Source organism: Furipterus horrens, unplaced genomic scaffold (genome assembly GCF_987537825.1).
Source record: "Furipterus horrens unplaced genomic scaffold, mFurHor1.1.pri manual_scaffold_8, whole genome shotgun sequence".
Classification (NCBI taxonomy): domain Eukaryota; kingdom Metazoa; phylum Chordata; class Mammalia; order Chiroptera; family Furipteridae; genus Furipterus; species Furipterus horrens.
In genome coordinates, this window is record NW_028327178.1 from 105803327 (window position 1) to 105946843 (window position 143517).

General features: G+C 48.3%; 2 protein-coding genes across 2 annotated transcripts in view; both read right to left on the bottom strand.

Moving 5' to 3' along the window:
* Nucleotides 1–16018: 16018 nt before the first annotated feature.
* BCAS1 (brain enriched myelin associated protein 1) lies at nucleotides 16019–79204 on the bottom strand. Its single transcript, XM_090286588.1, has 13 exons — nucleotides 79144–79204; nucleotides 71664–71740; nucleotides 69359–69437; nucleotides 59212–59774; nucleotides 47636–47791; nucleotides 46494–46538; nucleotides 43968–44102; nucleotides 39878–40054; nucleotides 34874–34919; nucleotides 29384–29553; nucleotides 23329–23394; nucleotides 20438–20716; nucleotides 16019–17006 (listed from the first exon to the last, which is right to left on the bottom strand). The coding sequence occupies exons 2-13, from the start codon at nucleotides 71733–71735 to the stop codon at nucleotides 16932–16934; spliced, it is 1863 nt and encodes a 620-aa protein (XP_090142714.1). The 5' UTR covers nucleotides 71736–71740; nucleotides 79144–79204; the 3' UTR covers nucleotides 16019–16931.
* Nucleotides 79205–130558: 51354 nt separating this feature from the next.
* The window catches only part of CYP24A1 (cytochrome P450 family 24 subfamily A member 1), a 13124-nt gene continuing 165 nt past the window's right edge, over nucleotides 130559–143517 (bottom strand). The window contains exons 1-11 of the mRNA XM_090285324.1: nucleotides 143031–143517; nucleotides 142634–142824; nucleotides 141162–141255; nucleotides 138967–139063; nucleotides 136527–136618; nucleotides 135799–135910; nucleotides 135107–135252; nucleotides 132826–132992; nucleotides 131448–131526; nucleotides 130772–130966; nucleotides 130559–130673 (exon numbers count right to left, since the gene is read on the bottom strand). The exon at nucleotides 143031–143517 is cut by the window's right edge and continues 165 nt beyond it. Of these exons, the coding sequence (XP_090141450.1) occupies nucleotides 130563–130673; nucleotides 130772–130966; nucleotides 131448–131526; nucleotides 132826–132992; nucleotides 135107–135252; nucleotides 135799–135910; nucleotides 136527–136618; nucleotides 138967–139063; nucleotides 141162–141255; nucleotides 142634–142824; nucleotides 143031–143288 (1542 nt within the window). The 5' untranslated portion in view covers nucleotides 143289–143517 and the 3' untranslated portion in view covers nucleotides 130559–130562. The remainder of the gene's footprint in view (nucleotides 130674–130771; nucleotides 130967–131447; nucleotides 131527–132825; nucleotides 132993–135106; nucleotides 135253–135798; nucleotides 135911–136526; nucleotides 136619–138966; nucleotides 139064–141161; nucleotides 141256–142633; nucleotides 142825–143030) is intronic.

A 143517-nucleotide genomic window follows, 5' to 3' on the forward strand; every position in this document is an offset into this window, starting at 1 on the left:
CTTCTAACGAGCTTTTCGGGAAGTTCACCCAAAGACTTCTGACAGCTCATTGGCCAGAGCCATGGTAAATGGGCAGGTCCAGTTGCAGAGGATTCTGGGAAATGTAGTTTTCAAAGCTGACTGTTTTAAAGCTACACCCCCCGCATTGAAGTTGGTGTTCTGTTAGTAAGCGTTGAGTAGACTTTACCACTTTAAAGAATCTTAAAACCAAATAAATTTAAAAAAATTTAAATCTAGTTTTGCAAAAATAATCCTAACTCAATGGTCTTATGAACAACTTTAAAAAATAACTAATTATCACATAATAAAAGAATGATTATACATATTATCAAATATGTAGAGGAAGAAAATCAATTAGTAAAGGGGCAGGTGTCTGTGTGTGTTCTCCATGACGATGAGCTGCATTCTTCCCGGGGGACCTTCAGTATATTTCTCCTGGGGGTTGAAATGAATTAGGTGTGACTTTGTCAGTCAGCAGTGCCAGCTCCCCCTGTCAGAATCTGAGCCAAGCAGGAGACTCCTGAGAACTAAATAAAGAGCGTCAAAAGGACTTTCTTCAACCTGAAATGCCCTGTCTAGAGCAAGTTCAACTTCATTAGTGATTTGAAGAGAGATTTATTGAGCCAAAGGGACGAGCTCTGTGAATGGAGTGTGTCTACCTTGATTTAAGTAACTCAAACCGTCACGGCATTTGAGTGGGGTTAGGTTCGAGCCTGAGACAATTTCTTTGTGAATCAGCCATTATTAGAGATGGAGAAAAGGGAGGTGGTCAGCGGAAGGGCTGGGAGTTAAGGCTGGAGGTTGGCATGCTGGGGCCATATCACGCAGGGTCTTATGGGCACAGGAACAGGCTGGATGTTAGCCTGTGACCCAGAGCCTGCATGTTCCTCCAGGGCCAGGCAGCAACGTGGGTGCGTGAGGCTGGCTGGGCTAAGTACATAGGGAAGGGAACAAAGTGCCTGGCTCCCCAAAGCCACAGTCACTGCTGAGCTCGGGCCAACTGATTCCATGTAACAACTTTTGTTTATAACTAGCCACCACATAATTAAACAATGATCATGCATATTATTAAATATGCAGACCCAGGGCTGCCAGCCAGTCAGATCTTTCAGGCAATATCTGAATCCAATACCTGAATGTTTGTATGAAATCTGATTTGGTTAAGTTTGGGTCACATTTTATAGTGCTGGGCCAAGTGCTGATCAAATGTGGTCCCCATGGGCAGCTTTGCTTAATGGGCAATATGGTGCCTGGAGACTTGCCCCTCCTTCTCCTCCCCTTTCTCTCCATCAGCTATGGTATGTTCTAGAATGGAGAGGAGAGTAGCGAATAGCAAGAGCAGGGCAGTATCAACTGACGGCAGGAAAGACAGTTAGGACGCTCCAGTCACAGCCAGGATGTGACTTGGCGAAGGTTGGAATGAAGGCCACGGCAGTGAGGACGGAAGGGTGGACTGAATGCTGGAACCATTTCTGAGGTGGTACCGGAGGATTAAGGGCTGAATGGAGAAGGGGCCGGGCCTGCTTAGGAAAGAGAATTTGAAGAAAGAAGTTCCCATCTGCCATCTTGGCAGCTAAATTGGCCTTATGGGTATCTTTCATCAACCGTATGGGATTAATATTCCTTTTATATTTATTTTCAACTCTTAAAAACTGTGAGCATTGATATACAAATCTAGGTTGCTGGCTCCTTTTGTAAAACATCTGAGCGTACCAGGCACAGATTCCAAACTACCAACAATATCTGGACATGGGGTTGGGTTGCACTTGGGCGTAGGAGAGAGAGGTGCACAGGTGCACAGAATTCTTTTACCCACTGGGCTCCCATGGGTGTTCGAGTCTGTGACCTCCAAGGGAGCTGTCGTACCAACCATAGGAGTCTGAGAGATCGCCCCGTTAGAGCAAGACGTGCGGAATTCCAGGCTACAGCCACATTTCAGGACGGAGTCGGGGCACACTGCAAAGAGGATTTAGAAAAGATAGGCGGGGAGAATGAAAAATGAAAGGAAGACGTGGCGGAAGAGGCAGAAGTGTCTGCCTGCTGCCTGGTGCCACTGGGGAGCGTCAGTAGTGGAAGGGTTCATGTGGGCTTGTTCGGCCGTCTCGGAGGGACGGCGCACCAGTGCCATTAATGATAAAAGGAAAGAGCGCATCCTTGCTGGCCTGGAGGTCCCCCGCTCTGGAGCCGCCCTGGAGAAGGGAACTTCCCACGGACATGCACGGAGAGACAGGTGGAGTGCTCCTTGTCTGTTATGGTGACAAATTAGGAGCACCCTAGATGTCCATCAGTAGGGTTCCAGGTACATAAACCATGGCCCACGGTATATCTGTGCTGTGGGAACCCGAAGATAAGCTACATTGAAAAACTTCCAAACAAAGCAAACATGTCATAGCAGTATTCTTATGTTTCTGTCAATAGGTCCCTTTAACTGTATGGAAGCCTGACATTTGACCTTTGGGTAAGAGGCAAAAAAAAAAAAATCTCCAAAAGGCAGCTTGGGGCCCGAGGACCGACCCCCCACCCCCACCCCGCCACGCGCCCACCGCCACCACTTACAGCACTAGGTGACCTTGTTGAAGGAGAAAGTTTCAAAAATCAGGAATAAGGGGTTAAAGGGAATCTACCTTTCTCTTTACGTTGTTAATGATTTTAGCTGGGAAAACGCATTTCTGTATCCCCGCCGTGCGGTTAAAAATTAGTGGAAAGCGTAGGACGTTGTATTTGGCCCTTTGCAAGGTCTGTCTCAGCAGAGCAGCGGGAGTGAAGACAGGGTTGCGACATCTTGAGAAAGGGAGGTAACCAGTAGGAAATCCAGGCCAAGGGAAAGAGAAACACAAGGCTGCAGGCCTCGTGGGGGTGGGAGTGGGGGTGGGGGTGGGCCTGGGGCAGAGTCTGGGAAAGTTCGCTGTCAGTTTGCTTTCCTCTGGGCGACCCAAAAGCTCAATGTAAGGGCATTTTGGCTTCTACGGGCCATTGCTTTTACAGCAGAGCGTGGGGTTTGCTTCAGAGCTGAGATCCCACCTATAATCTGTATCTCAGTTCTTCTGATGTAGAAACATCTAGAAGGATTTTGATGGGACAGCAGAAGTGTTCGATGGGATAGGACCCCAATACTTGTGAAAAAGGCGGAACAGTCATGTGAAGAAAATGTTGCTGGAAATAGGCTTACAAAGGAATGCCCAGCAATGGACAAGTGATTAACTATGGTTTAATGACCGCTGGGGCCGACAGGTAGGTAGGTATCAAAATATCCTGTTTTCCAAGTTGTGAAGTGTACAACGTAGGGGAATGCTGGTCCTGACCAGGTAGCTCAGTTGGTTAGAGCACTGTCCCGATATGCCAAGGTTGTGGGTTCGATCCCTAGTCAAGGCACATACAAGCAACGACCAATGAATGGCTAAATAAGTGGAAAAACAAATGATGTTTTTCTCTTTCTCTCTCTCAACTCAATAAATGAAATTTAAAAAATAGGGAAAAGCTGATAACCCAAGGTTTGATTAAAATATTACATGCTACAAGACTTTATATGGGGTCAAGTCCAATTGCACTTACAAAAATAAGTATCTCTGCCTAAGGAACAAAGAAGGAAAAACATTCTATTATTAACATACTTCTCTCTGGGTGATGGGGAAATTGGGAATTTTATTTTTCATGCATTTCTGTTGACACAACACTTTTCTGCTGAAAACCCTTATTGCTTTTATAATTCCCCGAAGGAACTGTTTTTAAAACTGTAGTTTCAAAATCGTTCATTAGGGAAGACAGCCAAGGAAGGATTCCTGTTGGCAGGGGATCAGGCAGGCAGGCCCCACACTGCCTTTTGGAGACTTTTTTTGCCTTTTACCCAAATGTCAAATGTCTGACTTCCGTACAGTTAAAAGGACCTAGAACTAAAATCAACTTCCCAAATGCTGGGTGACAAATGTTAATTCCTCTCTGTTCCCAACTCCAGGGCTGTTGTGTGTTCTTACATTTATTTCATACGAGAGAAAACACAGAACTCAAGTGGGCTGGAGCCTCAAGCTGGTAACAGAGGCGTGTCCCCCGTCTCCTAGGCTGACCCCAAAAGTGTTCTGTGAGCTGCAGAGAAGAGATGGCAGTTCCTCTTCCTCATCCCGGACGCCCTGCCAACCCCGGCCTTCCCGCCAATATGGCAGGAAGCTGTGCTGCCCCATGATTCTGCCTATAAACTTCGAATTCATACAAACCCGATGGAATTCTTACCTTTCGACTTCCCAGCTCTGCGGCTTCTGGCAAATTCTGTAATTTCTTTGTGCTTGAGTTTTCTCCTTTGAAGATCCCCGCTTCGCTGGGTCCCTTCAAAGATGAAATGAAATAAAATACATCAGGTGGACATGGAGGAGTCCTTGAATTGGTGGCCTTGTTCTCAGTTTACCTTATTGTCACTTTCTTCTCACCCCACCTTACGGCCGCCATTCACGGGATGAAATAAGAAAGGACAGTTCTGGGGAGAAAGATACTCTTGTTAACCTGCAGACTTTTCTGTGAGAAGGAAAGCCCCCCAATGCCACGTTGGTATCCACTGGGACGCCGACCACTGTGACCTGCCAGGCAGTGCCTTCACAGAGATGACATTATTCTGTCATGTCTTATTCAAGTCCATCCCGAAAACAGGTACCTCCCGCCACCTCTTAAGCACCCACACTGATCGAAGCTGCCGTCTCCTCTCAAGAGGCGACCGTAGTGGCCCTCTCCTTGGCTCTCCTTCCTAGGGAACTTTGGAACCAACTAAAATAAGAGAAGACCCCCTCTGGACAGAGTAGCGTTCTGTGTGGGAGCCCAGGAGGTTTGCGGGCAGGGAGACTTGGTCAGCTATAAACTTATCTGCAGTCACCGGGTAGGAAGTGGCAAAGCCGCTTTTCACGCCTCTGTCCCATGACCCCCGAGACCCCACTCTGCACCACCGGGCTTGTCGTCCCCCGTGGTTGCTCCTAGAAGTGAGCACTGAGGTGCAGCGGGCCGTCTTGCTGCTATTCGTTGCTGTGACTCCATCTCTGCTCTGCTTTCCCAGCCCTGGGAGGGAGGAATTTATCCACCCAACACGTCCTAAGATTTTGGGGGTGCTGCTTCAGGAAACATAATGTGTAGCTGAAAATCCTTCTCTGGAGCCTTTTAAAGCCAACTTTTGAATTAATCAGAGGCCCGATGAGCTCTTTCCTTATGTATATCTATTCAGGGTGAATTTGTTGGTTTTGTTCATGAATATGTTGAAATACTCATTATCTTTTATCGATCTGTGTTGGGAGATTCGCGAGTTTTAATACATTTTTTTTTTTTTGAAAGAGTGCAAAGCAAACCTTCAAATGAAAATAGGATCATCCCATAATCTCAACCCCGTGTGGAGTTCGTTTGATTACAACCCAGTCTTATGCAAGAAACCCCATTTTGATTTCATCTTTTTGGGCTCCCTTCCAGCTAACTTAAAGGGAAGGAGAAGTAAGCGGCTTAGCCAAGCTCGCCCATGGTCACAACGAGACATCCTGGAGCCATAAAAATGATAACCATGTAGCTTATTAAAAAAAAAAGGGAACGTCCATGATATAATTATCATATAATACAGTATTATATCATATATAATACAGTTATAACTAAAGTAGACAAAACATAAGACAAAATTGTCTGTATCGAATCGGGCAGTCAGGCAGTCAGTGCGCATGTCATTGAGCACCTGCTGTACACGCCCGCTTCCGTGACTATGAGATGATCAATATAAAATATACTTGAAGAAACTACTTAAAAATAAGATTGAATCAGAGAGATGGGATTAGGAGAGACTGTTTTTACTTTTATTGTCTCCTGAGATTAAAAAATATTATGGTTTCGTAATAAAAAAGGAAAGAAATGTTTGAAATGGTGGGATACAGCATTCCCTCATTTATCGCGGGTATTATGTTCTAGACCCCCCGCGACAGGTGAGAATCCGCGACGTAGGAACCTTACAGATATAGCGGAAAAATCTGCGATAAATAATTAAATATAGTATATATTTTTAAATCCCGCGATACAGTGAGGCCACGATACGTGAGCTGCGATATAGAGAGGGACCGCTGTAATAAAAGTTGCAAATGCTAATTTTGTGCTGACTTCATCCCAGGCACTGCTCTGAGCTGTCTGTGTATATTATCGGATTGACTTCTGTAACAATAGTATCGATAATGTCAGTCCCATTGTACAGTGAAGGCCGATGGCTTAGAGCTAGCTCACAGCATGGAGTGCCAGAGCGTTCTTAATCACCGCCCCAACCATATCACACAAGGGTAAGTGACCCAGTTACGGATGTGGGACTTCCTGCAGTATTTCCTTGATATCTGGCCTTTGGAACGGATGCTTCCTTAGCTGTTCCGGAATGTTCTCTGCTTTCCTTTGTCCTCACTCGCCCAGACCCAGACTCCCAGCTGATATACTCAGTCGCTGAATAAACCAAAATGTCACTTGCTCAAAGAGTGGCATTGAGGGGACACTTCATTTTCTCAGAAGTGTCTGTCAACTTGGTGGGACATCCATAGAGGTTTTTCTTTCTTCTCTGTGGCCAGCATTCCACATTGAAACGGATGATGCAGCCCAGCTCACAAGACAAGCAAACACTTCAACTAGGAAGACGGTGATTAACCCAGGAAATTATTTCACTCTGGGAGTATTCTGGAAACCAACGTTGAATAACTGCTTCATGTCCAGTGGGATGCAGGTTCCCTCCCAGGTTGACTCATACATGTAAATACTCCTGGCTCCCTTATGACTGCCACACATACACACATGCACATGCACACACACCTATGTTTCCAAAATGCTAGCTGTGCAGGAGGACTTGGTCACTCTTGACTTCAAGGCATTGAGTCCTTGTCATTAACCGGATTCTTCTTTCTCTCTGACTCACATCCACCTTGATCACAAATCCTGCCTGCACCCGCTTCTAAATTTAAGACCTATTCTATAGGTCAGTTTTGGTAAATGTCTCTTGTGCCCCTGAAAAAAAAATATTCTGCAGTTTTTGGTTGCTGTGTTCTATAAATGTCAAGTGTGTTGGTCAAAAGGTTTCTATCCCTATTTATGTATTTTTGTTGGTTTGTTTACTAGTTACTGAGAGGGGAATGTTGAAGCCTACCACGATGATTGTGGGATTTCTTTAATCTCTCCTTTTAAATCTGGTGGTTTCTGCTTTATATTTATTGAGACTATATTAGCAGGTGTTTGTAGCTTTTGAATTTTTCTGTCTTTCTGGTGGGAATGACCCTTTTTGTTATTATAAAATATATCCCTGTATTACATCGCTTCTTACCTCAAAATCTGCTTCATCTGGTAGTAGAATAATTAATCAGCTTTCTTTGGTTAGCGTGTGCAGGAGATACCTTTTCCCATCCTTCTATTTTCACCCTTCCTGTATGCTTATACTTAAGGTTTGCCTCTTATAAGCAGAATATAGTTGGGTTTTTGGTTTTGTTTCTTTTTTTTTCATTTAGTATGACAATGTCTTTTTTTTTTTAATTTGTTTATTTATTTGTTTTTAGAGAGAGGGGAAAGGAGAAAGAGAGGGAGAGAAACATCACTGTATGGTTGCCTCTCACTTGCGCCCCCAACTGGGGACCTGACGTGCAACGGAGTCATGTGCCCTGACTGGGATTCGAACCAGCGACACTTGGCTCTCAGGCCGATGCTCAATCCACTGAGCCACAGCAGCCAGGGCTATGACAATGTCTTTAATTGTATTAAAAGTGGCAAAAGAAGCCACTTATGATGGTCTTTCAGGGATTTTAACGCCAAAATAGCTTTGGACCACGCACTTCAGATTCTGGTAGTAGGCAGCCTCCAGGAGGTACTTGAACTTTCACCTGGCATTGAGCAAGGAGAAGTTACTCTGCCTGTTTGGGATCCCATCCTGGCCCCTCTACACAGTACAGGGACAGAGGGAGCACTCAGCAAACGTGTGCTGCCTGCGTCAGGTAAAGGGCTGGGTGAAGTCTCTGCTGCTTTAATGCTGTCCCTTAAGCCCCTGAATGAAGAAGGCTACACACTTCCCTCTGGGTCAGCATCAACAGCAAAAGAATATGCTAGAAGAGTCATTTTGTCCAGAGTTGCTGTCTTAGGCTGTCCTGGCACTCACTGAGGGATTCAAGAAACCCCCCCCCACCCCTCGGCCCCATTCCAGAATTTCCTGTTCTGTCTTGTGGTTGACTTTTAAAACATTCTTCTACCCCCGCCTCCCTCTTTCCCACCATCTCTTTCTCAGGGTTACAGAGGTGGTCCACGGGCAAAGGAAATGATTAAGCAAACCTAGAGAACTTGGCGAGGAGACCTGATTTTTCAAGCTGAAGAAATGTGCCTGATGAAGGGTTTGCACAGGAGGTTTTAGCCTTAGTCAGGACTGGGGCATTATTTCCTGTTTTTGCGTCCTCCAAACGGCTAAGCTACTTGTGAACAACTGGCGGGGCGGGGGAGGTGCAGGGATGTGGGAGGGGTGAGGGAGGGGTGGGGGAGGGTGGGGGAGGGGTGGAGCTGCGGAGACCCGGGGCTTCCAGCCAAGAAGGAAGGAGAAGGCTGTTTCTCCTTCACTTCTGGCAGAACTTCTGTGAACGTGGGAAGATTTTTCATTTTTAAGGCAATGAGGCAGAGACTAGAGGCAGATTGCAGCCATCGACCCTGGGCGTTTGAGTGACAGAGAGAAGAAACACGTTTGAGCAGGAATTTTAATGGGCTGCCAGAATCCCTCCACGTGTTCTGATAAGCATGAACGTTTATTAGGCACTTACTGTGTGCGGGGCGGTGCTAACTGCTTTGCCTGGAATGTATCACTGAATCCCCATGGCGACCCCACACCCTGGATCCCACGCTCGCCTCCATTTTATGGGTGTGAAAGTGAAGCTGGAAGAAGTGATTTGGGATTCCAACCAAGGCCTTTTGGACTGAGAGCCTGTGTGGTTAACCACCACTCTGTTCTGAAGATAAAGGAAGTGACAGGGTTGTCACTGGGACCATAATCGACACGCCCACTCACTTAGATCCAGGGTAGGGAATGAGGCCTTAACCAAAGCGGCGCTCAGAGTTTTGTTTTCTCCCAAAGCAGGGCCTCAGAATGTGCTGTGCATTTGCCTGTTTGCTCTTAGCTTCTCTCTCTTTAATCCTGACCCGAGGATGCGCTTATTGATTTTAAAGAGAGAGGAAGGGAGAGAGGGAGAGAAGGTGCGGGGGGTGGGGAGGGAGACATCAATTGGTTGCCTCCTGTATGCGCCCCAACCAGGGATTGAACCCGCAGCCTAGGTATGCGCCCTGACTGGGACTTGAACCTGCAACCTTCTGGTGTATGCAATGATGCTCCAACCAACTGAGCCACTCGGCCAGGACTCCAGGCTCCTGTTGCCAGGTTGCCCTTCAGACTGGTTTGCCCAGGTTCCACTGCCAGCCAGGGGAGGGCCCCGCGCCCTCTCATGATCAGAAAGGCAGGGCTTCTGAAGAGCCCCCTCTGGTCCCAGGTACCCTCCCCCAACCCCGCCTGGTGCTCCCTTTCTCCTCCAGCGTCCAGGTTCCCCGGCACCCCGTAACATCACTCCTTTGTGTCTGCCTGGCCCCAGTGGTAATTACCGCTTCCTGCTGCGTCTAAGGTCGGGGTGGCCTCCTTGTCCCACGTTGGCCTGTTCTGCTCATCCAGCACCTTGAAAACTGATGCCCATATTCTTTCCCTCCGTGACGTTACTTGGCACAAGCTAGGTTTTCCCCAACCAGACCCTACACGAGACACAGGCCGTGACACAAGAACATGGGTGCAGGTTGTTTATTCGGGAAGGGACCCCAGGAAGTACATACGGGGGTGGGGTGTTCATGAGTATGTTACTGTGGGGGCAGCTAGGGTTCTGTCTTGCTGGAGAAGACACCTCAGAACTGTCCCACTGAGGGATGGGAAAGCTGAGCTATTTATCTGCCACCTTCCATCCTTCCCTGGTTGAGGGATGCCCCGGGGCATCCCATTTCAGGCACTCCCACCATGCCCTGCATATGGGCTCGACAAATTCCCACACCTCCTGGAGAAAGCCACCAAGACAGAAAGGAAATTACATGGGGTGTTTAGGTGGGAAGCTGCCGTTGGTGCAGGTGAACTCAGGGGGGCTGAAGAGATGTGAGGCGGGGCACGTGCAGCATCTGCTGCCATGGCAACCTGGCTAATGTAACATCACAGGTCCATACAGCCAGGAAAGCCAAAAGCAGAGTCTCCTTCCCAGAAACGGGACTTGACTTTAGAACGGGATGGATACCAGGGGGAAAAAAACAAATCAATGCTATTTCCCCCTTCTCTCCTCCCTCCTCTCTCTTGCTTTGGATAAGCCAGCCAACCATCTGGTTACCTGGATGGGGAGAGACTGGGACACAGTTTCAGGGGTCCCAGAGACGGGGTGGTCTTTCTGCCCAAGACAGAGAACACACACATTCTACCTTGACCATACTGACATCAGCATCTCACCAGTGATGTTTCGTAGTCCTTACTACTTGCCTGTCCCTACATGTACGTGCTATGAAATGCGGTGTCTCCTTACTCAGCAGCTCTCCGAGCGAGGCTCCATTGGTATGCCCATTCTACAGAGGAACACGCTGAGGCGCTGCTAAGTGAAGCATCCTAACTTGCTGAAGGTCGCGCAGCCCTAGGTCACCCGTGTAGGCCATCTGAGCAGAGGGCGCCGAATTCCAAATTCACATTCATGACCGTTGGAAATTAGCACTGAAGTATCCACGTAAGGGCCCGTGGCATTTAGAAGTTTTACGTAAGTGGCCACCTCTTCTACTCTTTAAAGAGGCTTAGAAAGAAAAAGATTACACGCTATTTCTGGCAGAGAGTTCAGGTCACTCAATAAACTATTAGTTGAATTGAGTTTGCATCAGAGCCTCCCTGCAACCAAAATACACACGGGAGTATGTCACTCTCCAGCTCAGTTCTCCCCCATGGCTCCTTACTGCCCCTGGGAGACACTTTAAGCCTACTATGCGCGCTTTTCCACGTGTGCTTGTTGCCCGCCATCCCGCCCCGTCGTACCATCCTCCCGCAGCCTCACGAAACTACTTGCTTTTCCGTTCCTCTCCCACCGGGAACCCCTGTAGCTCTTCTCTGTACCTTCCCAAGTCCCACAGGGCCCCGCACCTGCCTCTCTTACACTGTATCATGACTGTCTTTTCGCTTGCCTGTCTCTCCCACAAACACGAAAACATGCCTTTAAGAGCTTAGGTTGAATTTCAACCTTGGCTCTGCCATGTGTGTCCTTGGGCAAAGTTGCTTTTCCTGCCTAAGCCTCAGTTTCCTCATCTGCACAACGGGCCGAAAACAAGGTCATTCATGGGACGCACAATACCTGGCGTAGAGTCGGGTCCAACGTGAGCTGCTATCTTTGCGTCTTCATCTTCAGGGCTGGTGTTTTGAAGCTGATGTTCAGGGAAGTTGTAGCTCTACCCTCATTGGTGGTTTTCAAATTTTCTTCTACATCAGAACCACCTGGGTCCTAACTCCAGAGCTTTTGATCTAGTAGCTCTGGAGTGGGACCCAATAATTTGCATTTTTACCCAGTCCTCAGGTGATGCTGATTGTTATTGGGGCCACACTGGGCGGGCCCACCTGGGGAGGGTGGATGTCTGATTAGAGGGACCAAACACTTGAAGTTAAGATAACTTTATGCCAGAGGCAACTCAATTCTCAGGGTGTGGCCATAGACTATTGATATTCACTGAGAATCTACTATGTCCAGGTCTTCTGTGATTCCCTGCTCACCCCAAAGGAAGATAAAGTTGGTTGGCTTGCTTTTCCATTCCTATCAGCCCAGCCTTGGAAGAAGCTTAAGGCGGGGTAGTGTGATGGCAAAAATTTAAGTTGGTGTTGTCGCAAAGCATTTAAGTTACCCTCACCAGCCTCCCCTCCCATGTCTCCACACTCAGCTAACTAGAGGGTGAGTGGCTTGACCTCTCAGCTCCCTCCTGAGCGGTGGGATAACAATACAGTGGTCCCTCTCCATATCGCGGCTCACTGACCGCGGCCTCACTGTATCACGGGGTTTAAAAAATATTATACTTAATTATTTATCGTGAATTTTTCGCTCTATTGTGGGATTTTGCGGTACTGTATACGTATGTTGTTAAAGTGACGTAGGTTTGAGTGTGTAGAATATGTTTAAGAACATAAGTAGTGTTTATAAAAGTGTGGAAAAGGTTAGTAAGGGAGTGGGAAAGGTTAATAAGGGACTGGGAACGGTTTATAAGTGTGTGGGAAGGGTTTATAAAGCCTTAAAATATATATAAATACTAAAGCAAATGTAAGGTTCCTACTTTGTGGATTTTCACCTATCACGGGGGGTGGGGTGGGTCTAGAACGCAATACCCGCGATAAGTGAGGGATCGCTGTAGTGCCTATTTGGTGGAGTTGCTGTGAGCCCGGTGGGAGATGAAGCATGTCCAGTCTGGCCCCCTTGTTTTAGTTTTCTTCATTAAACTGATGGCTTTCTAGAAGTCAGTCAACAAACACATTCTTAAGAGATGCTTCAGCCCACCCTTCCATTTGGGCAGTCAGGGAAAAGAGCCTGGCTAGAGATTATGGGACCCTCGGTCCTGGAACTCCCCCATGTGGCCAGATTTAAACAAAAACGTTCTTGAGATTTAATTACGTAAGTAATGCGTCCCTTCAGGGGCCTTCATTGTCCAAAAGGCAACTGGGGGCCATTTTGTCAAGAGGTGATTATTTGCGGAGGGGGGCGGGGGGGCATACAGGTGCACGCCATTCCCCTCATAATCAAATGTAATAAAGGAAGCACTTGAGTTCACTTAGGGGCATACAGCTTTAAATTAGCTAATGCATTCAGAAAACATTCTATAAGCTGTGACGTGTGATAACCTAAGGTATTATTATTATTACCCTTATTTAGGTGAAAATTGCATGGCTTGCCACGCCGGCTCTGGCTCATTAAAGGGCCAGGGGATGGAGAGGCTCCAGTGGGTAGCTTTCTGGGGAAGGGAAACAGAGGCGAAAGGGTTAAACCCCCCAGAAAAGCAATTATGCAAAGGGCTGGGTCCTAACCAGCCTTCAGGCCAGCACTGAAGATCTGAATTACAAATGTCCTGAATTTGTTGCTCAGTAAGTGATTTCTTTTCTTCCTAATGGAGCTCAGCCTTTCCCGAGGGCCAGGCCACTTGATTTTCACTGAGTGAGAGTGAACGAGATCTAGACCCCAGAAGAGCCTCATCCTACTCACCATGGGAACTGCCTTTTAAAAAGGCTTGACCGGGGCTGGGGAGGAAGGCTCAGCCAAGCCTCATTACCTGACGTGTCTGCAGAGCACATTTCTCTGCGTTTGCTACTTGGGTGAGTTAATCATTGAAATCGCTTTCCTGCTCTTGAAGGAAGGGAGGCTAGCGGATTTCATTTTCTAAAGCTGAAGATCAGTTGGGGACTAGGTGACATAAGAAATGACATTTGTCAGGTTCAGTGTGTAGAAATCTGCTCTTTGAGAAGGAGCCAGCAGGACACGTTTAAAGAGCCCATGGATTCTAGTCTCTTGGAAGCTAATTGAAATCTGGGCTGTTTGCAAACAACCAAGGACAATCCAGCTGTGTGTGTGTGTGTGTGTGTGTGTGTGTGTGTGTGTTTGTGTGAGAGCTGGGGTGTGTGTGAGAGCGGGTGTGTATGTATGTGTGTGTGTGTGTTTAAATCCCTGAACCACAAAAACTTCACTTTCTTTCTCTTTTTTCCTCCCTTTTGGGCATTTTTAGGGGTATGTGTGTCGTTCCCCAAAATGATGACGTCGTGAGGGACCTACGGGCTGCTGGGAACAACTGTGCTTTTGAATGAATTCTTCTACGGATATTAGTCCAAAAGTCACTGTCAGCTGGAACTGGAAAGCGGCGTGTTTTTTTTTTTTGGTTTTTGTGTTCCCAATGGTGGCCATTTCAGCTCAATAGCTCAATTCTGGGAAAAGGCCACTTCTTCTGGACTTTGGAGAAGACACACTTCCGTGTGCACCTAGAAATAAATAAGTAAACAAGTAAATGAGGCAAGCTTGTAAAAGGCGCCTTTGCCCCTTCCCCCAGGTCTTAATTTCTCTTCCAGTTTCAGGGTGATTTTACGGCTTTGCTGTCTGAGTGGCCTGTCTTGGGGAACTGCAGCCCCTCTGAATCCATTGCCAGGAGCTATCCTGCACTCACTCGGGGAGTTTCTGCTTGTTTTCACTCGAGTTCAGCACGAGGCATTTCTGTTTATTGTAAATGCTCAGGAATAGGCTCTCACCTCAAAAACACAAAACCAAACCAAAACACCCCATGAAACAAAAACCACACAAAACTCAAAAGTGGAATTCTAACTTGCGTCTTCAGCTACAACTGGATATAGAGCCTCCCACATGCGTCAGCTTGGGCTTAAATGTTCGTGCCTTAAAAAAAACCAAACAAGCAAGTTCATTCAAAGATCGCTCTCCTTTCTGGCCCGGAGGATGGGAAGCCGGTTACAGAAACTCTTGGCACGCTTTGCAGGGAAATTCTCAGTAAAGTACCTCTTTAAAAATTTAAAAAATTTCTTTCTGGGTGGCAAGGGCGGGGGGGGGGGGGGTGCGGGGAGGGCTCCTCTGCATTGATGTCTCAGTTCCCCCGGGGGTATTTCTCATCAGGGCCAAAAGCCCCAATGCCCAGTGAGCTGAAACTTGCAAACCACACTGTCACCTTTCTCAATGGACCCGTGTGGCCCAGGCCAGCCTCCTGGTGTTTTGAGACAAAGGAGTAACCAGCCGCCGGGTTCCCGAGAATCTCCCCAGGCTCTGTGGTGGCGCTGGCCCAGGGAAAGTCACCCCTAACCAGGGCTTCCCCAAAGGGTTTTTCCCCTGATTTGTGCCAAGTTAAGCACCTGGACACGAAGCTGGTCATTCTCCAGGGGGTGGGTCAGCCACACGGAGCAAACTCCAAGTGCAGGCAGGGGGCCTGAGGAGCCAGCTCAGCTGCAGGGAAATACTCTGGTCTTATTCGAAACCCAGCATGCAGCAGGCCCCAGCGGCCAAGGGCCCCCTCATCTGATTTTCAGAGGTATCATTTTATATCTTCTCCCAAACACATTTTCTAAACGGCTTGTGACCAAAGCCATGGTTTTACCTGCCTAAAGTGCAGGCTTAGGAGAATATATTCAATTTATTTCCAATCAAGCATCTATTTATATGTGTGCACGTATTAATCTATTCCTGTCTGCATTTATGTTTCAATGTATAAATGTGTGCACGTATGCTTATATGTATGAATGTGAATCTCTGTGTGTGCATCTGCACATCCATGCAGACGTTCTCTGGCTGCTCAGGGATCCCAGCCTCTCAGCGCCACGGAAGCAGCTCACCCTTCCCACCACCTCTCAGGGTGGCCCATGACTCACCAACAAGGGTACAAAGGCCCGCCCCCTTGGCTCAAGGAAGCACCGGCCGGGGGGTGGGGGTGGGATGGGGTGCAAGCCACGCTGCAGCGCCCCCTCCTGGGGACCACGCAACTGCGCTCCCCCTGAGCCCAGTCTCTGCTCCGCCCCTTCCCAGCCCTGAACGCCTCCTCCCGTTCTGGGGCCGTCTTCCTCAGCATTTCACAGGCGTTGGAAGGAACCCGTCCCAGGCTCGGCTCCGGGCGGCCTGGCCCCAGACGGTACTTTTCACCTACGTGCGTGTGCATATGTAAATTACACGCGCGCGCTTTTGTCTTTGTGTGCGCGCACCTACAGGGAAATCTAGGAGGATCTGGGAGGGCAGACAAGCTGGAGGAAGAGCACTGATTTTTTTATTATTTTATTTTTAAACTGGGGAAGATAAAGGCATCTCAGACATAGGATATGAGAGACCTGCTTTAAAAGTGGAAAATTAAAAGATGCTTTGGATGGAAAAGTATTTTTTATTAAATCGGAGACAGACACAATGTACATGATACCTGTCAGTCATACGCTACGTTTGAATTACATTTTAATAGACTCATGGTCCTATTTACTCCTCTGTACAAGTATTAAAAAAAAAAAAAAACTCAGGTATTTGAATAATCTGTAAATTTTTATTAACTGAGGTTATGGGGTGGGTTTTATCAGAGCACACCCTGCGAACATTAGGCAATTACAGGCAGACTTGAGATACGTGTCAGAACAGATGAAGCAAGCCCCTCAGCCATCTGGGAAACATTAATAATGTAAGATCGCGGAGACCACATCTTTGTTAGGGACACTGGATTCGGGATTAAAATGGAGCCTTGGGCGCCCCCTTGTGTTGCAAAATCAACTCGCAACTTCATTTATTGTATTTGTTTTGTTTTGTTTTGGAAGCTGTAATCCTCCTCCTCGTCACTGAGCCTCAAAAAAGCAATTGTTTTCCCAAACCCGTTCAAGGCCTCTCCAGTCAGTCTTGCCCCTCTCGTCAACAACTTTCAAGGACCCTGTTTGAAAAACAACTCTTATTCACTCCTCGTTTCATTCCCCCTACATTCCATTTCAGGACATTGGCATCCTCCCAATACAGGGCCCATTCCTCCCTCCTTGAAACGTGAACTTGGACGGAGTTCAGTCTCTCCTCTTCAAGCTTAGCGGATGAGCCTATTGACTACAAAGCTCAATTTCTTCCAGCAGCCGTTTCTTCCTGCAACTTACTTGTTCCTGGCCTTTTTCATAACTTAACCAGAATGCATTCCTCCACCCCGCACCCCACCATCGGCTCTTCTGACCTGATTAGTTAACCTCCTGCACCATCCTTGCCATTATTTACCAGGAAAGATGGGACCAGAGACGTAAATAATACAACCCAATATACAACAGCTCAGGCTTAGGTTGGAGGCGGAATTTCATTTGGTGGCCATGAGGAGAAAAAGTATATACATGGAGTGGGTGTGGAAAGGTCATGGGCAGGGAGGAGGCCTCTTGGTGACAGGAGGACTTGGTGGGAACTGTGGCGATTTGTTTACTTGGGTTTGCCAACTGGTCCAATGGATACGGGGTCTGTTTGCACTTGAGCGTCCAACATCCGCTTGGGTCCCTGGAGAAAAATAGAAAGCAGTATTTCCTAATGAAGAGCTGGAATAGCCATTAGCAACAACTGCCATTTATTGAGCACTTACTCTGTGCCAAGTGCTGTGCTCAATAAATACACCTAACTCGCCAGCGGGGGGTAAGAGAGTCATCTCCCACCAGCTGCCCAGGCTCAACGCCCAGTGATGTGACTTTCTAGGTCTGTGAGATCTTGGACAAGTCATTTGTGCCTCCGTCAGTTTCTACATCGTTAAGATGGGAGTGCTACAGCTCATCTCGGAGAACTGTTTGAAGATAAAGTGAGGGCGCAGGTGTGATACACTTAGAACAGCACGCGGGGTGCAGAAGCCCCTCCACAATTACAGCTCCCATCAGTCACCCCCTCTCCTCACTCTCTAACCGCGCGGCCCTGTCTAATTGTCTTAGAAAACCAACCACGTGTGGAGCGGTGTTATTTGTCTCATGGCTCCCTCCGGCCGCACGGAAGCTCTGGGCTGTCTGCGGTGGCCCCAGTGCCTAGCGGGGGCCGGGCACAGAGTAGCTATGAATGGAATGTGGTCACATAAGCTCCAGGAGTCAAGTGCTATCATTACTGTTGTTGTTATTATTTAACCTTTTTCTGTCAAGGGTAATTTACATACAGAAAAATGACCCCCTTTTTGCACACAGTTCTATGATTTTTGACCAACACAGATGATCATGGAACCACCACCAAAATCAAAATACAGAGCAGTTCAATCATTTCCAAAATCCCCCTCGACCCCTTTGGGATCAGCCCCGCCCTCCCAGCCCCAGAGCCTGGCAACCACAGTCTGTCCTCCATCCCTAGACTTCTTCCTCTTTCAGGATGCCATAGCAACGGAATCACAGGATAGAGCTTTTGAGTCTAGCTTCTTTCACGTCGTGTAATGGATTTGAGATTTATCCACCTTGTTGCATGTATGGGGGGTACAATTATGGGTGCCCCTGTTTCACAGCATAGAAAATATAATATAGGGTAGGACACTATAATATGGGATAGTGTGTGTGTGTGTGTGTGTGTGTGTGTACGTAGTGCAGATAGTACATACAGATACTAGTAAAGTACTAATAGTATAGAGTAGTATAATATATAGTATATACAGATGGCAGTATAGGATACTGTAAATCAAATATTGTGTGTGTTTGTATATCTCTCTCTCCAGAATGGTAAATATAGCACAGCATACAGGATATACAGTACAGTATAGTACACCTATATAGTATATATTATGTAGCATATATAATATGTGTAAGATAGCACAGTCTAGCATAGTATGTACAGGGGTGGGCAAAACTAGGTTACAGTTGCTTGCATGGAAAATAATATAATAATTAATCACTAATACAAGAATACCGTGTTGCATATACTCACCACTATAAGCCTACTTTGCCCGCCCCTGTGTAGTATACACAGCACACAGTATGGATAGAATAGATTATACTGTGGCGAAGGACGTATAATCTAGTCTATACACAGACTGCCATGCACTATACGTAGCAGAGCAGAGTGTACATAGTACAGTCCAGGCTAGGCTAATAATATGTGTATCGAGTATCTCCTATATGTAATATGCCGTGTTAGTCTTCGGGACTCTAAAGATGACCAGTATAGTATGGCACATGGAAGGAGAGGCCCTGGGCTATCAGCTCCAAACCTTTCTGGAATGTAGCCCCTCCCTCCCTGCCCCGATGTCATACACCGCCCGGTGCACTGAATTCTGGTAGGTAAGGGTTCCATCAGAACTCTGGGCAAAGCAAAAACAAATCAAACAAAAGAATAAACCCACAGTTGGTTTGGAAATGGCCGAGAAAAGTATGCTGAGGTTCCCATGCTGCCAGGAGCTAGAGCTGAGCACAGAGACAAATATTCTAACCAAACCACCCGAGCGGTGAGCCATGTTCCTCCGGCCTCCCCTTCTTGGTGGTCACTCCCCTTCCTTTGTCATCTCTTTGAAAATGGAGGGGTGCCTTTCACCTGAGGCCCTGGGGCCTCAACTGTATGCTAGGGCTTTCCCTTTCCAAATAGCCTCCAACCGTGACTGTGAACACTACCTCAAGCTGACCTTCTACACACACACTCAAGGGCACAGGGTACACAACAGGATAACATCAATCACACAGCTTTGCTCCTGGGGTCTGAGATTCCTCACTTCGAATAGGATTTCCAGAGATGCCGGTCTGAAGACCAAACCTGGGCCAAAGGAACCACTGCCCTCACCCTCCTCTACCTATTGGATATTCATGGAGCAGAATAATTATGAATGACCAGGTGTGTTTAGGGCGGTGTGCTTCACATAATTGCCCTGACTTTATGGCAGCACGAAGGTGACCCCAGGTTATTCGCCCCACGGCGGGTGTCTGTGTCTTGCTCTCCTGGCTCAACCCACATTCCCCTGCATCCTAGGTCTGATTTCACTTGTTTCTCCTCCTAGTTTATGCTTGACCCCTATCATCTGAGTAATGACCCTTCAGATATGTCTTGTTTGCCAGGATTGACATTCTCCCAAATATGAAACATTTCCTAGTGTTCTATTTCACGTGATCAATCCATGTGTGTATCCATCCATCTATCCATCCATCCATCCACCCACCCATCCATCCATCCAGCAAACACTTATGGAGTGTCTACTATGTTCTAGCCACAACACTGGGAGGACAGTACATCTGCCCATGACAGGTATGGCCCCGACCTTCCCCAAACCCAATCAATTGTCTAGAGGGGGAGGGGTGGAGATGAAGAACCAAATAGGCAGAAATAAAGAACACAAAAGGTTGATAAATTATTTAATGTCTGACTTCCACTCACCCCTGACTGGACTTCCCTGGAGGGAAGGAACTAAGTTTTAGTCACCTGTATACCCAGCCCCCAGGGTCAGCCTTAGAGCACTTTCCCTGGTTTAACTTCTTCAAGACTCCCTTTGGCCAGAGACAAATGTCAGCGCCTCTTGTCCTTCCCTGTCCCTGCCAGCATGTCCTCATCGTCCTTGCTGTCGTCCTTCTAGCCAGACTGACCTCCAGTCCTCTGCTCCTGTCCAGCAGACCTCGGCACCTATCGTCCCTCTGCCCAGGACACATTCTGCCTTCAGACTGCCTACCTTTCCTCTGACGCTCCTCTCAAATCCAAGGCCAGGCTGTGTCCCCATCCTCAGGCTCCCTACACACCTGCCTTCCACCTCCTCGCCCTTCCCAGACTCAGCACCCCCACCCCACCAACCCCGTCCTGACTGCCACCTGCAGACAGCAAGGCCCATGTCCGCCACACTATGTGCACCCAGCCCAGCGCCTGGCACTCCGCAGGTTCTCCATCAACACCGACACATGTCCGGCCAGCCCCTAGCCAATCGGCCTCCTCTCTGGAGGCTGGACTCGCACCCCTGGCCCGAGCGCCCGGGAAGAAATGCTGAAAGATGCACCTACCAGGCCCTTGAAGAAGCCCCCAAGGGACTGCTGCCGCCTCTCGGGTCTCTTCGGGGGCTTGTTGCCGTTCTGCAGCGCGCTGGCCTCTGCCAAGGCAGCCTTGGCGCACGGGCACGCACACGGGGCCGGCTCCTGGGCTTCCTGCTTGTTGCTCCGCTGCTTGGGGGTCTCGGCCGTCGTGGTCTTCTTGTCCTTGCAGGTGCCCTCTTTGCCCTTCTGGTTCGCTCCGGCCGGCTCCGGCGCCGGTGGCGTTCTGGCCCTCTCGGAGGGGTCTGGGCTCTACAGCAAGTGCAAACAAAATGCATTTCAGTGGCTGCAAGACAAGGCTCAGCAGCAGGGGGACAAACACGTTAAAACAGATGTTCAAGTGTTGGACGGTGTGTCTAGGTTTTCATGACTCCTGGGTGAAATGAAGAAAAAAGAAGGAAAAGAAAAATGCTCAAATATGTATTATGGTGCGAGGTCACAGTAGGGAATGTTCATTAATTCATCTAATAATTCGTTAATAACTTCATGCTTTGCCAGCAAGCTTTCTTCCTCCTCCTTCTGGTACTAGAACCCGGGTTTTCCTTGGGGAACTACTCTTCTTTCTCGTCTGTTCCTTGGGATTTAGGCAAAGTAATTACCTCCCTGGATGAGAGCACGTGACTCAGGCCTGACCAGTCACAACAGTGCATGTGATCGGGCTGCTGTGATTGGTTCAGGATCGCCAAACACAGATGAAAAATAGGGATAATCTCAGAGTTTTTCTAAAACAACCAGGAGACAGTCCTGCTCCTTTTCTGTTGGGTTTAAAGATAAAAGTCTGGAGCTTTCAGAGGCACCGCCATTTCCTGGAAGAATCTGCTCTAAACGTTAGCCAACACAGAGGAAAACAGAGGTGAACACAGAGAGAGACGGAGACCACCTACTGATGGCATTGCGTGTGTCCCTGGATCTAGCTGTTCCTGAAGACCACCTTGCTTGCACCAGTTTTGAGAGGGTCTCTGCATTTGCAACCGCATGTGACTTTATTTTTTTGGGGGGGGTGGGGAGTATAACTTTTCTTTATGTCTGTTTTGCTTTCTGGTGTAAAATCATCCTTTTGCTTCATAAAACAGTGATAAAGAGGATAACTGTTTTATTTTTAGTTTCAAACTAACATCCTTTCATGCTAAAGTGAAATGTTTACAATCCTACTTGTTTCCTACCATTTGGAGGGATGAGGATTTAAAATTCAAAATTCTAGAAAATGCTGGGCAAATTATAGATAATGAAAAAATCTATTAGGAAGTAAAAGCCCCTTTCCCACAATTCTCTTGAACTGAAATGCCTGCGGGGGCCAGACAGATAAACTAAAATCATGACCAAGGCTAGGGATAAGAATAATCCCAGGGAGACTTTATTCCTCGAGTTGTGAAACCGACATAGGGCCAAGGAAATACTTCTCTAGTGTAAGGAAAACACTCGATCAAGCAACGCTGTCTTTGATGTTGGGGAGACAATTTGGAGTAGTGGGGACTGTGGTGAACTGGATGTCACATGCCCTGTCTTAATAGTTGCTCATACCCAGCTGAGAGATGCTATGCAGAATTACAGCCCAGTGTTGTCAGACCTGCCTTTTTTCGAATGGAAACTTAAAACTGAATTTTTAAATGCGAAATATGTCCATTCTTAAATACTGACTTGTGGAGTGTTAAAGTTCTATTCATGGTAATCAACCACATTTGACCTACTGGATACAGGCTGACAGGCTCTGATTCATGAAGTCGGGTACTGTCCCCAGGTCCAGAAACTCTCTGACAAAGTGCCTGTTTGACTGAGAAGGTGGCAACCAGAGAACTGTCACTCACACCCGAGGATTAAGCACACCCCTTAGACAGAAGTGAAGGACAGAGAAGGTTCCCCAGTCCTGAGGTCCCTGCAGGTGCCCCCCCCCCCCCCCGCGAGAGGGCAGAACTCCTCTCCGGAAGCATCAGTCCGCCAGCCAGTGCACCGGAGAAGCTCTCCTGCAACCTCGGCTGTTCATATTTCTGTCAGGTCCCAGCTGCGTAAGTTGCAGCAAATGCCAAGATACAGATGTTCAAGCACAAGGGACAGCCCCAAGCAGATACTCGCCTCCGAAGGGGCCAGAGACTCCCACCACGATGCTCTTCAGCTGGACCAGAAGCCAAGGACCCTGTTCCAACAGCTCATTAACTGCTTTGGTTGCATGGAAGATTTTAAGAGGCGGTGAGCAGCTAAGAGCTCAGTGTTTGGACTCCAAGGGACCTCAGTCTAGGGTTGTTGCATCCTTGCCACGTGGCCTGGAATATATTCCCATCTCTCAGCTTCCTCATCGGTATGGGGGTATTTAAAGAACTCAGATCTCAGGGCACTGGGAGGACTGATGGAAAAACCTGTACGACATTGTCTGGCCCACGTGAAATGCCAAACACCAGGGGACCAATCGTCCTGGTTGGTCTGGGAGCGCGAGGGCTCCGGGACGTGGAACCGATAGGTTTAAACCCAGGCATGTTCTGAGCACACGGGTCATCCTGGTTTAATATCGCCAGAGGTGCCTCTTCTGGGGAGCCCATGTGGATCCGTGTGCCGAGTCCCGGTGGGGCACCCAGGAAATCCTTGTCGCATCGAGCCCCCTGGGATGTGGAGGCCGGGGGTTAAAGGGAAGGAAGGTGTTCTCTACGCGGAGAAGAGGGAAGAGCATGTGTGGGGGCTCTGGAATAAGAACGAGCGAGGACCCCGGGCTGGCCCACGCCCCTGTCTGCAGAGCCCCAGGCAGGGCGGATGCGCATGGACGGCAGGCGCGCAGCGGGCTGGCGCGGCTGAGCCCCGCACTGGAGACAAGGCTGCAAAGACCCGCGAACGTGACGGTGGAACCCACCACCGAAGTGCGTGTACAGGTCACTTACTTGGTAGCTGGAGTCTTTCCCATTTATTTCTTCGGAGTGTGTGGTCCCTCCATCCCCTTTCACGGACTAAAATAACAAACAGACAACGGCCTTTCAGCTACCATAACGCAAAACGGAGGACGCAAAGAAAGCTCTGATGGGGGCGGCCATATCCTCCGGGGCTGCGATTCCGATCAGGACAGACAGAAGCCCAGGCGCAAGCGGATCGTTTATGAGCCACACAATTTCCACGCAGTCTGCACCCAGCGTCTAATTCAGTTCAAGGGGTGGGCTCCCCAGGTAACAACAACAACAAAAGTCTTACGCTCTGGGGTTACGTAATTCTGGGATAAATAAATGATGGTGCAAATACCAATGTTGGAACCAGGAGGGGTTTGGACGTTTGAATGAATGCATCAGTGGACAGACAGGTGATCAGAAGGTCCAAACATCTAATTTTAAAGGAAAGAAGTACCCGGCGTTCAGTTATAAGATACGTGAGTACCAGGCATGGGAGGCACAGCGTGACGCCTGCAGTTACCACTGCTGTCTGACATGCGGGAAAGGTGTTAAGAAAGTAAGTCCTAAGAATTCTCATTGCAAGCAGAGACATGGTTCTTTTCTCCTGCCATTTCTTTTTCTTGTACCCGTAGGAGACGGTGGCTGTTAGCTAAACGTCACGTGGTGATCATTTCACAATACATGTAATCAAACCTTTATGCCGTATACCTGAGACTCATGCAGTGATCTAGGTCAACGACATCCCACTAAAAGCGGAAAATATAAAAAGAAAATAGACGAATAAACAATTAAACCATTGGTGGCCTTCCCATGGTGACATGTCATGGTCCTTCCTCCCTCCCCTTCCTTTTCTCTCTCTTTCCCTTCTTCCCTCTGGGCAGAACTCTCTTTCAGAGACAAATTGGATAATTCCTGCTGGGATCTGTATTAAAAGGACGATAACCCCAGAAACTTATTTTTTCCAGCTGTCAAAAATAGCAGAGTTCCTGTTAAAGAGACTACAATTCTTTTAGAGACGAATCCTTTAAAAAACAGCCTGAAGACGGTTAGGTAATCTCAGCGATTTTCCAATGCAGCACCAAGCAACTTTCTCCACGGAGTTAGGTTTTGTCCCTGAGCGTCCAAGGGGAAGCATGTCAGGACGCCCGGCCTGCGGCGTGGGGATGGGTCCAGGCCGCGACACCCAAGCCTTGCATATGAATAGTGCCATTTTCTATTTCTTTTGCTGTGTCACGCATCCCTTCAGCTCGATACCCTGAGGAATCTTAGAACCATCTCCAGTATATATGCCTCTTAGACATTCAGAATTCTAGGGGAGATATTTGGTGGTCAGTTGACATTTTCTTGAAGGGAATGAAAATGTATTTTGTTGGAGACCAAATCCAGTCGAAGTGGAGATTTACAAGGACTGGGGTGCCCTTTTAATTTAGTGTGAGTGTGTCGGCAACAATATTTACCAGATCAGTCTCATCACAACACCTCCAAGGGACAGGACCTGCTAGAAATTTCCAGGATAAACAGAGGCTGTGTGTCCAGACTTGGTGTTTTGCCAACATGCGCACCGGAAATGAAATTGGGCAAGTCAGACAAAATCACATGGTGGACGTAAGTCTCATTTTAGTGACAGGTGCCTTCAGAACACTGGGTCCAAGCTTTATGCCACTCAGGCATTAGGTCCTCTCTTTTGCTTTGTCATTTCAAGTAAGTGTAATGTCAGGGAGCCTCAGGTGAGCCCAAGACATAAAAATGATGTTTGCACGGAAAACATTACTAAGAAAGAACCACCAAAACGGAGCTATGGTTGTTCTAGCTGCCTGTACTCTCAAAGAAAACCAGCCCCCAGGGGCACAGGGAGCAGAAATAACATGAGAACAGGGGGAGCTTTAGAAGCAACAAAAACTGGAGTCTGGCTTTGCCAGGTAGCAGCTCTGTGACCTTGGGCAGAGGGCTTAAGCCCCAACTCTTCGTGCCCCCATCTGTGCAAGCAGGGCAGGGAGGAGTGTTTGCTTCACAGCGTTTTTATATTAATAACTGAGTTGATGCGTGCAATGTGCTCATCAGCACAGTGCCGGCCACGCCATTTGCACGCAATAACTAAGTAGTAGCTATTATTATTATCACTATTAATAACGGAGCAGTGCAAACTCCCCTGTAAAGGCAGAGAGGAAGGCACGTCACTGGTGAAGACAGAAATTGCCCAAACAAATGCTGCTTTCAGAAACCTTTCCTTGAAGAGCAGCTCAGTATTCAGATTTAATACTCACGAAAGAGCTTGAGATCAAGAACTTGGGCTAGAAAACTCCTGTTTTTTGTTTGTTTTATAAGTACGATTACAAACTGCGTTCTTTGTTTACTTCTTGATAGTACATTTCAAGAGGTTTTCTTCAACCTATCAGATTGAATGTAATCAACAAAACACTTTGATTTCCTGGCTGTCTCCTCATTGGGGCCCTTAATTTGCTCAGTATTGAAGCTCACCATCTTTCTTACCTAACAGAGTTTCTTACAAAACGAACGGTCTAAGGAGACTGGAGGGGACGGAACGGAATGATGTACGTGACATGAGTTTGGAGGAGGAAAGTACTTTTCAAGGACAAGGTGTTATTACTATTGAAAAATGGTAAAGCTGTGTCTCCGTGTCTCCCTCTAATGCCTTTATGATTTCACCTGCCTGCATGGTTTGTGGGGACAAGAATACAGTTCTCTACCCACTCGCTTTATAAAAATATACTAACGCTTCAACTATCCAATTTCTTGACATACAGTTGAATTAATGTATAGAAGAATTTTTTTTTTTTTAAATTTAGGGCATGACAGGTGTCTTAGCTGTTCCTTGCCATTAGTTTGAAAATCTGCAGGAGCCCATAGGGTTTTTGTGGAGTGCTATGCTACCCATGCCGAATGCAATGAAAGGACTTATGTGACTCTGTTTTCTTTTTCTTGAAATAAAATTCTTTGAAAAACTGATGTTCTTCCTATTTTTACTTTTATGAGGTTAATTTCTGGGAAGAAAAAGCTCTCTTTCAAAATGAACTGGGCAATGCGTTTATTAAAAATAAAAACCCAACCAAGAGTCCCTTTGTCATGGGAGAGTAACTACAATACCTGAAGGAGACCAGAGAGAGGCAAAGACAGGAAGATAGAAAATCAATGACCTGATGAATAGAGACACAGACCACAAAACAAGGGGGATGCATTTGAAATTGAGTTTTCTCTTAAATCAATGATATTTTTTTAAAAAAATCCTATATTTTGTAACACTATCTAAAATCAGTTGAAACATTCCCTTATTTTGCTCAAAAAAGTAAAAAGCCCATAGTGAGGGACCAGATACTCTATTTTCAAGCCCTTAGAAGAGTATTTCTTTCCCTTCCTGCATAAATGCAAAGACTTTAGATTGGTTTGGAAGCCATGAACTGTAACCTGAAAGCCTTTCCCCACCTTAACTGCTGAAGCTGACTTCCAGGGGTCTCCACTAAGGGGGTACTAACCCAGATGCATACAGGTAGGCACACAAAGGTGTTCATGCCGGTTGGTGGAGCAGCTGAGATCTTGTGTGTAAGGCACGTGGTGTGTGTTCACTGAATATGGCAGAGAGTTAAAAATAAATGTCTGTTGTCCTCACTAGGCTCTATTCTCCAGGAGGACAAGAACCATGTCTGTCGAGGCTCACTGTTGTATTGCTATTGCCTGGAATAAAGTGGGCGCTCAATAATTATTTGTTCAGTAAGAGAATGAATGAAACGCAACACATTGGATACAAGCCAATTTGCCCATCAGAAGAGTGATGGTTAATCAGAGTGTGATAAATCTGGACAATGTGACTCAATGCTGTTGTTATAAAGAATGAGGTGGGTCTATAGCAGGGGTTGCGAACTCAAACACCCTCAGATATAGAGCCAGGATCGTAAATGAGTGAACTGGGCTGGGTGTGACAATGGGGAGTAGTGGGGATTGTGGTAAACTGGAAAACCCAAGTTGTCTGTGGATTTGAATTCATCACACGAGTAATATAATGTTATAATGAACACAAAACAGCATGCACGACAAGGGTCATTAGGATATCTGGAATTTTAGGGGAAATTCCAACAAACATGAAAGCTTTGGTGTTTAAACGTTAAAAGGAACAATAGTCAAGACCCCAGGCGCCACCTCTAATCAGGTAATAAGAACAATGGACATTGGGAGACCTGACACCAGGAATCCCCTGAAGACTGCTTCAGAAAAAAACGTGCCCTCTTCTGCCTTTACCTGGCCTATGGAAAATCAGCTCCAAAGGACTTTGGTTTCCAATTTTGTTTCCCTAAAAGTTCAGATGTACCCAGTTTCCACCGTGAGAAAACATAACCAACGGTTAGCTCTGGAGGATGAATCTAAGCAATGTGGGGCCTCATGAGAATTGAAGGATTTGTTTTGAATGGCTGAAATGTCTTCCCTGATTGATTTGGAGTGTCTTGTATTTTCCTCTCTTTTACGTGAAAAGTATCCTGTGGGTTATTTGGAAGAGAAAGCCACTCTGTTATTGCATCTCTCAACTCTTTTCAAAAACAGGGTAGCTGGATCCCATTCAGCGCCAGGAGGAGCTACTTGGGACCCCATTTGTAATGCAGATGGCTTGCCAGAAACAGGCTCAGTATTCTCTTCTTCCCTAACAGCGTTGGTTTAAAAATCTCAAATCTTGATCCCCATTTTCAATGCCCAATCGCAGAGTTGGTGGCCAGGGCAATAGATGGGGTTCCAGCCACACAGGTCACCCACCCTTTTCCCTGCGCCTCGTCCTCCATGGGAACCCAGCAACGGAGGAAAAGGCTGCCTGCCAACAACATCTCACGCGTTCCTTCTCACGCATCTCTGCGCCCCCTGGCCAGGGTAGGGTGTTGTGCTGTTTTGTTTTGCAGACAAGGAAGAATTCAACAGTTAGAGTCGTTTTCTTAAAGGATTAAGTTTTCCAGTACTCCTGAAAACGAAGGCACATGCTAATGGAATTCTTGTTTTTCATTCAAAGAGAATTAAACCAATGCCCTTTCATATGCATTTTTGGTAAGGTCCCCTTACCCTGAACGTGAGGATCTCCTCATACACATTTTTGTGCTTTGTCTTCCGACTGCTTTGGAGTTTAGTTCATTATATTATTTAAGTTCTTGGATCTTTGGATAATGAACGTGCAAGACTCTTCATCGACACCGTAAGATGCCTTCCCATATTCCTTCCGTTCCAGATAAACTAAAACCGTGGCAAATTCACCACCTCAGCTCTAATATTCATGATTAGAAGGTTATGTTGCCAGGTTCTTATTTCACTCATCTACAGGTTGGCTTTGTCCAAGTTTGTGGCACTTACATGTCCCTTTCAGAATTTTTCCAACATCGATATGTAACTTCGACGATTTATTACTTAATCCTTTAAAAACGCCTATGTCCTTTTTGTCGGTAAATGTATTTGCAAAGGTCGTCATCGGCAGCCGTCCGTCTCGAGAGACGATGGTGTAGCTTCTTAAGAGTCTATCTGCACCGCCGAGAATGGCTGTGCAGTCCGACTCGGGAGTGACACGGTATCTGTCTCCTCCCGTGTTGAATCGACATCTTGCAATGACGCTGGAGTGTCCTCTCCAGTGAAGCTGAAGCTACAGAGCCTGGGCAGGGTGATATGGAGGGTCTGCTGTTGCCCATGCAGCAGACCATTTGCAAAGGAAACTGCATATAATTGCCAGGAGGACAGAAGCAGTATCATGTGCCAGAAACAGGAGGAAGACTCTTTGAAAAGAAAGAAAATGAGAAATAAGCAACCATATTAATTTCTCGGTGGCCACTGTTGCCTGCCCACACTCAGGACTCAACAGTGGAGGTTAATGAAAGGTTACAAAATATTGGCACTGACCTGACACTTTCTCTACGATTGACTCCAAAGCATAAAAGGGAATTTTCGCACCGCCCAATTCACACGCATGTATCCTGCCTACCAGTGTATCTCATACGCGCGCGCGTGACGTGGGTCTTCCCTCTCGGGAGCTGAGCCAGGCTTTTCCGCTTTTCCGTACCGGAAGCAAGTGGCTTACCATGTGTCTGAGAAACGCCATCAGGGAGGGCCTCGGTGGCCTGCGTTCTTCTCTTTTGAGTTTTACTTCCGTGGGTTCAGGGCTGGCCTCTCCCTCTTCGTTGAGATCCACTGGGGGTAAGGCAGAATCTACTTCCTTGGACTTTGTAACCTCTACTGGTGATTCACACGCTGCCTGGATTATTTTGCCAGGTAATAAGACAGTGAAAAAAAAAAAAGGGAACGTTTCCCCCAAACATGTTTTATAAAGCGGGGTCCTGGTTGCCCCTCTGTGCACCCAATGGCAACGGGCTGGAATCTAGGACCAGCTGTATGGAGGCACATGTACATCTTCAAGAAGGAGTACTTGTTCTGCACTCACGGCCGATTTCTGGACCACTGCCGAATAGACTGACTTGCGGGCAAAATCCCTGCCCCATGAAGGTACAGGGTTTAGACTGGAAGTCCCTTTTGGGGACTGCCTCTCAAAGCATGCTCAAAACCCCTTCCATCCAGAAGGCACACCTCTGTGGTCTGCCATGAAGGTAAATTATACCTGCCCTGTGTACAGACGGGGATCATCGTTCCCTTAAGAGTCCAGCTTTAGAAATGGTAACCATGGTAACTTCTATTCCACATCCTAGGTCCCCACAACTGTGGAGAGACTGTCCTCCCTGCAGAAAGGATAAGGGGAAAGCCAATCCATGAATAGGCTCCTCGCTAACTCATTTTCCACTGCACCCCGACCAGTCATTTGCCCTGGTTGCTTGGCTGAAGTTCACGCTTCCAGGAGAGAAAGGAACTTGGCGTGAAAACTCTGGCTAAGTTGTTTACGGCCCCCAGCAAGGTGTCCAGTGAGCTCAATGTCCCTTGAACATCTGTGGTGGGAAAGGGGGCGCAGCCATGGGACACAGCCCAAGGTCTGATTCACCTGCACTCTGACCCCAATGTGTATTCTTTTGCGGAGCCTCACATCTGGGGGCAGTTTCTGCAATGGCTTCTGTCCCTGCAGTAGGACAGAGTTAATGGGCCCGGAGAGGGTTTTATAATTTCTGTTTGTTTGTTTGTTTCCTCTGGCAGGGATCCGTGGACTACTACCAAATCCATCCCTGAATCTGTTTGGGTATGGCCTCCAAGCTGAGAATGGGTTCTACATTTTCAAAGGGTTGTAAGCCTTTTTTTTTTTTTTTTTTTTTTTAAAGATGAAAACCAGACAACAGAGATTGTATGTGGCCTGTGAAGTCTAAAATATTGGCTCTCTGGCCCTTGCCATGACCAGTTTGCTGTCCCCTGCCTCAGAGGGAAGGCCCTTTGCATTTGTTTTTCCTGGGGCCGGACCCCAGCATCCTCAGACTCTTTCTTGTGCTTGCTCTTAAGGAGCAGGAGATGGGAACTGACTTATCTCCAAAAGCACAATGTGCTTCCTCGTTCTTCAGTCCAGAACACACCATTGGTTTGTCAATGACCCAAATGGTCCAACTGAGAAGGACCCTCCCTCTCTGGGCTGTTACTCACATAATGAAATGAGCCGATTGGATGACAATACCTTCATAAGTCAGCTTTATCTGATTGCCAATGGTTCTGCTGCGGGGTCTTCCTTAAGGTTGACAGGTGTCAGCTCATACACCCCAGGCCAGAGTCCATTCTTTAAAAAAAGGACTCCCAAGAAATTGGCTTGCAGCAGCCAAGGAAAATCCAGTGTGGAAACCCAGAAGGATCTGAGCTAAATTAGGAGCTTATTTGCATATTGAGACATAAGAATTTCATTTTTATTTGGATATTTTTTTTTATTTTCTTCCAGGCCATGGCCTTGGAAAAGGTTGTTCCTTATTTAGAATATATGATTGCATCTGCATGTTTTAATGGACATAATTAAAACCAGATTTGTGCTCTAATTTAGAATTAAATCTCCCTTGCTTGGGGTCAGTAGGGAATATTAGATGTTGCATAATGACACACTTTTTGGAAAAATATATTTTCACTTTTTGCCTCAACTATTGTACCATACTTACACTTAAAATTTGGTTTGTATGGTTTTTACTAGAACAGTGAATTTTGGAAACTGATTTATAGCCAGTTCAATTTCCTCTGCATAAACTTCATGTACAACATAGTAATATTGGTATTAAAAATTTTTTTTATTTTAGAATCTGTTTTAGATTCTTTCTGATTTGATTCATAACACAATTATTTGACTACAAAGATCTTGTAGAGATTTTATTTTTCTACCCACTAACTATTCTCCCTCATTCTTTTCACAACACTTAGTGTTGCTTTGGGGGGAACACCCCCCCCCCAACTTTAAGAATATGTATTTTGAATGAAGCCAGTTGAACAGGTCTAAGCCAATCAGCATAGTCTAGCTCCTTGACCACATGAGTTGGGGTGGTAGCATGTGACAAAATGCATTATTTTCCTGATTATTCACTCCCTCTTTCTGTAAAAAAATTAAACATCTGTGCTCATTGTTGTGTGACTTGCTTTTTGGCAAATGGAACATGAGTAGAAAGATGGAAACCATGACTAAGTGCAAGTTTTTGGAGCCACTTCAAGGTTCACTCATGCCACTATTTTCCCTCTGCCATTTCAACCGTATGTCCTTATCGAGGGGGCTGCTCCTTCCATCTAGATCTCAGTAGGAAGAGGCCATGAGGATCACCCACAGCCAATTTCTAGCAGACATGCAGCATGAGTGAAGAAAAAAAGCCTCTTTGCTGCTGAAAGCCAGGGAAACATGGGGCTTGCTTGTTACTGCAGCATAACCCAGTGGAGGCTGACTAATAGAGCGTGGGAGCCCCTTGGAGCCAATGAAAGGGAAAAAATTCGGCACCCAGAGGGCTTGTACTTGATCAGTCTCTCCTTTACTGTGCCCTGGGTGATATGATGAACCATAGCCAGTCCAGGAAGGCTGGGCCAAGGGAGAACCCTGAGTCAAGATTTATTTGAAATGAATTCTACTTCCTAGTGATGACGGCCAATAAATACCATTTTCTTTCTTTAAATCCAGGATGGGTTTTCTTTTCTTCCCCCACTTGGAACTGAGAGGCTATTTACTAAGAGAGATAAACAACAGAAACAAGAAACACCTGTTTTCTTGTTCTTGTAGGTCATTGGGAAGAAAAGGTGTTTTTCACATTCATTAAAACATTAGCTCAATTAACTAACAGCCTACAACTGAAATATTCCATAACTGCCGTGGTCAGATAGGTAGATTTTACTTCTGATAGGACCAGAAATTCCTTCTAGGAAAGCACTCAACTTCCATGGGCATCAAAAGTCTCATTTTTCCTTTCATGAAAAACTTTAGGGAATGTTGAAATCACTCTCTGGCCTTTGCTTTTGTTGAGAGACTGGAAGTTGGTGTTCACCCCAGGTGAGTGCTGGGTCAGCTGTGAGATACACACTTTCCTGGGGAAACGCAATTACTGATTATGGGGACCCCTCAGGCATCCTGTTATAACTGAAGATGACTGCAGGGGGCAGCATTGTTCCCCTGCCAAAAGCTGAACTCCGCAGGGTCAGCAAGTCCCCAGCCAGAGACTATGCAAAGCAATGAGTGTGGCTGTGTTCTAATAAAACTTTACTCGTAAACACAGAAATTTGAATTTTGTATCATTTTCAAGCGTCACGAGATATTATTTTTCATTCGATTGTTGCAATCATTCAAAAATGTAAACACCATTCTTAGCTCATGAGCCATACAAACACAGGTGCTGGGTCACACCTGGTCTAGGAGGTCTAGTTTGCTGACCCCTGAATTACTGAGTTCCTTCTTCCTGCGCTTTGGTACTGAAGTACAGACATCACATGTGTTATTCATTTAATTCTCACAAGAACCTAAGGCCTCGGTAAAATTATCGTGGCCATTGAAGAGATGGGTAAACTGAGGACCCAAGAGGCGGCACAGCCTGTTTTAGCCCCGTTCCCTCCAACTAATGGGCTGTTAGAAGATAAAATCTTGAAGCTCAAAAACAGAAACATTATTGCTGGGGCTAAGCCATTTAAGGCAATTTTTAAAACGCTTCTTTATTTTCTTGAGAAAATCCTGTGCTTTCTTCCATTTCTCTGTCAGCATTGGGGTTTATCTGGGGTATCGATGATTTAATTCATGTATACATGTTTGTCTTAAATGTCACACTGGAAAGCTGCCCGTTAGAGATTAACACTGTGTCACGGTGTGTGTGTGAGGTCCGAGAGACTGGGCAGCAGGCAACTACCAACTACAAATGTCCGAAGGAAGTTTCTCTGCAAAAATCTCGGGGCCGCAAAGCGAACGGCTGCTCCAGGTTTCACCCACAGCTTTGAGTGTAAAGTTCGTGGGGAGAAGACTCATGGAGCTCCTTCTTGCAGGGTCCCAGAATGGGGACTCCAAGTATAGCCAGGACACTGATGAGAATTTTGTGGAATTATAAGAGATGTGAATTTTGCTGAGCTATGAAGCTTGGGGGGTGGGGGGGGGAGGGAGGGAGAGAGAGAAGCCAAAAAAAGCTAAAGAAGGAAGACAGGGAGGGTGGGATTGAGGGAGGTGGGAAGGGATGGAAAAACAGCAAGAACAATGAAGCAGATTTCAGAGATCTTAGTCCGAACAAGAATTATAACGTAGCTGTTCTAATTTTCATTCCACATCATGGACAGTGTTTCTGGAACATACTTGGATTTTCAACATCTGTTCTATTCTAGCAACTGAATGAAAACGAAAACACAAGCCCTCTCCATGGCAAGTAAACAAGAACCACCCAGAAAGAACGGGCTAGATTCTGCTTTGGTAAAATGACAGTGATCTGTTTCTGTCTTGAGGGGCTGTGATTCACGTAACCCCATTTATAAACTATGCCAAAGACTGCCTCTTCGTTCCGAGCGGACAGCTGCCGTTCGGGACTGAGACACGCGAGGCCAATGTAGTCACTCTCTGGAAGCCGTTTTGGAAAGACACATTTTTGTGGCGTCTCATTTGGAGCCAAATCCTTCAGACATGAGTGCACTGTCTTGAAAACTTTGACCGTCGCTTTAGAAGATAAAGACCCAAAAGACAGTGGGGCTTAAGCTCTGTCCCCCAGGTGCAGACTCATGGGCCCACACTCTCAGCATCTGGGGCAGCCAGACGCTCTCATGCCGGGGGCAAATACCTGTCCTGGGTGCCACCCTCCGCGAGAGAGTCTGGTTGTCATGCACATACAGGTGAGAGAGGCGGTCAGAGCAGAATGAAGCAGAGGGTACAGCCTCCTTGTCCCCGAAGGAAGTATAAGGATGTTCTTATGTTTAGTAGACTCTTTCAGCCCATAAAGGACAGCGGATTATAAAGGTGCGGGCGCTGATTTTGCATTTAGTTTGCATTGATTCAATAGGCGTTACAAATATTCAGCGCCAGTCATTCTCCGGTGGTCCCTAATCCCGGGGGAGGGTGAAAGAGTCTACGGCAGGTGACTGGGAGCATGCAAGGGACGGGACTCCAGGGCGGAGCGGCAACATGCAGAGGATGAGAATGGAATGAGTCTGTCATTTAACATGTCACTTACTTTCTCCTCTGCACCTGTGGGAACTGAATCCTCTTTAACTGACTAAAGGGAAGACAAAAAGAAAAGCCAGCGTCAGAATGTTTCAGAGATCAGGGCTAGCAGCCGCCTGGTGCAATTCCTGGGCATTGCCGACGTGTGCCTTGTCCCAAAGAGAACTTGAAGGAGGCCTTCACAAATGGGAACAGTGTATCAGGATCATCTATGTCATGTATTTTTAGATGCTACAACGGGATACAGAGGCAGCCAGGATACAGATGGGGCTAGGAAAGGCATCGTGGTAGGTAACATAAACCACAGCCTGGGCTGCAAGTAACATGTTGATCAAGACATTTCCTGGTAGCTGATAGAAACAGGGAACTAGGAGTGATCACGCAATACGTGGGCACTGTTAGGTAAAAACAAATGAGCTGCTCAGGAAATGTCTCGGAGCCGGACCAGAGAAATTTGTCCTCCGAGAGCAAGTGGGCACTATATGCAGTAAGCAGGGTCCTCGGCCTCGTGCTGACCACAGCACCGTCCAGCATCAGGAGCTGCTGCTTACGTCAGCCCTCAGTTGGGGCCAAGGTCACCACGTCAAGCCCCGATTTGGTTAAAACACTTCTATGGAGGGGCAGAAGGCTGCGGTCCAAAACACCCAAGTTCAAACACTGTTATTCCCTGTCCTGCCCCACAGGAGAGGAATGATCCCAATTCTATCTAAAGCCAGGGCCACAGTCATTAGAGCAGTTCCAAGCTCTTGCTCTGGAACTCATTTCTGCATCTATCCTGCAGCCATTCTTAAACTTTTGGGGGCTGGTGCACTTTGAGATTCACTTGACAGTTCTGGACCGTCTTCCCAGAAAATAAACAGGAACGAAATATCTCGCAAATTATTTCAGCGTGTTCACAGACGCTCGCCTCTCTTCTCTTGGATTCCAGATTAAGGACTTGTCCCTCCATCTAGTCAGTTCCCAGTCCCGCTTTATTTTTACCTTCAAAACATCTGGGGGAGGGGAAGAAGGGAACCGACTTGTACAAATACATCTTTTCCCCTTGGCACTTTGTATACATGATCTCACTTACTGCAGCCCCCAGCGGAAGGACGGTGGCCCTCATTTACTCAGCAAGAAATGGAGGCGCAGAGAGGGGCGGCCACTTGTCTGAGGGGGTACAGCTAAAAGGTGGTGGAAATGGTTCCTGGGGCCCAGTTTTCCTCCTGCCATGATGACTTTCAGGATCAGAAACACATTTCTGGGGCGTTGGGCATGTGACCATGAGCTTCTTTCTCCATGACCAGATTTGCTTTCTCTCTAGAGGAGATTTTTACTGTGGACCATTTATGCTTTTTGACCTTCTCCTTGTCCTGAAGCTTACTTGGGCACAAACATGTCCCTGGAAAAGTGTGAGTTTTCTGGAAGCTTCTGATGGTCAAGGAATCCTAGAACATTCAGAAGTGTAGCTTTCTGGGAGTTAGATCCATTCTCCGTGAGACCAGTTGCGTGCTATTTAATAGTATAAACAGGTAAAGAACTAGACAGGGTGCTGAAAGCCAGACCTCCTCAAGGGTGACCTGCAAACGTTTCCAGAGTCCATACACTGTCTCCTTTCGGCTGAGAAAATCTTCCCACTATTTCAGAACAGCAGTTTTTAGTTTTTCACACCTCCTTCCTGTCCCACTTGGTTGTAACAGGACTCATCTGTGTCACTGGTTTCCTGTGTCTAGAAAGCTCCTGGCCATTGATTGCTCGCTGTATTCCAGATGAAACTGGGGACCTGGCGCAGGTGACGGCGAGAAGCAGAAGGGGCTGCTTCTGGACGCTGACGGCCCCATGATCTTCACGGTTTTAGACTTCCAGATCTTTCTGATGTTTCAGAAACTGGCATCATCAGTATTGTCTATTCCCAGAGAACTTGCTAATTCATGTTTTAAAATTATACTCCCCAGAAAAACATTCCTCATTTGGGGAATTAGTCCAATTGAGCATTTCTCAAACTTTGACAATGCTCATGATTTTCACGATTCTTTACCTGCCCAGGTACCACCTGTATTTACTCGATAGTCTTCTTTTAACTGACTGCTTTTTGATGGACATAAACGTACTTTAAAAGAAAACACCATTAGAGTGAATGTCATATCAACATCCTTGCTGTAAAGAGAAGCATGCAGGAAGCAACCCCAATGAATAAAAAAAAACGCTCAATAAATTCTAATGATTTTAAAGTCTTTGTTAGAAGGGAGATTGGCATGTGTTAGCACCGTGAGAGGCCTGTGAATACCAAGAAAAGACCCATTTCTTGCTGTCATCAGAGGAATTGGAGTTGAACGGTAAAGGAGAGAACTTTCTACTCTGTGACTGGTGACATTTTAGGACGGTGTCCAGGAGACACCCCGATTCATTTTCCATGTTTTTGTACATTTGCACACCGACTTACTGGGTCACCCTAATGGCTGGGATGTCCCGTTAGACTAAGGACTCAGACGCGGATAACGAGAGGCCAGGCTCCTGATCCCCTTCCGTGTCTGGGACATTCAGAGAAGATCTGCTCAGAACCCAAGTCTGGAGCATCTGGGACGATGGAGCCGTGATGGGAACTATTAGAATTGTCTAGGGCTTCTCTCTATTTTTCAAAATTTTTACAAGGATGACTTAGTAGCTCAAACTTAATTGAAGGAAAAGAAAACAAAAGCCTCCATTTCATTTCCCCCGAGAACAGACGGTTTCCCATGAGCCTGTAAACGGCCGAGAGGTCAGCAATCTGCCCACAGCCGTCTTGTCAATGCTGATTACGTAACACAAAGTATTTAACACACAAAAAAAGTGAGCACCGAGAAACTGATTAAAAAGAGTATCACGGGGGTGAATCTTCCCCATTTTACGTCCGGATAGAGCTAGTCTTTCTGATGGGGGGCATGGAAGCAAGACGTGGTTTAGTTTTGTGATGTAGTTTTTAGTTTCTCTTAGCTCTGTTATTCTATAATCTACTAAAGAAATAAAGCCAGATAATGCTGAAAAAAAAGAAAAAAGAGTGAAACTGTAATAAATGAAATTCTCTCACTAGGGAGATAAATGTCAAGTAGTCCCGCCTTTTATTTTCAACGGGAAAAAATTAAATATCAAAGAAAAACCAGCGTCGCCCTGGTAGATCCCAAAGGTAAGAAAGATGAAGCGCATGAGGCTTCGTAGCTTGGATGCTTCCCCAGGCTGAGCGGCCCGCAGAGATGAAGACGTGGATGTGGTTAGTGTCTCAGCCTCCCGAGCGCACAGGAGATAAAGGACCCGGGAAACTGACACCCGCCGTGTTCACTGGCCACTTCTGGGCGCCACACAGTGTCCCTTCCTTTGACCCTTGTTTCATTTCCATCAGCTAGGGGCGCTAGTGTTGGCGTTTTACACATTAGGGAGCTGAGGATCCTCCCGGAGGACTGTGACTCGAAGTCAGATCCTTGACGTAAGGGTCCCTCCAACATCCCCCCACCCCCCGACGACCTCCTGGGCAGTTTTTGCCATGCGGTACATGGCACTCAGATTCCCTGCAGGGACAGCCTCAGGCCGTCACACCGTCACTGTCCGGGACAGCATGGTGACGCTGTGGCCCGTGCTTCCAGTCCAGGCCAGGGCCATATCTGCCCGCCCCGTCACAGCTCACAGCTCCCAGGTCACAGGTGTCAGACCGGCACTGTGGTGGGCAGGCTGTCTCTACCTCCTCCTGCCCTTGCCTTTGTCCTTCCCACTCGTTTTACCCCAACACTTCTCTCGCACAACAGTTCTGTCCTGGTGTCTGCTCCTTACAGGACTCACATGTACCCTGAATTACCTAGCGTCAGTATCACTATTTATGGGACACTTTCCTTTCAGTTGGGTTACTTTTTAAACATACAGTCTGCCCCCCCGAGTAAAATATATGTCAAATCAAGCTTCATGCGTGCCAGTTCTACTTTTCCTACTACACTTTAAATTTATTTAAAGAAAAATAAAACTGTTCGAATATGGGTTGCCTAACTCATTTCCCTGGCCACCCACGTACGTCTGTTACTCACTTGAAAATTGTCCCACTGTAGTGCTGATAAAAGGTTTTTTAAGAATAAGTCATTGGCGGTTGGCGAGGGAAGAGCATTCGAACCAGATGCCAAATGACATCATCCAATGTTTTCGTTAAGGGCTGGAGTTTGGTTCTGGGCAGAACTGAGAAGGAAGAATTCCATACACCAGGGAAACACCCGAGGAAGATTCCAGAAATCCCGCTGGATTCTGGACAAGAGAATAAAACTGCGCCATGGTGTGTGTATTTATCACTGCCCGGCCCTGTGCGGCAAGCGGCGTGGCTTTTGATGAGATGACTAAATTAGATTTCCCCAGCTCTGCGGGTGACCCACGGTGTCTTGCTCCCCTTTTGGCTACATTGAAAACAGGCAGAAAATTGGGAACATGTGGCCGCTGGGATTTACTCAGCCATGACGATGAAGCAATAGCTCTCAGAATTACTCAGCCCCACCCAAACCGTTTCCTTGCACTGCTCCTTAATTCTAGAGAGGAAAAAAGAAAATCAGACTGTGGTCTGAATTTTCCTATCACAGAGCGTGCTGTGTGCTTGCACTGGTGGGAAGCAGGTGGGCACCTTGGTTTTTGGAAACGACAGTGGGACCTGGTGCTTCTAATGAGTGATTGTATCTGGCTGGGGAAACAGAGAGCCCAGCGCTCAGGGGAAACCAGGAGGAATAAAGAAACAATTTTCAAAAGAAAATGAAATCATGCAATACCACAGCCCTTTGTCATGAACCGGAGGAATTCCAAGGATGAAACAGTCTGGTGGTCTATTGCCCGTCCTTTCCCGTGAAACATGTGTTTACACCATTTCATTCTCCACGGGAATAACTCAGTAACTCACTGGCCAGTTGAGTCATTTTTGGGGACGTGAAAGGACCTCCATGCATTGCTGAATTCACGGACCGGCCGAATAGAAATCATTGCTCAGGTCATCCCAGCCCCAGGGACTCTCCACAGCTCGAGAACAGGACTTACCTTTTTCCGGAACAGTTTGCTCAGGGGCAGAGAGGAGGGTCCCCACTTTGGCTTGGCACCTTCCTTTGGTGTTTCTGTGGGTGTAGGATTCTTGGCTGCCCCTTGGGTCTCCTGGGGTACAAAGTTGCCTTTGTCTGACTTGAGTTCTGCGGACGTGGTGGGTGACTTTTCAGCATCCTACAGAGTTAAAAAAAAATCAAAATGATCTCTAGGTTTCAAAAGTGAAAGATCTTTTATAAACATAGGCTGGGGTTATGCGTGTTAATTTCATTCTTCACACTTGACCGTATTTTCCGCACATGCTATTATGACTGTGGATTTGTGTTAAAATCTTGGAAAAAGCCAAGAGAGCTTCCTTTTTGGAAAAAATAGCTATAGACCATTACTTATTTATCGTGTTCAGGTGAGTAAATTATTAGGCGTCAAAGCGGTTGGAAGAGGCGCTTTGCTGTTAGATTGTTGGTTAATCCTGAGGCCACTGGTCTTCCGGTGACTTGGATTATGTTCCCAGCACTGAACACTGTGGACATGCATCTCCAATGCACGAGTATATGTTTACGTCACAGAGATGTATCGTTGTATTGGCCCAAATTTGAAGTTAAAGGAGGGTTAACACGAACACAACCTAAAATAGGGGCTCTCCCATTTTCCTCCCACTCTCCACGTTGGCAATCCCCGGACGGGAGCTTGGTGAAAGGGTGTGCGCTCGGGAGAGCACCCACAAACCCCGTTTCTCCATGGTTAGATGTGGCCTATCTAAAGGAGATGCAATTGAATAAATTATACCGGACTTAAAACTTTAAACATTATCCATTCCCTCCCAATGCTCTCTCGCTCTTCCTCTTGCCCACCTCCACTCCTTCTCGGTCCCCGCCCCTGCCATTCCCTCCTCTCTTCCTCTCTCTTTATCTGCCCCTCTGCGTGGTCATGCCAACGTCCAATTCCAGGACATTTGACTGCTCAGCGACAGGGCTGTCACCTCCCATCCTCTGGCTTCTCTTGACTCACAGGATAAAGGAAGAGTTAGGATCATGATGGTCTCAATTTATCTCGACATGAGTGAATACTGGCATTACACATGTTAATACTCAGTTCACCTGCCTTAACCTCTTTATCTTAAAAGCATCCCCTTTTTGTGATTTTTTGCTCCAGGAGCTTGTGATATAAGCCCTTTCAAATTCCAGGGAGGTCAGATCTTTGACTACATTTTCTGATTAAAAGAAAAGAAAAAAACCCAGCAGTAAAACTGGGGTGTGGAAAATTGAGGAAGTTTCATAGTGTTTTTGGTGTTGGAAAGAGACTTAGAGGCCATTCGGTCCAATGCCCACATTTTCATAAACAGGGAAACTGAGGCTCATGATCTGCCCAACATTAATTTAGGGGCGCAGCCAGCCTCAGGCCTGGACTTGGGCTCCCAGGTGGCCTTCTCGCTACACAGCACGTCGCCTCTCCAAAGGGTGGTTTGCAAATAGCATGAATTTGACTATTTGAAGCCATATGCTTTGTTGCTGTGTGCTTTTTTAATACTCAGAGGGAGACCTTCTAGAACTTTAGAATTGGGGGCGGGGCTTTTTGTTCTGTAACCCTCGTGTGGCTTTGTCTGAATGGACCGAGTGCAATGACCGTCCCGCCATGGGATGGACAGGAAACCACAGCCCCTAACATCCAAGGAGCCAAGCCACAGGCTGGAGAGCGAACCGGAACAGCGTGTGGCCACTGTGATGGCATCAGCAGGACTGATGACTGACTGACACCAGCCCCATCCCTAGCAATGGGAGTGCGCTCAGCCTCCTCAGGGGGGCCCAAGTGGGGAGCGGGGTGTTTCCAGGCCCCGCAAAGACCGTCTGAAACACTGCCCAGCCTTGTGCCGATGCCGTCCTGCCCAGGGTTGGGGGGCGTATGGGGAAGTTTGATTCTGAGGCGCTGTATGTGATGGGACCAAGAAAGAAGGATTCACATTCAGCGGGGGAAAGCGGACACCCTTATTCTTTATGACCATATAGTTATTTCATCGATTGATTCCAGGCTTCTCCACTTTTTGAAGCTAAAAATTCTTTTTATAGGAAGGAAAACAGAGACAGAGAGAATGAAACTAGGCATGAACCAGAATGGGTAAACATTGTATGTCTTTTTTAAAAGTAAAACTAGAATATTTCATTCCTGAATTTTCTTGGAGTTCTTCTTTTCTGTCCTAAGTTTCAGTAAAATCAAGAAGAATGAGAATCACATCTCCTATAATCATGCCACCACGTTCATTGATAGAATATGGTCGGTCAGTTTCAATGGCTCTATTTTTCTTTTTGGACATCAGGGTAGTAACATGGAAATACACTGTCCCAGGCATGCAGCTAAGAGCCAGCGAGACCTTCCAAACTGCCGCCTCCATGAGAATTAAAAACATTTGGGAATCGTCCCCTTATTCGACTTTTACGTTAAAAAAAAAAAGAGAAAAAAGATGGAGTGTAACTCAAGGCAAAACCCCCAAGTTCTTGTATCTGGATTACAGAACCCCAGATAACTCAAGGCAAACCCCCCAAGTGCTTGTATCTGGATTACAGAACCCCAGAACCGGATTCTGCCTCTCCACCTTCTCATGGGTTCAGAATCCTGTCCTACACAGCTCAGTGGCAGGAGGTGGGGACCATGATTTGGGGAAGTCCTAGGACTCCTGAATTTGGGTCGCCCCCTGAAGGGGGAGGGAAGGGATTCTGAGTGCGAAAGGAATGTCATCGTGACACGCGGGTCCAGGGCTGCGGGAGTCCTTTCACACTCCCAAGGCTCCCTGCTCACCGAAGCTCCCAGAGGGAGCTCAGTGTGATTCCTTTGTGTGAGACCTATGGTGTCCCCCTAGCTGGGACTGAATCACCTCCCCTGCACAGCACCACTGCTTTGTAACTCTCTCTCTCACCCATGGCAGTATCTGTCACTTCCCCTTTCCCTTACAGAAAAGAAGCCTGTATGGGTATTGAAGGGCGGCTTCCTAGCACATCTCTGCAAATACAGACTCACCCATGAGACTCTTCTGTGGAGCCTGTATTTGCATACACAATCCTGGGACTGTGACTCCACCTGGGAAATTATTTAATAAGTTCGTTCCACTGAGTGGAGAAGGGTTGATATTTTAGACAGATGTCTAAGCCTGCAGGCCCAGTTCAAAGGTCCTTTTCATTGATGGCTGCAGACAAACACTGGCATCTTCTTAGACATCAGAAGAGCAAAATCTCCCAGAATGACTCCTAAGGACACGAAGATGGAACTTCTTCTCCCCACTCATCGTTTTGTGCTGCCTGGGTTTTTATGTGGGGTCAGTGTAAGCTTAGTTAATATTGGCAATGGGTAGAACAGACCCCCGGAAGATAAGATTGTTATCCCGAGGTTAGAAGATTATTTTCCAACATGTAGAAAGCATGTCATTGTACAGGGATATGACATGAAATGACATTGAAATGGTGAAAGTCCTCTTCCTTTTCACCGATCATTTAATCCTTCCAAGAACGTCTGGGGGAAATTCTTGGTCTAGGTCTGGTATGTCTTTAACATTTCTCTACTGATGGCTAACTGCCTTCCACTAAAACTAGAAAGGGCATTAGATTCGGAGCTTAGCCCAAACAAGGTAACTAGAATATAATGTCTTTTTTTATTAGCCAAATTAATATTTGCCTTTCTCTTAGGCTGATTCTGCTTTTCTATGGATAATGAAATATAAAGTTTCTTTTAAAGATACCTTTCAGTAAGAAATGAGTCAACTGGAATATGAAAATGTTAAGTAAATAATAGTATATATGACAAAAACGGTAAGGGTGGCATGCATGCTTTCAACATGTGGGAAATACTGGGTTAGATGAATAAGTTCAGAACCCTGGTCCACACTAGGAATAAACGAGTCTGAGAGGTGTATAACCACAGAGACTTTTAAAAACATGTACTTAAATTTGATTCACAGACCCTCGAATCCCCTTTTAAGGATCCCAACCACCCAAGGCTCTGTCTTCGCGGAAGCGGAGCTGGGTGAGCCTAGCCTGGCCTGTCTATCAATGGGGTGGAGACCAGGGTTCTTTTCTTGCCCCTCCTAGTTGAAAGAAATACACACCTTATGCCTAAAGAATGTCCTAAAGGTGAGTCCTAGCCTGGGGCTATGCAGGTGCCTTTTCTTGGTGCCTTTCGCCTGGGTCTCGGATGCCTTCTGCCCAGCTTGTCCATCACAGACACTGTCTGCTCTGCGTGCCTTTTGGGGCAACAGCGGTCACGACTTAGAACTTGGTTTTTAAACAGAATCCATTTTCTCCATGGTTTTGGTGTGCATGAAAACATTCTGACAATTCATTGCTGGTCCATCACCTCTGCCCCGAGCTATCACGGGAATGTTCCTCTTTCTGAAACTCTCAGATGATATGCTAAAGAATACGTGCCCAGTTCGCGTCAGGGACACGTGGATTTTCAATACAGTGACCTAGTTCAACGACCCAGGTTAACGCAACTCTATTTGCTACAGACAACGACTGGACGTTGTCATTCTGTCTCTATGACATAAACTATCCCAATGGAAAAAATCTAAAAAGTCAAAAAGATAATATAATCCCTACTTGATACAGTTTTAAATATCTAAATGGTACCATCACATGGGGAAGAAAAAAATATTTGAAGACAAATGACTTATTTTTGCATCATAGAATCAAGGCAGATAGTGCCACTGAGTGACTTTCATTCCCAAATGAACCTTTGATTCAGTTTTAGAAACTTCAGGGAAGCAGTATCACCTGCGAAAATTTCAGCCGACCTCTAGAAGGGCAGATCTCACAGGCAAAAGAAGTTTCTAGTATGAACCAGTCCACGGAGCCAAAGTGGGGAGACACTGGCCTGAACTAGCTCAGCTACAACCATTTGGAATTGTTGACTCGGGTTACAAATGGCGGGGAATTTCTTGTGAGGTGTGTAGTGTGTTAAAATTTCCCCGGGCCAAAGGGAAAGATGGAGAAACAGTTTAGACATTTCAAACATATGATTCCAAGAACTGCAGTAGAAAAGAACTTAAAAGGCCAAGGTATACAACCAGGGTTGTAGCAAGAGATCTGTTTGTGGGTGTCGTGGAAAACCTACATTCACGAAACCCTCCTCTGAGGCCCAGCTCTGCCAGCAGGGACCCCACAGCTCACTGGGCAGGACAATTAGATTTTATCAGCTAGATCCGCTCAGCTGGGACCACATTCTGGGTGAAGGAAGAGTCTTGGGGTGTGAGCAGCTGAAGAAAGTGAGAGCGTCTGTCTGCTTGAGAAGCCACAAATCATCTCACTGACCCTACTATTTATGGTGTGTTGTGCTATGTGACCTCAAACAAAGAGAAACATTGGACCCAAACATCGAACCTGACCCTGGCTGCCTTATAGCAAATGAAAAATTGTATAGAAAAACACATGTAGACGTCTCAGATATCTATTTTTTCAATGAAAGGAAAAAAAAAGAAATTCTAGAGGAACCAGTCCACACCAGACAAATAAATCATGGTGTTGTCTGTCTTGCAGGGATTATGGACAGAGGGACTCCCTACATCTGAATAGAGCTCCATTGTTTACCAGGCGTTGTTAAACGTTCATTCAGTCCTGGTTTGGGGAGATAGGATTTTTTATTGTCCCCATTTTACTGATGTGGAGATTTGGGTTCAGACAGGTTAGGATTACACAGCTATCGAGTAGCAGGACCAGAGCGCAGAGGCAGGTCTTCTGAGACAGAGTCTGGGATCCTTTTCACAACTGAGCTCCTTCCAATACGGGCAGCAGATGTGTCGGGCTGGCCAAGCCACGTACGGGGGCCTGGTGTCGTTCAGAGCACTTTCAGATACCAAAAGGAGGACACAAGACACTCGGCGGCCACCAAGCTACACTTTAAACCATGTGATCCACTAGACATAGTTGGTTCTGTCAAGTGTAAAGGGAAAACATCTCTAGAAAGCAGTCATTCCAAACAAAATTTATTTTGAGGGAAAGTGGCTGAATTTCCAGAATGACAGTGAGCAAACCCAGGTAATCTGGGACCCCCTAACTCCCCGACACGGTACTTCACTTGGCGTGCCCACTGGTCACTACTTCATTCCATCAAATAATTGCCTCTGCAGTGGAGATTTATTTTTTTTCAAATAACATGAAAAACAAAGACCACATTTTTAAAAAAAGCCCAAAATATAGCAGCCTTCACTTTTACTTTAAATTACCTCACCTCTTCTCATTCCCACAAGTTAATTCTTACTCTATTCCCTGGGTCTCTCTCTATACAACTACAAGACTAAGATGATATATAATCATTGGTATTCTGCTCTTATTCTATATTAGAAATTGGTTACTATGACATTCTTTAGTCAGAATTGGCATATATTTCAAGCTTCCCACTAAAATTTTTCTTAAAATACCATGAATGTAAATGGGACATTTTAAAGACAATCTAACAGCACTATTAAATGGCTACATCTGCATACATGTATTAAATGGCTACATCTGCATACATGTGCAATATGCACACACACACACACACACACACACACGGTTCCAGAAACAATCACGCAGACACCAATTCAAATCCAATTCTATACACGAACCCCAACGTAAACCCACTTCAAACTACCTACCACGTCTTCCACATCTTTTTCTGTTTCAGCTTTGTTCGGTGAAACCTTAAAAGTTTGAGAAAATCCAATGTTAAACATTATAGCTCTTTAGGGTGATTTTATTTCACTGATACATGGTTTTTAGGTTAGCCCAGTTCACGATACCGATAAAAGAATGTAATCAGAAGTCTTTTTTGTAGAGCAGAAACCCATAGACTTCTGGTATACCTAAGCATATAAAAATGAACCCAAATTCATGTTTTATAATGAAATGCTTCAGATTTCATACATTCACCAAGAGTTTGAGCATATTTCAAAAACTGCCTCCTGGAAGGTCACAGACTTTTCATGGACTCTGGCACTAATCGAACCACGTGCTCGGGCCTTCGGTGCGTGGGCTGATCCTATTGTCTTAGTTGGGGTTCACGTCTGAAGTTGGCCTTGGAAACAGCCCAGACACACGTGGAGCTGTCTGCCTAAAGACGACTCCATTCGCCTGCCCTTTTCTGAGTGTCTGGCACCGGTCAGGCCGCCGGCTCTGCCCCGAGCGGTCAGAGAGAAGCAAGCGATGCCAGACACTGGTCCCTGCCTCCATCCAGTTCACATGGTAGACTGAGCCAGAACAAGAGAGAGATCGGTTTCTACAGTTTTTATCTGCCATCTGAGCACCAACACTGCTTTGATAGGTTAATAACTCCAGGAAGTGCTCTCCAGTTATTTTCATGATCCAGTTGCGACAGAGCTCCATTACGACCCAGCTCACGTTGCGGAGTTGGGGCCCTCGGGGTTCCCATTTCTGAAGTTTCCCTCATGGAAAGCCTAGCAGGACACAGTTTCCCTGCAAAATGCATCTTGTCACTGTTCTCCAATATCCCACCTGTGTCACTCAGAACAACGACACAAGTGTGCAATTATTCTGTTTTTAAAAAAACTTTCAGTTATTGATGAGAGAGGGAGAGAGAGAGAAAGATTTGTTGTCCCACTTTTATGCATATCGGTTGTTTCTTGTATGTGCCCTTGCTGGGGATCGAACCCACAACCTTGGCGTTATCAGGACAACACTCTCACCTACTGAGCTACCTGGCCAGGAAGTGTACATTATTCGTAGAATAACAAAACTTTTGAGCAATCGAATTGAGGGAAAAAGGAAGGAAATAACTTACCAGCGTTTTGAAGAAGCTCATGATGGAATTATTATTCTCAGTTATATCTGCTGTCTGGGGGTCCCCCTTGTCAGTCTCCAGTTCTGTGGGGTCTTCAAGGATAGAGCAAGTCACAGGTATGATGTCCTGTCCCCTTTCTTTGCCTTCGACTATGTCCTAGGAGCAAAACAGAGTTCTCACAGTTGCAACTTGTTGAATGTGGACTCTCAAAGTAATATTTTTGCCTCGCAGTCCCTTCCTCCCTGGCCCTCTAATTCCAGCCATACTTCATCTGCCCACGGGCGTGGAGAACAATTGGGAGCTTATGAGAGTCACTCTTCCTCCCCTCCCCCCTTTCTAACATATTCAGCATTTGCAGTTCGTTGGAAAGACATTGTTTGCAGCCCAAGGGTAACAAACACAGCCGTGCATGTTGCATTCCAAACAAAAACCCTTTTCTCCTAGTTCTGCAAAGAGCTTGTGCAGGAGGTCTCCTAGTCCAGCGATGCTCAGGCTGCAAGAATTCTGGAAACATGCGCTACCTGACTGCTGAGTCAAGGGCACCGACCTCTTGCCCCTGAGAGCGTCAAAAAAATGACAACCACCAACACCACAATAGCCATCCAGTGTGACTATATCGAAATTACACCTTTTTTTTTTGTCGGGTTGGCAAAAAATATACGATAGATTGCTTGGGCGTGCCGCAGAATTTTAGTAATTAGTCTATGTGTGCCATGAGGTGAAAAAGGTTGAAAATCACTGTGTGGATCTGATGATCCCCAGAGATGTGTCTATTTGAGTTCTCACAATCTACACAATGGTGAATCATATCAACTAAAAAGTACTTATATTTTATTTAAAAATGATAGTAATAATTATTTTTAGTCCTTACCTGAGGATATGTTTATTGATTTGAGAGAGAGAGGAAACAGGCTGCTGGGGGGGTGGGGAGGGAGAGAGAGAGAGATCAGTTGTTCTCCCATATGTGCCCTAACTGGGGATTGAACCCAAAACCTAGGCATGTACCCTGACCGGGAATCGAACTTGCAATCGTTTGGTGTACAAGATGACACTCCAACCAACCAAGCCACGCAGCCAGGGCAAGTATTTCTGTTTTAAAATAACAGTAATGTTGTCAGGATTGGTTGTTTATTGGTGCTGGGAAGGCGATAGAAGGACTGAGTTTTTCCTCTACCTCACCAAGGGGGGGGGGGTGGGATGCATTCTGAGTCTGTCCTCCTGTCCCATCTCCTCTCCTATGACCCTAGGTCAAGCCACGGCCATCTCTCTACCTCATAACTACCGCACCCACCCCCCATCCTGCCCCCGCCAACTGCTTGGGCTCTTGGCCCCTCCAATCCATTACCGACTCAACAAATCCCACCCTCCAAAGGCTTCCGATGGCCCATGAGGTCAGGTCTCCCCTGTCTTGGGTTTCCTTTTAGCCTCGTACGTTCTAGACTTGGAGTTGAAGAGGCTGTCAACCTGAAAATACCAATGGGCACTGGCACCCCTCCCCCCCAAAAAATCTTCTCAAAAAACTTGCTCTCTCAACCCAAGGGTCAGTCAGGCAACACGAAGTTTCAGATTATAACTGCTCTGCTTTAGCCAAACACCAGCTATGTGAGCATGCCACCATTTCGAGATTAAGAAGTTTTAAAAAAGGCATTAGAGGGTAGTTCTGGAAGAGTAAGGATGAAGTCGTCGGCAGCCGTCCGTCTCGAGAGACGATGGTGTAGCTTCTTAAGAGTCTATCTGCACCGCCGAGAATGGCTGTGCAGTCCGACTCGGGAGTGACACGGTATCTGTCTCCTCCCGTGTTGAATAGACATCTTGCGATGACGCTGGAATGTCCTCTCCAGTGAAGCTGAAGCTACAGAGCCTGGGCAGGGTGATATGGAGGGTCTGCTGTTGCCCATGGATGAAGACCCCTTAAGAAATCTGGAATAGGTACATAAAGCAGCATGTGGTATTAATATTAACATGTGAGATTTACCTAATACCCCGTGATGGAATATTTTGCAGCCACGGATTTGTTCCAGAAAGTATAACGAGAAGGTTTCGGAATTATTGACCAAAATTGAAGAAAAGAGTATATCCTTTTACCCAGCAGTTTCACTCCTAAGAGTTAATGCTAGACCTCGGTTCACACATGCGTGGAACAACAAACACACGAGGTTATTTATTGCAGTGAGGTGATAGGAAATGCTTGGAAACCAGCCAACTGTCATTAATAAGGTCCTGGTTGAATACATGACAGTACATCCATTCAATGGAAATCTGCGTAAGCGTTGCAAATGGGGGAGCTGTACAGCGTTAGAAAGTAATGCTCTTTCTGTACAGAAACGGAAAGCAGCACTAACTGAAAACAGTATAGAACAGAACAGTGTATATTATATTACCTTTTGTATAAAAAGAAGAAATAAGAACTTATGTTTGTATTTGCTTGTGTATGCCCAAAGAAACCATAGACGAATACATTTAAAAACACGGGCAATAACTATCTCTTGGGGTGGCATGGGTAGACAAGGGCACCGTTTGATAATTTTAAAATTTTCATTAAAATTACAATGAAAACAAAATGTGGGTGACTAATTCTTCTGAGGGCCAGACTAAAGACGGTTGGGAAGAGGAAGCCCCAGGTCGCCACTGGCGGCCTGGGCCTTATAAACTGTGTTGCATGTAGCATCTTTGACCTTAACCACAAATATGGTTTTGCGCTTTTCATCAGGCCTCCAGATCATTCTCAGCAAATAGAAATTTTAGACAGACCCTTGAACGTCGCCCAGGAAATGTCTAGAAGCTTCTTTTAAGAAAACAGGTGTTTCTGTTTTTCATCTGTGTGGATGAAGCCGATATTTTTTCCTTCCTGTTGGCTTCAAAGGGCACACAGACAGGAACACTAGTTAAGTGGTCACAATTTGTCATGTTGAAAAATCACGCCGCCTTATCCTAATGCGATTGTCTCTAATAAAACCCATCTGGAACTCCCAGCCCTTTCTTTCAACTGGAGATTGTCAACTGGATTTCAGCTTCCTTTGCGCAAAGCCTACATTGTCAGAGTGAAACCCTACGTGAAGGCAGGATGATCAGGGCTAAAAAAAGCCTCGTTGGGAACAATTTGTGATGAATGCGTACCCCACTGGCTCCCCATTGATTGCCCATCGCTGGTTTCCTTTGGAATCTCCGTACAGAGAATCAGGGCCTAACGTGCTGGTTAACACAGGAAAATTTGTCTGAAACACGCTGAATGGTACAGCACCCCATGACTCTGCTCCTTTCCATCTGTTAGAAATTGGAGCCACCTGCTGCCTGAAATAAAAGAAAAAGCTGTTTCCTCTCCCGCTTGGGTACCCCAACAATGCAGAGGGCAGTGTTTGCGAGGCAACAGCGGTCTCCAGACAACCATTACGTCTGTCCTGCTCTTCTTCGGAGAGCAGCGTCCCCTGCACAGCACCGTTGTCAGGGTCCAGAGGAACAAGGGCCTTCGGTTCCTTCTTGAAGACGAAATGTACCTCCTCCAACTCGCCTCAGAAGGAAAGCCAACTGATACAGAAGCAGGAACTCGCTGCAACACCAAAGTCTGCTCAAAACGTGGTGCGGACCTTCAGCGTTTCCTAAGCAGGTCGGTAGTAATTCATTATTATTATTTTACTTTGCTGGACCGCTCAGCTGAGAGGCACCCAAGGAGGGTCTGTCTCTGTAACTACGTGTCTGCTGTATTCTCCCCACTCTTCCTGCCCATTCGCATCAGCTGAGAAACACGCCTTCCCATTGTTTTTAACCCCCTGGTAAAGATGGGGAAGGAACGCCACCGTGAGGAATGCCCGTCACGAGAGGGTCCAGAACCTGCCCACCGCTACCAGATCTCTCTTCCCGATCTCTTCCTGGAGGCGACTGCATCCTGGCCGTCAGTGTATTTTTTTGAAGGTCGGTGTGACTTCTGAACAAGGACTTGCCGCACAGGCTCTGCACTGCCCAGTCTGGTCACCGTTGCGAGCACAAAATAACCTCTTGTTGGAGCCGTTAGCAGCTGCCGGTTGCCGTTTCTCAAGCCCCCGAGTGCAGCTTCGTGGGGCAATCAGGGACTTTCTCCTTTTACAAAAAACAGAGACTATAGATAAGCCAAGGGGAAAAATGTAGCATCTACCCTTTCTCCCACTACGGAAAGAAACCACCGCTAACAATTTGCAAATTTTTCATTTTACGCCCCTTTGGGTGGAAGGGGGAATACATCTGCAGGCAGACATCATTTTTACCCAGAAAGGACCATTCTGTAGATACTATATTGAAACCTGCCCTTCTGGATTGGCATTATATTGTGACCGTTGTCACGTGCCTGTGATTCTATGTCGATGTCACCCTTGTTTCTGACGTCCAGTGGAAGGACGCACCGTAACGGCATAAAAGCCGCCCTAGCAGATCTTTTATTCCTTTCCAGCTTTTCTCTTGCAATGCTGGAATGGAAAAATGAAAAAGTCCTGTGCATGAAATTTTGCTCGTTTGCTCACTATGTCCCTAGGTGTCAAATTGCTCATTGAAAACACACACACGTGTTAGGTCTTTAAAACTGAGGACTGCCCAAGTGTCATGGTCGAAACAAGCTTCCAAGCGATTCAGGTCGGTGACTAAGAATTATCTGAGCTTTCAGAGGGCAATACATATAACATAAAGATACTGAGATGTGAAACGAGGATTTTTGTGGTCTTCTGGAATGTTCTCCTAGGAGGCGAATTTAAGTTACACAGATCTAAAAATGCTCCTTACCCATCGTCCCTCCTCTTTTGGGGAGAAGAGAGGCAACATTGTTCATTTTATCTGCTCATACAAATTGAATCGCTAGGCTGGATCGATGATCCCGGAGGAGGCTTTTTGTTGTACAGTGTAAGAGCAACACCTCTTACAATCCTCCAAGGACATATCCTCAGGATACTGAAAGCTTGTATCTTAGCAGAAGTCTGACGTGTCACCTTCATGGTATTGACTGAGGCAGAGGTGTTATAAGGTTAAGTGAACCTGTTGCTTGTTATCATCATAGAGGGTGGGGAAAAATCAGTCACAGCGAGCGATTCATCCTTGCGTCCTATAAACACGGGTTTCCCATGTTCTCTTCCAGCAACTTCTCCACTTGAGTAGTAAGTGACTTTGGCAACTTGATTTCCAATGGTAAGTGAAATGTGGACAGAGAATTAAGCAATAAGATACTATTTTCTTCCTTCTTTCCTTCCTTCCTTCCTTTCTTCTTTCCTTCCTTCCTTCTTTCCTTCCTTCCTTTTTGCAGCAGTCATTACTTTGGGGACATTCCTAAGGACACATGAGTTGTCACCCTCTTGAACAAAGTCCATTATGTGCGAGGTAGAACAGAAATATACACATTTGCCGGGGGTGGGGGGTGGTTCCCAGGGTCAGTCACATCGGGCAGCAGGGATTTGTGGAAATTTCTTCTGTTCCATGATGAGTTCTAACATGTACTGATAATGGCATTTCACACTTATGAGAGGAAAAATAGCCAATGTTAAAAAAAAAGACTTCAAAACACCAAAGCTAATAACCCATAGCCTAGAATGTGTTTGTTGTCTGTTTAGCAAACGTCTCCCAATAGTGAGGAAAGTGTTTTGAATGTTGGCAGGATTAAGCGGCAGACTTTCTAAGAATGGTTGGGCATCGTGCAGAAAAGGCAGCGGGGGCGGGAATCACACCCTTTTTCCTGAATTTTCAGATTAAACCAGACTCCTTTTTGACCCTACCCACAACCCAATTTTAATTTTCAGCCTCCTCTCTACTTTCTATCTCAAAACTCTGTGTATTTCATTCCTAGCCCTTTCTATACCCTGGCAATGTTTGTTTGTTTACTAATTTTCTTGTGTCCTGTTTATAGAATGGAAATTCCATGAGGTTCTTTGGTCTGTCACCCCAGAACCTAATAGCCTTCCTGGCCCATAGAAAGTGCTCAGATGTTTGTTGAATGAATAAATAAAACTACTCCTGTCTCTTATTTATTGTTTAACACCTGCCAGCAGGGGGACTCTCGGGTGGTATTTACAGTTTATTAACCTTAAGTAGTTCCAAATCATGAAGTAAATCTTTTCATTTGCCCTTGACACTACCACAAGAAAGTGACAATGCCGGTGTGCCAGTGAGGGTCACCTCAGGTGGCTGCCCCGCTGGGACTCAATGCAGGGTGGGCAGTCAGGTGAACTGGAGTCTGAACGCCACATCTCAAGGGACAGTCACCCCTCACGTCTCATCTAGGACTATAGGGCAAAACTTTGCGCGTTTCAGAAATGTCTAAAATGTAGAACTGTGCTGAGATCTTTAATTTTAACATATCGCCAACTTGGTCAATTTAAAAATATCATCAACGAATTAAAACGTGATTTAACACAATGGAGAGGTCAAATAAACACTATCCGTGTTTGGCCCATCCTGCTATTTTCCAATTCCGGTCTACACGCCTAACTCCGTGTCTCTTAGAAGGACTCTCCCTGGGGGCGACGCCCAACTGGTTAGCCAGCTGACAGTTCCATGGACCATTACGTCCGGGAAGCGCCCAGCTACCCGAAGCGAAGCCAGCGTGCCTGCTGCAGGACTTCTCAGGGCCTTAACAGACGGAGGTCCGATATGGCTCTAGGACAGCGTGTAAAGCCAGCAGGAATTTCCAAAACTCTTGGATGGCGCAGCCCTAGGTCTGGGTCGGTCTCATTGGGCTGGCGTTTCACTGCACATCGGTCTGGGATGTCCCAGCTTCCGAAATTTTAAACACACATGTAATAGATGTCTCAAAGGTTCAAAGCGCTCCCTCTCTTTTTGAACTTACAGGTGCAGTGGCTAAGCATGTGGGCTCTTAGGCCGTATGATAGTACGCGGGTTCCTTCACCCTCTCTGTGAGTTAGTAACTGCTCAGTAAATTAGGGCTCATATTCTAATCTCGGAAGTAGCGAATCAGACGGGATAACACCAAGGGACAGTTAACTCAAAATTTATTTTGCAAACTCATTGCAAAACACACTTCGCTTGCTATTTCAACCACGATTAACACCGTAACAGGTGAAAGTCTGAATTAAAAATACCAGCTACATGGTACAGGTATATGATTTTACACAGTGTATCTGAGTGAAAGCGTCGGTGTCAGGTGTATATTTTGGAATCGAGGTCACACAGCCCGGAGGTGACGGAGGCAGAGTGGAACCCTAGGCTCCTTGATGCGTTGCTTCTGCTTTAATTGACTGCTCTCTCAAAGATCTTGAGTCTCTAATTCCAATACTAAGAAACAGTGGCAGGATGGAGCTGCCTTTCAACGAGATGAGTGAGGCTGTGTATGAAATACACAGGCGCTTGGTTGTGGTGGTGGTCGTTTGCACACATGGAGCGTGAAATGCTCCGTGGGCGCTCCAATGGCAAGGGAGAGATTCAGGTAGACGTGTGGAAGGGGCAGCTGGGTATTTAAGTCTGGGCTTCAGGCGCAGGTCTAGGCTGGAGATATCCATTTAAGAGTTGCCAGCAGATACTTGTATGTAAACCCTTGGGCCTGGGCAGAGATTTCCAGGCCGAGAAGTAAGGGTGGTTAGAGAAGACAGCTAAGAGCTGAACCTTGGGGAGCAGCAAAGTTTAGAGGGTCAGATCCAGAAGAGGAGATCGAGGAACAGCATCCAGGCAGGTGGAACCACCTAGAAACCAAGTGAGGAAGGCGATTCAGGAAGGAAGGTCCCCCCTACCCCCCGCTGTGTGAGATGTGACCAGCAAGCCCAGAAGGATGAGGATGAAGGCATATTTGACCTGGCCGCTGTGGTGAGGCATACGGGGAGGTGCGACATGGCTGTGACCTTGACAAGGGCATATTTTTGGTGGGGGACAGAAGCCTGAAGGGAGTATGTTCAAGACAGACAATATCTGTAGTGGGAGCGAATTTGCGGATCAATGCACTTATCACAATCTTCCTGTAAGAAATGATGCCTCTTCCTAAATTGCGTGATCTTTGAAAGACTAGGATGATGATTTATCTTCTAAATGCTTTGAGCAAGGTTGGTATTTAAATAACAATTGCAGAATTTAATTAAATGTTGAAAAGAAAAGCAATATTCCTGTCTAAATCTCACGAATTGGTGCTTGGCAACACTTGAGGTGCTTCCTCCCGCCCCCAATGCAGAGACCCTTCTGGAAGTTGGGCTGACAACAGAAATTTAGTGTGTGTGCTTTTTTAACCAGTAAAGGTCAAGTTTTCTTTCTTTTTCTTTTTCTTTGTGTGTGATGCATCATTAATGCATATCTTATAGCTCTGGTTCGGTTGTTGAGAGGAGAGAAAAATTAAAATCTATCCTTGACAACACGTTGGTCTGTGTGAATCGCAGCTCAGTGAAAACTTCCAGGCATATAATTTATCTTTTCTTTGGCCTACGTAGTAAATGCTTCATTTGTTCATGAATTCTGGCCTTGTTTTAATTACGCTATGCCCTGAATGTAGTTTTATATGGCACAAAAATCAGACTGTCATTCTGAAAACACAGAAGATTTGTGTGTCCCGCCCCCCTCCCCCAAATGAAACGGTGGCATCTTTTCCCCAATTCACAGCTCTGTGGGCTTGTGGGTGGAATTCCAATCCGGGAAAGGGCCGGGGGGCAAGGCTTGTGTGGGTGGGAGGGGACGGACAGCTGACATGTCAGGGCCCAGGGCACACTTTCCTCCAAGAACTCTGAATCAATACATTGACGGCCATTTATGCACAATAGGGCTACTCCCACCAAGAAGGCCATTGATGGAGGAGTTTTCTTCTTGTTACTTTCTCAGGGCCGGATTCTCTCATTACACTTACAGAACAATTGATGTTTTTGTTGTTGTTTGCTTCAGATACACACAACTGTGCAGCCAGAGCTCGGATGAGAAACCTTAACAATCAGAAGGCTGTGTGTGTGTGTGTGTGTGTGTGTGTGAAAGATCTTTGCAGATATATATATTTGCATATCTGCAAGTTCATAGACTGAAAGGAAAAAATGAATGGCTATTTCAGAACGTGTCTGTGTTTTGCATGCGGAGGGCAGAGTGGGCACTCGGTATTTCAAATCTCGACAACACTACCAACAAAGAATGGCAATTGGTAATGTAATGAATACAGATGCAAATTTTGTTAGCGAGTCGAAGGGAGCTAACTCAGAGAGGAAGACAGCTTACAATTTGGGGGCCTTCTCAGAGGTTACTATAACTTTAAAACATCACCCCTGAGCTTGGTTGTATTAGATACCGGCCATGCTCCCAACGGAAACCCCTAATCTCATTTGGAGACTCATTCTGCTAAAATTGAGGTGCTCTCCCTAGGAGTCCTCCATGAAAGGAAACAAGCTGAGTTGATAAAACACAACCCTGAAGCCCCTCTGCACTTCTCTGAAGATAGAAATGGATCGCATGCGTTGGGGTGTTATGGGGAAATGCGGGTTTGCGAGGCCTGGTTATCAGATGCTAAACTCATCTATGTAATTAAGAGGGGGGTGTGGATGAGTCACTAGACACCTGGCCAAAGGTGGGTCTTACCACAAAAAACTCCATCTTTCCCTACGTCAAGAAACGCGTTGGCGTCAGAGACCTGCACACAGCTCGGGACTCTCCACTAAGTCACAGCCTCAGAATGGCCTCTGGGGCCCGTGGCCAACAATGAGAACTCAGTCAGCGTGTCCCCACTCGGAGTAAAGCAGAACCTGGTTTCTCAAATATTCATGCATGTTGATGACCTGTTGATAGCCCCCCAACAGGTAACTTTCTGCTACAGGTTTGTACAAGGCTGGACTGCTCCCTGGACCAGCCAGGCTAACTCTCTGCAGTCTGGGCAACCTCTCCAGCACTTGGCCTTCCTCAGCAGCACCCTTGGCATCTTGCCTAATAATTGTGGGTTTTTTAATACCACTTCCCTGCTGGACTGCATACTTGCTGAGGATAGGAGCGCTCTGTCCTGTCCCTTACTGTGGCCGGGTCTCACCTGTGCCTGACTGTGTCACGCTTAAAAAAAAAAAAAAATCCTCCCTGGAAGATATGTTTATTGATTTTAAAAACAGAGGAAGGGAGGGAGACAAACATCGATGTGGGAGAGAACCATCGATTGGTTGCCTCCTATATGTGCCCAGACCAGAGATCGAACCTGCAACCTAGGTATGTGCCTTGACCAGGAATCGAACCTGCAGCCTCATGGTGTATGAGATGATGCTCCAACCTGCTGAGCCACACTGGCCAGGGCTCAGCGAAGACTTGATGCTCGGATGCATTGAAAGACTTACTTTGAATTATACACAAAGCCATTCACTCGGCTCCTGAGCTGGTGCCTTTGGGGACCTGGGCATTTGAAGAGCATTTTTTTCTTTTTCAATTTTAAAGGGAAATTTGAATATCGAATCTCTTGGAGTCAAATTTTACAAGAACAGCTTACAAGAACAGCAAGAACGCTGATGGCCAGAACCTAAACACACAAGCCCGATGACCTTCTCCCAACGTTAACTGTTCCGAATTTTCAGCTGGTGTCTAACATTTACAATAAAATTCTCGACGCCACCCTCGATGCACTGAAACCACAGAGTAATGTGACAGTCGATTCCCTGAAGGAAGATGACACAGGCACTGTATTTAGAACAGAGCCTGGCATGTTGTAAGGGCTCCGTAGATGACAGCCAGTGTTTTATTAGCAACGTGGCGGTGCAGTGAGCTGTCATTAAGACAAATACATTGATAGTCATGACACGCGACTACATAATACAAAACTCAGCCCATCTAATGCTTTCCTGGTTCTAACCTCAACCAGAGACCCTCGATTTTATCCCAACGTTTGAAAACGACTGTTATTTAAAAGTCCATTAGCTAAGGGAACAAGTGCTTTAAAATACAACGTATTCATTTTTATTTCCTTCTTCGTTCCAGGCGCTCCTGTCTTGGCCCCGAACACAAACACATCTTTTCATGGTTGGAAGCAAATGCTCTTTTTAACATCAAAAGAACTTGCCTCTCTTTGTACAGGCTGGGAGAGTGTCAAGAAAAAACTAATTCTGGATACCTCCGTAAAAAAAAGGAAATGTAGTTTTTCAAAGGTATTAGTCTAGGTTGTTGGAAAATCATTAGTACCTAAAGGAGTCTGCCCAGAGCTGTACAGACTCTTTATTTAAACCCACTCTTTACTGCAAAAGATAGTTAAAGATCAATCCAGGGTATTAAAAGTAAGAAATCAAATGTGTTCCCGGGGAAGCCTTTAAACACACTGTATGTGAGAGGAGCCGCTGAGGCTGGGTGGGGGTGGGGGTGGGGTCCGTCTTTAGGAACCATTTTTATTCTGCTAATGCCTCTCCCTCCGGACGCCATTGATCATGGATGCCACCTGTCTAGCCTCCCCTTTGATAAATGGAAGGACAGATTCATCCGCATGTAACTCGCCTCCTCCCGTCTTTCACATAAAACAGATGCCACAGCTGTGACTGCTCTGCACACGTGTTTCTGCCCACTGTAACGGGGGGAGGCAGACGCTACAGCAGGGCCGGGGGGCCACCTACGTGCCGCTGTCGGACCCCCGCGGTGCCCGCCCCCGGAGCTTACACCAAGGGCGGAGCGGATCGCCCCTTGGCAGCACTCACCCTCTCTGCGGGGACATCATGGGGCTGCCCGGGGAATCCAGGAATGTGGTCGGCCTGGTCCTGACGCTCCCCACTCTTGGCTTCTTGTTGGTTGTCAGCCGGTGCCTTTTCCTGTCCCTTGTCCAGTTTGAAGAGTTTGTCAAAAAAGCTGGCGTCCTTAGGCTTGGCAGGGGCTGCTCCCGCTGACTCAGGTGGCAGAGGCGCCGGTCCCCAAGTGGCGGAGAAGCCTGCGTGTTGGGCGGGGGTCTGGCTGGGGGTTTTATCTGGGTGGAGGCCCGGCGCAGCTGCCAGCGGAAGGGCCATCCTGTCACTCGGTTCTTTGTTCCCCAGGGCTTTGACATCAAGCCTCCCTGGGGCGACGGATGAATCTGCAGCTTGGTCTTCGGTACGTCCTGGTACAGCCCGAGAGAGTGGTAAGAAAAAACGCGATTTAACAGCTGGGGCCTCAGCTTTGGCCTCCTTCCCAAGACTCTTTCCGTCGGCAGCTGGGACAGCGCTGATCTCCACCGTCTTGGGGGAAGAAGTGGCCACAGTGTCTCCGTTGACACTTATCCCCAAATCGACTGCAAACACAAACAGCAACAGCAGTTAGTCAGCTGCCCGAGGAAACTCAGGGCTGACTAATGGACTACAGACATCTTCTACACAAAGGCCACCATGCAAACTGGGACTCCCCTGTCCTCCGGGCGCCCTGCAGAGCAGAAGGTCATTCTCTAGATGTCTTTGGACCCTACTCTTCTTGGGAGAGAGGAACAGAAGGTCTGTGAGGGGAAGGCCAGTTATTGGAAGCTACACGCCAGGTGCTGGACGTGTGATGTTCATGTTAATGATCTGGTATCTTCACAGGAATCCCCTGAGAAGACAATTGTCCTGAATTCAACTGGGAAGCAGTAGCATGGAGGAGCTTGGGGTCTGCGTTAGAGCAAGGTTTCTCAGCCTTGGGACTCTCGGCATCTGGGGGGGACCCTTCTCTGGTAGGGGGCCTACCTTGTGCACTGTGGGGTGTTTAGCAGCATCCCTGGCCTCAACCCACCAGATGCCAGCAGCACCCCCAAACTGTGACAACCAGAAATGTCATGAGACATTGCCAAATATCCCCTGGGGGGGGGGGCGGGGGGCAAACATGACTCACATTTGAGAACCACTGAGGTAGAACGTCTATTCGAACCCAAGTTACTTACCTTTTCTGCTCCTCAGCTGTTGGGTAAAAGGGGGCGTTTTTTTTAGGGAGACTGCAGGAGGTAACATTCTTAGCGCACATAGAACAGGGCCTGGAGTATAGTCAGCGTCCAGCTAGTGTCCCAAACGTGAACTATGGTCACCGCTCACGAGTGAGAAAAGGGACAGCCAGAGAGGCCGGCGCGTCCTGCCTCTGCCCCGGAGGCTGGCATGCAGCAGAGTCTGGTTTCAGTTAGAAAGTCGTTGAGAATACGAGAAGATTTTAAAAAGGAAGACTCAGAAAGTTACTACAGCGAAGGCTAACAGAGCAGATGGACACACACGAAGGCACGTGAGGCCCCGGGCCCACATGGAAGCGGAGACGGCCGGCTAGCAGTCCCACACGGTGCCTTCTGCAAGGGGACCCTGTTCTCGGCCCCCGCCCGTTGCGTTTTGGCCCCTGCATTGAGCGAACTCCACTGCCTTCTCCTCCAGGTCCCTCTTATAAAGCAGTGCGACATTTGGGGGTGGGGGGAAGACCTGCCACACATTTTGGAACCACAGTTAAACGATCAAGATTTTCCTACTGATAAACTGTATGACCTTAGACAGGTCACTAAACACTTTTTGAATCTCCTCATAAGTAACATGGAAATAACAGTCGCTCCCATGCAGGGTGGTTGCGACGTTTCAAGAAGAAAACTCGTGCCAAGGACCTGGCTCACGGCCTTTTCCGTAGTAGGCCTTCATGGTGGGCAGATCCTGCGATTGTTTTTACGGTTGCTCCTGCATCTTTGCCAATACGGCACTCTGCTTTATACATCTGTAGACAGCGGCTTCTTAATAGCTGTTTGTGGGAAGACCGAGAGAGAGAGAAGGGGGGAAACTGAGGTTTCTTTGGTGCCGGTATTGTTCATTAATACGAAGAGAAAAATATACATATACACACATCGATCCATTAGTAACTCTAGTATCTCCCAGTGTAACTCTAGTATCTCCCAGTGTCTAGAGTCAGGAATAAACAGAGGGGGTGGGGGGAGAGAGAGAGAGAGAGAGAGAGAGTGAGAGAGAGAGAGAAAGAGAGAGAGAGAGAGAGAGACAGAGAGAGACAGAGAGAGAGAGACAGAGAGACAGAGTGAGAGAGAGAGAGAAAGAGAGAGAGACACAGAGAGAGAGAGAGACAGAGAGAGACAGAGAGAGCGAGCGAGCGCTGGATTCTGGTGTAGAATGGCAGCGTCCCCATTTAAGCGCTGAGGAGCAGAGAAGCAGACCCGGAGTGCCAGGGCTTCCTCATAAACTCCGACCCCACGGAAGCCACCCCGGAGGAACCCTGACTGTATCTTCTAGATCTTCTTGCCTTTGTTCTGCAGGCCAGGATTCATCATCATGGTAAATACTATTCCCAGGGAGGACGGGCAAGAGGGGGTGCGCAGGAGTAAGAAAGCGGTGGACGATCACGTCAGGGTGCCAAGGATGCGGCTGACGTGTCTGAGTGAGTCTAAGTGAATTGCGGGGACGGGGTCCCTGCCAGGCGAAGAGGAAGCAGCTGCCACAAATGGAGAGATGAGGATTCAAAACAAGGAAGGGCTTTGCAAAATGCCGAATGCCCCCCGCTGGGCTCTGTCCTTCCCCCCTCTCTCTTACTCTCCGCGAGGACCCGAAGGAATAGGGGTAAGGGAGAGTGGTACAGCCTTAGACAACGTCTCTGAAAAAGAATCTTCCCATGGACGGATTTTTTTAAAGAAGTGCCACTATATGGTATTGCTCTCATAAAGGCTAAATCCCTTACATCCTGGTATCTAGATAAGTCTTAGACACATTTTGAGATTCGAGCGGATGCAAACCATAGCCCTTGATATAAGAGACTGGGTGAAGTGCTTTGGATGACTTGGGAGACCTCAGACTTCTAGATGGGACATTCGATGACACTGGAGCTCTGCCCTCCCACCCAGACTTGGAAGAATGCACACCCGTGTCTATCACCTGGAATTTCTGTTTCCCAGAGTTGTGTTCTTTGTGTTTGGGGTGGCAAACAAGTAGGAGTGCAATTGGAGCTGGCGGCCTTGACCGTCGCTTTTGGGAGTGCTTGTCCGAGAGTCAACACAGAGGAAAGCAAAGCCCAAAGGTCTAGGGAGCAGATGCTCACGGGTAGCATTTGGACACCTGGATCCAACTTTGCCTGAAGCTGACACACTTTGCCATTACAGAGCCAACAATCTGCCCCACCCCCACCCCCATTTTGCCAGTTTATATTATGTACCCACTCAGTGACTTGGAGAGAATTTTGGGAAGTAGGTCAGTACCTATTTCATCAGTCAATTAGTAGCAATCATTCCTCTCCTGGAGAAGTTGTCACCAGGTCCTCAAGTCTGCCTAGGAGGCATTTAGGATGGGAAGAAGGGAGGTAAAGAGAACAAAACGGGAGGAAGTGAGTTCCAAGGGACTGGAGAGAAGTAAGAAACACACACCAATACTTGGTCTTCTCTGTTAAAGTGAAAGAAAAACGCACTTGGGGAAAAGAGATTACAGTCATCTGAGATGTTAACCGTGAAAACCAACTATGTCCTAAGACCTAAACTTACACACACACAAAGCCAAGCTGTGTGCGTGAGCAGGCAGGAAACACATTCGAATGACAGGTTTCGTATTCTTCCAAAGATGGGGATGGTGGACACCCCTTCCTTAGGTTCTTCTGGAAAGAAGAAAGTGTTCTTTCCAGAGGACCGGAACAGAGCTTTCAGCTCCTAGGCAAGAGCTTGGGAGAAGCCCGTCCTGAATCTGGTTTCAATGAAAGGTTTTCTCCTAAAGCAGACTAACAGATGATAAACCAAAGAACTTTACTTTCCACGGGGGAAAAAAAAATGTGTAAGAGTTTAAGGAAGATAAAAAGAATCAAGTAAATACAAAGGGCCGCTCCCAAGGAGTCAGGCGAGTTGAACATTTTGATCTCTTCCGTGCAGGAAAGATATTTTGTATTGTGTGTGTGGTTTCCTCTGAAGGAGAGTCATTTTATCCTGACGGGAGGCTGAGGACCTCTGTCCAGGGGCAGCTCAGGGTCATTGTTCAAGAGCTGAGATTGTGGACCAGAAAGGCCTGGGCTTAACTCTTAACCCCTCACTTATTAAATATGTGACCCTGTCAAGTGACTTCATGTCTTTGTGCCTCAATCTAATTATAAAATGAACAAGAGAATAATAGTGCCGTCATTAAAGAGGGATTGCAAGGATTAGCTGACGTGTTTCCGAGAAGGAGCTTAGTGCAGCAGCTGGCACGTGGTGGATCCTCAGTAAACATCTGTTGTTTTGTAACATTTATGTTGTTCCGAGAATTTCTAGTTTACATTCCTAACAGGACTCATAAAACAAGGAATTATTCCGACGATTTAGCCTATAAACTTGAGTGCTCCGGAAAGACTTTGTAAAATGGAAATGATATGAGTTAATTTATCCTCAGAAATATAAGAATCTGGGTCAGAGAAGTTTCAAGAAGGCTTATCCTTTTTAAGTACCAAGTATTCTTAGTCAAAGCAAGTTGCTTCATCAGAGTTCTCATTATTTATTTAAAAAAAAAATTCACACAGTTTGTATTATAATAGTCAGAACTTCTGGGGTAGGATTATCTTTTTTTTTTCATGTGCCAAAGCTAACATGCGCTCTTGACACAGCTGTAAAAACAATACCTAGTATTCATGAAGGCTTCCCACGTGCCGCACATCATGGTAAGTGCTGTATACGACCAGAAGCATCTGATTTAGTTGTTATGGCAAATCTACATGTTAGATACTATCCCTTCTCTAATTTTACAGGTGGGGAAACTGAGGCTCTGGGAAGTCAAGCCAGTTTTCTAGTGCCGTCCAGCTGACAAACGGCGGAGTCGGGATTTGAACCCATATTTGCCTGATCCCAAAGCTCAGACCCCTAACTTGTTTTAGAAGAAGCAAGGACAGAGGGGAGGAGTGGAAGAAGATGAATGAAGGAGACACAGTTTGGTTAATAGAATTTGATTTAAAAAAAAAGCTATACACAAGAGGAAAAAAAAAAAAAAAAAAACCCTGTGTTTTCTCACATCTGGAAAACATAAGTGATATTTTTGGGTTTTAAATATAAATTTAATCATGCTATTTATCTGCATAAAACCATCCAAAGAGAGCCTCACCGCAGTGAAATCAAGTCCAAAGCCTACCACGGACCGCGGCTCCTCCTGCGTTCTTCCCCTCAACCTGTCAACCCATCAACCTGGTTTCCACCTGAAGCCCTTTGCCCTGCTTTTCTTTCCACCTGCTCTGCTTCCCCAAAGATCTTCCCGTGCCGACATTGTTATCATTCCTGCCTCAGGCCGGGCCTCCTTGACCCCCCCCCCCGAAACGGAACCTGCCACTCACCCCCCAACTACTGTCCTTGGGTCTGCAGAGCGTCCCTCGACCTCTGAAGTCATCTCATTGATCTGTGGTCAGTGTCCTCCCCGCTAGAAAGGAAGCCCCCAGTGGACAGAGACTTGGTCGGTTTCATTTGTAGCTGCACCCCCAGTGACTGGCATAGAGAATAGCCTTCTGAGAGCACAGGATCCCAATCCTCCCTGTTCCTGAAGTTCAACAGGGAAGCAGACACCATCATCGTCGCTACATTCACAAAGGAAATGCCCACTCACGAAAATCACTCCCCACTCCAGTCTCCAATGCGTCAATATCCTGATCAGTCAGGATGAAGGATAAATAACAGGGAAGCTAACGCGGCATTAACTGCCGAGAGCAATTGCAGATCTTGCAAAAGATGCAGGAGTTTGTAGGGTCACGGGAAGGGACAGCGTGGATCACGCCACGGCTGTGGTTGGACCCGGATCAAACAGTTCACCGGAGGAGAAGGGGAAGGATGTGACGACTGGCTAAGATCTTCAGAAGAATCATATTTGAATATCAAAGGACGGCGGCAGGCTTTTGGGAAAAATGGAGGAAGACCTCAGAAAGTTCTGCAGAAATGACCCTTTTGCAGTCACACTGGGAGTCAAATGACACTTCCAACCACGGTGGCTTTCTGTGGCGTGCTAATGCATTTGTTGTTTTAAAGCCCTGGCAGCAAGGACTCGTGTGGCGGATGCGTAGGGCTTGGGGAAAGAGGTTAGATCTGAAAATTTCACTGAACGATCAGATTTCATGCTTTCCATTTAAATATTAAAGAGAGAGGATGTTTTTGCCAAAAGGTTCTAACATAAATAAAAGGAGGGAACTGGTTCAGGGGCGGGGGTGGTGGTATGGGGAAAGACTTCTCAACTATGAGCTTGATGGAACGTGTCTAAATATTTAGTGGTGAAAGCGTTGCGTTCAAATGTAATGTAGCCAAAGGTAGCTAGCTGCTCAGTCCCTGGTCTGAGCGTGGGTTAGTGATCCCTCCTGGTCCATGCATCCAAGCCTACGTTAGGTCTTAATTGCTGCCTAATATTTCTTAGTATGGATATACCAAAAGATATTTAAGCCATTGCCTCATCAATAAATATTTTGATCATTTCTAAATTGTTCAAAAGATATTTAAGCCATTGCCTCATCAATAAACATTTTGATCATTTCTAAATTGTTTTTTTAAAAAAAATTTCCATTACAAACAATGTTGGATAAACTTTGATGTTCAAAACCCTGAAATTAGTGCTTTATGTCCATGCAATACAGGCACAGATGTACGATGGATCTATAATTTAAAAAAATAGACACTGTCAGATTACTTTTCAAAAAACGGCTCTGGAAATTATTTCCAGCAAAAATCTGATGGAGTGGCTCTCTCTCTCTCTCTCTCACCCCCAAAGATGCCAGGGACACGAGGCACAAGAACTCTGATCAGGCACACAATATCAGACACCTGTTAAATGGTAAACAACTTACAGGGAAGGTCATACATCACTCTACGAGTGCCATCAGCTGTGAGGACACCAGAGCTAAGCAATCCAAAAGGCAGACAACAACCAGCATCAGTGATGATGTGGAGAAACGGGAACTCTCGTACGGCGCTGGTGGGAATGCAAAATGGTGCCCTTGCTTCGGAACGCAGTCCAGCAATTCCCCCAAAGAGTTAAACATGGCCTTCCTTTACGACCCAGTGTTCCCATGCCTAGGTACGCGGACAAGAGAGTGAAAACAGATGTCCGTGGAAAAACGTGTACAGAAATGTTCAAACTGCGTGATTCACCGTAGCCCCCACAAGGAAACCACCCAAATGCCCGTCCACTGAGGAGTGAATGAACTGATCGTAGTGAAGCCACGCAACGGAGTATTATGTAGCCACGAAAAAGAAGTTCCGCTGCCTGCCGCAACGTGGGTGAACCTCGAAAATACGATGCCAAGTAAAAGAACCCAGATACAAAAGGCCACATAGTATATGCTCTGTTTTTATAAAAATGTCCAGAATAGGCAAATCCGTAGAGACAGAAAGTAGAGTAGAGGTTGCCAGAGGTTGGAGGATGTGGGTGGGGGGGTCAGAAGTGGTTGCTTACGTGACTTCTATCTGAGGTGATGAAAATGTTCTGGAATTAGACCACGGGGATTGTTTTAAGACCTTGCGAATATACTAACAGGCACCGAATTGTACACTTTGCAAGGGTGAATTTTTCGGTCGTGAATTATATCTCAAGTTTGAAAAAGAAGATACATCAACCAACATGAGCAGACTGGGGGTGGGGGGAGATGACGCACTAGACCGGAGCAAGCAGCTCACAGAAAAAGGACCCTGGCTGGCGTTTAAGCACGTGCGAAGGTGGCCAGCCTCATCACCAGCAAAACACCAGCAAAATAAAATCACAAGGAGCCTGAGCTCCCACCTGTCAAACTGGTCCCCAGGGAGGGATTTGGTGGCTCAGCAGGGAGAGGGTGTGAGGTACCGCCCACTCGTCTTTGCTGGGAGCTGGAGGGTAAGTTAGTGATGTACGTCCGTATTTAAACATTCACAAACTCCGTGAGCTCTGATCTCTACCTCTAGCATGTCCCCCTGTACGTGTCATGACGCAGAGGCTCACTAACTTCCAGAACCAGTGTGATTGTGGCCAAAGGCTGGGAGTAACCTACCCCCCACCCCGGTCACTAGGGACCTGGGTAGGCGAGCGATCATTTGTCCCCCGACCCCGTGCTCCACAGGCATTCACATGCTCTGTCTGAGACAGCCGGGGAGGGATAAAAGAAGCTGTGTCCAAGTGTGTGCACAGATGTCCCGTGTGCTTTTTAAAAATGACGCCGAGAGGTAGAGGAGAGGGTTTGAAGACACCCACGCTTGGAATACCTCTGGCCGCAAGGAACTGTACAGAGCGCTGGCCTCTCAGGAAGGAAGTTTGAGGGCGGCGTGGGGATGATTTCCCTGCCGTTCTTTGTGTACACGAGTGGATGGAGTCTCACCTGCTCCTACGTCACTTAAAAATGTACAAATAATGAAAAGGAAAAAAGGAAGGAAAGGAGAGATCTGGAAACGAGAAGCTGGATTTAAGGCCCGTTGACCTACTTCCTGCTTTGCCTGGGGCTGGCCCCGCGGCGGTGACAGGCTCTGTGATTGATGAGCCTGCAGCTCCGAGTGGAGGGGGGTCCCAGCCAGCTGGCCCAGCCTCCTGGAGGGGGCGCAGCACCTTGGGGGCACCTCCAGGGCCTCCGTCCTCTGCTCAGCCAACGTGGGAACTCAAATGTTTAACTCACCTGCAGCCGAGGTACCTCTGAGAGTTCATTTTACAGACAACTCATGAATCAACCCCACGGGCAGTTTACTGGTTTAAGCAGAGACAATAGGGCTGGGAAGGGGACACAGCCACCCCCACGTCCCTCCCTGTGGCACACACGGGGACGCCTACAGGATTTGGATGTTTAATGCCCCAAGTGGTGACAACCCAGTGGCGCTGGTGATGATTTAAAAGCTACCTTTGGTAAGAGATGTGAGGTAATAAAAAACACTTCACAATATCAGAGGTTGACTTGTGTGAGATCTGCCAGGGACCAGCCTGGTGTTTGGCCCGCAGGGTGTTTAGATTGTGAATTGGAACATGTCACTCAAAACTCCTAAGTTAGGGCTTTCATGGAAATGTCTTATCTGCTGAGGGATTCCCCGCAGGGCAGAGTGGATCCTTCTAGACCGGGAGGGATTCCAGTTATCCTCCCTGTGCCTGCCCGGCAGAGCCTCCTGCTGGGTCTCCGGGGCAGGGGTCTGCGGGAGTCTGAATACCCTGGAAGGCTCCTGGGAACAGACGGGGGGCAGGAGGGGACAGCCACCAGCCCCAGCATTGCTGACTCAGGGGTCTGGCTGGGGCCCCGACTCTGCAGGTCTAATAGTTTGGGGTGACGAGATGCTGCTGGCCCAGGGTCGCTCTGAGGGTCACAAATGCACGTCCCAGCCCTGGCAGCCACAGACGAGGCCAGAAGGTCTGACCCCACACGCCGCCCTAGGAGTGTTTCTCCTTGACCAGTTTCCCCTCAGCGGCTGTGGGTCTGTGGCCTCTTCCGGCGGCCACCGTGTGCCAGAGGAGGCGAGAGCTGTGAAGAGCTGAATCCCCTCCCCGCAGAGGATGAAGCCCCAGCCCCGCGTACCGAGGGCCTCATCAGCCGGTGATCAAGTTCAAAGGTGAGGCCCGTTATGGGGAGCCTCAATCCTATGTGACTGGGTCCTTATTAAAGTGGCAGTTTGGAGAAGGAAGATGCTGTGGGGACACAGAAAACCATCTAGAAGCCAAGGAACGCCTGAGGCCGCCGGAGGCTCAAACAGAGTCAGGGAACTGTCCCCCCGCCCGTCCCCTAAGCCCTCAGAAGTTAGGCGCCAACCCTGCCACACCTTGGCCTTGGATTTCTGCATCCGGCACTGGGAGACAATACGTTTCTGTTGCTCAGGCCGCCCCGACTGTGACACTTTCTTAGGGCGGGCCCAGGACACGGCACAGGTGTTCTCAAGGTGAGCCCCTGGCTCCGAGCCTTCTGTTTCACGTCTCCCTAAACAGGAGCTGCAGCCCCGCCCCCGAGAGGAAGCCCGGACACACTCACCTTCGTCGTAGAGGTGAATGGTGCGCGTGGACACCATCACTGGCATCCCGTTCTGAGCGCAGTCCCTCCTGGAGGCCTCCTGGAACGGAACACGTACCGATATTACTCAGGTCTTCTGGGAAAAGCAGAAGGACGCAAGGCCACAAAGGCACCTGCCTCAATTAAACTTAATTTAAAGGCTCTGCTTCTGGAAACTCCCCAGCAGTCTACCAGAGAAACTCAGGCCCACCCTAAGGACTGGACTCCTGGGATCGTAAGAACACCCCCAGTCTGTGCCTCATCTCAGGAGCCCGGCAAGCACAGGCAGGATGCAATGCGCAGGTTAACTGGGGCACCTGTCCGATCAGCGGGGGACAATAGTTTCACACTCTGACTCGGAAACCTGGGACAGGAACCCCAGCCCACTGTCTGCACACGTGAGCACAGTCCTCGGCCAGGCCCTTAGTCAACAAAACTGTCAAACACAGGAAGTTCACTGTAGCTTTCTTTCTGTTCCACACCCACCCCCTCTTTCCAGTCGTAGGCCACGCCCCTGATCTTTTTCCTCTTCTGTTATTTATTACAGATATTAAAAAATATATGTGTGTGTACATGCACACATGTATACACATATGCGCACATGGAAAGAAAAAAGTCACAAGAGAATATACGTTAGCTAATGTCATTTAAGTCATAAAATCATTTGGGTTATACTCTAAGAGTTGACATTAATTGAATATCGATTTTGTGCTAAGTACTTTGCCTATTGTATCTTATTTTGTTAATTCTGTTGGTATTATAGCACATGTTATTAAGTACAGAGAAAAATAAAAACTAAAAGAACAAATAGCAATCTTCTAAAGGAGGGGACCTTCTGGGAGGATGCAAAAGACTTTTCCTTTCTTTATATTTTTCTAATGGTTTTCATTATTTTAAAATAAGCTGGTGTTCTTGGGTTTATCATGAACTCTACCAAGTAATCATGAAAGCTAAACACCAGACTTGTATGACCCTCTGCTCCGGAGGTTACAACTGGCTTTTCTGGGCCGATTCTTGGTGTGCAAAGTTGATTTATTTGGCTCACAGAATTTTAAGAAGTATTTTGGAATCGGTTGCCAATATTTAAGAAGCAGGAGACTTCATGAGCACTGTTTTCCAGCTTCCGGTGGAAATAAGAGTCAGGGAACCTCGTGACAGCATGTGTTGGCCAGAGCCAGCAGCTTTCCAGGGGGTACACCCTATTCCCCCCCCCCCCCCACAGTTCTGCTTCCTTTTGTGACTGCCTAGCCCTGGAGGCCAGAGTCTCCCCGACTTGGAATCATCTGGTCCCAGGTAATTCTAGTCTGCGGTCAGGTCTGCCACCTGCTAGAAAAACACCTGCTTTGAGTTTCAGCCCGTTCGTTCCAACCCAGCCTTCCATCCTGACCAGGTGTTCCCTCTCTGACACGATCAATATTAGTTCAGGGTATTGCCTTCCTCCTATAGGGAGTCCACGTTTAACTGTGTCCTGAGTCTTAAACTGAGTTGATCTCAGAAATACGGCTGGTGGAAAGGAAGGCTTTCCGCTACCTGGTCAGAGATGACCCAGGGAGAAGCATTTGGGTGTCCCTGACCTCAGCCTTCCAGGGCAGTATTCTCCAAGATGAATCCCTAGACTAGCAGTCCGCCCCCATGGCTGCACATGCCACAGGCAAGGAGCTCTGCAAACGTGGAAGCCTGCCCGCACTCCCACGGGCACGTTCTAATATAACTGGTCTAGGGGCCGCTCTGGTTCTCACGCGTAGCCCAGGCTCTGGGCTGCTGAAGTCAGCCTGGGTTTTGCATCCTCGGCCCGCTGCCATTTGGGGCCGGGTCACTCTTTGCTGTGGGGCCATCACGTGCATGATAGGATGTTTAGTAACATCCTTGGCCTCTACCTGCTAGACCAGTAGCACTCCCTGAATTGTGACAACCGGAAATGTCTCCTGACATTGCCAAGGGTCCCCTAGTGGGGACAGACAAAATCATCCACAGTTGAGAACCACTGGGCCAAACCTGCCTGGCAGCAGGTATCAAATGGGCTCCCTAGGACTCACCTTGAAACGCCCTAAAAACCCAGGATCCCTAGGCTCCCAGCCCGGCAATTTCTGACTCAGCGGACCTCAGGTGGGGCCTAGAGCCTGCATTTTCCCCGCGCTCCGTGATGGATACTGGAGGTCTGAATCCAGCAGAGCAAGCCACAGGAAGGCCGGGTCTATGTGATGAGCACTGAGCAGGCCATTTACTTGGCTGTCACCCCGACACTGCCTAGTAGTAGCTAATGGCATGGGGACCGCAGCTACACTACCTTGTAAGTGTCTGTTTCTGAGTTAGTCTCTTGGTCATCAGCTCTGCGTGGAACACTCAGCTGGTTACCCATCGTTCCTGCAATAGAGAGAGAGAGACAGGGAGAGAGAGAGGTTAGAGTTCACGACCAACAAGTCTAACTGCTGCCTGCGGAGCAGAGGTACAGAGATCTGTCAAGTTACCTCGGTATATTGTCACAAATAGCTTGTATTGACTTTGGGGAGTGAGACATTTTAGACCCCTATTCAACAGGTAAAGTCAACTGCAGCCCCGATTTCCCATCGCGTCGCACATCTGGGGCGAATATTTACCCTCATGAACAGCGTTCTCAGTGCAGACAACATTTTCGTCCCTCTTGGTCACAGCTTTTATATCAAGGAAATTTTATGATGAAGATAATTAAAATAACACTTACACTGTTTAGTATTCTCTGATCCTCAAACTAAATTAGGTCTCCTATTCAAACCCATCATAGCGCACTGGTATATATATATATATTTTTATAGCACTCATCACTACTTGTAATTATATATTTATTTGGCTATATTTTTACTCATTCATTGACTCAACAAATATATTCTGAGCATCACCTCTGCATCTTATGCTGCAGCAGGCACAAGGGTTAAAGAGATGAGCCCCCCACCCCATCTCTCAGAGCCGCAATTTGGGGGGGGAGGTGAACAAATAATAAAGAAGGAGACAAGAAATCTACAAGCCAGGCCATTCCCGATGACGAGACAGGATGGTGCAGTGGTGACGAACACAAAGCCTGGAGCAAGACAACTTGGGCTTGAACCCCCTCTCTGCCCTTAATGCTGTGTGTCCTCGGATGAGTTTATTAGCCTCTCTGTGCTTCACAGCAATCCTACGCACTCAGTGAATGACCATACAAAGGTAGACGATACCTGGCCCACAATAAGCAATATATATGTGTTTATTAAATAAGACATAGGGTAAAATACGACAGATAAAGGTAAATTGGTAACATAACAAGAGGGGACCACAGTAGAGGGTGATTTAAGGAACAACTGACCTAGACTTGGAGGGCAGAACAGAATATTTAACTTCCGCGTCCCTTCCTCAATAAACTGCAGGCCCCATGGCTGCAGGACTGTCTGTGGTGTCTCCTCTTCTCAGCCCTGCGTTTGCATCTAGCAGGTGCTACTATTACGTATTGATTGACCAGAGGAACGCATCATTGATGACCACCCCTCACCTGGCCTGCACGGAGATAGGCCCGCCCCCATCATCACTAAGCTTTGTAATCATTGTAATGATAACAGTCAACAATTATTGAGGGTATTCTCCGCCAGGCGCTGTTTCCAGGTGAATCTCCTGGGTCTTCTCACCTGGCCCGATGGCACCTGTGAGCTAGGCGGCATCATCTCGCTCTGGGTACAAGGAAGCCGAGTCCCCGGAGGTTCCGCTGCTTCCCAGAGGTCACCCAGGGAACGCTGGCAGAGGCAGGAGTCGCACTCAGGGCTCGCAGCTGCTGGGATGCTCTGCGTATTGTCGCCTCCCCTCGGAGAGGAGGGAATTGAGTCTCCCAAACACAGCCAGGACACATGTCCGAGAAGCGGCCGAGCGAGGATGAAACCCAGAATCCGTCTGGTTCCCAAACTGGGGCTCTTCCAGCTACTCCACGGCCTGCTGCCTTGCTCCCTGACCATTCCTATGTCACACACAGGCACATGATTCCAATGTCGTTCCCTCTCCAAACACCTGACTGCTGGCTCACCTGCTCTGGTGGCTTTCAGAATAAAAGCCAGGACTTTTGATTTATGGCTGAAAGGAGCTAGTGTTTCCCCCAGGTGTGAGTTTTTATGCCCTGGTAATGGACACATTGAGGAATCAGCAATTACAGAGGCCAAAAAGGGTCATAGCTCTCACCATCTGTTCTCTGGGGTGAATTGGGTAGATAACAGAATCTGGGCATTTTACATGTTTTCTAACCACAGCACGTGATAAAACTGAGCAGTGCTAAAACATACAGGACGCTAGTTACTTCTATTTGTAAAATCCATGATGAGCATCCTCCCCATAAATCATCGCATCATGTATAAATGGGGCTTTAGGAATATAATATTGACTCCTCAAGACCAGGGTCAGCAAATGAGAGGTATGGGACAGAGCCAGGCTGCAGCCTGTTCTGGCACAGCCAGCGAGCTAAGCATGGGTTTTACATGTGTAAGCGGTGGGAAAAAAAATCAGAGGAATCATGGACTGCAACTCATCAAAACGATACGAAATTCAGATGTTGGTTTTACTGGAGGACAGCCACGCCCACTTATGTGTGTATCACGCTACAAAGGCATAGCTGAGCGGTTATAGCAGAGACCGTATGGCCTGCAGAGTCTAAGATATTTATTATCTGGATCTTCCCACAAAGGTGATCAATCCCTGCTCAAGATCGCTTTGGGAAATATATATCCGCTTTGCAAATGAGGGGACTGGGGCAGCTTAGAAATTATATGTCACCCATAGTAAGACGGACCGGGATTTGAACCCACTGTGTATAAAAGTAATGACAACAGCTCTGACAACCACATTAATGAAAGACTAGTAACAATAGTTACTAGACGACCGCCTAGCCTGGAGGCTCGCGGTCAGGCAAGGTACGTCACGCGTGGAGGCTGCGCGCAACGAGGAGGCGGCCCAGAAAAGATCGAGGCGGAAGCAGCGTCAACAGCAGCAACAACGGCCATCTGCCTTCACCTGTGACAAGTGCGGCAGGGATTGTCACTCCCGAGTCGGACTGCAGAGCCATTCTCGGCGGTGCAGATAGACTCTCAAGAAGCTACGCCATCGTCTCTCGAGACGGACGGCTGCCGATGATGACGATGAGTAACAATAGTAACAAATTGGGGGAATGTTTACCATGTATCGCGGAACGGCTCTAAGAGCTTTACTTGTAGTGAACGAATCCATTCCTTACAGCAAATCAACAGGACAGCGGTATCATCATTCCAGTTTTACAGACGGGAAAACCGAGGCTCACACGTTAAGTGTGCTGGCCAAGGCCACACGCCCCGAAACGCACACACCGGACTGTGTCTCCATCTGCATCCAGCTTTTTACCCCATGAAAAGTTACTTACCAGTGGTTTTACACACTTTTAAAGCTCCTCCTACTCAATTGAAACCCCGTCCAAGTTGGGGGCCACTTGCCATAAAAATGTTTGAGGTTATGAAAACTCTTCTGGGCTGGGAGAAGCGGGACGTGTGTGAGCAGGAGAGAAACTTTTTCCCCCACGGAGCTCGGCTGGCATGGTCCTGTCTTGGCACATTTTAAGTTGCCTCTCTGGACTGCGGGGCCCAGTGGCCTGAGAGAAAGAGCAGGCCTTTGAACATCTTCGGGAAGCTGTAGAATTCTTCCTCCTCTTCTTTCAAACGTTGTGAAGAGCTGGATTTACGCGGGACAAAAACGAAAGGTGGCTGCCACCTATTGGCCAATGTCAGTATCAGCAGAAATGAATATTCTTGGCCTACAGGGTGAGGTTGACCTGTCTGGGTAGGAGGGCCGAGGAAAGGCTTTGCAATTAAACCCTCGCAATGAAAACATCAGTTAAAAGTTGAGTGATTAAAAGCTGGCAATGGAATGGCAAGCCTTCTAACGCCCAAAGGATCGTACAGTGAAGAAAACAAGAATGGTAACCACAGGTAATGTATGGAAAGAGCTTGTCTTGTGCCCGCCCTGTGCCCACCGCCCTAGGTAGAGAGCCGTGTGGCTCTGGAGAAGAACCCCGAGGCTGGAATCCCTGCTCAGCTGAACACCGAGTTCGTGACCCTCACTGGGCCTCAGTTTCCTAATCTGTAAAAGAGGAATAATCACAGCCCCCCTTTAAGAGGTCGTTGGGAGAATTGTACCAGCTGATGCATGCAAGGTGCCCGGGGCAGGGCCTGCCACATGATGGCCTCTGTACCAGTGTTAGCCGTGGGTAGGGTTACCCTCATTATTGTTGATATTTTCTATCAGTGTCCCCCCGAATTTCCTGGTAGCAAGAATCAACAGAGGAACCCGCCAGCACTTCTGATTCTTACCAAAAAGTCAGCTGGGGGCCCTGAATCTGTAGCTGCAGCAGATACGCAGGTGACTCTCATGATCAGGCGCATGCGGTTAATTCCGTGATGGCTGTCATCTGTCCCAGGGGCGAGGGCATTCTGGGAGGCAGGGTTTTTATGTTAAAACTCAGAGAGTCCTGGGCAGACCTGGCTGGTCACCCCGTTTGCAGTTCAAGGACGCTGTGAGGTAAGGACTCTTTTTATCCCCATTTCACAGATGGCAGAACTGAGGCTCAGGGCAGCTGGGACAATAATCCCCGTGATGCTTTCTCTAGCCTCCAACAAATGAGGAAAATACATCCGATAGAGGTTTTCATCCAGAAAAACACGTTCATGGGAAAGAGCTGGGTTTCGTTTGGGAAAGGACAAGGTGTGAAGGTGATCTCAAAATGCCCTTCCTTCCACAAGCTGATGGTGTTTCATTGTTTTGTGTTGATGACCACGTCTGACATTAAACACAAATGGCCATATGGCCGAGGGTTTACTTTTTTGAAATTAGACTCACGTTTGGGGGCCTAGCTTTTTGAGAATGCGGGTGAGATTTTTCACTGAGTGGGGGGTCATTCGGGTGAGAGAGAACCTTTATTTCTCCACGTCCCCGCTGTGTCCCTGAGCCAGTCCTCAAACTGGGTGGCCCTTTAGAGTCACTGGGAGAAGATTCAAATCCCTGTGTACAGGCCACACCAGGCCCGATTCCATCAGACACTCCAGGGCTGGGGGCCTGGGCATCGGTTATTTTCAAGATCTCCAGGTGATTTCCATGCCGGCCAAGTTTTTCGGGGTGAGCGAGTGTCCCCCGGTGGTCCAAGCGGTGTGTAGCCCAGTGGCTCTTTTACCCCAATGACTGCTGTTCATGTTGCCTCATTTTAGCGACAGGTTAACAACAATCCTACCTCCTGGGAACCGACCAAACACTGAACGTGTCCCCGCCGCCTTGGAGAAAGATCGGCCGGTTTGCAGCTGTGGCAGAGACATGACTGTCAAGTGGAATATGGGGGGGGGGGGGGTTCTTGAAGGGTGGAACGGTGGCAGAATTAGTCACCAAGTAAACGGAAACACCTTGGAGCCAAGCAGTGGCAGGTAGGCAAACTGTGAGCCCTGCTCACCACCCAGTCGTGGGCAATGCCCACACGGCCAGGCGGGCACACCCAGCGGAACACGCCCTCTGCCCCCTGCTCCAAAGGCAAAGTCAATGTGAGTAAAGAGAACAGACCCGCTCTGCCAGGTCCTGTGGTCCGTGTCTCCAGGGTCCCCAGCTGCCAGGTGTGGAGGTAGCAGGTGTGGTGGTACCACCTGCCTCCTCCACAAGGGGGCACACGAGACTGGCCTCCAGGCCTCTCTGTGCCCCCCACTCACCCTCCACCCTCCTTGTCCCCCCAGTCCTGTTGTGGGACTGCCTGGGGCCAGGGGAAGGGGCGAGGAGGTGCCTTCATCAAAATCGAGCTGGCTTTTTTTTTTTCCCCAGAATGCTTGGCAATTGATGTCTTGCTGTTGGAACACTCAATTATGCTTGTATACGCGATGGATGTTCCCAGAAGGCGTAGAGCTCACTCTATCTGATTCTTAGTGTGGCCCCAAAGGCAGGCAGCATTCCCGGGTGGCTTCCTCTCAGGCAGCGCCAGGATTAGGGGGTGACAAGAGAGGCTCTCAAACAGGCAGCCTCTCCGCCCGGGCAGGCCCAGAGTGCCTCCTTGCTGTTTGGCCCCCGAAGTGCTTGGCGTGCTCGGCCCTGGTCCTGGCCCTGCCCCCGGGACCAGGCACCTGAGTCCCATGGTCTGCATTTCCCTGCTGCAGCCTGTCACTCCCTCGTTGCACAGATAAAGAAGCCGAGGCCACGAGGCAATCCCCTCACCCCTGCAGGGTAAACTGCGGGGGGAAGAGGGGGAAGGCAGCTTGCTGGTCCTGTGTGCATGCAGTGAGCCCTCCCTTTGCATCTGGGGATGTCACCGTCCCCAGATCGGAAAGCTGTGAAGGGGCAAAGTGTCTCAGGCACTCAAATCCTTAACCGCTTCCCGCAGTGGCAGAGAAGCTGCTGACACCGCGACAGGGGACAGTTTCACACTGAAACGAGACAGAGACAGCCAAGCCTGCATGGACTGGGGTCCCGGAGACCCCGCCCCGCCCCCACACCTCCTGCCAGCAGAAACCAGCCTCCAAGGCGGGGCGCGCCCAGCGGCCCGTTGCTCTCCCCAAGTGTGTGCCTTTTTCCTAGAAAGATCTCTCTTCCCGAGTTGGAGAACCCCTGGGGGAAAAGAATCGTCCCTGAGCTGGGACCGTGGCCCGTTGACCCACTCTCTTTAAACTGAACACTACCCGAGCGTGCCCCGCTCCTGGCTGTTATTTACGGAGAGGGCAGGACGTCTACGCCCCAGGCCTGAGCGAGCACTACGTGGGCCAGGCGCGGAGCAGGGTGGCTGAGTGAGGTCCTACTCGCAGTGGGACATTGAAGGAGGAGCCAGAACGCTCAGTCATCAGCAGGAACCCTGTATTTTAACACGACCGTTCCCAAACCAAAATGAATGCTCTTACTGATCCTGATTTTACTTAATATGTTATTTTGTTCATCAGAAATCTCTTGTCATTCGTCGAAACTCTTTTAAATATCGTCTGAAAATAGTTTATTTCGATGGCTGAGGTTTTGGGGCGTCTCTGAAATCCTGCGCTGGAGGGGAGCGGCCCTGTCACTCCAGCCCTGGCCTTGACCGGGTCCCAGGTCCAGGACCTCCTTTCTGTGAGACCCCGCCCCTTGCCCGCAGCCCCATCTCCGTGAAATGACAGCTGACGTTGATTAGATGCATAGGCGGTCAGGTGCAGGGTCCCCTGGGACCTCACGAACCTCACTGTGATCTCTGCACTATTATTACACCCATGTCACCGGTCAGGAAGTGGGAGCTCCGGGGCACCACCCTCTAATCACCACGGTTCTTCAAGGCAGAACACATGTGTCTGCAGTCCCGCCGCCGGGATTTGAACCCGGCGCTGCCTCAGAGGGTGGTCCTGAACGTTAATTAAGACATTTTGTGGAAAGAGCCGGGCTCTCAAAAGGCACTTGAGGGTTCCTTCTCCCTGCCTTCTCCTGCTCTCAGACCATGCCCCCAGGTGCGCTCATGGTCACCTTTGCCGTGGGGCATTCTCGTCCTGACAGTGGCCCCCCAAATCGCATACTTTCCCCCCAAGTTTTACAGTTAAAGTGACCTTCAGGGGTTCCATACAAATAGGAGCTCTTTCTGTTGCTGTGCACCTGACACTATCCATCTGTCACCCTTCCCGGTAAGGCTCACAGACGGTGAAACGGAGGCGCAGGTACCCAAGGCCACGCCATGAATCAATCAATGGCAGAGCTGGGGTCAAACAACACTCTCTGACCCCCGCTCCTGTATACCGCTGCCCGCCATGCTTAGAGGAGCTAAAAGAGGTTACCTGTTGAGTCCCTGGTGGGAGTGCCTTGGTCCTCTGCTGTCGCTTGGAGCTGCCCCGGTGCAGGGCGCCTTGTCTGCAGCTGGTGCGGCCCTGCGCCAGTGGTCAACTGAGCCGGGCTCCCCGCCCTTTGCTTCCTCACCTGGAGCCGGCTGGCTGTATACACAGGGCAGGGCAGGGCAAACCCCTGTCCGGGTGGGGCAGTGCCGTCCCCTGACCGCCCTGCGGAAGCAGCTTCTCCTGCCGGCTGTCCTGGCCTCTCCAGTAAAAGCCAACCAGCTGATTTCTCTTGCACTAAGGCCTCCCGGGTGCTCTAAGCACCGGGCCTAGTGCCCCTCGCCCACCGCAGCCGCTCAGACTGACCTGGGTGGCTAGTCTCCTTCCCTGGGCGCCATGAGTCGCAGTCCCAGCTGGGAAAACACGTTCTGTAAGGCTGTGCAGGTCTGCCTGCCTTTCCCCTGCACGTATTCCAGAACACCACCTCCACCACCAGCTCACGAAACTACCTTCTTGGAAGGAAATAGCATCTCACCCACTGCACGGCCCCCACTCACGAAAACATCACTCCCCAAGGGCTTTGGGTAACCTAAGGGGCTCATTGCTCTGGAGACAGCGTGGCATTGCAAAGGGCATTCTTTTCCTCTGCAGGCTAGAAGGTCAGGATAGGCAGTTTGATTTATTCAGTGAGGGTATTTATTCAAGTATCTCACAAGGACATATGCAGAACAGCCTGAGAGCATAAATTAAAAAATATGGCAAAAGGAGACAGAAAAACAAGAGTGGGTATGTCCATGGGGTCAGGATGATTAAAAATGTGCATGTTGATTTACACACTTGTTATGAAGCTATGGCTGTGAGCTTCCTAACAGCCTGTGCAAAAAGGGAAACATGGTAAATTATACTGTTCAGTGTTCTTGAGAAACCATCGAGGAGAAGTACACACTAGGAATGGTTGTGGCTTTATTCATTAATACGCTCACCCAAGCATCCATCATGAATACCTGGTGAGTGTCAGGCTATAAATAAGCCCTGGGTTAGAGAGATGAGGAGCAGAGACCCCACCCCCACCCTCCCTGGGCTCCCTGTGATTGAACACAGAGTCCTACAAATAAACATAGCCACAGGCTGTGATCCTCCTCAGAAAACAGAAGCCAAGGCTGCCGAGCGAGAGAAACGGGGAGACAGAGAAGGCCCCTTTCAGAATGCAACACCGAAGGGACAAAAATAGTATTTAAGTGAACACTGGATTCCCAATAATTAGAGCTATAAACTCGATTCCGGCTCGATGCTGTATCTTTAAGTCTGGAATGTCATCAAGGCCAGTTATTAAGCAGCTGTCACGCCTGCACACTGTGCTAACATGGGCACAGGGGCAGTCTGGTGTGCAGGTTCAAGAGCGCGGGCCCTGGCCCCGACTCCAGACTGGGACTCTAAGCGACCAGCTGTGTGACCCCCACCCAGCAGCCTGCACACCAGGCTGGCTGTGTCCCTGCTGTGGAGCAAGCAGGTGCTCAGACGGCCGTTCCGGAAGGGGCCGGCTCACTCTGCGTGACCCGTGATGACAACTGCCATGCGGATGGCAGTTACTCTTTGCAAAGCCCTTTGCCTCCGTCCCTCTCAGTTACGTCCACGCGGTAATTAGGATTTTTTTGTACCCATTTCACAGAGGAAGAAAACGAGGTGTGGAGATCTGGGTGACTTGGGCCATTAAAGAGTAGCGTTCATGTAATTCAGGTAGGGCGCCTCGCAGCGTCTCTGGCAATTGCAGACTCTCATCCAGTGTTAACTTAGTACTAGTGGCAGCGGCAGGGCCCGTGACATAATTTGCAAGCCCAGTAGAAAAAAAGAAAAAGCCCCTTATTGTAAGAGCAGGGAGAAGTCCTATCGGAGGTACTAAGATGTATGTGAAGCTTTTCCCTTTGTTCCATGGTCTCCCTCCCTCTCTCTCCTTGTCACGCCTTTTAGTTGCTATTCAAAATCATTCTAAGGGAGGAAAAGCCACAATTTTAAGTTATTTGCTGGTGGCATGAGTAAGTCCCCAGAAGCACGAACGTCACGGTGGAAGCATCGGCTGCCCAGCGCTGACCCCGCAGCCCCCTGAGGGGACATTTCTCTCCGCCACACATACGTTAGGTGGTGTCTGTCGCCACGTCTCCTGACTTGGTCTGCCTCTTAATCTTCTAGCTTTACAGCCTCCACACCTCTTCAAATATTGACAAGCTCATGAGGCGGTCAGCTGCTGTCATCCACCTGCTTTCCTGGTGTCTGGACAGGAGCTGGTCACGGTGCCTGAAGGGCTCATCAGGAATCTGAAGTCTCTCCAGACCCTTTCCCAGCCCCTCCCCCATGTCCCCCATGCCAGCCAGACTAGCAGACAGTCCATCCTCTTACACACACGCCTGTCACCCCCTCTGTTTCTGATTGCTGAGCCAGAGGTGGGCATGACCCAGATGTTTGTCACAGGGTGGTCATGCATGCCAAGACAGCAAATCTATTATGTCCCTTTGCCATGTCATGGGCACCCACCCCTTAGCATTTTTCAGATCACCTTCTTGCATGTTATAATGCGCTCTTCATTATAATCCTGTGATATGGGGAGCAGCTTTTTGGGTAAGGAGGACGCGTAGACTCAGAGAAGACAAATATCTCGAGGCTCTAACCCCGGGACCCTGCCATGGTTACGAACCGAGGCCTGGAGTGACACAGTCTGAAAAAGCACCTTGGCTTCCGCAGCCGGTTAGCTGTGTGACCTTGGGCAGGGGGCTTGCCTTTCCGCACTTCAGTATTATCCTCTGTGAACACAGAGCTATGGGCAGCACCCGAGTCAGGACGTTTTCGGGGGAATTAAATGAGATAATTCACAGACAATACTTAGCACAGTGCCTGAGACTGAGTATGATTAATGAAATGACAGTCCCTCAGGGGTAGGGTTGGGGCTTCAACACACCACTTGACTTCAGGATGTGCTCTTACCATTTTCAGGATGCGCATGTAAAAATGCAAGGTGCGCATCCATGCAGAGGTGAACCAAAAAGCACAAATACACATCACTCAAGAGAAAGACACGAGAGTTATGAAACCCACACGTAATCTAAAAGCCAGGTGCCGATGTCACTGAATGTTGGCCTCCTGCGCGTGCACTTCTGTTTGGAATCTCTGAGCCTCTGAGCTGCATTTTTAGCTGAAGCAATATTTTGGGAACTACTCTGGAGACGGTCGAACCCTCCCACTCTCAGGTGAGGGCGAGGCTGCCGTGCAAAGCACAAGCCGGGGAAACACAGCCCAGCTTCTCATTCACCTCAGCGCCTGTCCCTGGAGACAGAGCCTGGAGATACGTTGCTGTCCCCTAACCCAAACCCATGGTTTCCACCACTGAGCACCAGTTATCGGCCTCTACGAGGAGTCTGGTGGTGAGCGGAGGGGCGAGGCCAGGGCCCTGGCGTGGGATCCCCGTTTGGATTCGGGCTCGTGGTGTGTTTGTGGGGTGCAGTGTGGTACGCGCCTTGCTTAGGTTTGGATCCTGGGTCCCTGGGAATGTGGGCAAGTTCCTGCCACTCCCTGGGGCTGAGCGTCTTCTCAGTCACATGGGGATTGGCGCCTAACGTGTATAAAACGGTTAGCAGACTGCGTGGCATGTAACATGCGAGGGATGCCAGCCCAGGGCAGGTCCTGTTTATTGTTACCGTGGCGAGCGAGACGCCACCTGTGCTGGAGGAGGCAGCGAAGTGTTTACAAGGTTGGCACTGTTGACGTTTGGGGCTGGGCGCTTCTCCGAGGTGGGAGCGTCTCAGGCCCTGCAGGGTGTTTGGGAGCATCTTTGGCCTCATTGGATACCAGCAGCACCTCCCTCCCCCAGTTGTGACAACACATGTTCCTGGGCATTGCCAAGTGTCCCCTTGGGGGCCAAGTTGCCCCACTGGAGACCCACTGAGGCAGAGAGACCGGTGAGAGTCACGTGCTGTCTCTACAAGCTGAGAATTGAGGACGAGAGTCTTGGAAGACAGAGGACTAAAATCCCAGGGGGGACAGGGGGCAGAGCGCTGGGGTTACCAGGTCCCCTGGCGGGAACACAGGACACGGTGACTCTCGTTATTATTATCACTATTCACAGCGGAGAGTAAGGCCAGGGCCAGCCTGGGAACGAGCCTGATCGTCACTCTAGCGGCCTGGGCTTTGTCCTGAAGGTGGGAGTTCCTTTAAGTGCCTGTGCCCCAGATGAATGAATTGCCTGGTCACATTGTCCATTTGGGTGTCTGGCAGAGTCTGCGATTATTAATACAACAGAGAAGCATCTTTGCAGCAATATCATTGCTGTCATTTCCTAGATTTTTCTCTTACAAGCATTTCTCAGATGCTAGCGCGTTGGGTCAAAGGGTAGTTATGTGTTAAGGGCACTCGCTACAGGTGCTACCAAACTCCCCTCCAACTGAATGGCCCTCGCTGGGGCCAGGGGCTGGGTCTCGGTCCCTCTCATCTGCACTGCCCCAGAACGAATAAATGAATCAGAGTGCAAGAAGAACCATTTCTTCGCCTCCAAGGCATCAGCAGCTAAAATATACATATACATGGTATTTGCTTAGTAAAGAAGTGTGGTCTCTCATCAGTATTCTGTCTTGTAATTTCTTTTCCATTGGCGACGTGAAGTGGAAACTGTTGGCACGTGTTTATTGGACATTTGTCTCTGATCTTTGTCAACTGACAGAACAATCGACTCTTGACACTCAATTCCTTCTGTCTCCCAGCACCCGGGCTCCTTACTCATCCGTCCTCGCTGCTCGGCCAGGGCAGCGGGGGATGAATGCTGTGAGGGGCACGCTCTTCGCGATCAGTCCTCCCTGATGTTGTTGGAGGGAAGAGTGTTTTTAAAATCAGGGATCAATTGCCAACACTTAATAATCAGGGAACAGCATATAAAAATTCACAGTTCTAACTTCTCATAAAAAATACAAGCTTTTTCCTGGCTGCTGTGGCTCAGTGGATGGAGCGTCGGCCTGCGAGCCAAGTGTCGCTGGTTCGATTCCCAGTCGGGGCACATGACTCGGTTGCACGTCAGGTCCCCAGTTGGGGGCGCGAGTGAGAGGCAACCACACAGTGACATTTCTCCTTTCCCCTCTCTCTACAAATAAGTAAATAAACAAACTAACAAACAAATAAATAAGTTATTAAAAAACAAAACAAAACAAGCTTTTGGCAATATTCTCTCATCACAATTGCTTGGAACTGGATATTGGCTGTTTCTCTTAAAGGGACGTGGGTCTCCCAGTTCACCGAGGTCCCCGTGACTCCCCTGCCCCGGCCCTGAGTTCCAGCATCATGTGCTATTTATCCTCCCCCCCTGGGCTACCATTTTTCTGGGTAAATGTGAAAGAATCACAAAGGGTTTCTTATGCACGGATGTCTATCAAAAGTACGAAAGAGAAGCGGAGGGGACCCACGTCCCCATGGAAAGTATCCTTGTGAATGTAGGGTTACAAATAGTTCATACGTTACTTATATAATGTAATATGTTACATGTTTAATGTAATATATAAACATAGTTGCATATACCTAATATGCAAAGTGTGCCTATATTTAAAACAGCATATCTAATTTTAAAATTCAATATATAACTATTGTTGGGAAAAAAAATCACACAAACTCTGGAAAAATGCCTAGGCATCAAGCTCTTTTTATTGATGGAGCATTTACACCAAGGAGTGTGGTAGGAGCCCCGGGTTTTCCTGACCCCTGTAGGCACGTGGGTGTGTGAGCCCCCACAGGGTGTCCATCTGTCTTGGTTACACTTGGGGCGAAGTCTGAAGCTGAGCTTTGTGAGTGGTCGTCCCTCTCTCAGGAGGAGGTCCCAGCTCACCCGTGGTGTTTAGACACGTGCGTGGGTTTTCTTGGCCTTCCTGAGGAGCAGTAAGTGGCACTGCGCTGATGGATTAGAACAGAAATGTAGGGAAAAAGACGGCGAGGTCTCCATGGGTGGATTTCAACATTATGCACGTGGCCATATTTGTATCTTCTCCCCGCTAGCGCGGGGTTTGCCAAACTTACTACGTACGGTTTGCCACGCTGCCCACCCACCACGCCACCGGTTACTGACCTGTTTCCTCTAAGCGGGCTCACAATTTTATTGAACGTATTTTAGAAAACTGGCTATGATGGCTATAAAATAAAAACTGGTATTATTTCCCACGAATAAAACGTATCATTAACAGATAACGCAACAAGTGTAAAGAAGGGTCTTGTGTTCCAGCTCGATTCTGTTGCCCGCCCGAGATCCCCGCCTGAGTGCTGCTCCTGCTGAGAATGTTACAGAAATTCCAGCACCAAATGGAGACTCTCTCTCTGACATAATTAGAAACATTAGTTTATAATGGAAAGAGAGTTGCCCAGGGAATAAATGTCTCACTTTCTTCATTGAGGATTTAATGCTATTTAAAAGCTTACTTTATAGACAATGTAAAATTTTCTTCTCTGTCACCACTGGTGAGTGTTCCATAATTTGTGAAATGTTATCCCAGTGTGCTGTTAATCATTTATGAACTGAGTTGAAAAGATCTATATTACTATTTGGGTTATTTCCACCTACCAGCTACTATGTCACCCTGTTAGGGACTGAACAAGGTCTCCACCGTGCTATTCTTCTAGATCCCTGACGCCACCCTTTGAACGAATCTTTTATACTATTTTTCAGTGGTTCCTACTCCGCATCTTACAGGTTAGGAAAGAGATGCTTAGAGAAGCAATTTAGCAAGTTCTCACAGCTAGTAAGTGATAGAGCTGAAATTCAAGTCCAGATCTGACATTACGGGTAATAGTTTGAGGTTATTTTTCCTTCAAACCAACTCACTGTGGTTGAACCCCTCAAGCTCCAGTCGCCCATAACTTAAGACACCAGCGTGCGCCAGGAAGCCAGCTTAGGAAACTCCCTGCAAGTGTTATTTCCCCTTAACAACAGGGGGAGGTGTGGCTTCAGTCTCTTAGGATCAGTCATAGATGTGAGCCACACTAAAGCATATTTCTATGCGGGTGAAACCTGATTAAAGTTAGCAACTGGATCATTTTGGGGGGAACAAGAGTTTAAAATAAGATAACTTATTTTCTGAGGAAGGGGCAGTGTGGTTTGGGGCCTTCTTCCCCAGGGATGGGTTGACAGAATTTTATGGACCAATTGCAGTGAGGGAAAACATGATTTCTTTGAATCCCAGAAGATCAAAACTCTGTATTAGCTGCCTGCTAAAGGCATCTATTCATCCACTCAACCATCTGTTCACCTACCTACCTACCGGTTCATGCAAGTATCATCCATCCATCCATCCATCCATCCATCCAACCATCCATCCACCCATCCATTCATCCATCCAATCTTCCATGTGTTCAACCATCCATCCATCCATCCTTTATCCATCCATCCATTCAACCATCCATCCACCCATCCATCCATCCATCTACCCAACCATCCACCCATCCATCCATCCATCCAACCATCCATCCATCCATTCATCCATCCATCCATCCATCCATCCATCCAACTATCCATTCAACCATCCATCCACCCACCCATCCATCCATTCATCCACCCACCCACCCATCCATCCATACATCCAACCATCCACCCATCCATCCATCCATCTACCCACCCATCCACCCATCCATCCATCCATCCAACCATCCAACCATCCATCCATCTACCCATCTATTTATTCATTCACCCACTCATCCTTTTTTCCTCCCAACATTTACGAAGCATGAACTTGCCAGGCACTGTATTCAGGGCTAAAATTACAAAAGGATACAAGTATAAAAAAAAGTATAGTTTCTGTCTGGGCCACTTACTAACAGGGAGAAAGACGTATGTATAAACTGAAAACAAAAGTGTTCAAATAGCATCAACAAAAGGGAGAAACAAGGCTTGAGGAGGTGTGCCCTGTCTCAGCCCAGGGTGGGGAGAAAGCCTTCCCCAAAGCAGAGGCAGATTTAACGGCGGGCGCACCGGGAGCACCGGGCATGCGCCCTGGGCCCCGACTTCGGAAGGGCCCCGCAAAACCCCAACTTTACACTTTTTTCTAATGACACCAAGTTTGGTGTCCTATGTGCAATTTTAGTTACAAGTTGTAAACTTGTAATTAAGTACACGTTGTAAACTTGCGGGGCCCTTCCGAAGTCGGGGCCCAGGGCGCGCGCCCGGTGCGCCCGCCGTTAAATCTGCCTCTACCCCAAAGAAACCCCTTTTACACGGGTGTGGAATAAAAAAGTGGCACCAGTCAGGGGAAAGCCGGGGTCCAGCAGGGTGGAGAACAGTGCTTCTAGCCCCTTGGGCCGCGCGCGCAAAGCCCGGGCCCACGCAAAGCTCCGAGCGGCCCAGGGCCGGCGTGGGAGGCCCCAGGTTTCAGGGCCCGTGGGTCGGCCCTGCCCGCGGTTGGTCTTCCTGGACGCTCACATTCTTGCCCGGACGCTCTCTGCTGAGGGGCTTGGATTTCCCTGCGTGTTTGCGTTCTCAAGTTGGCTGACTCTCGGTCAATATTGTCTCAGTTCGTTTGGCACCAGGATGAAGCGCCACAATGTTACTCAGAGCAATTAACCTTTAGTATCCAGCGCGGCATATCTGCCGTCCCCTGTCAAACAAGAGACTGGGCTCTTCTCCAGCTCATTCCTCCTGGCCCAGGGCTGCCCTTCGGGAGGCATTTCATCCAGAATTATTTTGCCTCCAGACCAGTGTGGCGGAGATTCTTGTGCACGTCTGAGGCTCAGCCAGCACAGGGCTTGCCCTTCGCGTCTTTGTGGCCGTCCCACTGAGGCCATCAGCCACCCGCAGCTGGTCTACGGGGAGGCTGAGGGCTGAAAACCAAGGTCTGTTTCCGTCCCCCTTTTGCGAAGGACACGATTTTACAGCATGACAGTGCATATCAGTAAGTCTGTGGGCAACTCACACCGGTCACGCCCCCAGCACACTATGGTGCCTGGCCTCGGTTTCATCTGCAAGGTTAAGAATAAGTGGATTTGGAATGGGAGAGGCTGTGCGATCTTAGGCAAGTCACTCAACTTCTCTGGGCTTTGGTTTTCTCCACCTGTAGAAATGAGGATAATGATAGCATCTACCTCATGGTATTTCCATGAAGAACAAATAAGTTAATATTTGAAGTGTTCAGAACAGCTCTGGCATGGAGTAAGCATAGGAATGGTTTGTTTAATGCAATAAAAATAGCTATGGGACGTAGGGCAGGGGTTAAGGGCAAAGGTACGGGAAGTAGGCGGATTTGGGTTCTGATGCGAGTTTTGCTACCTCCTAGCTGTGCAGCCTTGGGCGAGTTACCTAACAGCTCTGGTACTCAGTTTAATCAGTGCAAACATGAGGATAATAACCGTCCCCCCCTTTTAGGATTGTGGGGTTGGAATGAGGTAGTGCGCACAGCATTCTTGGCACATAAAATACATGGCGGTCGTTTTGTTTAATGTTGTTGTTATTCCTCAATTTGGCCAAAATAAAGAATTAAAAAATCAGATGTGTAAAAGCAAAGGGAATCTCTGTGTCCTTGCAATTCCAACCACCTGCGTATCCTTAGGCACCTACCATGTGACAGGGATTTCTGTGGGGCCCGAGGGGACCCCGATTCATCTGGGCCACAGGTGATACCAGTCTTGCTCTATAAAGGTGGATCCCGAGTCTTGGTGACCTGCTCAAGGTGACCCAGGCTCGTAAGTGGCCAAGACAGCGTTGAAACACAGGCTGCGTTTTGTCTGAATGTTGCCATCCCCCGCGGCAGAGGCACCTGCCGGCCCCTGGCTTTGAACTCTGGGTTTGCCATTTGCTGCGTGACCGATCGTGGGTCTCTTCACTCGCTCCTGCCTCAGCTCCCTCAGCTGTGGACACGAAGAGCCGTTGTAGCTACTGTCAGGCTTTGGGGAAGTTCACATGAAGCGGGAGGAGAAGAGAGGCTACGTGGTGCCCGGCACATAGCGCTTCATCAGCGTCTGCAATGATTAAATCTATAACCAGTAATACTTACCAGTCACGATCCAGCACATTCCCAAGGCGACCTAAAATTCCCAAAAGGGGACAGAGAGAGAAAAGGCTTTTTGCAAAGCGGGGCCGCCCATTTTCCCGTACTGTCATGGCACCTGTGATGACTCATTTATTGCTGCTGGTTTCCGGGGAGTCGGGTGTTTTCTCCTCTAAGTTACTGTGTGTAAACTTCCACGAGAGCACCCTGCCTTGTCTGAAAGCCAGGACAGCTGTGCCAAGAGCGGGGGGACCGGGAGTGTCCCCAGCAACCCCACGCCCTCACCACCGTGTTCATCCTCCCAAGAGCGGCTTTGGTTTCCTGACGTCTAGGAAGAAGAATGCCCAATTTTAGTAACTGTGTCTCTCCCCATCGGTTTCCCCCTCGTGACTATGGGATCGGAAGACAGTGGCCAGAATCCCAGAGAACCATCCAGAGGTGCATCAGTCGGGGTCAAAACGAGACAGATGGCACCTGCCAGTGAGGACAATCCCAGGAAAATGCATCGCTTGCAAGATTGACTGCCACACAAACAAACAAACAGGATTGATTGCCTGGATGTGGGTGGAGACGGGACAGCGAAAACCCAAGGGCAGCCCCAGGGGACCCAGAGGAAAGGAGAGCAGGACAAAGCTTATCTCTGTAAGATGAACAGTGACTTTCTATAGAAGGACATGAGCAGCCCGAGGTCACCTCGCTGTCCTCCCTTCCTTTACTTTCCTGCCTGGTGCCCCTGTTGGCCAAACCCAACAGGAAACCCAAGGGCAGAGCGCTCCAGCCGTGGTGTGTTGACATAGTCCACACAGACTGACCTTGGGGAGGTGGGCGGAGCGCAGGGTGGTGGGAAGTATGGGGGTGGGGGGCTGCCCCAGGAGGGTACAGCTAATGAGCTGCTTGGGCTGGAAGGCATTGGAGAAGCTGGTCCTGTAAGACCCATTGTGCTATTGATCAACTATTGAGCTAGCAACTGAAGGGACCAGTTAACCTTGGGCGAATCTTCTAGAACAAGGATAGCAGGCTGTGTTCCCATCCAAGAACTACCTCCGTTTTCTCAGGAGGATATTGTGAAGCCCAGGTAACAGAATGATTGACTAAACTAGACCTTATTATTCACCTCTGGACTAGCCTTTCCTCCATCCTCTCTGTACAGGTGACTCTTTCACTGGCCCACACACAGCCTGGAGGCTACGCTGAGGCTGCCCTGGGGCTGACAGCATGTGGGGGTGATTGTGCCAAGGTTGGGGGTCCCCTGTGTTCCCACCTGTTGAACTGGATGCTTGCCGGTACTCAAGTGGTGTTTATACCCACCCTGTATGCCAGTGGTACCCATTAATAATCATTAAAGCAAATAATAAATAACGTTGTAAACTAGAAAGGTCAAGATAAAGAGAGTTGTTGCTTTGGTGAAAATTTAGCTAAATTCCTTTGGGGGGAAAAACTCAGTAAAGGCCAACTTTTAAAAAGCATTTGCTGCCAGATTAGTTGCAGATGAGGTAACAGTGAGTGATGGGGAAAAACAGAAGAATCTAGAAGTTCTCTTTATAATTTATGGTCGTTAGTCCCATGTTTTCCCCTTGTTCTTAATTCCAGCTAATGGTCAGGCTTTTACAGTTCTTGCCTGGGGGGATTTTTCAAGATGGGCAGAAGCTTTTGCTCTGAGGTCACTTGCTAACACCTTGGTAAGTTTCTAGAATCGGTGCCATCTCTTTTCTTTTATCCAAGGACTTTTCTTATTCTCTTCCCCTCTTATCTATCAGGGGTCCTGGGAAATTTTCTTCATTGGTCTTATAACATTACCAAGGATGGGACATGCCCCTCATTTCCAAGCATTTCTGCTTTATACCAAGAGGGAAGCTAGGTCTAGAGTAAGAGTGTCCCTATTCTTTGCTCACTGGGAATCTTCTTCATTGTCCTGTGAATATTTGAGATGTTTTTTTTCATGACCGTCTTTCCACTAGACAGTGAGTTCCATGAGGTTTGGGGCCACACCTCAGGAATCTTGGTCCCCTCATGACCCAACATGCTCTGGAACATTCTAAGTGGCAATAAAAGCTGGTGGAATGATCTGGGAAGCTGTTGAAGAGTGTTGTTTGGGATACAAAGGGACCCAAAGGCCTGGCATGTATCAGTAATTATGTATTACCCAAACGCTTTAAAAAGTCAACATGACAGCTCTTGAACCCCAATGTGATGGAAGTTTTCTTTTTTATGTTGGGGAATTCATCGAGAATTCAAGTCCCTTTGGACATCACGGTCCCTTAGGAGCAAAGACCTTCTGACGGTAACAGTCCCACAGCCGCACTTCCATCCGGCTGTCCCTGTCCTCTGCCCACGGAGTTAGACACACTGTGCTTCGGTTTGCCTTCCTGCCTTTCACTCCGTGGGGCTGTCTGGCCACCCGTGGACCTACCTAAACTACTAGCCCCGCACGTGTGACATGCACGGTAGCATGATCTCATGTCATCCTCAGAGTCCCTGCAGGCGACAACGGAGTCTTTCCAACTTTTCTGATGGTCACGTACAGTGAAGACGTTTTCCACTAGGGCCCTGTTCATAGAAACACACATTGTGCACACACACGGGAAAAAAAAGGCTCATCTTTCCGTTGCAGCGGTACGGGCTCCCTAGTACGGACGCTGCTGCATAAGCCATCGGGGAGACCGATGGAGTGAGCGTCCCGAGTTTGCCGGGGACCTCTGCTCTCTCCCAGCCCTCCCTGGAGGAGAACAAAACCCGCATTGAAGGAGCTCTATCGCTTGAATCCGACTCTGCTTTAACCATTCCAGCTTTTCTGTTTGTGTACGATTAGTTAAACACGCTGCGTCATGAGGTCTTCCTGCAAACGGGAAGGCTGCCTTGATTTCATATCTATGGCATATAACGCACAAAGAATACAGTCAAGTTGAATTTTCTTCTGCGGAATAGACTGAAGAATGTATGAATTCTAAGTGGCTTCTCCATAGGAACGGTTTATTTTTGGAGCAAGAGACTGTCCTTCGTGAACCACGGGGAGGGGACCTCCCACCCCAGCCAGAGCCCTCTTCCTTCTTAGGAAGCAGTGTTAAGAATTCACGGTTTGTGTGTTTCCTGATATGGAAAAAGTGTGCAGCCTCCTAACAGCAGACATTCCCAACTCACAGTTTTAGAAACGATGTAATGACAACCCCCTACTGATTTCAAGACTTGAAAATGCCCTTATTCCTATTGAGCTGTGCAAGGACTTCAGGGAAATCATTATAATGCCTTTTAAAACATTTTATTAAATTTATCGAGGTGGCATGAGTTAATAAAATTGTACAGGGTTCAAGGGTACAATTCTATAATACATCATCTGTGTATTGCATTGTGTGCTCATCACCCAAGGTCAAGGCCCTTTCCATCACCATATATTTGGGCCCCTTTACCCTTTCTCCCTTCCCCCACCCCTTCCCTCTGGTGAGCACAATACCAATAAAAGAACACTGTGTTTTACACATGTGCGCGCTTTAACGATATGCTTTGTGTTTCTGCTTGTACATAGAATTTGTCCGCGTCTATGTGTTTTTGTCTATCTTGTTCATTCATTTGTTGCTTTTGGTTTTATATCCCCCGTGTGAGTGAAATCATATGGTTTTTGACTCCTTCTATCTGACTCATGTTGCTTAGCATGATATTCTCAAGATCCATCCATGTGGTCGCAAATGGCAGGGTTTCATCTTCCCTGATGGCTGGGTAGTATTCCGTTGCAGATATGGATCCCATCTTCTTTATCCGGTCAGCTATCCAGGGACACTGGTCGTCTTCACATCTTGGCCGCCGTGAATAATGCTGCAGCGAACACAGGGGTGCCTATACCTTTGTGAGTTCGGGTTGCTGAGTCATATGCTGACTATTTATAATGACACAAGCCTTTGTAAGTCCAGTTAAACAGGTAATACAGTCCGGTCTTCCAAAGAAAGGTCTGCAGCCTCAAAGAAAACAGTTAAGTGCAAAGTTGATGACTAGCTTTGAGATTCACAGTTTTTCATTTAGAAAAGACAGTGTCATGCCTCATACCAGTGACTATAACATTAACCTCGACTGGATACCAGCATCTTGTCAAATTCTAACGTGGATTATCTCATTTAATCCCAATAATGACCGTAGCAGGTAGGAGATGGTATTAACCCCACTTCTCAGATCACAAAACCAGGGTTCAGTGAGGTTAGAACCTGCCCCACATCACACGACCTGCAGATGTCATGGCCAAGAGAGGAACGCAGGTCCCAGGCTACCGAAGACCCAGTCACTTCTCCCCCAAAACACGTGGGGTGTTGCTGGTGGGAAGCAAGATGTGTTTAGGCATTGCACAGATGGAGTCTGGGTATTTCAAATGAACAAATCAAACAATAAATTTAGCAAGCAATGCCATACACGATTTGACAGATATGATTATTTAGAACAAGGACAAACAAAAAGAAAATGAAAGGATTACAGAAAAAGTCTTGAGTAAATAATAATCCAGGTAGTACATGTCAAAAATGTTCATGGCTTGTTTGAGTGACTGGGAAAGAATTTCAAACTGGTAGAACGGACGTGGTGGTAGGTCCCTGGGTTATATATATTTTTAATGAGTTAAGTTATTATTCCTAGAGCAATAGTCCCCAAATAGAGCTCAATGCTCCAGCTCTGGCATTTTGCGCTCAGTAAATGCTCCTGAAAGTGCTGTGTGGCTTAGGGGGCCAGAGTGAACTTGCTGATGATCTGTCTCCAAGCTGCTGTGTGACCAACAGGCAAGTCACTTCACCTTTCTGTGCTTTCTGTCGTTTTCTCTTTATAAAACAGAAGGTGTGGAGATGTTTGTATCTAATACTCACGTCAGTCCTACATTTCTGGGAGGGCAAGTATTTATTGGGCACTTTCCTCCAGCTCGTTTTTGAGCTCCCCCAGCAGGGTCTCTGGAGGCAGGCGACCTGATTTGATTTCTGTCCCCACCTCCCTGTGCCTCGGTGTCCGATAGGAAGCCGGGAACCCTGGAGTTCATGCCCATAACTTGCTCACGCGCTGATGCCTGGCTCACTGCGAACAGTAGCAAATAGTCACTGTCACTGTTATTTCTTCATGCCAGGTGTCATTTAGGTAAGAATCCGGGGCACAAGTCATATTTATCCTCTAAAGAAAGAAAGGCGAGGAGGACGGTGGTTAGTGTCTAGCCTGCATTGCACCTGCCGAGATTAATTTGCAGGGAGCCCGTCACGCAGCGCTCTGGACACCCTCTGCACTTCCCGGGATAACCAGCAGGTGGCGGCGTTGTATTACATTTTGGACGGTCGGGGATGGGCGCTCCTCCAGCCCCAGGGGGTGTTTCGTGAAACAATAAATAGCCTTTTTCTTCTCCTTGTGCTTTTTAAAAAATCGATAACAGGGATCATTAGCCTCAGGAATAAATAAAGGCTATCTTGGTCACCTGACGCTATAGAAGTGACAGGAAATGTCTTGCTAGTTAGAGTCAAGGATGACAGCAGCATTAGCATCACAGGAGGGACTCGTTAGAAATGCAAAATGCTCAGCCGCACCCTAGCAGGGCGGACCGGGAAACTCGGGGGTGGGCGTGGGGCAGCGCTGGGGGTTTTCAGGAGCCTCCCGGTGATTCCCACACCCCGGGGTGGGAGAACTCTGTGCTGGGCCCAGGGCTCCCTTTTAACGCCAAGTGTGAGCGGGTAGGAAGGGGGCGAGTCCAGGGACCAGCAGGTTCGAGTCCCGGTCCCACACCCGGACGTGCTGGGCCAGAATTTGCATTTTCACCGGATCTGGGGCTTCTGCACGACTTCTTTCTCTTTCTTCTTCTTCCTTTCTCTTCCTCCTCTGCCCGTTGCTATGACCACTTTTTATTTTACTTTCTCAGCACGAATTCTGCCTGACGTTCGCTGTTAAGGAGGAAAAAAACCAACAGAAACAAACCACCGCAGAGGGTGGAGAGAAAGGACTCTCTCCTCTCTGCTCTGGGAGAACTTGCTTGAGATCAGTGGTCCTTCTGTGACACGTATACTCTGATCTCATTCTGCCAGCGGGTGGGGCTGGGCCAATAGGTGTGAGTGGCCACCCAGGGACGGTCCCAGCCCCCCCCTAAAGCCACGCTGGGAGTCTCCTGGGCCGGGGCGGCGCAGGGGTGTTTCCGACTCAGGTCTGCCGGGTGGGGGTGGGGGGCTGAGAATGTCTGTTTCTACCAGGTTCCCCCAGGTGCTGGCGGCTGCTGGGTGGGGGGCTGCCCCCTGACAACCACTGATACAGATTGCAGATTCTAATCACCCTGGTGACGCTGAGTTGGGAGAGGAAACTGCCCGCAGGTGAAGAAAATGGAAGCAGAGAGGAAGATGGAGAGGAAAGTGAAGGAAGACCTCCACTTGGATTTCTAGATGTTTCTCAGCTGCCGCCTTTGCTGCTCTGCCTTCGGACTGGGATGCTTCTGCTCGGAAGGGCCTTTTCCTTCTCGGGCCATGCAGCGCGGGGCACAGGCTATCTGCTGTCTGCCCAGAAGGAGTAGAAACGTCCCGGGGTCCCCGGGGGTGAAATATGATTGGTCTGCATCATATTCCTTCTTAGGAAAGGATTGGTCGTATCAAACCAGGACCCCATGAAGCAGCTGAGGGCGGGGTCAAAAATACAATGATTTAAAAGTTTATTTAAAGGTGTGAATGTGAGACCCAAGAGGCAGTGAAGTTACCGCGGACTAATAACAAGAAAGCTGTTACCTTCCCCAGGCCAGAGGGGACAGGGGAGTCATGACAGAATTTAGGGGAGAGCCAGGTAGTGGGGAGCCCCTGGACAGGAGCAGGGATCTCGGTTCAAGTTCACAGCCAGCCTGAGGTCATGTCCAAGGAGGAAGTCTGGGCCATTGTCTCCCCTCTCAACCCCAATCACTGTCTTATCTTCTGCTGGGAACCCCCACTGGCCAATGGGAACCCTGCGGGGGTCCTTACTGCTCTCCACAGGGTGTTAAAGAGCAGAATGTGGGCCTGGGGGCGAATGGAAGGCGTCTGGGCTCTCTGGTCTGGTCTGGGCATGTGCACGTGGCCCAGTCTGGCCAACAAGATACATGGGGAAGGCTTCTGGGTGCTTCTGGGAAAAGTTTGCTTTCCTGACTATCTTTCTTTTCTTTTAATATTAATGAATGAATGAATGAATTTTTTAACAAGGTTACTTTATTTTATTTTATTTATCTGTCTTTAGAGAGTGGGGAAAGGAGAAAGAGGGAGAGAAACATCACTGTGTGGTTGCCTCTCATGCATCCCCAACTGGGGGCCTGGCCCACAATCCAGGCCTGTGCCCTGACTGGGAATCGAACCAGCAATACTTGGTTTGCAGGCCGACGCTCAATCCACTGAGCCACAGCAGCCCGGGCTTGCTTTCCTGACTATAATAGAAGAAAGGCTCTTCCCCTTCATACCCGCTTGGGATGCTGTTGAGGTCCTTCCTGGCCTTCCGCAGCCACTTTGTGATTCGGGGGCAGTGCAGAGAGAAGCGCATGCCTGTGTAGGTGAGGTCTGCGAGGCAGAGAAGGAGAGGCCGGCGAGGTAAGGCCTTGCTCGAACCCCTCTGCCTCTCGTCCGCATGGGGTAGAGCTCTCCATCCTCTGCCTGCTGGTCCCCGTCTGCTTCACGCCGTAGCACTTGCAGCGGTGCCGCAGCAAACTTGACCTCTGTCTTCCACCCTTGACTGGGAATCTCCTCGCTATTGTGGAAGAAATCTACGGAAAACATCTTGAATTATAATGACGTTATTTTCTGATGGCTGATTGTGTTTCTTGTATTCTTGGCCAATTGTGACTTCTGGACTAAACCACATAGGTCATGATTTAATAGGGTTACATCGTATTGTTCCCACCATCATTACCACCACCACCACCACCATCATCATCATCATGATAGAGTGTAAGAACCCAATGCATAATCAACTTCTGATGATACAGGCTGTGTGCCTTGTGGTGAAAGAGCTTGGGCTTTATGTCACGTGGACCGGGGGCCAAATCCTTGGAACCCCTTGGCTAGCTGTGTCCTTAGGTACTTTACTTGGCTTCTCTGAGCAAATTGGGGTAACAAGCCACCCCCCACCCCCGATGAGTTAGTGTGAGGGTTAACTATGTGCCATACACCCTAACACAAAAGCTCACGGATGCTTCTCAAAAGAGAGTCCCCTTTCTCTCTACCCCCATTTCTCTTCTCATTGAAGATACAAGGGTACCCCAAGACCAACCTTGGGGTAGCACAATAAATGACAGAGGCAGGGGAAGCCTCGCCAGCGCAGGTGCAGAAGCAATGACAGTGGCCATATTTGTGCCAAGCTGCGCGCTGAGTGGCCGAGACCGGATGAGACCGGTCACGCCCTGTGGCACCCATCACTCGCATAAGCACAAGAAGATGCCAGTGAGCAGATTTGTTGGAGCTTCCCGGCAGGCAGGTGGTTCCTGAGGCAACAGGATGGGCCCCCGACATCTGCGGAGCTCTCCCCTGACCCCTGGCTGGCCGGCAACGGTTGGTTCTCCTCCTGCAGGTGTGGGGCAGTATGGCCAGCTCTCGTTTCCAAAAAGGGGTGCCCCCAGTGGGAGTGGGGTGCACCCCCAGACAGGGTCACTGAGTAATCATTTTTTTCCAGCTCACCGTGGTTACTGAGGGCATAAGCGGTGTGCCCCTGCCTGTAACTGGTCTAGAATGACAGTGATGGGAAAGCCTCTCATATCAGTGTCCCTATGCTGGGGGTGGAAACGCCAGCTGGTAGGGGCATGGCCGACAAAATCAGGTGGATGACACAGTGAGGCAAGGGTCACCAGGTGCACAGAAGGAGGACAGCTACCACTCACTGAAGGTCAATTACATGCCAAGCATTCTGCCAGGTGCTTCTTTGCAGACGAGGAAACTGAGTCTCAAGAGATTCTGTAACTTACCCAAGGGCACACAGCTAGGACGCGGCGGTGGCAGGATACCAGTCTAGACTTCCTCTTCATGATGATGCCAACTACGGCCTGCAAAGGGGGCATAGTATGGCTTAGAGTGTCCCTGGGATATGAAGAGTAGGATTTTGGAGCAAGAGCCAAGCTGTGCCTTTAACTTGCATGAAACTTGAAAGGGACTTCCTCTCTCTGAGCCTTTCTCTCTCCTGTAAATTGAGATGATATCCCCAAAAGGGGATGTTGCCGTCCCCTTGGCAGAACAGCTAATAAACAATTGTTAAGTTCTTTGTCTCTCTGAGAGTAAGCCTTCCCCACCATCAGTAATTAAACAGGCTGAGTCGGTTTACTTTGTACATAGGAAGACGAGGCCGTTGTCAGCTCACTCTGCTGGTTTTCCCCTTAAACCTCAATTAGGCTCACCTGCAAAATGGGCATCATAACCCCCAGGCTGTAAGAATTACATTAATGATTGAAGTCATTGAGGTCAGTGCGTCTTAGGTACTCAGCAGATGGTGACTATCATGTCATTAGTGCAGAAGAGGAGGGAGAAGCCAAGTGTCGCTAATCAAGGATGCTGAGCTCTGTAAGAAACGTGCCTTGTTTTTTCCCCGGGCGGTGGAATCCAGTCCTCTTAAAGCGGGAACTTCCATAGTCCCGGTGGGAGCACCAAACGCTGCAGCCGCCTCGGAGGTGCGCTGCAGGCGAGGCTGGGCGTCTCTGGGACCTGGCGACCCCACGGGGCCCGCGGAGGAGCTCCACACGCGCGCAAGGAGACGCGGACGTGATGTTGGTTGAGAAACAGCAGGAAACCGGACTAAAGTCGTTCAGGGGAAAATTCCACTGAAGTTCAAGTATCAGCAAGGTAAGCTCTCCAAAGCGTAATGCTGAATGGCTAGCCAATGGCACCACGCTAGAGGCCACGTGAAACCCACAGGCAACAGCAGATATTGACCAGGAACGTGCTCCCAGAGAGCAACTGTGTAAAACATGTTTGGAAATAGAAGATGGCAAAATCAGGCGTTCGGGATAGCCGTTCTTTCTGGGAAAGGAAGAACGGGACTAGGTCTTTAAAAAAAAAGAAACCAGGGGAATTCAGCTCTATCTATATTATATCTTATAAACATATTGGGACACCAAGATTTGGCAAAGCTGGACAGTCGATACTTTTCTGTATATTCGAAGTGTTTCACAATGTAGAAAATTGTATCTTATTACTTGTTTGTTTTCATTCGGTTTTTTTGTTTTTGGTTGTTCTTGTTTGTCTGCTTCGTAGTTTCTATGCTGTAGCCCCTTGTGCTGAGAGGTGCATGTTCTGAGACAGTTTTCTTCCCGCTACGACCCTCCTGTCCGAGGTCCGGGGCGTGCGGAGCCTCGCGGAGCGCGTCCTGCTCGGGTCCCGGCGGGAGGTCAGGAAGTGCGAGCCGGAGTCCGGGCTGAGTTAATGATTTCAAACGGCTTCCACGTGCCCTGTGTCAACTCTGTGAGCTGTCACGAGAGTGGACTCCTCCCCACGTGCGGCCGCTGAGGGAGAGGGGCCAGAACAAAGGGCTGGGTCACCAGCGTTGCTCCCAGTCACCTAGCAGGGCGTCCACGGCGCAGATAAGGCTTTGCGAGGCCATTGGGAGCCTTCGGGGGGGCCGGGGGGGGGGGGGCTGACCTACAGAGCAAAGGTTCAGGGAGGCCGGGCAGGTGTGTGACTCTCCCGTTCAAGCATGACTTCACCGGGGGAAGGCGCGGTGGACAATGGGGGCAGATGAGGCACTGAGTTCATGGGTGAGGTCAGTGTCAACGAGGGCAAACCTGGCGGGCAACTCTGTGCGCGCGCGCGCGCGTGTGTGTGTAAGGACATGAAAACACACACATCAAATCTGAAGTCCCTCGCTTTGCATACAGCACCTTGTCCGTCCCCACTCAGCCACTGGGAAAAGTGAGACGTCTAACCACAAATTGGCACACATGCGGGCCGATGACTCACCTAGGCCGGCAGCGTTTTTGGTCTCCCACAACGGACCTGCATTCCGAGGAAACCAGGTGCACACACAAAGTATTTCTTCTCCGTGGGTGTGTGTGTGGTTGGTTGGACCTGAGAAACTTAAAAAGGCTTTTTATTATTGTTTAGTGCGTAGTACAATGTTGTGGTCTCCAGTTCTTTTGAACTTCATTGTCTTCTGTGACTGAAGCTTTATACCTGTGCATTAACAACGGGCCGTCCCCTTCTGCCAGCACACTGCGTATCTTCTATCCAGGCATCCGCTGGGGGGCTTGGAACATTTTCTTCAAATTTTTATTTTGAAAATCTCAAACAAAAACACTGAAAGAATAGGATCCTTGAATACCCTTTTACCTTTCACCCAGATTCTTCAGATTATTAACATTTTGCCACATCTGCTTCCTCTTTCTTTGTAATATATACTAATACAATGTAATATTTATATATAATAATACAATATATACATAGGTTATTTTTCTGCTAACCCACTGACGTCACACCTTTTTACTCCTAAAGACCTCAGCAAGTATCACCTGAGCACATGCAATTATCAAATTGCAAAAATCTCACATAGTAATATTTTTAGTACAGCTCATATTCAGGTCTCCTCAATTGCCCCCACCCCCACTCCCCAGTGCCGTTTAAAGCAATTCATGCTCTGATCCAGAGTCATTTATCATCCTGTCTCGTTGCTTCCCTTTATCCTAGAATCATGCCTCGGCCCCTGGGCTTTTCCGACATTCACAACTTTGCAGGGCACAGGCCTACTGCCCTTTAGAATGACTCAGTTTGGGTTCGTTTTCTGATCGCTTGCTCCTGATTAAAGTCAGGGTAAAGATTCTTGCAGGAAAACTCTACGCGTGGCGTGTTCATGTCAGTGGGTCACCTCAGGAAGCGCACAATGGCAGTTGGTCCCTTTCTCGGCAATGGGAGTTCTGATCGCTTGGTCAGGTGGGACTTTGAAATTTTTGAGACACAATTCCCTGGAGAATGTTTACGGCCACAACGACTTCCTTGAGCTTAAAGGTTGCTTTAGAGGCAGCGTCCCTTTGGGAGGCGCCTCCTGACTGCCCAGAAGAGAGCCCAGTGTGGGCCAGCTCTGCCTTAGGATTTGGCCACCTCCTGCCCCCCCACCCCAGGCTTGCCTTTAGAGGGGAGACGTCGTCAGCACATGAGGAAGTGTTGTCAATGATATGCTAACTCAGGTGGTGGTAAGTGCTGGGAAGGATATAAACGAAGAAAATGGGACAGAGAGTTAGGGACAAAGTCACTCTAGATAAAACGGAGTCCCTGCCCTCCTGGGGTGTCCGTTGCTGTGGGGAAGACCCAGGATAAGAACACAAACAAACCTACAGTGAGTCAGGGAGTAATGAGCGCCACGGGGAGATAGGAAGCTGATGAGCAGACGGTGTCCTCGAGGGGGACAGAGAGGACCTGGCTCAGGAGGCGCATTGTGAGTGGGGAGTGACGTGACATGAGGATGAGGCTGGGGGGCGGGGCGGTCCTGGCTGACAGGGGACAGTGAGGCCACGGGCCTGGCAGCGGGACCTGCTCAGTGCCACCGAGGAACAGCATGGAGGCCGAGCAGGGGTGAGGCTGGAGTGCGGGCACCCGTGGGAGCAGGAGGACCCGGGAACGAGAGGTGGCCGGGGCCAGATCACGGAGGGCATCGAGGCCGTGGGAAGGACTTTGGATTTCATCCTGAGAAGACTGCAAAGTGGCCAGGAGGCTGAGAGTACCCATGCGTTCAGAGCATCGCGGTGACAGTTCCGCAGAGAAATTGAGGGGGCGGGAGGGGCGGTGGTGTCCGGCTGAAGGAAGTGGGCTCCAGCAGAACAGAACCTCGTTTTGTTCACCTGTCTGCCCCTGTGCCTCATGCGGGATGCTCCCTAGTTGCTGAACGAGCCAGCAAATGGATGAGTGGGATAACACATTGGCTTCTGCCATTATTCCGTAATTTTCAAGTAGAGGCGTTCGTCTGATGGGTGGCGGGTTTTCACTGGGTCCATGGTGTTCAGGTAGGACATGTTCTCAAATCTGTTCAGATTGGGGTTACCTGCAGGAGACCTTGGCCTGTGATTGAGGAGAGGGAAGGCAGAGCAGTCATTTTTAAGGGTTCTGAGGTCGTGTAGAGCCGACCCTTTCACAGCTCACGCAGGCTGTTGCCGGTCTGCCGGCTCAGCTCCTTGGCCTGGGGCAACCCCTCCTCAGGTGCCCCCCACCAATCAAGGCCCCCCTGGTCTTTGCATCCTGGCTCAGGTAGGTGTGCAAATCCTCGGCGAGGAGGGTCAATGGCTCCCGCAGGTCCCACACCTCATTGAGAGCAGAGACAACGGGAAAAAGAAAGTTCTAGCACCCTGGGGAGGTTTCAGGTTGGGTTTCTCTCCCCGCTTCACGCCCGTCTTGCCGACTGCAGGCCCAGCCCCGGCTCCAGGACCCAGCTCCAGGAGTGACAGAACTGAGGTTCCTTCCTCAGCCCCCTCGATGGTCTGTAGTCTAATCCTGTAATAAACCCCTTTTCTATTCCGTTCATCGTGGCTCTGCTTCTCTGAACAAACCCTCAGTGACACACACAGAGCCTGAGTGTTTATCCACTCTGGAGCTTCCTAAACTCTTCTAAGTTTTAGGGAAAAATCTATTCAAGTTTCTAAGTAAATTTATAAATATAACGGATCAGTCTCTTAGTGATTCTGGTACTGTTAATGCTCATCCGAACACATAAAAGTGCTTTCAGATGAAGGAACTGGGCTCTTTTTTGGTGTTCTAGGTATTTGGTGAGAGCAGGTTTGAATTGTTCGCCGGCCTAAGAAGACTGTAAGGAAAGGGCTCTGGTTGGGTTTGCACCGTGTGAGCCGGGTGCCTCCGCGGTGAGCCGTAGGGGTGACAGAGTTCGGCTGGCAGTCGTTGGCAGACCCCGGGCCTCTCTGTCCTGGCGCTCTGACCCTTACATGGTGCCTGAGATTAAAGTTTAGTCCCAGTTCGGGCCAGGCTGACATGTTCTTAATTTATTTGGATTTAGGGGACAAAGAGGAATGGAAGAGAGAGAGAGTAGCGGCCACTTGAGATCTGGGCCATTGGGACAAAGGCAGGAGGTCACCGGGTTTTGTGACAGTGAAGGGCTCAAACTCCACGGTCAGCCAGAGCCAGATTTAAATCTGCGACACTGTGTACCCAGAAGGAGTTTAGGGTGTGTCCGTGAGACTCCGTGTCCTGATTTATATGGGGAGGTGATAACATCTTTCTCAGAGTGTTTGCGAAGGTCAGTGAGACTGTGTACGGGCAGCAGGTACGAAACGCCCTGACCTGGGAGACCTGAGGCAAAGGCCTCCGTTTCTTCCTCTGTAAAAGGGGGCTGCTAAGAGCACTCACTTCATCAAGTCTTCATGAACATTAAGTCAGGAAATATCAGCATGGTTAAGATGGCAAACGTTAGGTTCAAACTCTTAACTCTTAACCCCAACACTTAATTACGGTGTGCCCTTGGGAAGCTTCCTGAACATCTCTGAGTTCCATTTCTGTTCTCATAGAGCAGATGTGGAAATAACAGCACCCCCTGCCTAGGGCTGCTGTGAAGGTTGAGGGTCATCGTGTGTGTAAAGCAGCGAACAGAGCCTGGCAGGTGTAAGTGCTTCGTGAGTATTGGTTATTGTCATTGCTCCCCTTATCGTGATGACTCGCCATCTTCAAAGGCCTGAGCTGATTGCACAACCATCCTGCTGGGTAAGTCTCACCTGGTTCCCGTTCGTTGGAGAAGCCACTGGCAGGTAGGGAGCAGGGTTATCTACTTGTTCATCGCTCCAACTGGGGGACCAAGACCAAAGCCACTCTGCTCTTCTGTCTTCAGTTGTTGGTTTTGTTTTTTAAAGAACATATCTGGGCGATGAATGAGCTCAGCCCCGTACCCCTGAGACCCGAGTGTCCTCATAAATGCTGGGCAGCTGGGGTGTGAGTGTCTTCGGTGGGCAGATGGGGAGTTATCTCTAAGAACGTGGTTGGGAAGCCAGAAGAGACTGGGAGGTCTATTTGTGTTGGGGGTGGGAGGGGACTGGGGGACGCTGGCTGATTGTCTGGTTCCCCTTTAGTTTCTCTTACCCTGCATGAACCGTGAGAACACAGAGGGCGAAACCTAAAATCTGACCCTTTCATGTGCATGGAGCGGGACCTTAATGAGTGCTGCTTTTCCACAATGAAGACCACACCACACAGGACAGGGAAGCTTCTCCGCACAAGTGATGATGAGAATGTGTACCGGCGAGAATGCTTGTTGCCAACAGGTGGGGAAAGGAAACACTTTAAGGTGTTCGGTGATCTTTCTTCTCTCCGGATTCCTGGTAAGGGAAAGACAGAAAGATGCTAGGGCACCGAGCTGAGTGAATTGCCGAGGCCAGATATTTCAGGACGTAAAATGTGGTCATGAGTGGTTCTCAACAGGACCATTTTGCCCCCCCCCCCCCCCCCAAGGAATATGTGGCAATGTCTGGAGACATTTTTGGTTGTCACAACTTGGGATGTAAGATGGGGCTACTGGCATCTGCCGAGTAGAGACCAGGGAGACTGTTAAACACCCTGCATCACACAGGACAGACCCTATAAGAGCAATGAGAATTTAGCTGATCCACAATATCAATAGTGCCAAGGCAGAGAGGGCTGAGTCAGGCGTCAGGCAGTTGCCACCAGAGGCAAACAGCTAAAGAAACTCCATCAGCTGGGCTACTGAAACAAAACACCAGAGACTGAGGGCTTCAACACAGATGTTTATTTCTCACAGTTCTGGGAACTGGGAGTCGGGGGTCGGGGACCCAGCATGGTTGGGTTCTGGGGAATGTCTTCTTCTTGGCTTGCAGATGGCTGCCTTGTCCCTGTGTCCTCATGTGGCCAAGAGAGCCAGTATGCTAGTCCCCTCGAATAAGGGCACTAACCCCACTACGAGGGCCCCACCCTCATGACCTCATCTAAACCTAATTTTCCCCCAAAGCCCTATCTCCAAATGCCATCCCATTGGAATTAGGGCTTCAACACATGAATTTGGCAAGGGAACACGTTTAGCACTTACCATAAAAACACTATTAAATACTTCCATGGTATTTACCATTTTTAGTGCTTTGCATATATACGAGTTTGTTTCCTCCTCAAACAAGCCTAAAGGAGACAATGATTTTATTCCCACTTTATAGATGAGGATGTTAAGTAACTTGGCCAAGGTCACTGGCTGGTGGGTCACAGAGCCTGGCTTCAAACCCAGCTCTGGTTCCAAAGTTAGTGTGCTCTTCATCTCCATATGAAAGGTGCTCAGCCTACTGCTTTGGCAGGAACCCTGAGAAGGCAGCTCTGCTAAGACGGGCTGCAAACGTTCTTGCTCTGAGCAACCGTGGCTGGGCCAGCCGCAGGCACGCGTGGCCTTCACGAGCCACTTCCGCCAATTAAAAAATAATAAGAAATTCCATTTAATGATGGCACTGGTCTGATGACAAATACAACCCAGGTTGGCTTCTCCATTACCATCATTATTCTTACGTTTACTTTTTCTTCTGATTCTACAAGAATAAAATTAAGATAGTTTTGGGGGCCCCACGCACTGTGCCTAATGGAGGAGTAGGTGCTGGTGGCAGGGGGTTTGAGCAGTAACAGGAGGGACTGAGGCAAGTCAGGTGTCAAAATGACGCGGCGGGCGTCACCGCAGCCTGGGGCAGCCCTGTCCCTTCTACAGGGGACAGGGAGGTGGGGGGAGGGCAGGGAATGTGGGCTCAATGTTGACAAATACGCGAATGTTCTAAGTTTAGAAAAGCAGCCCTAATCCAAATATTCTTTTGAATTGATTCACTATTTCTATAAACACTCTTCTAGGACGGAAGGCAGGAAGGCAGGCAGGAAGGAAGGAAACAGCATCGCAATCTGACTCAGTAAGAGGACGTTGGGGTTTGATGCATCTTGGCTGCCCGCTTCCTTAGACACGTGCCTTGGGCAATGGACTTCATTTCTCCAAACCTCATTTATCATCTGTAAAATGGGAATAATACTGGAAGGCACTTTTCCTTTGACGATGGGTGTATTTAATAAGAATCTGAATTTGTATCGTACCCTTCAAGCGAGGTGGCATTTCAGATCCAAATGGGAGCTTGCAGATCAGATCCCGTGCGTTCTGGAACTCGGAGAGTGGGAGGCATGGGCAGAGGACCCAGGCTGGGCCTGGGGCAGGCGTGGGAGCTCAGCCCCGCTCAGCCTGGCCAATTCTTGCCAAATTGGAGGGTGGGTGGGTCCACATCAGACACACCTTCTGATTTAAAGCGTGGCTGGACGTTGGGATCTTATGTGAAAGGTCTCATTTATTTTTTTAATGTTAATGATGGATTACAACATTTAAAAATACAAAATGACCAAATAAAGCATGCCTGCAAGCTGGATAAGGCTGGGGAGGGGGTGACTGGTTTAGCATCTGCTCCCACATCAGCCTGTGGTTGGTGTGCACCTGCCTCGGAGGTGCCCCGGCAGCACTCAGAGAAGTATCTGTAGTCCAGGCACCTCTGCGCTTTTAGGGGTGAGGCTGGAGGACTACTTGGGGGATATAGCCTCTGTGAGCCAAAAAGGAACTGCCAGTCAGTTGCTGGAAGGAAGCATCTCTGGGCATCTGAGGACATTTCCAGAAAGAAAGAGCAAAGGTGTGTGAGGGACCAAGCAAGATCCAGCAAACAGACTTTTGATACTTGATTTTTTTAGGGGGAAGGAAAACAAGAGGGTGGAATAAGAGAAAAATAAGTCAGACAAGCAAATCATAGCACGCTAGAGAAATTTAAAAAATCCACAAAGTACAGAAAATTAATGTGGAGCTTCTCTTTTTACTTTTGCCAGTGAGGGGTTTCCTGAACGTAGAGAGGTACTTCTCTGACAGAATTTTACAGCTGAAGACTGCTAAAGAGAACTTTACATTAACATTTTTTTTTCAGTTTGGAGGTAAAGAAAATGGGGGATGGAGTTACTTGCCCATTGCCCAAAGCACATGCTAAAAACCCAAATGCATAGAGGGTAAGGCAAGGGATTGAAATGAGTGAGCTGGATCAGGTAGGAGGTAATAGGGAATGGTGGAGACTGGGGCAAACCAGTGGGCCTTTCTGACAGATCTCACTTTTGAAGAGAAATGAAAATTCCAGTTTTGAGGCTGACACCTCCTGATTTTTAAGTTGTCGACTAACAAAAGTTCAAAATGCATCATGCAAGTCAAACAAAGGATTCCTGAGGCCCACAGTTGGCTGGCAACCAGCCAATTTGTGACTTGCTGTTAGAGACTCTTTTGGGCCCCCCAGGTTTCCTGACAACATTGTTCTTACTTCACTTCCTGTCAAGTGGTTTCTCTTCCAAGGCAGCACAGTTTACTTTCAAGTAGAAACCTTTGGGGTGATGATTTCTTTAACTCTTGATTCCGAATAAGGCCCTTCCATAAAGACAATGTTTTACCTTGGTTTCCTCCCTCTCATTCACCAGTTTGGGCTGGTTCAGCCAGAAGTTCAGGAACCACCAGGAAGGCTGTTAAGAACTAACTACAGGACATTTCAACTCTCGTCCCAGCCCTGTTGTTCATTAAAGAATCTTCTTTTTATAGTAAACTAGAGAGAGGATGTTCAAAGTCCGGGGTCACAAGGTGCAGCGTTTTGACCCAGCCGAGCCCCAAAATAGAACTGCAGAACTACAATCTGGCGAATCTTTAACGGTCTGATGCAACCCCCTCCCCCTCCCCCCACGAAGCAGACGCTGGAACTGCTGCGCTCAGGACAAGACACTGACCGGGAGGCTGAGGCCGTTCTTCATGCGCCGCTGGTTCTACTTCCCGATTCCACTTGAGGCAAGTGAACAGGGGCACAGCACCCAGCTGGGTTCTATGTCTTCCTCCCGGATTTCTGTGCAAGCTGGGAAAGCGCGTCAGAGGCAAGTTGTCAACCCACGAACCTCAGTTTCGAGTCAAACAGACATCACCTCTCAAAGCACAGCTGAAGCAGCCCCCCTACCTTCCAGCAATGTAGGGGAGAATACATTGCAGTAAAAGGAGTGGGATAGAAATCTGAGCTTTCCTTTATTACCGTTTTGGTTACAGATGATACTCACCCCTCCCACCTCCCAACACACACACACTTTCAAGACAGAAGACAGCGAGTCGCTACTTCGTTGGACCGGTCTCAGCCGTGCATCTCACGGCTCTGCGCTCTCCTATCTCGGCGTCTCACTAAACTTCTATTCGCCTCCGTTCCTTTTCTGCAAAACATAGGTACTAACTGTACCTCACTCAGACAGTTAAATGATATAAAAACTATAGCTTATAGCACTCCACCTAGCACATAAAAACGTCCACAAATGGTAGGCGTTACTGATGCTAACGCTTCTACTACGAATGTTCGTGCTCGTATCTTGCTTCCAACTGTGAAACGCTGCAGGCAGGACTAGCTAATTCCAGAGCTCGTCTTCCTTGCATTACAGCCCCGGACCGGGATAAATACAGCAAAAATTGGTTACCTGAGTCTACTTGTCACATCATGTTGGGATGGAAAAAAGGCAAACACTGGACAGTGTTCATCTCATTAGGTGTGAATATGTTTGTGCCTAAACTGACCCAGTTGTCAGTGTGCCTGTGAAGCACAGATTCTCTGTGAAAGGGCTTGCTGGGGAGGTAGGTTATCTTTCTGGGAACATCAAAGACGCAAGGGAAGAGCCCTGGCTGGGTAGTTCAGTTGGTTGGAGTGACGTCCTATGCACCAAAAGGTTGCAGGTTCGATTCCCGGTCAGCCACATACCTAAGTTGAGGGTTCGATCCCCCATCAGGGTGTGAAGGGAGGCAACCAATTGATGTTTCAATCTTTCTCTCTCTCTCTCTTCCCCCCTTCCTCTTTCTCAAAAGCAATAGAAAAAACACCTGAAAAAGACATGGACAGGTGTGTTGTGTTGAGGTATGCAAACTACTTTAGTCATTGTCAGGACACCTTCGGTCTTTTCTGAATCATGGCAGCAAGACAGGTAAACAGGTATTGTAAGGGAACTGTGTAACAGGGCTTGACAGTTTGATTTTTGTTTATTAGGAAGGAGAGCACAGGCTCTTTGGAGCTGGTGATTCACCCTGTGAGTCCTTTGGGGAGAGAAGGGGGGCAGAGTAGGCCGGGAGTGGGGGCTTGTCCCCAGCTCAGAGCAGCGGGGGCCCAGTGAAAGCAGCCTCTCTCTCCTGCGTTTTCCGTGCTCCTTTTAGAGGCTCAGGAGGGGGCGCTTCTGAATCATGTCTGTGTCTAGAGACTTCAAAGGCAAATTGCCTGTTTGTGGGGCTCATCAAACAGAGTTGGGAGAAAGGATCAGGGCCCGTCTCCTCTGAGTCACCCAGACCAGATGGAGGGAGGCAGCAGAGGGTAACAGGTTCATGGGTAGCCCTCCGTGCCCTCCCCGGGAAGGGAAGTCATGTTGTCTCTTGCCAAAGAGCCAGTTAGGAAGGCCCTGTGGATTTTGTCTCTCGCGTCCCAGTGCCAGGGCAGAGCCCCAAGAGGGCTTTGAAGACCTCGCTTAGGCGTAAGTGGTGAAGACGAACGTGACCATCATTCACAGGTATGGCTTCCAGGGACCCGCCGCCATGAAAAATGGGCCACTCGTTTCTGAGAATTATTAATTAAAAGAACTGTTTTTAAAAAATCTGACCAATAGCAGAGAGAAAATAATTGCTTTCGGTTGCTCTTCAGAAGCCCAACCCAAAATGCTATTAAATCTTGACAGCGCAGGAGAAGTTCCAAGGAGGTCAAGGGTTTGCACCGAGTCCCTGAAAGGGACACTTGGAACAGAGAGGCCTGTGTGCTTTAAACAAGAACATGAATTTGGGCAAATCAGATGCTCTTAGAGATGTCATCCTCCGAGGAGGGCAGCCCATCAGAGGGGCTCTATTGGAGTAGCTCTGAATGACCAAGGACTGTCACCACTCATTGGGACGGAAGTGTCATTCAGGCACACAGTCCTTCATGCACTGTTCTGACCAAGTAGTTTCAGCTTCATGCCCTTTTCTCCCATGACACTGGGAGCCTCACGGAGCAGGGCCTGTGTCTGCCCGGGTTTCCCATATTGCCCCGAGCACAGGGCTGGGCACATAGGAATTTCTCCACAAACGCTCTCATTTACCGGGTTTTTGGAGTAAGGCATTATAATGTTACTACCGAGTGGATGGGGGAAGTGTGTGGTCATTACCTGCTGGGGTCTGAGCCCCAGCTCCTCCCCTTATCTTCCGGTAGGCCTGGTGGTCCTCAGCTGTCAAATGGGGATAATGAAAGTGTTTACTTCCCAGGAGGGGGCACTTCCTTCTCACCAGCGGGTTTACTGATGGATGCGTCACACTGTCTAGATTCATGTTGACCTGATGCTTTGAATTATTATTGTTACGGCGTCACGCTCTTTGGAGTTTGAGCATTGAAGTGTATCATTGGTGGTTTTGGTTATTTTCTTCTTAGTAAATAATTTGTCCAGAGATTTGGATCAAGGAAAAGGAGAGAGGAAGAGAAAGATTGAGAAAAAGGATTAAAAAAAAAAAATTGCTGGTCAGATGTGTCAAGCCAAGCTTTAACACTTTGTGGCCCCCACATCTTTAGTTTGAGGGAACAGGGTCACATTTTATTTAACGATGTAAAAAATAATGTGTCTCGGTCGTATCGTCAGCAGCATGGGGTTTTGGGAAGACTGAGCATTGAGAGGTGACGGGATTAACCGCAGAACATACGTGCATGACTCATGGATACAGACACCGTGTGGTGACAGCTGGAGGGAAGCGGGCTGACAAAGGCAAGGGAGATGGTGACCCCTGTAATAGTGTCAACAATAAAAATAAAGGGGCAAAAAGGGCGGAGAAAGAGAAATACAAGCTCCCTCTAGTACCTTCTAATTTCTGTGCCCCCGAAAACATTGATGGGTGTTTGAATGATCGCCAATATCTGTCTGAAAGTCAAGCGATGCTCAGAGGAGAAAGGGGAGGGACAACGTCTGCCAAATGGCACCTGACGGCCAGTGGTTTGCCAGAAGGTCATGGGGGTCCATGCTCTGGGTGCGTTTTGAAAAGGGTGATGCTATCACCCTGCATGTTTTATCTCATGCACTGATCATCTTTGTGTCAAGAATGAATTCCTATCCCCACACGAATCTTCCAGAGTTGGCCCTGGTGTGATGCAGGAGAGAGAGAAGGGAAGGGTGAAGGCGTGTGGATGTACTGAGGCCAGGCATGATGCACTTGTATGGACTTCCTCGGAGGAGCTGGGTTTATATGCAACACAACCCTCCCCTGAGGTGTCTCAGGACACGCATGTTATACTCTGTAATTATCCCCATCTGTGTTTAAGAAATAGCACAAGACACTGTGACATTACCCCCGGTCTCACGCACATGATAACTGGCTCTGGGAAGCAGGGCTCAAAGATATTATACATCATTAGCCTTTTCTTCAAGATAAATAATATTACTGTCAGCTCAGAATCTTTTCAAGCCTTCAGAGGCTTATTCCATTTGACACATAAAGTCTTCAACCCAGAGAGGCATCTTACAGTCTTTACAAAATTGTTCCCTGGAGTGGAACAATTCCCTTCAAATTTCTCCTGTATTTTTCCTACCACTTATTGTCAGCCAACTGACAGTTTTTAATTGGTTATTATCTTTTAAATCTTATTTATTGATTTTAGAGAGAGAGATGGAGGAAGGGAGCGAGGCTGGAAGAGAGAGAGAAAGAGAAAGAAGCATCGATTTGTTGTTCTACTTATTTATGCATCATTGGTTAATTTGGTCGGTTCTTGTATGTGCCCTGACCTGGGATCGAACCTGCAACCTTGGCATATGGGGACAATGCTCTAACCAACTGAGCAACCCGGCCAGGGCCTAATTGGTTATTGTTAATTAATCTTCCTCAAAGTCTACCAGCGGAGGATAATAAACTCTAAATCTGGGATGTTGTTCCAACCCAGTATTAGTTGAGGGTGAAGCCAACAGGAAAGCAGGTTATACACCTCGTGGCCATCAGGAGGAATTCTGGACCCCTCTCCAGCAGGACATTATTTTCCTCATTTGAGATTTTTAAATTTTTTGCTATACACAGAGCGCCTGATGAGTTCACCCGGTGATTACCACAGCCCCTGCTGAGGACGGTGATTTCTGGGCCATAATTAACTCAGGGGCTTTGTAACCTCCCCGAGTGTGTGGGAGGAGATACCTACCTCACCAGTGTGCCTGACTGACCCCTTGGCTTCTGTGCTTTGGAAATCAAATGCTCAGCAGGGGACTTCCCAGTCTCTGGCTTCTCCTTCTCCGTGGCTTCTTTCCTTGGCTTGGCCGTGAGTTCACAGCTGGTTCAGGGAAGGGGCCTGGGCTTGCCCTGAAGGTTGGGGGGAAGGGCGTCTAATGGGCACCTTTAGGTTTGGGGTACTAGTCATTCTTCTGCTTTATTCTTAAGTGTTTTTTTTCTCATCAAGTTATCATTTCTTCTTCTTGGAGATCATTTCTAGAGATGGTATTAGGACTTCAAGTTCTTTTGTCTGGTCGAATGCATTGCGTTTACTTAAAAACAAAAAAGCACTAGCTGACTAGCTTGGTGCTAGTGTGTGTAATGATGATGTCACTTATCTGCCTCTGGGGGAAAAGGGCAGTCGTTAATTTTTTTTAAGGGAAAATGAGTCCATGTTGGGACCACGTGGTAGGGTGTATACCCCCTGGTTATCAGAAACAACTATTTGTTTCTTTTGCTCCTTTCATTCATTTGCAAGCTTCAAGGGGCAAAAGAGGAAATACTTCCTGCAGGCACCCAGTGAGAGCTGAGGCAGGGAGGGAAGGAACTGAAGCCAGGGGCAGGACAGGCGCGATGCTCTGCCCTCTCTAACTTCCCGTTCTGGCTGATGCCCGCCTCCTGTTGGCTGTGCCCAACTATGGCCACTCACAGAAGATCGGGGAGGTCTGGGGAGGTCAGCCCCTCGGGAATAGGGGGAGCGGAGGTGGATCTGGTTGGAGAGACCAACAGATGGATAAGGGTGATGTGACCCCAGAGAAGTCGTCCACCTACGACATCCTTTCTCAAGAGTCTTTCCTTCAGCCATGCCTCCGGGGGCTCCTCACGGGCATGGGTCCCCCCATTCAGCCATGAACATCTTCGGCTTTGTTTCGCTTTTGTCTGGCAAGTGTCCCTTCCTACCCAGCAGCTCTCCTGGTTTTTACTTTCTTTCCTACTACTTTTCTATTCTTCATCTTCTCTCCTTTATCTGTCCTTCCTCCGCTGCTCAGCAGCTTTCCTATCCTCGGACCATTCCCAGACCAACAAAGGTCCTACACTTCTGCTCAAAACCACGAAGAGCTCTTTTATGTACTTGCTATTTTTTCCCAGGGAAAAGCAGGAGGACTCCTCAGGACAGCTGCAATGCTGAAACGGAGAAAATTGCTCCGGACTGTGTCTTCTGGATAGGAGTGCTGGTCCTCAGTATCCAAAGGCACCAAGATTTCTGATAGAGTCCTTTTAGATAAATAACTCCTACTTATGTGCTATGGCAAGAGGAAAACAATCAAGCAAGATAAAAGGAAAAAAAAAAAAAAAGAAAAGGAGAAAAGAAAAATACCCTAAACATTGAAAATCTCTTCTCAGAATGGGATCATTGATGTCTTTCCTCATTTCCTGTAACCATCGATGTGTGTGCGCGGCGGTTTCCGTTTCTGCATCACGCAGGTGACCCGCGGGGCCCGTTCTAAAGCTGTGCTTGGCCTTTGTGAACTGAAGCTCCCACTTGCCGTCCACACTGCCTGTGGGCTCCTAAAGGTTCCACACCCCATCCACCTCTCACTAAGAATTTGTGGTGATTAATCCCCCATTTCCCCACGATGAAGATCTATTATTGCTACGGTAATCGGTTTCATAACATAAACGAAGGCCTTTCATCAGAAAGAGGGAAAGCTGTTTCCCTTTCAGAGCAGAAATTTATTATCCGGGTTGAGACAGCCAGCGTGTGTTTAATGGCCCGACAGCGTGCTGAGAGCCGGTTCCTCTCTGAGGGGATCGTGACTCAGACGCATGGCATTGGCTTTCACACCCTTTGAAGTTGAAAGTTGCCCCGTTCTAGACACTGAGCACCATGTCGTTGGGCATGAAATCCAGACGAGCCCTGGTTCTGTCTTTAATGAGCAAAAATGCCCGTGTGTGGTGTGCCAACCGCCCGTACGTTCATAACTGGGGCGAGGCTGCCCCAGCGAGGGGCGCTCGCTGCCAATGACGGGCCCCTGCCAGGTTCAGAGCATGTAATTAGGGTGGAATGCCGAGCAGCGTGTGGTCGGGGATGGTGCAAGATCACTCATGTCCCGGCAGAATTGTCTTTGAAGCTGCGATGCGTTCTCTGAGATCGGGCTCCCCAATGGCACGGACATCAGCAGGGGCCATGTGCAGGGGCCGCTAGGGGTTCCAGGCGGGTGTTTCTGGAACTTCCCGAGAAAGGGTTCCATACGGCTGAGTGATGGAAGGTTGGACAAGTACGAGCGCCCTTCCCCCCTCTTCCCTGACGCGTCTGAACCCTCGTTAATGCGGCCGAAGGGCCATTTCTGCTCAGACGCGCCTGGACCTGGCTTCCTTGGGCTTGGCTTCCCTCCCGGCGGTGAGTCGCGCGTGGCTGCTCCCAGTCCTCTGAGGCCAAAGGCGTCATGGCCAGCTCCCCGGGGGTCCCCAGTTACTGTGTGATGGGCCTTTCTCTGTCCTCAGCCCTTTGTACTGTTAGTCGCCATCGGGATTCAAGCCGGTGCCCCTCTTGGCTTATTTTTACTCATCCATTCAGTCAGTATTTTTATGATGATCTCACAATGGCCAAGGCTTTCCCACGGGTGTGCCACAAGAATTTTTAAAATGTGCACGACCCGATGATTGCGTGAGGGACACGGGCCTCTTTTCCCGCAGACGGTCAAAGAAAAAGAAAAAAAGACAACAGCGAACATAACAATAACTGTCTGGTATGAGTGAATCCAAATTATACCTATTTTGGGGGTCAGACTGGCAAAAAAAAATACATCTGGATGTGCAGCAGAATTGTAGCAATTAGTTTATGGGTGCCGTGTGCTGGGAAGGTTGGCAGTTGCTGGTTTGGGGGGCTGGGGAAACACAGCAGGGAGCAAGATAGATAAGGTTCCTTGCCACTCACTTTCTTGCCGAGGAGCTAAGTGAGCAAACACACTGATTTCAGACGGTGCTGAAGAATATGAAAAGTATCAGATAGAGTGGCTTGGCTGGGGGGGGGCTCTTAAGGGGGGCACCCTGAGAGGGGACAGTGCTTCTTACGCAGAAGCCTAAAGAATGAGCCGAAGCCTGCCGTGTCATGAGCTGGAGGAAGCGCGTCCCACGCAGACTGGGCTTGGTTTCCTGAAGGCACGGGAACAATGACCCCCCCAGAGTCAGCCTGTAGCTGTGCTTACGAAAAGACGGGCCTAAGGGACCGCGTCGGAGGGTATCCGGGTCGTGATGGAGACCATGGTGAGGCGCTGTCCTCTTATTCAACGACATCCACCCGACTATGTTGTATTCACTACACTCCTTCGCGTCCCCCCTCGTCCATCTCAGGTTCCTTGGCTCCCTTGGAAACAGCCTTTCCTTTTGTGTCACTTACCTGTGGCTGTGTAACAAGACGACGCAAAGTGTGGTGGCTGAGAACAGGCGGCGTTTTTATCTCCCACCATATTTGCAGATCAGGGTTCCGGAGATGGTGCAGCGGGGCGGGTCTGGCGGAGGGTGTGTCGTGAGATTGCAGTCCAGACGTCGGCCAGGACCTCGGTACCTGAGGGCTTGGCTGGGGCTGCGGGATTCGCTTCCAGGCGGGCTCACTCACCTGAATGAATAGGTAGTCCTGGTTATGGACAGGAGGACTCGTGCCTAGTCACAGGAACCTCCCCATAGGGCTTCCCGAGCATCCTCCTGACATGGTAGCTGGCTTTCCTCAAGAGGGTGATCCCAGATAGTGCAAGGTGAAAGTCACAATAGATCATAAAGCCTCTTCTGACCTAGCCTTGGAAACCATGCGCCACTATTTTATAATGCCTCTCCGTTACAGGGTGGAAAAAGCCCATCCCCGAAGTCCCCACAGCCTGTGGTTTGGGGAGTGGGGGACGGGACTCAGTGGAGCACGGCCATTTTTCCTGAGAGATGCCTTTGCATGTCTGTGGCCAATAGCTAGTGTCTTCGTTATGGAAATGCCAAGAGCTTCCCAGGCCCCAAGGGGGTGGGAGGGGTTTTGACCGTAGAACAGTGAGGAGGGAGCTTACGGGCCGCACAAGGTTCTGCTAATGGTCAGACCCAGTTACCACACCCACTGTGCCACAGGAGCAGGGATTTAAAAATAAGGTGGCAGCCGTTAAGCAGGGGAGAGCCATGTGGGTTGCAAGGAGAAAGGAGAAAGCCACGCAGTCTGAGAGAAGGAAGGAGCAGGAAGGAGCGGCTATGCAGTCCGGAGGGATGGTTTGGCCGTGCGGCCTAGACCAGTAAGAAAGCAGACGGGCTGCTCTTCTGGTTGTGGTGACTTCAGCGGACTCCAGAGCCGTCAAGGGCTCCACTTTGCGGACTTTCTGAACTTCTACACGCAGAGAGGACTCCTTTGGGACTGATGCCTTTCCTGGACTTCACCATGACCCAGTGCAACGCGGCACATGCTTTTCTGGACTATTATGCAGAGGCTGATGACATTGTACCCCCGGTCCTGAAGGAGAGAGCTGACAGATAAGGGATGGGGAGCTTTTGGGCATGGTTTTGGCTTCTAGCCTTCTGGGGAGCAAGGGAAGTGCTGGGTCCCGGGGGCGAACACAGCTCTGAGCTGAAGTGCTCCCTGCTCCCCAGGTTGGAGTATATTGTAACTAAAGACCTGTTTTCCTCAACACTAATCGTTGGGTCTTACACCGCGGCGCCAGGGGAAAGAACCCCTTTTGCTTGGTAACATATCGACCACACACGTCATCGCGGCTCACTGTGGAAGAGGAAGAAACCACACAGAGTCTTTCCATCTGTTTTAGATGTGAGCTCAAACTTACGTGATGGCTGTTTTCTTTTTTTTTTCTTTCAACTGCTCATGCAAAGAACCACAGCGGCTGTGAGCTCAGGCCCTGCAGTCAGAAAGAACACGGAGCTCCAGGACCAGGTTTACCACTGACTGGCTCTGCCGGCTGTGGCACATTTCTTAGCCCCTCCGTGCTTCCGTCTTCTCGTCTCGGCAGTGGAGACAGTCCTCCATCACAGGGCATGATCGCTGGGAAGATCAAAGTGAGATAATGCTTGTAGTAAACTTAGCCATGATGACGGGCATACAGATCCTTAGTCTGTGTTATCAACCACTGCTCTTGTTCCTTGTTCTATTCCTACAGAATGCAGCTCCTTCTCGAAGTGCTTCCTGACAGTTGATGACATGATAGTGCTTTTTGGGAAGTCAAGTGAGCAGTCGGGTTGGATTGGAGGGTTAGTGAACCTGGTGATCTTAATAAACCCTGGCACTGCATGTTCAGGATGCCAGACGCTCATACTTAGAATTAAAAAACGCCCCTCTGTGTGCTAAAAGTTGGCAGGCTCCCCACTCCTTCTCGGAGAAGCTGTGAGTCAAGCAGTGGGCCAGCCCAACAGAAGCATCTAATAGATTCAACCCCAGTGCAGAATCTAATCAGCTCTCAAAGTTGAAGGATGAGCTGATGAGTCAGGCATTTATATCAAAAGGTGTTAAAAGATTAGTTGGAACATGGCAGAGGATAAGAAACAGGGTTTCCTGTCCGTTCCATGATAATATTTCTTGTGAGTTGTCCAGGAAACGAAACAAACTTCAAGATCATTCGTTTATTTTATGTAAAACCCAAGGATTTTGAGCACCTTCTAGGTGCCAGAGACAAGGCCAGGCTCTGGTAAAGTAGCTGAGAACAAAGGTGCCCGGACCCCAGTTCTCACGGTGTTCAAACCTTAAGTCAGTAGCTCCACTGAGCACCCCACCCTTATTATTCTGTTTGATGGCTAACCTTTCCACACGTTGCCAGAAATGGCTAAAAACTTGAGCGATTTCCATTTATATATTCAAATAATTCATATTAATGATAGGCAGGGGGAAAAACTTTGGTTTATTTCCCTCTATAACATTTGTACCCAGTTAATCGACTGCCTAATTGTTCAAAGTGGATAAAAATGCATTAACTTGTTGAGACAAATGTGTTTCCCAAGGCCGTTGTCTAGAACTGAGTTACCAACAACATGGTTTGAGCAATAATATCACAATCCCAGTCATTTTTCTGACCGTTGGTCGAAGGTCCATGGCAGCTGTTTGCATTGCCGGGTAGATGCATCAGGAATGTAGAGATTCCCAAAGCAAGTTCAACACTGGTGTGGGAAACGTAGTCCCTAACCTTTGCTTCGAAGACAGATAAAATTCCTTCTGGATTGGATAAGTGGAATGCATTCTAGAAACTGTACCTTTTGCTACAATTAACTCCAGTGCTCCTGGAGTTCATAATTTGCTCAGCCTGATCTGGCTTCACAAGCCGGCTCTTCGTTCCTTTGCTAATCCATAGTGCAGATGGTGATCTCCAACAATTAGGAATGCATTCCTGCATACCGTGGAAAGGTTACGACCATCAGTGCAGGCATTTTTAAAGGTGTGTGTACAGGGCTCTAGGGAGACCGTAAAATGTGGAATAAATGTGTACTCCTTTTAAAATTCTCACTTTAAGGAATGGGATTTGCCTCTAATGCTTGACATTTTGTACTACATTTAAATGGAATCTCAACAGAGAAAAATTCTAGTGAGAGAGGTTTCTAGAGAAGTGGTGCTCCTATGGGGTGATTTCCTCTCCCTGGGGACAGTGACAATGTCTGGTGACATCTCTGGTTTGTCACCACTGAGGGTGCTATTGGAATCCAGCAGGTAGAAACCAGGGATGCTACTAAATACAACATTCCCTCACTTATCACGGGTATTATGTTCCAGACCCCCGCCCCCCCACGAAGTAGGAACCTTACATTTATTCTACACTCTTAAACCTACGTCATTTTAACAACACACATATACAGTACCGCAAAATCCCGCGATACAGCGAAAAATCCACGATAAATAATTAAATATAATATTTTAAAAAATCCCGCGATCCAGTGAGGCCGCGATCGGTGAACCCCGATATAGCGAGGGACCACTGTATTCCACAGCACCCCCACCACAAAGAATTGTTTTGCCCTAAATGTCACTAATGCTGAGGCAGGGACCTGTGGATAACTTTGTTTAAAACATTCATATAAAATCAAGAGTCTTTAAGACCTAAGGCTTTACAATCAGGTCCTAGATCTATGTCTTGGCTCTCCCTTACCAGGTGGATGACCTCACACAAGGTTCTTAATTCATCCAAATCTGTGTATTTGTTTGCATCCCGGGTTTGGTAATAGTAATGAGTGGTTGCAGCTGCTGTGCATTTAAAATGAAATAATATATGCAGAGCGCTGAACACGTTCTGGACACGGAGTGAACACTTCAGTAAATGGTAGTTATTGTTATTAGCGTCTCCAGCATGGCTCCCGGGGACTCTCATCTTCGGGTACTCAAGCCCTTGGGTAGCCCCCCCTCTGCTGAGCAGGACAGACCTGTATAACCAATACGATGTTGCAGAAATGGCATGTGTTACCTGCCAGCTGATGCCCTAGGAGGCCATGTGGCTTCTGCCTTGCTGTGCCTTTGACCGCTCCCACCCGGGGTGGTGAGCTGCGCTGTGAGAACCCTCAAGCAGCCTATGGAGATGTCCATGTAGCGAGGGACAAAGCTTCCCTACCAGCGGCCCCAGCGTGCCTGTCCCACCGGGAGACACCTTGGGACAAGGTTTCCTGCCCTCAGTCGGGCTTGCAGGTGACTGGGACTCTGACCCACATCTGGATTTCAGCCTCGTGGGGCACGCCGAGCCAGAGCTGCCCAGCTAAGCTGCGTGGGAATTCCTGCCCCGTGAAAACTGTATGACGTAAATTCTTTAAAAAGCTATATGCTTTTTGGCAACGTGGATTGAGCGTCGGCCTGCGAGCTAAGTGTCGCTGGTTCGATCTTCCAGTCAGGGCACATCAGAGAAGGAAAACTCTGACTCCAAAAAACCTCCGCTGCCTTGCGGCATACCTCTTCAGGGGAAAGGCTAAGGGAGTAAACCCCGACAGAAAATCCGGAGCCGGAGTCCCTAAGGCGGTTTGACGTTGTAGTCAACACCGGCAACTCCTGCGGCGCACCTGAAGCCAAGCTGTATTGACTCCGTCTTTCCCTTGGACCCTTCAGCTGCGAAGAGAGGGGGGGTCTGCTGCATGGGCAACAGCAGACCCTCCATATCACCCTGCCCAGGCTCTTTAGCTTCAGCGTCATCGCAAGATGTCGATTCAACACGGGAGGAGACAGATACCGTGTCACTCCCGAGTCAGACTGCACAGCCATTCTCGGCGGTGCAGATAGACTCTTAAGAAGCTACACCATCGTCTCTCGAGACGGACGGCTGCCGACGACACAGCAATTGGCACCTGAGCTAAGCGCCTTTTTTCTAAACCCGGCGGTTCCTGTCGCCTTCCTGGATTCCAAAGAGGAAAAGAGATGGTGAAGGATATTTCTTTTACATTTTGTGAGAAAATGAAGACTTGGCAAACGAGGCGTCTTGATGGGTTAATACAGTTCCAAGCCATTGGACTGGGCCGTGGTCGGGAAGTTCAGCCCAAGGTCGACCAGGATTCAAAGCCTAGAGTTGCCCTGGTCTAGCAGAGTAACATTCCTCAGCATCAAGTGTTTAAATCGAGGGTAAAGGTACGAGATAAATTTGTAAAATGCTCAGGGCAAGGACTGGCTGGGGGGTAAGTGCTCTGTAAATGTTTATAGAACCAATAAACTCTATGGTCTGTAGGTAAGGGTTTTTGTTTTTTCCAAATCAAATAACTATTTTTCTGTCTACTCCTCTGCCAGCCAAAGATTTGGGAATGAATCCCAAAGCCCATGATACCTGGGCTTGTGGCATTTTGTTGATGCTGGAATCAGAAACATGTCATGGACACAGGCTGGGGAGATGTCACTTAGTGATGTCCCCGCCTCCCTCCCCCAGGGCCCTCCGTGCGGCTTTGGTCACGCAGCAGACCTTGGACGCGGCAGGGCGAGTGAGGCTCTTCTGTTTTAATATCATACTTGAAAAACCAGACTGGCAACCTGCAGCCCACAGACTGGATGGACATCTCTTCTTGTAAATAAAGGGTTTTATTTTATATTTTTGGAAGTTCATCACCCACAATTGTGAATTCAATAACTCTCACCAAGCATAGTTAAATGGTTAATTTAAAAAATCTACGTATTTTGTTTTTATGTATAGGAAAACGTTGCTCCAAAGTGACAGTCACAACTGTGAGCAATTGCGAAGTGACATTTGTCCCCTGAAAGGCCAGCACCAGTTTAGAACCTGTGTCGCCTTTTGTGAGGACACAGGTGGGAGTGGCTGAGCCTGGGATGGATGTCTCGGTTTATGACAGAATCTTTTCTCATTCACCAGCCCAATTCAAATGATTTGAACCCCAACATTTGAAACCAAAAGTATATTTCTTCGACTAGTGATTTTCGAAGGGAAAGATTACCAGCCCTATATTTAATATCGAAGGCTATTGAAGTAAGGGGGGAAAAAGAAAGAGAAAGTAGAAGTAAAGAAATAAAAGAAATGAAAGCATCAATTAATGTGATGGAAAAAGAAAAACCGAGGCTTTGTTCTTCGAAAGGTAAAGATACAGGTTTTGGTTGAGATCCAGGGAGCATACGAATGACTTAATAAGAATTTTAAAATCTTGCAATTATAGTAGACATTTTAAAGATTGTAAGAGTATATACATTGAGCAACTACGGGCCAGTAAGTTCTTAACTCTAAGCGAGGTTGACAATTTTCTAGAAAAATATATGTTACTTAAACTGACCCCAAGAAGAAAAAGGAGTTCTGAATGGTGGTCAGACATCTTCATGTTCCCGTCAAGACTGGCTCCACAGGTGTGGGCTCTGAGGGGGGCAGTCCCATGGGGCCCCAGGCTTAGAAGGGTCTTGCCTTGTACGGCTCTCTGAAATGCTTTGTGCCACTTCTTGAAATTCTTAACTTTTTTAAAACAAGGAGCTCCTCATTTTCATTGTACGCCGAACTCTGAAAATTATGTAGCTGGTCCTCTCCGAGGCTGTATAATTTTGGGGGCGTGTTTTACAACTCCAGTTTAGGGTACCGAGAATCCCAAGCTTTTCTGAAAACAGGTAAAAGACAAGCTACCCAGTTCCTGGGAGAAGGCCAGTGTAACTTGGCGGGCTCCCAAGATTTCTGGATCAAAGTTATTTAGAAATTTAAGGATCCAATGTCATTTCGTTCGCTCTGCCGGAATAGGAACAGCGACTGCAGTCATAATGTCCTTAGGAAATGTCCTAAGAAGTTCGGTATTGGGCTACACAACGGAATTGTCTTTTCCTCAAATGAAGTTATTTTCGGCTTTTTTTTTTTTTTTTTTTTTTTTTCTGGTCCCTACAAGGAACATGCGACCCAAGCTCATCCTAAGTTCATTCAGGACTGGTTGATGAGTTAACTATTTTAAGCTCTTCCGGCACTTGTAGACTTTTCAAGGTTTAATATGAATTTTTTCCCCGGGTCACTTGCTAGTGAACCTTGAAAGAGCTGGCAGGCTGACTTCATGCTTGTCCCAGGTCAGGCTCAGCACCTCTGTCCGGAAGCTGTAAGGAAAGCAGGAATGGTGGGCTGAGTCTCAGGAATCTCATTCACGCCAGGATGGCGCCGGGTTTGTTTTATTCTGCTGCCTCTGCACTCAGGGCCTCCCCAGCCCCGCCCCTCTAGAAGGCCCTCCTGAGCTCCTCTCGGTGACTTTTTTATTTTCACTGCTCATTTTAATTAATAATCTGCCCCTGTTACTGAATGAAGACCAGAACCCACTTCACGGGCGTCTCAAAAACATCAGTTGCCTCTCTTATTCACTTCCACGTTTTCTTCCTTGTTTCCATGTATCTGCTTTCAGGGAGAAGTATGATAACTCATTTGTGGGGGTTTCCTATCATTTAAATGTACCTGGGATCAAAAACTGAAACTATTTGAGAACAATGACCTCAGATAATTTTCTGCAGTTCAGGTGTTAAAACAGAACTAATAAATCCGAGCGTTAAAGGTGGGGTGAGCTTGTCCCCCTAGTGAATGACACTGTGGAGAACGGAGAATTTCAAGGGGGCAGTAAGAATCAACTCTTGGAGCATGAGAACAGAATTCCTTTATCCTTAATAAGCACGCACTTTAATAGATAAGGACTTAATCAATATTGGATAAATTGGTACATGTTGCTGGTTCCGAGGATTAACCCAGACTTAGCAGGTCCCTTTTCAGACTTTCTTTTTTTATTTTTATTTTATTTATTTATTTATTTTATTATTTTTTTTACATCACTGTGTGGTTGCCTCTCGCTCGTGCCTCCAACTGAGGACCTGACGTGCAACCTAGTTATGTGCCCTGACTGGGAATCGAACCAGCGACACTTGGTTCGCAGGCCGACGCTCAATCCACTGAGCCACACCAGCCAGGGTTTCTTTTCAGACTTTCTAATAGGAGGCTGCCCTCAGTTCCTTGCCTTGTGAATCTCCCCAGCATAGTTGCTTACTCATGAAAACCAGCAAAGGGAACAGTCTCCTGGGAGGGTGGATGTTATCATCTTCTAGAACATAACCAGTGAGTGACATCCCATCACCTTTGACATCTTCTATTGGGTACAAGCAAGTTACAGGTCTTGCCCATACTCAAGGGGAGGGGGCACCACCCAGGTGTGGCTACCAGGCAGTAAGGATCATGGGGTCTGCTGAGGGTTTGATCTCCACAGTCAGACTTCCTGGGTTCAAATCCTGACTGTATCACATCCTAGTCCCATGAACGTAAGCATCTTACTGATCTCCAAGCCTCAGTTTCTTCAACTGTAAAACGAAAAATCTGCTCACACCTTCACCACAGGGTTACTAAATTCCAGCAGTTCCTCATTTCCAGCCATTCTTGTGCTGTGTTCCTGATTGCTGCCTAATTTTTATGCCTGCTGAAATATCACTCACTCACTATAATCTCCCCTTTAAATGGAAATCAACTTATTTCAAAGCAAGTTTAATAAGAGCACTAGAAATTTAAAAAGAACTAGTATTACCAGAAGATAACTGCACACACACACACACACACACACACACACATTAGCAGTAATGAAAATTATTTGTAAAATTCATTTGGCACGTATATTGTGAAGGGTACTTATGCACCTTTAATAAAAATGCTGGAAAAAAAATCCATGTAATGTACTTTATACAGCACCAAGCACACAGTTAATGCTTAATAAGTGCAAGCTATTCTCATGACATAGCTATAAGTTTGGCATTCAGAAGATACCATGTATGGGGCGCACAAATATATAACAGGCGGTTGGCAGGCACTGCCAGCAGGTTAAGGTCTCCTCTTGTTGTGTCTGGACCCAACTTTAGAACCCTTCTCAATAAGGAGTTTCAGGCAGCGATCACCAATCAACTGGTGTCGACAGACACCAGAGGACACTTGCTGGCCTCTGATAGATGTCACTTGGTATAAAGAGATCAGGGCAAATTAGAAATGAAGAATCAACAATAAATCAACTGGAGGAGGAAATCACCTTATTAAAAAAAACAAAACATATGAGCCCTGACTGGTGTGGCTTAGTGGTTGGAGCATCATCCCCTAGACTGAAAGGTCATGGGTTCAATTCCAGGGCGAGGCACATGCCCAGGCTGTGGGTTCGATCCCCGGTGAGGATGCGTTGGAGAACACAACCAATCGATGGTTCCTTTCACATCGGTGCTTCTCTCTCTCTCTCTCTCTCTCTCTCTCTCTCTCTCTCTCTCTCTCTCTCTCTCTCTCTCCCTCCCCCTTCTCTCCATTCCTCTCTCTAACAGCAATGAAAAATTGTCCTCAGGTGAGGGTACAAAAATGAAATGAAAAACAATGACCATGCATCTGTCATTCAAGTATGTGCCATCAACCCTTGACTTTATGTTAGTCTTGGCTCCCAGACCTCTCCCTTCCCCTCCCCTCCCCTCGCCTCAGCGCTCAGCATGGTTAGAGAGTGTCTCACGCTCATTTTCACTAAAGCAAAATGAATCTGGAAGGAAAAGTGTCTACCGTACAAATTCGTTAATTCATTTGAAAGCTTTGGTACTTGGGAGCTGACGCTGCCTAAAAGGCCCCGGTGCAAAGCGTCCCGACGATTAAGAGTTCTGCAGATGTTTTTTTGCTGATAAAGGGAGGTTTGCAGGACAGAACAGTCATGGACAGCAATAAGTGATTAAGTCATTTGGATCAACGTCCAACCCGGGAGATCAGAGAAAGCTCAACAAATCACCTTGAATCATAAACGGAGCCTTGGCTTTCAACCAGGGCTGTTCCCCAGGCGTATTATGCAAAGCACTCGCTGACAGATGAACGCACTGGTCATAAAGTGTCCGGGGACAAGCCGGGACTCGGAGTCTGGGAGGTCGGGGGGTGGGGCTCACGCTGCTGCTTCCTGTTTCCTGAGCGAGATATTTGCCTTCTCCCAGCCTCTTACAAACCCAGGGAAGGTCCCTGGCAAGGCTGTGTGAGGACTGGTTGAGTCAAGGGACAGGAAAGGGTCATGGAACTGGCAGAGAGTGTAGCAGAGGGGGTGCATACAGTGAGCCACCACAGTTGTTGCGTGAGGAAGAAGTTACAGATGTCAGGTATATTTTATGATACGTTGTATTATTAGAGTTTACATGGACTTACATGTTATGTGTCTATAGTACACTTCGTAATTCTATAGAAGCCTGTATATTACCGTTGTAGAAACCATATTTCATATGTATCCTTCAAGCCTCAAAAGGCGTCTCCATGTTATCGCTGGCCTCGTAAGGAAGTATGTTCTGCTCTCCCCGGCACTGGCTCGGGCAGAGGAGGAATTAAACCCTTGAAGGGAGGGAGGCAGTGAGAGGTACCAGCCAGGGCTAAGGGCTGTTGTGCGTGTCACCAAGAAGGGCGATTAGGTGAAGAAAAATGTTTCCCGAGAGCCTAGTATGAGCTTGAAGCCAGGTATCATGGGTACAGTGGCAAACATGCCTCTGTCCTCATCAAATCTACATTCGTGTGTGTGCGTGTGTGTAGGTGGTATCAGTCGCATAACCATGTCACTGTGCCATCGTGGGGAGTTACGAAGGAGAAGGACCTGCCGTGGGAGGTGGGGCACAGACCCTGGTGCCACGACCCTCTCTGTGCCCTCAGGTATGAAATGGGGAGAATTATAATTCCCGCTATGCATCTGTGCATCTCCCGTGCTCACGAAGGTGTCAGGGCAGAGCAGCTGAGAGATACGAGTTATTATCCCCACGGTAACATCTCTGGCGGTCAATGTCCGCTCTGGGCCACGGGGAGGCGAGGGGTCCCCGACACTGATGTTGCATCTCCCAGACGCCCTCACACCTTCTGCCCACTGGGGTGCCCCCCCCAGCTTCTGATGCTTTGCTTCTACTGGCTGGTCCCTGTGGCCCCCCTCACGACGCCCTTGGCCTACGGTGGCTATTTTGCCTGGACAGGCTGAGAGGTACCTGGGACTTTCTATCTGCAGGTGCAGCCTGTGAGAACAAACTGTGCGCTCTGTGCTACGCCGTAAAGCTCTCAGGGTCGGGCTGAGGCTGGAACTTCCTGCAAATGGCACCTTCCTCTGGCTCCTTTCCTGTCCCTGTCCTGCTGCCCTTGTTCCCTCACGGGTGTCCCCGGGAATCACTTCCTTAATGAACCTGGGTCCCGGGGTCAGCCTCTGGGGATCTTGGTCATCAAGGAAGACTTCCTGTAGGAAGCTTGATCGGGGCTCTAAATGGTACACAGGGAAGAAGGAGGAGAGGCAAAGGAAGGTGCCAGAAGGAAGGACGGCAGGTGCCAAAACTTGTGGGCGGGCAGCATTTAAGAAATAGAGGAGCTGGCAGGAGCCACTGTGGTTGAAGCCGGGGCATCCTGGGGGAGGGTCATGTGGGCTGGGGTCTGTGGTCAGTGGGGCCATCCCTTACAGGGCACCGAGGTCCAGCTGAAGGCGTTGGCTTTCTGAGGAGCCCTGGGACGTGCAGAATGAGACATGACTGGGGTTGGGTCTTGAAAAGACCTCATGGCAAGTGATGAGAAACAGACTGGAGGGAAGCAAGCTTGAGGTCAGCTGTGAGCTTCTGCTGTGGTCCAGGTGGTAGAGACACAATGGGCTTGAAAATGATTTAAGTAGTGGGGAAAAAAAAGAAAGAAACTTATTCTGCTATTCAAATGATCATATTTTTGTAAAACTGCTGTTGAAGTCCAGGTTTTTGTAAAGGTAGATTTTGTGATACAGAGCTTGGGAAGTGGGCATAGGACAACTTTTCTAGTAAAAAAAAAAAAATTTAATTTTAAAGTTTTGTTGGAACAAGTACAATGAAGAGGAAATATCTCTCAAGTTTTAAAACCTTTATTCTTACTTTCAGAGAATTCAAAAAAGATACACAGATGAAACCTGAAACACACATGAAGTTATAATTCTAAAAATAATTTTACAGCAAGGAGAAAGCATATACCTGTTTTAGCAATCTGTGCATATATATATTCAGATATAAAGATATAAACGTGTACTCCTGAAATATTCTAAAAATATAATCTAAAAAGAGAAATCTTTATCAAATATACAGAAATATATAATATGCTTTTAAGAAAAGTGGTAGTAAAAATATATTGTAAGTAAACCATATGTAAACACAATTTTTAAAAATTTTTATAAGTATTTCATAAATCTCTATGCATTTCCCACTTATGAAATCATATTTGCCCAAAGAGTTCAAATCACATAAGATTGATTACACAGGGGTATAAAAAAGTAGGTTTATAGTTGTGAGTATGTGAACCACAGAGTTTATTCTTGTATTATTACTTATTCGAGCAATTGTAAACGTACTTTTGCCCCCTCCCTGGTATAATCTATTATACCTATAATGGACGTACACTTGGCTACCGTCCCATTCTATAGATGGGGAAATGAAGGCACGGGAAGTCACTAAATATTTTAAAGCTCTGGCAGAACATTCTAACATCGCCTCAAACCACAGATCCTAAATGAAATACCATATATTTAAAAAAACGACTTGCATGAATTACCATTAGAACACACACATACACATACAAGGTAAAACTAATGATCCCTCTCCTTACTGTCACAGAGGACATACATTAAGTCAGGAATTTCAGAATCCTTTCACCGAGGATGCCACAGTAGGTCAGGTTTGACTTCATTAAAGTACTTCTTAAAAGAGAGGCATTCTCTAATTTCTCAGGGCGGTTCCTATTTCAAAGGGCAGCAGTGCAGAGACATTTGGCTTTGCTTACGTCAGCAAACGTTTCCCCCAATATTACATTAAGCAGTTACAATAAATGGATTGTGAATCTCACCCTGAGCCTTGGGCAGCTGAGCAATAGCAGGTCTTTAATGTGATTCTGTAAACTTACTCTGCAGCAGTAAAGATTCAAGTGGAGAACTGGGCAGGGCAGGGGCAGACCCGTGCAGTGACAAGCGCCCAGCCTTTCTCTCACGCCGTGGAAAATGCAGGAGGAAACAAGATCCCGGGCAATTCCGTGTAAGTCAGGATGGTGCTGCTGTCGGTCAAGTGGAAGCCAGGACATGACCTGTATGACAACACTCGGTCCGCTTCCCTGAGTCAGCTACTACCTGAAGTACCGTTGTCAATACCCCGTACAGCTCCTAGAGCAATTGTACAAAAGAAAGAATAGAAACACTGTGCCCACATGTCCTTTGTGTGTTGTTTCACGCCCTGGCGTTGGACGTTGGGAGTCACGCAAAAGCCACAAGCACTGTTCTTGCAGGAGAATCAAAATCTCTGCTCCAGCTCTTGGTGTAAAAAAAAAAAAAAAAAAAAAATCTGGAAAAGAAAGTTTATCCCACTTATATATCAGAAAAGTGTATTTAAGTGAGGGAGCATCAGAAAAAAATAAAAGCTAAAACCAAAAACTGCCCTGGGCTCTTGTCAAAGGTCTGGCTCACCATGATGAACGGTCATACAGTCTTGCCAAAGACGGGGAGTTTCGAAATTCAGCTCTAAATCCCTCCCCATTCCACTTGGTTCAGTGCTGTTGAGATGCTGAGCATTTAACAAATTGCCTCATGGGACCAGACGCTTGCAGAGGCGTCCCTTTAGGCTTCATTCAGAAATTTCACTTGTAAGTGCGTGTTTCCTTAACTAACCATCGATCAGCAAAGGCCCCTTTAACCAGCAGTGAGCAAAGAGCAAGTAATTCTGGGCAAATTATAGGAGATTCTGTTGATAACGTAGAATGATGGAAATTGAGTTGGAACCCTGACATGGAATGCTATAAAGCCGTATGTTGGAAATGTCACATTTCCACAGAAGATGAGATTTAGAGACTTCTCAGGGTCCCTTTTTACCACTTCAGTAACTAATAGTGAGTGCAGGAGAAGTATTACCGTGGACTTAATACAGGCTGGTAGATGCACACGCTTATAGGTCAGTGGTCTGTAAAGCAAGGCCCTGGGGCCAAAGAGGGTCCGCCACCTGTTTTTATAAATAAAATTTTAATAGGCATGCAGCCTTGTAAGGCACAATGATGGCCCTCAAAAATGCCCATGCCCTAATTCCCGGAACCTGTGACTATGTTACTTTACGTGGCAAAAGGAGCTTTGCAGCTGTGATTAATGTTATGGACTTTGAGGCGGGGAGATTACCCTGAATAACCGCCTGTCAGACACAACAGGAGGAAGAGGAGAATGTCAAAGCCTGGAGAGGGCCTCAGCTCTGGCTGCAGGAAGAGGCATGAACCCAGAACCGCAGGTGACTCAGCTCATGACAGGGAAATGGGGGACCTCAGTCTGCCCCCAGCAGACTACATTCTGCCCCCAGCCCAGATGCGCAAGGGGAGAGACATTCCCTGAGAGCCGCTGGAAAGAAACGCAGCCCTGCCGACACCTTGATTTTTAGCCTGGTTACAGCTGTGTCGAACCTCGGGCCTACAGAACGGTAACAGAAATTTGTGTTATCTAACACACGTTTTAGTGATTTGCTACAGCAGCAATAGAAAACTAAGGTAACAGTCACGCCTACTTATTGGTGAATTGCCTGAGGCTGCTTTCAAGCTACAAGGCAGTTAAATGGATAGAAGAAAGATCTTCTGGTTGAAAAGCCTAAAATATTTGCCAACTGGCCCTTTACAGAATGCGCATCCACTTGTGATATTTACATGAAAAGCTATAACAGCAGCTTGCATTTACTGAGCACTTACACTTGATGCCAGGCTCTGGGCTGAGTTTATAGTATTCATGTCAACTGTCTGGATAGATACTACTTTGCTCCCCATTTTGCAAATAAAAAGAAAAAAGGAGGCAGAATGGTTAAGTAACCACTCCAGAGAGTCCGTGGTGAGCAGGGATTCCAGCCCGACGCTGGCTGACTTCAGGGCTGGCCCCGCTGCGCGCACAGCCGCCCAGGGGCTCACCTGCGGCCTCTCAGCGCCGGCGGAAAGCAATGGGGAGCTCCCGGCTAGGCACCAGGATGCCGAGGTGCAGCATCTCCACCGGCTCGTGGTCCGTGGCCACGACGTCATATTTGCGGATAATCTGGAACACACACGCACAGAAAAAGCGGCATTAGCCCTCTTCTCCCGCCTTGCAGAAGGGCACCGACCACACGTGCAGAAAGCCGGTCAGGGTCTCACCCAGCAAAGGGCCAGATGCAGCTGGAGCTCAGCTAACCGGCGGCCGATGCACATTCTCTTCCCGACGCCAAACGGAAGGTGTGCAAAAGGGTTGATCTTTTTCTCCTGAAGCCACCGTTCAGGCCGAAACTGACTTGAATCTTCAAAATGTTCTTCATTGGACCCCAGCACCTGGGTATTTAGCATCAACACCGTCTAAAAACACACAGAAACACGTAACATTTAAGGTAAGCGGAAGATGTTTGAAGGGCGAAACTTACAAAAGCGATCACCTTACAAATGTAGAAGTCACCCACAAATTTATAATAACGATGAGCGCCAACATTTATGGAGGGCTGGAAATGCGCCAGGTACTAAATAGGTAAAGAACTTTAAATTTTTGTATCATGTTCTCACAACCACCCCATGGGGAGGATTTTATTATTATCCCCATTCTACAGAAAGGCGAGGCTCCCAGGAGTTACATAACTCACTCAAGTCCGTACCCGAATCCAGGTCTGTCTCCAAGCCATCATTCCTCATACTGTATGACGCAACATGCTGGCTACGCACTACAATCTACATATTTGCTAAATGAATGTTTTCCCTGTAAACATCTTTAGGGTAATCGGGTGCAGACTGGGAATATGTGCCTTTCCAAGCTCTGTAGGGTACAACATGTACACATTCTACTTACTCCTTTGGGTAAAGCATATTCCCCTAGAACTGTCGCCTTGTCAAGAGTCCTGGTGGTAAAGGGCACACTTGGGGTAAGCCTGAAAAATCAAAACAAGAGATGAAAAGGCAGGCATGGTTCAAGTTCTAACTCAAGTGTTGATGGGAACGCAGATGGTGGTTAAGTAAATAATCGTTGCATAAGTTCATAACTCAGAAGGGGAACCTCATCACAGTTCTTCATAATGAAGTGCCGTCTCTCTCTTCCTAATATCTATACCGTTCGTTTTTATTCCTTATTTTATTGGGTTGGCAGCCTGCCCACCCCCTAGTATGAGACCGCTTAGGAGCTGTTCATAGTGGCTTCCCTGTTTTAGTCTAGACGTCAAATGTGTATGTTTTTCATGCTTCACCCTGAATCTTTTAAAAAGTATTTATTTTTATTTTTTATTTTTAGAGAGAGGGAAAGGGAGGGAGAAAGAGAGGGAGAGAAACATTAATGTAAGGGAGAAACATTGACCAGTTGCCTCTCCCACATGCCCCAACTGGGGATCGAACCTGTAACCTAGGTTGGTGCCCTGACTGGGAATTGAACCGGCAACTTTTCAGTTAGCGGGTCGATGTCCCACCAACTGAGGCGCACCGGCCAGGGCTGCACCCTGAATCTTGATATTTATTCTAGGTTTCTTGAATGAAGTTAAAGGCATTTCCTTTGAATCCTAAAATGGTGTGAGTTTTGTTTTCCAGAAAGGGTGTAAAAAGAATTTTCAAGGAACATTTGATACTGGCAGCTCTAAAGCAAAGATGCCTCTATGTCTTCTCACACAATAACACAGTCCCCTTGCTCGGCTGGCCTCTCAGATCCTTCAGTCCTGCCCAGAATCCTCATTAGCACTTACAGCATTCAGTAGGGTATTACTGCTAATTTAAGAGGGGAGACACTCACTTCCCAAGATGGAAGAGAATTTTCCCAAATGACTTAGGAAATGAGTTTCAATAGAAATGGAATATGGTCCTAAAGTTCTTCTTCTTCTTTTTTTAAAAATAATTTATTTGTTTGTTGTTTTGTTTATTTTTAGAGAGAAGGGACAGGAGAAAGAGAGGGAGAGAAACATCACTGTGTGGTTGCCTCTCACTCGCGCCCCCACCTGGGGGCCTGACATGCAACCTAGTCACGTGCCCTGACTGGGAATCGAACCAGCGACACTTGGCTTGCAGGCCGATGCTCAATCCACTGAGCCACAGCAGCCAGGGCTTCTTTCTTTCTTTCTTTCTTTTTTTTTATAGTTTGATAAATGTTTAAGAATGAGCTGTGGAAGCTGTCTTGGCGGGGAGCTTATTGTGTATTTAAGAGAACAGCTTTCTAACATAGCCATACTGGCTCAGGCACGTGCGCTTACCTCATGGATTCTTTCAGACAGGCCTTTAGATAGGGCATATTCCTCAAATCCTCCGCCCGTGGCACCTGATGCTCAGGCAACACGCTCTGAATTTCCTGAAGCAGCTTTTGTTGCACGTGAGGATTACGGGATAAATTGTAGAGAATCCACATTAAGCTGTTTGCTGTCTGAAAAACCCAGGGACACACACTTGAGTTTCTGCAAAGAAACGCCCTAAAAACCCAGTCTGAGCTGAGCGCCTGCCACCTCACTCTCTAGAAAAAAAAAAATTAGTGATATTTTTTTGCCGTGGCCCCGTTTGCCTTAAGTGATGACAATGTCCGAAAAGTCAAATTTAGCTCATGGAATGTATCAATGGAGGACAGTTTATTTATTGAGGGGATCAGAAGAGGATCCTGTAAATAAGTGGCCCCATTAGGACACTTAAAATAGAGTCTGGGACAAAAACGGTTAGCACACAAAGGAGTGTGTGTAAAACTGGTGGGATGAAGAGGGGTGGGTGGGCTGGATCAGTGTCAGGGTCGGGTTGTGATAACGTTTCTTGCGATGCAGGATGGTTCCCCTGGGGCAAACTGGGTGAAGGACACGAGGGGCCCCTCCCTATTTTTCTGTAGCGCTGCATGTGAATCTATAATGATCGCAAAAGAAAAACAGTGTAATGAGAGAATTATTCAATATAAAAATGGAGTGGGGAGACAGGCATGGAGATCCTAGGAGGGTTGCTGTAACAGATTAAAAAAAAATTTTTTTTTACAGTGCAAACACACAAGAAACTGCATTTCTGGAATTTAAAAGAAGAGTTTTTTTTTTTTTTTTCCTGCCCCACCCTAAAAAGTTACCACAAAAATATAAAGGCATTCTCTATACTCAGGGTTTCAGCCACATGCAAAGAGCCCGCACTGCCAATACCAAAATAGGAAATTCTAGCATCGAGTTGAGTATTTCAAGGTACCAGCCCAGCTTCTGACAAAGGCCTGTGGCCTTTTAAGTGGCATCCTTGATTTCCTTTCCAAAGGCAACAAGCAGAGAAAAAATATTGGCGGAAGCAGCCAAGTTGTAGCTTTTAACTTCATAATATTCACCACTGGTAGTCTTAAGTACTTGTTTTTTAGGCCCTTTCTTTTTTTAAGCTGATTTAAACCAAATAGTCCCATAAAAATAGTCACTGTGCCCTTTCTCTGCAGACAGGAAGAAGCGTGAGCCAAGTGCCATGAGCCAGTCACACACACGAGCAAAGTGCAAGACGATTCAGAGCCGATGGCATTTATTATTTTTGGAAGAAGATGCCCCCAAGGCAGGCTTCTTCATATCAGAGGACTGGCAGCCTGCTGACGGCATTAGTACCAGAGCAATTTACAAAACAGGAAGAAGGTGTGGTCGCCCGGTTTGATAGACGTTCAAGTTTCTCTGATTTTTCCAAGTGAGATTTTCAGAATAGCCAGGACTAAAAAGGAAACGTTTCACCCTATCGGTGGGTCCCTCACCACAAGGACCAAGCAGACGTTCCAAAAGGCAGATAACTGTGGCTTTCCCCAAAGCCTGCCCATCAGGATCACAGTGGGGGCTGAGCGGAGGGGAAGTGGCCTGCCAGACCTCACGGGCCCCCAGTGTCCTGGCTTGACCTCCGTCGAGGAGTCCCATGTCACGGCTGGCTCTCCTGCCTGTGCTCTCTCTCTCCGCTACATCCACGCTCCACCCACCAGCCAGAGCCCACTTTACAAAACATACATTTGATCAAGTTGCCCCCGGGCATCCAGCGCTCCAGGAGCTTTCCAAACGGCTCACTGAGGCTCCTGGTGCCCGTGGCCCGTCCCCATCTCCAGTCTCAGCTCTGGCCACGTTTGCCCGTTCTCTCGAGAGCATTCCAACGTTTGGATAAGAAATGAACAGCCACAGTGAGGCCCCATGCACACCCCCCTCAAGTATATATATCCAGTTCTTAAAAATCGAGATCGTTGATTCTGTGATGTGGAAGTCTGCTGCTTCTGAATCCCCGCAGAAGTTCCCATGCTTACCTCTCCCAGCACTGAGACCCTGCCCTGGGGAGTCATCACTAGGACAGGAGTCACTAGGAGAATCTTCTTCTCCTGTCACCCTTGAGCACCAAGGCTGTGCATTAGGTCCCTCATCACAGCACCCGGTGTGGGGCTTTTTCTTCTTGCTCAGCTAGAGCTCCGTTAGTCCCCGAGGAATGAGGGAGTGGGACGGCTAGTTAAAACCCGTCATGAAAAAGCTGCCACAGGCTGTTTCTTCCCCTCACGAGCATCGGGCCCGCCCTTACCGTCTCCACCGCGGCCAGCTGGAGCTCCGTGACCGCCGCGTACAGCTCCTTCTTGGAAAGCCCATGGCGGTGGTAAATGTCGCAGAGGAAGTCCGTGCTGGGCCGCTCTGCGTGCTTCTCCAGCCGGTGGTTGACACACGATTTGACTGTTGGCGAAGAGAAAAGGCCGAGGGAGTTAGCCGACCATCAGGATGAGGAAAAGAATGAGTGGGAACTAAGAGGAAACCCCGAAAGCACAGGAGAGGTCTTTTCCGAGACGTGGACAGTGTCAGATGAGCACAGACCGTCGTGCTGGGTCGTCAAGGGTGGGCGGACGGACGGACGCCCGCAGGAGCGAGGCTTCTCAAGAGTCCCAGCAGTCGCCTGGGTCCCTTCTAACAAAGCAGATTCTGAATCGAGGCTCCGGGGTGAGCCTGGAGGGCTGCATTTCTAACGAGCTCCCAGGTACCTCTGACTCCAGAGCTCTTGCTTTTAATGACGCCTAGTTCCCCAAGACAACGAAATACTGCCTCCTGCCTTTGCATTAGAATCTGTCTGCACCAGGCTGATCCTCAGACTGGTGTTTGCAAAGCCCAGGGAAATCAGGAGGAGTGGCTCCATCAGAAGACCAAGGCAGCCTGGCTGAGAAGGTCATTGCCAACCCCTGGGCAGCAGCTCTGGGGACAGCGAGGCTGGGTGTGTGGCCATGTTACCTGACTTGAAAATGGTGTCCCAGGCCAGCGTGTGGGCCTGCCAGACCTTGGTGTTGAGGCTCTTATGCAGCTCGACCGGGGTGACCATCATCCTCCCAAACGTGCTCATCATCTGTGAGGAACACAGATGCCTTTTCATCCCTGTTTCACTCCAAGACAGCAGCCCCCCTGGACTGGGGCACCTTGTGACCCGTAAAGGATGGGGTTCAAAGGGTCCACCTCAGGCCTCTACACGGGGCCGGAAGCCCCCCTCACCCCAACATTCAGAATCACCTTTGGGATGATGATTCAGTAGGGTTTAATAAAACATTGCTCTCATCACCTACATCTTTAAAAAGAAGAGAAAAGGAAAACTATAAATTTTATAGTCGCTTGAATTTCCAAATTTCAGCCACTCCTACGCCAGTTTCACAGCATCTGTAGATCCCCCTATGACCTAAATAATTCCAAAAATGTAAAGTCTGAAAACTTTCAGGCTTTTGAAAATGGTCATTTAATCAATTGACCCTTTAACTGAACTTCCTACTTTAACTGTGCCCAAACAATGATCAATGTGCTTCTTTATTATGTGTGCACGTGGGCACACCCATGCATGAAAATACACAGCACACATTAAAACGAACACTTAACTACTGGAATAAAATATGTGTGCACGCCGCTCTTGGGGTACCCCGCGATGCATGGATGGTGGAGGAGGAACGCTACCTTCTCCCCGAAGTGATGCTTACTGTTTTGATGGCCTTGATGAAGTCCAAAGCTTCAGCGGCTGTGTTCTTCTGAAGAAGCCCAAATCTCTTCTCGTAGAGCACAAGGCAGATGCCTGTTAATTAAAGTAATCAACCCTGTTAGCACCATCGGGGCTCTATGATGAGCTGGCTACTAAAGGCTCGATTCCATCTCTCAGAGATGTGAGAGTTTTTTTCCGAAAACAGAGAAGGAAAGAGTCTGACAGTGTGATCACGCGTCCTAGGAATTACCTCCAAGCCCCATGGCCGACCCCCTGCGGAGCGTCCTGGTCAGAGACACGGCTGTGCTGATGCAGCCCTCTCCGTATGCGTGAACGAGCCTCTCCTGCGATGTCTTGCTTTAGTAAGAGTTGATCAATGAAATCAGGCATCGTGGACATTGTGAACGGCCTACTCAGTACTCATTCTGCCTCACTTCTTCCCTAAGGGAACCCCAATTTTATTGAGGGTGTCAGTGTCTCAGGCAATTCATCAGGATTGATCTAAGACTCGGGCGACAAGCCTGTTCCCCGACGTGCCAGGCTTTTCTGGAGTCTCCGGAGCAGCCACGTGACCCAGGTCTGGCCAGCGAGACCAAAAGGATATACTATTTTTGCTTTCAGATAAAGTGGGACCTGTACCCTCTTTCCTACTTTTTTTTTTTTTTGCCCAAAACACAGAGGTGAGGCCAGGAGGGGCAGCAGCCATTTTGCAACGAGCCAGCAGGCTAAGGCTGGGTGCGCGCGGACGTGGTGTGAACTTGGCTCCCCGTGACATCACTGAGCGCCAGCCAAGGACGGCCTTCCTCTAGACGTCCTGTAATGCTAGACAATAATTTTTCAACCGCCATAGTCAGATTTCCTTTGCCTTACAAAGAAACGCACCCGATACTCCTTAATTTGGGTATTTGCAGTGGTCCAGTTCCAACACCCGCATTTCCCTCCTCTGCAATCATTTCCTCTCTGCACCCCTCTTCACCCCTTACCACCTTCAGTGGATTTCTTGTTTGCACGGAGCTTTCTCGTGGGCTAAGAGGACTGGTCCGTGACCTAAGAGTGGGGCTGATCGGATGGAGGAGACACGACAGGACAAAGGCTCCCAGCTGGGGGTGCCATGGCCAGCCCCTTGCTTCAGCAGCCCATCGAACCAGGCCCCCCTCCTGCTAAAAGCACTTACTGTCCCTCCCAGGTACTCCCAGGTTCAAAGTCAGACCCCCGCCCTGGCTGATACAGGCTTACGTGGCTGGCTGCTGCCTCCCTCCTGTCCTCTGCCCTCGCCCTCCCTTGCGGAATAAGCTCCAGTCTTTCCAAATGCATCTCTGTTCCTTCAGCGCAGTCTCTGCTCCTCTGCCTGGGCCACCTCTCCTTCCCTCCCGCCACCCGGCGGACTTCTACTCACGCACCAGGCCCCCGCTGAGATGACGCCCCCTCCGTGAAGCCCCCACGGGCCAAGCTCAGCTGAGGCATCCCTGTTGGATTCGCCCACAGCCTTGAACCTGCTTCGTCTATTGAGCTGGCCTTGCTCTGTCGCCTGTACCCCCAGTGGGCAGTGGGATCAGCTAGGCGGGGCTCTGCTTCTTATTCCCAGAGTGATCCTTGAAGAAAGTGATCACGCCCCCTTCTGCTTCCACGTCTCCATGGCTCTCTGTCTGACTCAACTACAAATTGTCGCCGGACCTATAGGCCCCGGCCTGATCTTTCCCAGGGCCTCCTCCTGCTGCCCTTCACTCACTTTCTCCATGACAGGCTCATGCTTCTGCCCCAGGGCATTTGTACTTCCTGCCTCTGTTCTCTGGAGCAACCTTCCCCCAGGTACCCAGGTGGCTTGCACCTCCCCTTTCTTTAGCTCTCACCTCAGATGTCTCCGTACCAAAGCAGAGTTGCCTCATCTAGGTACCTATGTCCTTTCTTGAACTCCTTACCCCTTGGCAGAATATATATTGAAATAGGCTACTGGCCAGGTGGTTCAGTTGGTTGAAGCGTTGTCCTATACACCAAAAAGTTGTGGGTTTGATCCCTGGTCGGGGCACATACCTGGGTTGCAGGTTCAATCCCTGGTCGGGGCTAGTATGGGAGACAACCAATCAATGTCTCTCTCCCCCTTCCTCTGTCTCTCAAATCAATGTGTTTACTTGTCAATAGTCACCCCTACTAGCACCCAAGTCCATGTGAGCAAAGATGTTGCCTGTCTTGCACACTATGTCCCTAGCATGATGCCCAGCACATGACAGGTGTTCCATAAAGTGTTTGTTGAATGATTACATGAGCAACCCGGAGTGCAAAGCGTAACTTCAGTGCCTGAAGGCATTGGCAAGGCTGCTCTGGCCCTTCCTAGTCAGGACAGTATGTGATCACAGGAGGGCTGTCACGCTGTCCACGGAGCCACGTTTCAGCCTCAAAATCACTTGCAAAATCAAACGAATGAGACCGTAACGACAACTTACTCTCAAACGACCATTTGTTCAGTTCGCTGTACAAGTCTTCAATGTGGCCTCTCTCGTCACATAGCTCATCTAGCCGACCCATGAAATCAGCCAAGACCTTGAAGGAAAGAAACCACAAGAACCCAGCTTCATCTCTGAGGGAACACCAAAGTTTAGAGCTCAGTGACCTGACATCAGGTTTTGCCGCCTTGGATATATTCACTGGCCATGACGTTAGTCCTTCAGGAGCAACACTAATGATCTGCTTTCCTTGGGAGCTCACCTGAGACCCTCACGACCTTGTCCTGGGTTATTTCCTCAGCTTTTCCTACCGCCACCCTGAAGCTTAAGTTCCAGCCTTTGATCTAAATTTAAAGAAAGGAAAACATTTCTTCTAATCAGAATGGGGAACAGACCACAAAGGAGAACTCAGTCAAGTGTCCCCGTTGGCATGACATCTCAGGGACTATGATGCTATAACTACCATCCCTGAGGTTCGCCACTTCCACATCTGGGCAAGCAAACATCTCTTTACTGATTGGTATTGTGTTAAGCGTGTTGAACTTGGAGCCAGGAAATCTGCAAATGCTGGACGCAGCTCCCTCACTAAATAGCTCTGTGACCTTGGACACGTTATGTAAGGCCATTAGATGCCAGTTTTCAAAATCAGGGTTTTAGATGACAAATGCCTCTCCCTGAAAGAGCCTTCAAAAGTACCAAGCATGATGCAAAGTGTCTTGTCTTAGCTGATCCCCACAACAACCTTGTGGGGGGTACTGTCATTTCTCCCGTTTGCTGGGTACCAGATGAGGAAACTTAGGTGCAGAGAGAGGCTCAGGCACTGGCCCTGGACACAGAGCTGAGGAGTGGCCCCTCTGGGTCCTGGGACTGCGAGGTCCCGTGTGCCAGTGTGACTGTGAAGCCCGCCCATGTGGCCAGTGACGCTTTGTTTGCCCGCATAGTACATTCAAAGGACTTTGAATTAGTTACCATCAAAAATGCAGGGATGTTACATGAACATGTAGATTTTCTCTGCTTGTGCATTATTATAATAAGAGGAAGAAAAAATAATTACAGGATCTGCATTCCCATGGGGCAGTCATTTGCTGGAACTGGGGCAGCCGTCACCTCTAGAAAGAGCATGCGCTATTATTGGCGGAAACTCCTCCAGGGCTTGCCTTATATGTTGCTATTAATTACCTGGCCCCTGAAAGCTTCTGAGTTTGCAATCTTTTACGTATACCATCTTGTGTGGGTCCAAGTTCAGTTCAAAATAAGCACCCAGACTGAATAGGAGTAAAAAGAGATTACTATATGCTTACGTCCCTTCCCCTTTGGCTAAAAGATGTGTCTAAACACCCTCGCATGTCCCCCAAACACTGTCAAGACCTGCCTTCTGTCCAGCATCACTTCAGAACAGTCCCATGTCTCTAAACACATGTGACATATTGTCTCCATATTTTCAGCAGGCTAGTCTCTCTGCCTGGAGGCCTTTCTTCACCTTCCGTGGCTTGTAGGCTCCTACTCAACCCGCAAAACCCAGCTCAAGTGTCACAACCAAAGAACTTCATCAGCATGATCTCATGTAATCATCACAGCAAACCTGTGGAATGAGAACTGACTCCCATTTTATAGGCGGGGAAGCTGAGGCTGAGGGACGTGAAATGGTTTAACCAGGTGACATAGGCTGGAAGGCTGATGTTCAAACTGCAGACCGTAGGACACCAGAGTCTGTGCTTACAGCTGCTCCCTCAATGTGATGTGATATTTTTAATAACATATTGTATGCGGGACATGGAAAATTAGGTTTTTCTCACACTGTGCGTAGAGTGCCTTTATCTTTCATAATAACGATGAAGAATACATTCTAAGGTAAGAAAATCAAAGTTTCATAAAGAAAATTCAAAGTGGTTTTCAATTCATAGTGATTTTATGTAATGATAAAATTCGTGCGCATATTTCCAAAAATCTCCCGCTCCCACCATAACGCGTTGGCACAAAGCACCCAGAAACAATTTAAGAGAGGGTGGCGGAGGCAGGAATAAGGGCTTTGGGGGAGGAGGCAGATAGTGTGGAGGGGAATGAGGAGAAGGTGAGGACCCCGAATCATCCCAAGTGCCTGGGTTGCCCTCTGCACTTCATAGCGGTGGCTTGGCACTCCCTAAGCACCCCTCCCTCCTGCAGAGACCCAGGAAAGCCGGCCCCAGCCTGCAAACCTCATTGATTTTGTTGTCCAGCTTCATAATTTCCACGGGTTTCATGAGTTTCTTTTGAAAGGCACTCCGGACCCTCTGCCAGTCTTCTCCTTCCCTAGGAGAGAAGCAGGAATCGATGGAAAGGACAGAAGGAAGAAGCAGAGGTCTGCACCCCCCCCCCCCATCGGCTCTGAGATGGCAGGAACCCTGCATCAGTGGACATGGGGAACAGGACCAAGAAATACCCTGGAATTATGAGCACTGGGATACTTGGGGCTGATCTGATGATAGGACGAGACAGCACTTTTCCTCCCAGCTGAACAAAGTTGACGTCCAGATAATTGGGGTTCGAGACTATTGAGGTGTCCTTGCTGGGTCTGAGCTGGGAGGCCAGATGCCTCAATTCCCAGCAATGAGAGCAGGCACGTGAAGACCCCCCTCACCAGAAACGCAGATCTGTGAGGAAAAACCTTGTCTTCTTTCAACCCACTGAAAGTCACATTGACAAAACGCCTCCAATTTAGAATTTTGCCATTGCTTCCAAGTAATGACATAGATATTCACAGGAGCTGGCAAAGGTCTCCTCTTGCACTTGCCCCATAGCTGACCACACAGCTTGTGATGCACGGGACAGTATTATGGCTTTTAATTGCAGATATTATTTCCTAAAAATATAATTATTAAAATATATTTAAATTTGCGGTCAAAAACATGCTAACTTGTTACATGGTAACAGTTAACAAGCAGAGGTATCACATCGCATTACAGTGGTTATCTGTCTAAAATGCAACTTGGCCCTGGCTGGTGTGGCTCAGTGCATTGAGTCCTGGCCAGCTACCCAAAGGGTCGCTGGTTTGATTCGATTTCCAGTCAGGACACGTGCTTGGGTTGCAGGCCTGGTCCCTACCAGTTGGGGGCGTGCGAGAGGCAGCCACACATCAATGTTTCTCTCCCTCTCTTTCTCCCTCCCTTCCTTTCTTTCTAAAAATAAATAAAATCTTTTAAAAATTAAAATGAAATGCAACTTGGACACCGCCCTCCATCCAGGTGCAAGTACACCTAGATCCTAACCTTCTATTCCCCTCCAGAAAGAAGGGTCAGTGTCAAAAGCAAAGGCAGTTCGTTTCTGGCGTTTGAGCTTCGAAGAGAGGTTCACAGAGAATTTTAAGGGACCGTTTTCTTTGTCTACAACACGTTTGCCTGGCACGCTGACTTCAGAACCTCATCCCTCCACAATTAGTATAGCGTTTTTTTTAGCATTTCTTTGATGGAAAGGTATGACCCTGCCCAGCTGTCAGAACGCAGTGGGGTGAAGTGGGTCCACGATACAGCCGTCCCTCAACCCATTCAGGTCTCTGCAGGAGTATATACATGACTGCGTGGGGTAGGGGCTTTCGTGTCCCGGGCATAAAGGTCCACCCCCAGGGAACCTCTTTCCAGCTTCTAAGCGCCTTGGCGCGGCCGCCGGCGCCCATCCGGCCGCCCCAACTCACAGAATGAGCAGCCCGTAGCCCTCCTGGCGGTAGTCTCGGTAGGCCTTCCAGGGTTTGATCTCCAGCCGCTGGGGGTACGCGCTCTCCGTGCGGTACAGCGCTTCCAGCAGGCAGGGCGAGCCCAGGTGTACCGAGTCGAAGGAACACAACTTCATGCGGAAAATCTTGCCGTACTTCTTGTGGTACTCCGCCTGCAGCGGGCCGGGCGCAGCGCGAAGTCAGCGCGCATCCCTCGCAGTCCCCAGAGCGCTTCTCCCTCCTCCCGCCTCCTTCCACCCCGGGATCGCCACAGCCGAGACACCTGAGCGCACGGTGCGCCCGGGCCGCGCGCCTCGGGGAGGGTTTGGAGCGCGGGGACGCGGAGGGAGAGGGAATCGGGGCGCGGCGAGGCATTTACCAGCGTGTCGTGCTGTTTCTTGAGCCCCCCTTTCCAGAGAATCTCCAGCAGGCTGCCCAGCAGTGGCCAGTTGATGGGGCCCGGCAGGGCGGCCGCGTTCTGCGCCTCGCCACGTTCCATCAGTGGGCACAAGGGCACCTCCCGCTGCCGAGGGCGCGCGCACGCAGTCGATGTCATGGGTCTAGGGGGCTGCCCGAGGCTGTGAAGCTGCTGTAAGAAGGCGACCAGGGAGCGGCGCTTGCTGATGGGAGAGCTCATAGCCGCCGGGAAGACCGGGCGCGTAGGGACGCGGGGGGCTGAGAACGGCGAGGTTGCTGAAGTGGCGCCGGCTGGATTTGGGGGCGTGCCGATTCTGGGAAGGAGAGGCACAGAGGCCGAGCAGGTGTGATGGAGAAGGCGAAAGAGGGACAGAGGGGACCTCGGCGAAGTTGCCCTACGCTTCACTGTGCAGCAGCCTCAGGGCGCAGGGCCCCGCCGAGCGCTGGCC

Bases quoted from the DNA above. Each gene is read 5' to 3' on its own strand.
- BCAS1 (XM_090286588.1), bottom strand. From the start codon at position 71,735: ATGGGTAACCAGCTGAGTGTTCCACGCAGAGCTGATGACCAAGAGACT. The intron at 20,717-23,328 runs GTAAGTGACCTG...CACTTGCTGTAG, and splicing joins GGAAAGACTCCAGCTACCAA to AGCCCAGACCCCTCCGAGAG. The intron at 17,007-20,437 runs GTAGGTGCATCT...ATTTTTCTCCAG, and splicing joins GGGGCTTCTTCAAGGGCCTG to GGACCCAAGCGGATGTTGGA.